The sequence below is a fragment of the Typha angustifolia genome, chromosome 8 (genome assembly GCF_048772165.1).
Source record: "Typha angustifolia cultivar Huaian chromosome 8, ASM4877216v1, whole genome shotgun sequence".
NCBI lineage: Eukaryota > Viridiplantae > Streptophyta > Magnoliopsida > Poales > Typhaceae > Typha > Typha angustifolia.
The window spans coordinates 14,937,414-15,071,965 of NC_133246.1; the positions used below are offsets into that span (position 1 = coordinate 14,937,414).

General features: G+C 38.6%; 24 protein-coding genes and 1 pseudogene across 44 annotated transcripts in view; 11 read left to right on the forward strand and 14 right to left on the reverse strand.

Annotated features, from left to right (window-relative positions):
- Positions 1-242: 242 nt before the first annotated feature.
- On the reverse strand, positions 243-13,727 carry LOC140764558 (probable manganese-transporting ATPase PDR2). Of its 5 annotated transcripts, none has more exons than XM_073103174.1 (22): positions 13,573-13,727; positions 13,170-13,466; positions 12,890-12,982; positions 11,756-11,964; positions 10,593-10,665; positions 10,333-10,505; positions 10,091-10,256; positions 9,390-9,494; positions 9,205-9,315; positions 9,029-9,115; positions 8,745-8,927; positions 8,612-8,662; positions 8,409-8,534; positions 8,205-8,284; positions 7,496-7,604; positions 6,804-6,932; positions 4,092-4,157; positions 3,880-3,951; positions 2,740-2,888; positions 2,434-2,545; positions 2,233-2,349; positions 243-1,422 (listed from the first exon to the last, which is right to left on the reverse strand). In XM_073103174.1, exons 2-22 carry the CDS (start codon positions 13,416-13,418, stop codon positions 358-360), a joined length of 3,525 nt encoding a protein of 1,174 aa, XP_072959275.1. In that variant the 5' UTR covers positions 13,419-13,466; positions 13,573-13,727; the 3' UTR covers positions 243-357. The 5 variants fall into 5 exon arrangements, with proteins under 5 accessions (XP_072959275.1, XP_072959274.1, XP_072959278.1 ...); XM_073103173.1 differs by having other exon boundaries at positions 13,170-13,434; positions 13,554-13,725; XM_073103177.1 differs by having other exon boundaries at positions 13,170-13,460; positions 13,554-13,725.
- A 1,216-nt stretch (positions 13,728-14,943) lies between these two features.
- LOC140765987 (transcription termination factor MTERF4, chloroplastic) lies at positions 14,944-17,958 on the forward strand. Of its 2 annotated transcripts, none has more exons than XM_073105351.1 (2): positions 14,944-16,814; positions 17,763-17,958. In XM_073105351.1, exon 1 carries the CDS (start codon positions 15,094-15,096, stop codon positions 16,645-16,647), a length of 1,554 nt encoding a protein of 517 aa, XP_072961452.1. In that variant the 5' UTR covers positions 14,944-15,093; the 3' UTR covers positions 16,648-16,814; positions 17,763-17,958. The 2 variants fall into 2 exon arrangements, with proteins under 2 accessions (XP_072961452.1, XP_072961453.1); XM_073105352.1 differs by having other exon boundaries at positions 17,780-17,958.
- Positions 17,959-18,077: 119 nt separating this feature from the next.
- LOC140765989 (protein SEEDLING LETHAL 1, chloroplastic) lies at positions 18,078-19,542 on the reverse strand. The gene has a single exon (XM_073105353.1). It carries the CDS (start codon positions 19,279-19,281, stop codon positions 18,274-18,276), a length of 1,008 nt encoding a protein of 335 aa, XP_072961454.1. The 5' UTR covers positions 19,282-19,542; the 3' UTR covers positions 18,078-18,273.
- Positions 19,543-20,448: 906 nt separating this feature from the next.
- Positions 20,449-24,391, forward strand: LOC140765986 (RAN GTPase-activating protein 2-like). Of its 2 annotated transcripts, none has more exons than XM_073105349.1 (2): positions 20,449-20,604; positions 22,520-24,391. In XM_073105349.1, exon 2 carries the CDS (start codon positions 22,552-22,554, stop codon positions 24,196-24,198), a length of 1,647 nt encoding a protein of 548 aa, XP_072961450.1. In that variant the 5' UTR covers positions 20,449-20,604; positions 22,520-22,551; the 3' UTR covers positions 24,199-24,391. The 2 variants fall into 2 exon arrangements, with proteins under 2 accessions (XP_072961450.1, XP_072961451.1); XM_073105350.1 differs by having other exon boundaries at positions 20,451-20,608.
- A 552-nt stretch (positions 24,392-24,943) lies between these two features.
- On the reverse strand, positions 24,944-33,829 carry LOC140764490 (SAC3 family protein B). Of its 2 annotated transcripts, none has more exons than XM_073103075.1 (14): positions 33,367-33,829; positions 32,284-32,526; positions 31,298-31,429; positions 30,791-31,024; positions 30,451-30,686; positions 30,184-30,284; positions 29,856-30,071; positions 29,546-29,773; positions 29,382-29,473; positions 29,197-29,290; positions 28,040-28,132; positions 27,268-27,956; positions 27,069-27,183; positions 24,944-26,984 (listed from the first exon to the last, which is right to left on the reverse strand). In XM_073103075.1, the coding sequence occupies exons 1-14, from the start codon at positions 33,537-33,539 to the stop codon at positions 25,167-25,169; spliced, it is 4,464 nt and encodes a 1,487-aa protein (XP_072959176.1). In that variant the 5' UTR covers positions 33,540-33,829; the 3' UTR covers positions 24,944-25,166. The 2 variants fall into 2 exon arrangements, with proteins under 2 accessions (XP_072959176.1, XP_072959177.1); XM_073103076.1 differs by lacking the exon at positions 33,367-33,829 and adding an exon at positions 31,600-31,727 and having other exon boundaries at positions 32,284-32,422.
- Positions 33,830-34,340: 511 nt separating this feature from the next.
- On the forward strand, positions 34,341-38,339 carry LOC140764912 (peptide methionine sulfoxide reductase B5-like). Of its 2 annotated transcripts, XR_012105111.1 has the most exons (5): positions 34,341-34,747; positions 35,592-35,748; positions 35,864-36,068; positions 37,465-37,627; positions 38,186-38,339. XR_012105111.1 is itself a non-coding variant. In XM_073103762.1 (3 exons), exons 1-3 carry the CDS (start codon positions 34,392-34,394, stop codon positions 36,020-36,022), a joined length of 672 nt encoding a protein of 223 aa, XP_072959863.1. In that variant the 5' UTR covers positions 34,342-34,391; the 3' UTR covers positions 36,023-36,250. The 2 variants fall into 2 exon arrangements, 1 of the variants encoding a protein (XP_072959863.1); XM_073103762.1 differs by lacking the exons at positions 37,465-37,627; positions 38,186-38,339 and having other exon boundaries at positions 34,342-34,747; positions 35,864-36,250.
- LOC140764914 (uncharacterized) lies at positions 36,396-38,525 on the reverse strand. Its single transcript, XM_073103764.1, has 3 exons — positions 38,334-38,525; positions 38,175-38,220; positions 36,396-36,936 (listed from the first exon to the last, which is right to left on the reverse strand). Exons 1-3 carry the CDS (start codon positions 38,523-38,525, stop codon positions 36,881-36,883), a joined length of 294 nt encoding a protein of 97 aa, XP_072959865.1. The 3' UTR covers positions 36,396-36,880.
- A 227-nt stretch (positions 38,526-38,752) lies between these two features.
- Positions 38,753-41,576, reverse strand: LOC140764913 (protein RESISTANCE TO PHYTOPHTHORA 1, chloroplastic). Its single transcript, XM_073103763.1, has 4 exons — positions 41,291-41,576; positions 40,102-40,312; positions 39,231-39,400; positions 38,753-39,141 (listed from the first exon to the last, which is right to left on the reverse strand). The coding sequence occupies exons 1-4, from the start codon at positions 41,537-41,539 to the stop codon at positions 39,115-39,117; spliced, it is 657 nt and encodes a 218-aa protein (XP_072959864.1). The 5' UTR covers positions 41,540-41,576; the 3' UTR covers positions 38,753-39,114.
- A 924-nt stretch (positions 41,577-42,500) lies between these two features.
- Positions 42,501-45,992, reverse strand: LOC140764174 (methyl-CpG-binding domain-containing protein 4-like). The gene is made up of 2 exons (XM_073102583.1): positions 45,683-45,992; positions 42,501-43,365 (listed from the first exon to the last, which is right to left on the reverse strand). Exons 1-2 carry the CDS (start codon positions 45,686-45,688, stop codon positions 42,868-42,870), a joined length of 504 nt encoding a protein of 167 aa, XP_072958684.1. The 5' UTR covers positions 45,689-45,992; the 3' UTR covers positions 42,501-42,867.
- A 1,007-nt stretch (positions 45,993-46,999) lies between these two features.
- LOC140764173 (pyruvate, phosphate dikinase 2) lies at positions 47,000-58,353 on the forward strand. Its single transcript, XM_073102582.1, has 21 exons — positions 47,000-47,159; positions 47,281-47,561; positions 51,372-51,428; positions 51,529-51,762; positions 51,843-51,980; positions 52,121-52,283; positions 52,374-52,609; positions 52,837-52,965; positions 53,162-53,341; positions 53,435-53,572; positions 54,060-54,224; positions 54,443-54,604; positions 54,891-54,980; positions 55,303-55,441; positions 55,905-56,082; positions 56,393-56,522; positions 56,854-56,982; positions 57,315-57,452; positions 57,565-57,642; positions 57,751-57,842; positions 58,036-58,353. The coding sequence occupies exons 2-21, from the start codon at positions 47,286-47,288 to the stop codon at positions 58,076-58,078; spliced, it is 2,895 nt and encodes a 964-aa protein (XP_072958683.1). The 5' UTR covers positions 47,000-47,159; positions 47,281-47,285; the 3' UTR covers positions 58,079-58,353.
- A 1,179-nt stretch (positions 58,354-59,532) lies between these two features.
- LOC140765356 (uncharacterized) lies at positions 59,533-61,841 on the forward strand. The gene is made up of 4 exons (XM_073104406.1): positions 59,533-60,365; positions 60,808-61,015; positions 61,108-61,237; positions 61,320-61,841. Exons 1-4 carry the CDS (start codon positions 59,650-59,652, stop codon positions 61,565-61,567), a joined length of 1,302 nt encoding a protein of 433 aa, XP_072960507.1. The 5' UTR covers positions 59,533-59,649; the 3' UTR covers positions 61,568-61,841.
- Positions 61,842-62,363: 522 nt separating this feature from the next.
- Positions 62,364-64,253, reverse strand: LOC140765428 (uncharacterized). 3 transcript variants are annotated; one of them, XM_073104514.1, is made up of 2 exons: positions 63,775-64,253; positions 62,364-63,288 (listed from the first exon to the last, which is right to left on the reverse strand). In XM_073104514.1, exon 2 carries the CDS (start codon positions 63,185-63,187, stop codon positions 62,546-62,548), a length of 642 nt encoding a protein of 213 aa, XP_072960615.1. In that variant the 5' UTR covers positions 63,188-63,288; positions 63,775-64,253; the 3' UTR covers positions 62,364-62,545. The 3 variants fall into 3 exon arrangements, with proteins under 3 accessions (XP_072960615.1, XP_072960614.1, XP_072960613.1); XM_073104513.1 differs by lacking the exon at positions 63,775-64,253 and adding an exon at positions 63,373-63,707; XM_073104512.1 differs by lacking the exon at positions 63,775-64,253 and having other exon boundaries at positions 62,364-63,710.
- Positions 64,254-64,562: 309 nt separating this feature from the next.
- Positions 64,563-66,244, reverse strand: LOC140765067 (NADH dehydrogenase [ubiquinone] flavoprotein 1, mitochondrial-like; annotated as a pseudogene).
- A 776-nt stretch (positions 66,245-67,020) lies between these two features.
- On the reverse strand, positions 67,021-70,193 carry LOC140764892 (cytochrome P450 734A1). The gene is made up of 4 exons (XM_073103718.1): positions 69,326-70,193; positions 68,879-69,123; positions 68,152-68,509; positions 67,021-67,753 (listed from the first exon to the last, which is right to left on the reverse strand). The coding sequence occupies exons 1-4, from the start codon at positions 69,815-69,817 to the stop codon at positions 67,337-67,339; spliced, it is 1,512 nt and encodes a 503-aa protein (XP_072959819.1). The 5' UTR covers positions 69,818-70,193; the 3' UTR covers positions 67,021-67,336.
- LOC140765068 (uncharacterized) lies at positions 70,193-70,672 on the reverse strand. Its single transcript, XM_073103985.1, has one exon. The coding sequence runs from the start codon at positions 70,670-70,672 to the stop codon at positions 70,193-70,195; it is 480 nt and encodes a 159-aa protein (XP_072960086.1).
- Positions 70,673-72,465: 1,793 nt separating this feature from the next.
- Positions 72,466-81,862, reverse strand: LOC140765069 (uncharacterized). Its single transcript, XM_073103986.1, has 36 exons — positions 81,604-81,862; positions 81,218-81,280; positions 80,898-80,987; positions 80,737-80,796; positions 80,583-80,648; positions 80,393-80,458; positions 80,228-80,303; positions 80,036-80,100; positions 79,861-79,953; positions 79,690-79,770; positions 79,493-79,577; positions 79,354-79,400; positions 79,215-79,277; positions 79,076-79,135; positions 78,947-79,000; positions 78,633-78,692; positions 78,418-78,532; positions 78,208-78,326; positions 77,462-77,674; positions 77,272-77,334; positions 76,604-76,693; positions 76,466-76,525; positions 76,171-76,236; positions 75,874-75,939; positions 75,727-75,802; positions 75,114-75,178; positions 74,169-74,261; positions 74,002-74,082; positions 73,836-73,920; positions 73,714-73,760; positions 73,577-73,639; positions 73,433-73,492; positions 73,239-73,292; positions 73,083-73,142; positions 72,879-72,993; positions 72,466-72,787 (listed from the first exon to the last, which is right to left on the reverse strand). Exons 1-36 carry the CDS (start codon positions 81,766-81,768, stop codon positions 72,654-72,656), a joined length of 2,919 nt encoding a protein of 972 aa, XP_072960087.1. The 5' UTR covers positions 81,769-81,862; the 3' UTR covers positions 72,466-72,653.
- Positions 81,863-83,594: 1,732 nt separating this feature from the next.
- Positions 83,595-87,408, forward strand: LOC140764893 (uncharacterized protein At4g15545). Of its 2 annotated transcripts, none has more exons than XM_073103719.1 (9): positions 83,595-83,931; positions 84,030-84,098; positions 85,497-85,553; positions 85,722-85,788; positions 85,883-85,987; positions 86,089-86,346; positions 86,752-86,794; positions 86,956-87,034; positions 87,100-87,408. In XM_073103719.1, the coding sequence occupies exons 1-9, from the start codon at positions 83,659-83,661 to the stop codon at positions 87,190-87,192; spliced, it is 1,044 nt and encodes a 347-aa protein (XP_072959820.1). In that variant the 5' UTR covers positions 83,595-83,658; the 3' UTR covers positions 87,193-87,408. The 2 variants fall into 2 exon arrangements, with proteins under 2 accessions (XP_072959820.1, XP_072959821.1); XM_073103720.1 differs by having other exon boundaries at positions 85,886-85,987.
- A 1,531-nt stretch (positions 87,409-88,939) lies between these two features.
- LOC140764891 (autophagy-related protein 18g-like) lies at positions 88,940-97,741 on the forward strand. The gene is made up of 9 exons (XM_073103717.1): positions 88,940-89,483; positions 92,809-93,270; positions 93,394-93,828; positions 94,031-94,276; positions 94,359-95,177; positions 95,260-95,429; positions 96,374-96,498; positions 96,579-97,160; positions 97,242-97,741. The coding sequence occupies exons 1-9, from the start codon at positions 89,313-89,315 to the stop codon at positions 97,244-97,246; spliced, it is 3,015 nt and encodes a 1,004-aa protein (XP_072959818.1). The 5' UTR covers positions 88,940-89,312; the 3' UTR covers positions 97,247-97,741.
- Positions 97,742-99,114: 1,373 nt separating this feature from the next.
- Positions 99,115-100,766, forward strand: LOC140764996 (histidine-containing phosphotransfer protein 1). Of its 3 annotated transcripts, XM_073103900.1 has the most exons (7): positions 99,115-99,274; positions 99,427-99,532; positions 99,637-99,767; positions 99,891-99,959; positions 100,075-100,152; positions 100,246-100,318; positions 100,411-100,766. In XM_073103900.1, exons 2-7 carry the CDS (start codon positions 99,473-99,475, stop codon positions 100,456-100,458), a joined length of 459 nt encoding a protein of 152 aa, XP_072960001.1. In that variant the 5' UTR covers positions 99,115-99,274; positions 99,427-99,472; the 3' UTR covers positions 100,459-100,766. The 3 variants fall into 3 exon arrangements, with proteins under 3 accessions (XP_072960001.1, XP_072960000.1, XP_072960002.1); XM_073103899.1 differs by having other exon boundaries at positions 99,120-99,532; XM_073103901.1 differs by having other exon boundaries at positions 99,123-99,532; positions 100,081-100,152.
- A 1,099-nt stretch (positions 100,767-101,865) lies between these two features.
- On the reverse strand, positions 101,866-107,662 carry LOC140765690 (nucleoside hydrolase 3-like). 2 transcript variants are annotated; one of them, XM_073104893.1, is made up of 12 exons: positions 107,188-107,662; positions 106,913-107,092; positions 106,661-106,771; positions 105,875-106,210; positions 105,424-105,600; positions 105,003-105,290; positions 104,645-104,767; positions 103,966-104,163; positions 103,622-103,857; positions 102,749-102,953; positions 102,367-102,669; positions 101,866-102,177 (listed from the first exon to the last, which is right to left on the reverse strand). In XM_073104893.1, the coding sequence occupies exons 1-12, from the start codon at positions 107,524-107,526 to the stop codon at positions 101,890-101,892; spliced, it is 2,784 nt and encodes a 927-aa protein (XP_072960994.1). In that variant the 5' UTR covers positions 107,527-107,662; the 3' UTR covers positions 101,866-101,889. The 2 variants fall into 2 exon arrangements, with proteins under 2 accessions (XP_072960994.1, XP_072960993.1); XM_073104892.1 differs by having other exon boundaries at positions 102,367-102,672; positions 107,188-107,661.
- A 1,972-nt stretch (positions 107,663-109,634) lies between these two features.
- On the reverse strand, positions 109,635-115,443 carry LOC140766154 (uncharacterized). Of its 7 annotated transcripts, none has more exons than XR_012105290.1 (5): positions 115,161-115,443; positions 114,941-115,069; positions 111,110-111,164; positions 110,619-110,738; positions 109,635-109,877 (listed from the first exon to the last, which is right to left on the reverse strand). XR_012105290.1 is itself a non-coding variant. In XM_073105606.1 (3 exons), exons 1-2 carry the CDS (start codon positions 115,306-115,308, stop codon positions 114,945-114,947), a joined length of 273 nt encoding a protein of 90 aa, XP_072961707.1. In that variant the 5' UTR covers positions 115,309-115,443; the 3' UTR covers positions 113,124-113,514; positions 114,941-114,944. The 7 variants fall into 7 exon arrangements, 2 of the variants coding, with proteins under 2 accessions (XP_072961707.1, XP_072961708.1); XR_012105293.1 differs by adding an exon at positions 112,978-113,059 and having other exon boundaries at positions 109,635-110,738; XR_012105291.1 differs by lacking the exon at positions 110,619-110,738.
- An 80-nt stretch (positions 115,444-115,523) lies between these two features.
- On the forward strand, positions 115,524-119,045 carry LOC140766153 (pentatricopeptide repeat-containing protein At2g30780-like). Its single transcript, XM_073105605.1, has 2 exons — positions 115,524-117,252; positions 118,448-119,045. Exon 1 carries the CDS (start codon positions 115,654-115,656, stop codon positions 117,169-117,171), a length of 1,518 nt encoding a protein of 505 aa, XP_072961706.1. The 5' UTR covers positions 115,524-115,653; the 3' UTR covers positions 117,172-117,252; positions 118,448-119,045.
- Positions 119,046-119,159: 114 nt separating this feature from the next.
- On the forward strand, positions 119,160-123,286 carry LOC140766152 (pentatricopeptide repeat-containing protein At2g30780-like). Its single transcript, XM_073105604.1, has 3 exons — positions 119,160-119,702; positions 119,784-121,003; positions 122,685-123,286. Exons 1-2 carry the CDS (start codon positions 119,304-119,306, stop codon positions 120,903-120,905), a joined length of 1,521 nt encoding a protein of 506 aa, XP_072961705.1. The 5' UTR covers positions 119,160-119,303; the 3' UTR covers positions 120,906-121,003; positions 122,685-123,286.
- Positions 123,287-125,851: 2,565 nt separating this feature from the next.
- LOC140765484 (gibberellin receptor GID1C-like) lies at positions 125,852-128,367 on the reverse strand. Its single transcript, XM_073104597.1, has 2 exons — positions 127,967-128,367; positions 125,852-127,412 (listed from the first exon to the last, which is right to left on the reverse strand). Exons 1-2 carry the CDS (start codon positions 128,003-128,005, stop codon positions 126,402-126,404), a joined length of 1,050 nt encoding a protein of 349 aa, XP_072960698.1. The 5' UTR covers positions 128,006-128,367; the 3' UTR covers positions 125,852-126,401.
- Positions 128,368-133,662: 5,295 nt separating this feature from the next.
- The window catches only part of LOC140764963 (uncharacterized), a 2,389-nt gene continuing 1,499 nt past the window's right edge, over positions 133,663-134,552 (forward strand). Inside the window, exon 1 of the mRNA XM_073103852.1 lies at positions 133,663-134,552. This exon is cut by the window's right edge and continues 1,499 nt beyond it. Coding sequence (XP_072959953.1) covers positions 133,689-134,552 — 864 coding nt within the window. The 5' untranslated portion in view covers positions 133,663-133,688.

Genomic DNA, 134,552 nt, shown 5'->3' on the forward strand with positions numbered 1-134,552 from the left:
GTTGTCAGAATGGATAATAAGGCCGAAAGTACAATTCAATGGCTCTTTCCTCAGCTTTAGCAACTTGGAAACAACAAAAAATATAGGCAAAATGAAGAGGCGAAATCAAAGATAATTTGGTGAAAGAACTGCAACCTCAGTGACGAGAAACTGAGAGACTATATTGTTTGAGAACTTAGTACATCAATGTTAATGATGACAAAATTGTCCCAACCTGGAATAGGGGAGCAAAGTCATAGAAGTAGCACAAACTTAAACCAACAGCTCCACGATCTCGAAAATTTAATGTGTAACATTATGCCGTCACTGTTAGAATTAACATTCAATAATGAAAAACAAAATTAAAATACAAAAAAATTATAAATGCTTCTTCTCTATAGCAGATGCTGTCTTCTTTTGCCTACTCTTCCATGCTGGCATCCTACCTGGGAAGGCCCATCTCAATAGCCTCTCCCATCCATAGCAACACAGAAACATAAGCATAGCCCATAGCAGCAGTTTTCCCCTCATCCCCTCAGGCAAGGGCTCAAGCTTCAACCAGTCATTCAGATCCCTAAACATGTCAGAGGTGATCACTGTGAAGAAACCTACTGCCGCAAACAATGCGTACTTGAAAGGCTTGTTTTCTGATATGCTTTGGTTAAATGGGTGGCCCATGTAGTTGACAGCAAAGGTGGCCACTTGAATCATCATGTTCACCATATACGAGACTGTGTTTACAAGGTTTGGATGGAATTCTGAATCTGGCTCGATACACTCTTCTGGCATGAATTTAGCAGCTTCATTAACAGCTGAAATCAGGAAAAATAAATGCATTGCAAATTGACCAAGAAGGGAAAGAAAGACATAAGCACAGAATATATTCGGATGAGGTCGTTCTGTGGACAGTGTCTGCAGCGGTCGAGCATGGGAAATGAAGAGGAAGAAAGCTGCAGTAAAGACACCACTGATGGTAGCCTGCACATCTCCTAGTTTGACACCATCCAAGTACATTACACTGAGAACATATGCCGTTGCAAGACAGTTGAGGCCAAGAATCTTGAACATTTGGAGTGTAGTCACTAGGGTACTCCGGCCTTGACGAATGATATCGAGAGTGGGAGCAACAGAGGCATGCTTTGCTGTGAAAGGCGAGGCCATTGAGGCATCACCAAGCTTCACGATTGGTGGGCCACGGCCATCACCTTCATCATTCATCTCATCCAACATCTTCTTCAGCTTCTGACGCTGCCTCTCAGCTGCAGTTAGATGGCGGTTGCTTGATGACCCACTGGAACTATTTGGAGGTGCAGCTGAAGGTGATGCTTCAGTACCAGGCTTCTGCTTTTTTGATTTTCCAGGTTTACTTTCAGTTTTTGAGTCTGTTGTATCGCCTGGTTGTGCAGGTGGTACGGCATTTAAAAGAGCAATGCCAACGTGAGCCTAAAAATTGGGAAAATATTTCACTGGTAAGATAAGTTTATAAAATAGAAATGAAGATAGAAATCATCTCATTTTACTGGATCAGGGATAAACAAATGAATCATCTCAGAAATGCAGAGATTGTGACCACTGAAAAAATGGATGTTCTGAATAAGAATATCTAACAGGAAATCTTACACCAGCAGCAGAATAAGCAGCTTAAATAGGTAAATTAAGATCACCAACAAACAACATTTCAAGCTTCATTATTAAGTCATTACACTGAGTGACACAGGAACCAAGGCATGTCCTATAAAATTACCAGATAAAAGCTGAAGCACATGGGTGCATTTCTCACTGGTACCCCAAAGCATCATAAATACCCCTATAAAAGATATCTTGAAAAAAAAAAAACTAACTATAACATGATCTGAAAATGTGATTCTTGAATAGATTGGGAACCTAAAATTCTGCATCGAGAACCGAAAAAGATATAGAAACCACAATTCTTCTGATTTCCGGTTTTGTTTTTCTGATATTTGGATGACAAACAAAGGCTCAAATCCATTGAATTTTTTTTAAAAAAAAAAACAGAAAAAACAAAGAGTGAAAGATTTACCTCCATAATCTAAACCACGCACCTGGGATAAGAATAGTGGCAACTAGATCATACATGATCAACCACCACAGATAGAACTTGAGGTAAATTATCAATCATTGCAGATAGAACTTCAGCATAATTATCAAACATTGCAGATCAACCATTGTAAGATCAACCATGGTAAAATCCCATGTTTAAATGCTTAATAGCATATACAAGCTAGAATATACCTGCTTTAGCGCACCAACATCATTTGTTCCATCCCCACACATCAATGTCATCCTTCCGACTGTTTTAAATGTAGTCATGATAAGTTCCTTTTGTTCAGGAGCAACACGTGCAAAGACCTGAGAAAATGATACTGGTGAAAACTCACAACCAACAGCAATCATTTTGCATTTGCATAAGAAATATAAAGTGTTCCAGCTAACCTTCACATACGGAATGACCTGCAGAAGAGCCTCAGTCCTTTGTAGCATTTCAAAGCAGTCTCCACCTATGCAAAGGTCATGCAATTCGGACAACTCTTCTACCTCTTTGGAGCTATAACAATTAGAAATATAAAGCATTGAAATAAGAGAGAATTCAAAATAAAAACATGTTCATAGTCCAACAAGTATGGCTGAATGAAATGCAATTAGAAATTCAAACAGTCAAATGCATACAAAAACCATAATTCTATGATTTATTTCAAGGAAAAAATAGCTAAAATCTCCAAAAATCACCATAAGGCTTACCTGTATGCGGTTGTCTCGGATTCATCAGGTGAAACCCACTCAAAATCTTCACTAGTCTTGCGCACCAAAATCAAAGCAGATTTTGAAATTATATGAACTTGGCTAGCGACGTGGCAAGCAGTCAAAGCTTGGTCACCAGTAATCATAACCTATTATCACAATAATTGTCAAGATACACCTTGACTGCATGCCAATAATAAAAGGCTATAACTTTAATGATAATACCTAAAAAATTCAGATAAACAAGAAACTATCAAGCTTCAAAACCAAGCTACAAAAGATGAACTTTAACCACAGAACTCTGTAAGCCAATATATATACCTAAATATATATACTCTGTAAACCACATGAACTACTGCTTCTGTATAGTAGTTTACTATAAAATGAACAACAAAGCCAAATGAAAACCCAAAAAATGTCACTAAGCAAACTTTTTTTCTTGTTGGAGAAGCCCTAGCTAGTCCTCAAAAGGGAGAACAACATCCGTCTACCAATAGCTAGGAATCCGGCTGAATTATGTGACTCTATACCATTTTCATTTAGCAGAAGAATATTTCCAGTGTTGCAAGAAGAGCTTGTGGTATACGGGTGTCAAGCCACAGAATAGTGCACGCGGGGTAGGTGGGTGCATTTTCAGGTGCATATATATTCTATCAATAAGACTACCTACGCATAACTTGAAAAATAAAATTCAAGCTAGAACTAGAAACATGAAAGTTTGTCAGACAACAGCATCTATAATATGATATCCAAGTTCTTAACTAGTCAGTGAATTTCAATATTTCATGTTTAACTTGCCTATATATATATGTATGTATATCTAGGTGGCAAACTGGCAATAGAATGCTTTGCTCATGTACACTGGAGGAAGCAGATTATAAGAAGCTATCAGAAGACCATTACCACATATGCAAGTGCATGCATCATCTTTTAAAACGTTAAATATCTCATTAACAATCAATTACCGAACTTATTTTCCTATATTTTGAATAAATAGGATTATAGTATCAGAACTCAATGAAATATGGACCTAATTATGCGTAAGCAACTTAAAGAAAAAAACACGGACATTAGGGAAGAATTTAGGATATCCTAATTCTCATCCCCATAATGCCAATACCATGACAATGGAAGACCTACCAAGTCATGAGATGATCCTTTCAGTTCACGCAAGACAGAACCAGAATCAGGCCTGATAGGGCAGTTAAAGACCTGCAGAATTGAAATAAGTTCAAGCGTCAACACAAAATTCAAAGAGATAAATTTTAACAGCTGAAATTTTTTTTTGACAAGTACGAAGAATGAACAAAAAAAAAAAAGCAAACTAAAAACGCCAATGAGGGCTTCATTACCGCAAAACCAGCAAAAAATAAGCCATTCTCCACCAAATCTCTGTCCAAGCTTCTAGCTTCACTAACCTGATGTGCCAACACCTAAAGTCAAACTATGCCAATGTGCACAAAAGAAAAAAATTGAAACCAAGTATAACAGAAAATCAGAAAGCCAAAATAACAACTTTCATCCTTATATTTTTATGAAGATGATAGGTGACCTGGTATTACAAGGACAAAGACAAGAAAGTACAAAACACACACCAAATGGAACTACTGCTGCAATGCTTGTCTGAGATCAAAGTACTCTCCAAGCTTGTTTGCACCATAAATTATGTAGCTTATTTAAACATCAAATCCTAACTAACATCCTTCATGATGTGGTAATACAGTCAAGAAAATCAATGAGGAATGTGACTAAAAAAACAATGGTGACTGACCCGTAGGATAGGACAGTCACAGTACCACAGTAAATTACAAATCAAAAGAACCAGTCATGAAAATATTTCAACATTTTAAAAAAAAAAAATCAAGATTCAAGAACTCCATAATGGATGTTGAAACTTGAAAGTTCAATTAACATTTAGAATGACTTAAATTCTAGAAGTTTCTTGAGTAATGATTGCCAAATAACACTAATATACTACATTAAGAAGCAAGTCGCCTTTATTGCTCAGGAAAAAGTCTCTGAAGTTGAACACTAAAAGATGAGAAAAAAAGAAAAGGAAATTCATGAGATGTTGGCCCCTCTTACTGTTGGCTCAAAAGCATAGATTTGCAACTGAAGCATCAAGTTAGGACAGCCTCTTGTAATCAATCTTGCGGGGTGAATATCTGAAAACAGGGGTTTTGCTCGCCTGTGAATGATGTCCTATAGGGCATCACATATCTCATATCTATCTATGCGTCATTTTATGATGTGCATTGTCATACTAAGAGTGATGGCAGAGTGATTGAAAATTCAAAACTCAAAGCCCGAGCATCAAAAGGATGAACTAAACCCTTGAAGACCTCATCCCTAAGTCTTTAATTCCTCCCAGACTCGTACAAGAACCGGCACCCCACGGAAGTCAAAGAGTTCGGCTCTTTCACGATCAAGTGTCTAATTTAGTCCCTTTGCTATCTGTCCTATCATCTTCTCTGCTCGGTTCCTGTGGTGTTCCATTGGTGTGACGTCTACCCTATCGGAAAAGGAGAGCCTCATCTTATCCTCCCCATTAGAGCTGATCAAATGGCTCAGCCCACCCATGCACGACTCGAACCCGGTTTGGGCCTGGCCCGACCCGAGCCTAAATTGGCAATAGGCGGCATTTGCTTGCCTGGCCCAGCCCGAAAGCTCGGACTGGAAGCTCGCTGCTCTCTCTCTCTCTCTAAATCCGAAAACATAAAAATAAAAGAAGCCGAGGGCTAAAATGAAAACTAAAAACTAATAGAAGAGAAGAGAAATCCTCTTCTTCTTTTCATGGCTCATCATCGCTCTAGATATCACTCACCTTCGCCATTGCAAGCAAGATGAAGAAGGCGAAGGCCAATGCTAGATCATCCATGGCCTTCTTGCTCCTCTCCTCTGCCTCTATGGCAAGCTTGAGCTCCGATTTGAGCAATCCAATGTAATCTTGATTGTGAGCTACGTTTGATGTGGCCTCTTGAAGAGACCTTATCTCAAGCTTGGCCTCTTCAAGTAAGATCTTGGTTTGCGTGGTAAGTAACTCAAGCATCTTCTTCCTAGATTCCATTGCCTTCTTTAATTCACCCTCTAAAATCTTCACTTTAGTTTTGTTGTTTGTTAAATTCTCTTTTTTGAGCTGAACCAATTAGTGTTGCATGTTCGAAGCTTCCAAAGCCACGATATATGATCCAAAAAGAACACAAAGGGAGGCTCAAGATCATGATGAAGTGTTGGGTGCAAATGAGAGTTTCAGAGCAAATAGACTTATGAATTTGGAGCGTTAACTTTGCAATAAATCTTGCCAAACCAAATCATTAAACCCTGCCCGTCCGGACCACTCGCGAGCGGGCTGGCTAACGGAGCGCCCAGCCCGATTGGCCCAGGCCGGCTCGTCGACGATCACCTCTATCCCCTAGTGGTCAAAGTTGCAACAACGACCGCATTTAACAAGAAAATAGATTGATCATGGGGAAGGATACTTCAAATCATCTCATTCTTAAATTATTGACAAAGATTTCATTGATATTTCTCTTCAGATACAAACAGGATGCAATCGCCTTTTCCTATAGTTGATGTCCAACAAACAATGACGATTGGATAGTCTTTATCATCTCTTTTCAGTTAACAAATGTGGAAGAGACTCGAAGCCATCTCATTATTGAAGTACCACCAAAGATTTGACATATATTAGTTCAAAGTTTAAATAAAAGGTGGATGACAATATTGTATTGCATATAATTGATGCTAACCTATTATAAGAGAGAATGGAGTTAGTATTTCATTTAGCATCTCTCTTCAGTTAATATGCCTTCCTAATTGCAGGATTTTGATTAGCATGCAGCTTGTTGCAATTTTTTCCACCTCACTTTATCTAAGTTGTTTATTCTCCAGAAGGCAAAATGGTGATACTGATATACAACTGTCAATTAGACAAAAGTCCAGCTTGGTATCCATTAGAAGCAATAACTGCTCATCATTCTACAATTTCATAAACAGGAAATGGAAAACTTGCAAAAACATATAATGTCTCAACATAAAACAAATAACATCAGAAGCCAACTTACAGACATCTCTGGAAGTGGCTTGTATGCCAGAGCCAAAACACGAGACCCTTGCCGTGTATATTTCTTGTAGGTCTCCACATATGTTGAAGGCAGTTCTACCAGTCTTTCTTGAATAGTTTCTGGTGCACCCTGTAAAAAACTAGATTTGTTACTCACAAGAAGTTGGATCTCAAATGAAGAGTACCCAGCTAAGAAGGAAAAGGGGCAAAAGAGAAAAAAATTAAAATGTTTCCAAGTGAAAGGTTTGAAAAATAATATCAAATAACAGTTGTGTTAGTAATTCTGCGCAAATCTGAGTCCAAATCTAGTCTGGGTTTCAGTTCAATAATATTTAGATGTCCAGTCCATGACAGGTTTCTGGTTTCAGGTAAAGATGATGTTCAAAAAGGCCCAACATGTTCATGCAGTACACAAAGTAGGTCCAACATTTCAGAGAGAGAGAGAGAGGGAGAGAAGAAACCAGCATGTCATTTAATAAGAGTTAGTATTTTAGGAAGTCATAGAGCTAAAAAATTGGCAATCTTCCAATTGATGGAGAAATTCCAAGGGACGTTGCAAAGTAAAAAGTGCAGATAATACCACCAAAGACCAAAGTAGACTTGTCAAAAGATAACAAAAAGCGACATGTATCGCAAGATATCTAAAGTGGTAATGTAGAAAAGCAAGATTTACACAATGCTGCCACAGCCAACCTTCACAAATGCTAAAAATTTCTCCTGAACACGGACAATAACAGCCATTCTTTTCAAGTGAGATGCAAAATGATATCTATGTACAATCTGCACTGCTTGACCACCTGACCTGGTATCCAAGAGAATTAAGATAAATATGTAAGTCAAGCAAAGAAGGATAAAAAGATGATTCAGGTTCATATTACCGCAGCCCACATTTGGCTCCTTTTCCAACTCAGGAGTAGCTATAAATAGAAAAAGTGATTGTTGTAATTTATATAGCCTTAATACAAATAGACCGATTAAGTTAATTGTCAGGACCATAAAATTGATGATGAATTTCCATTTATTTCTTGAATGACAGACCGGCTAAGAGTCCTAGATCTACATTTTAGAAATAAAAACAACAAACCTACCTGCCAGAAAACATGGAAGTCCAACTCGTATGGGCATAATAATCAGGAAAGGGAAGTACTATCAGGCTTAAAAATTGACAATTGCTTCACAACACCATTCTTAAGAACAGCTTGAATTTTATTGTTTAATTCACGCAAGAGCCATACACTCATAGAGCAGAACTACCCTTTTCCATTATAAAAATAAATCTTCTGATGTTTAAGCACATATCTAAAATGTAAGAATGGATAACGGTTTCTACTAGATAACTTTCTTAACTTTGCCTTGGTTAGATAAAATTTCAGTTACATTTGTTTAGCAAGATGCAGCTTACTTTTTAGGCATAGCCTTCTCATCGGAAGTATATATCCAGTCTATTCCTTTCAGTGCCGCCTTTTCAAGAGGATCACCAACCTATAGAAAAAGGAAAATATACGAACATTAGCAGAACCTATTTCCCAAGCAATTTCAATTATTAATTCGCCATGATATAGCATCAGCAATAACTGAAAAATTCAAGAATGACAAAGTAATGTACCAGCTTATTGTCCACAAATACTAATGCATGACATGCAGCTAGAATTTCAACAGTTTGCCCAGGCAATTTAGTTGTATCAGATACTAAATGTGCATCATCATCAAAGCCAACAACACCTTGGAACTCCTGTAATACCCAACATATCCTGGTTAGAATAATTGCAATGAAGGAATTAATCCTTAAACCAACATCTTCTCTCATACCATATCATCAGATGTGAGAGTTCCGGTTTTATCAAAGCAACAAATGTCAACCTGCATCACAAAATTTGTTAAAACTATTAAGCATTTTTAATTAATATTATCATGCAAAAGCCCAATGGTACTTCTTACTGACCTTCCCAGCAAAGGGTATTCTGAACGGTTCTGTGCAGAAAATACCACGGCGTGCTAATGCAATTAAAGATGTATTGACAGCTATCGATAGTTCCATTGGAAGTTCAGGGGGTATCACAGATGTGATAATCAATGAACAACTCAAAAAGAGTTTGTATTTGCTCCTAGTTGGATCCTCTAATCCCTAATAGTAGACAAGTAAATTGTTAAGGAAATGCTTAAGGATACATGATAGCATAAAAGCAGGCAAAAGGCATGGCAACAACTGAGAACAGAATGCATTACCTTCTTGAGCACATAGCCTGCAGCAATGATGGCAAAGAAGACTAAGAAGAGAATAAATAAACCACTTTCCCAGCTATTCGCAGTTACCTAATTCACCAATAAAAAAGTACCTCATTAAATCTGTGACCTAAACGTATCATTCCACTATCATTTCTTGACTAAATATTAGAAGTTACCCTCTCAGTGGAAAATAAGATTGTTCTCATTAATTTTCCTTGGCTTGTCTCAAATCCCGTCCTCAGCACAAAAGCCAAGCATCCACCATCTTGAGTTTTTAAATGAAATGACTAGATTTTAAGAATAAAAAGTTAGAGATTCCAAATAGTCCAAAGATAATTCTATTAAAAACATATCATCATACTTTATCTGGAGTATGCTGCAATATCTTTGTTCCACCAAATAAAATGTGATTCTTATCTCTCTTAATAGATAATCTATCCTCCGAAAGTTTACCAGCAACTGGAACCTGTATAAACAAATGCATGTTAGAACAAAACAAAGTTTGAAAAAGGATCACCATACCCTCATTAGACAGCCAAAAAATAAAAGGAAAAATATGCAGCTTACAAACCAAATAAAGGAGAGGAGGTGAACCAAATATGGTGCACCGATTATTGTTGTACACCTCATTACTTTAGATAGAAGAAATTAAATTAGATAAAATGATGCAGAAAGTTCTTCTAGATACCTACATTTTCCTTATTTTCCATCCCTCTCTCCACTATTTATGTAAGCATCATTTAATAATAAAACAATATAAAAGGTACTGATGATACAATGAAACATTACATGAATTTCTGCACAAACTCCAAGACAACTTCAATTGACAACCTCTCAATAAGAAAACTTGATGCAACTTGATGCAACAGTACCAAGATCTACTAGCATAGCTTGTACAGCTGTAGCTCCCCCATATAAAAGTACATTTGTAGACAATAAATGCAAATATAACAAAGTAACTTTATAGGCAAGGAAGACTAAAAATCAAAACAACCTTTAACATCATGAAAACCAATGATATAAAATTTCACTGACATAAAATAAGTAGTTGGAAAAGACAACCTTCCATTGCGGAGTAGACTCGCCTGTCAGAATGGCTTCATTCACTATTGCACTTCCAGCTAATAAGAGCATGTCTGCTGGTACAGATTTATCTTCACCGCCAGAAGAGCGCCCTATGGACACAATATCTCCAGGAAGAAGTTCTGTACCCTGGAGCTTTACCCATCTGTTAACAATATATTAGTTTTTATTACCTCATTGAAAACATAATAATCACCAACACAAGAAACTAACCAACTTACTTTCCACCACGGTGAACCATCAAAGTCTGATTATCAACTCTTACTCGTCTAAGTTCAGTTAACGTCTTCAACCTACTCTTGGCCATAGTCGACTCAAAAAGGAACAGCATGAAAAGTGTGAACAAACTATAGTACCAGTATTCATCCAAGCACCAAAGGCCAACACAGAAGACCTAGATAGGAAGCAAAAGCTCATAAGTAGGCAAAGTGAACTTTATGAAGTGCTAGAGTTTAGAAATAGACTTCAAAAGATTACCAACCTGAAACACAAAAAAGGGTTCCATACAGTGTTCCTTCATTAGCTTTTGAAATGTTGGTTGTGGGTACTCAAATCTGCAGATAAATGAAGTCAGCAATAAGTAAACTGACTAAATATATTGGAAGATTATTCTGGGTCGCTTGTTTATCAACAAATATGTGGAATAAACCTGAACTCAGGGTAACAACACCAACTGATTCACAAAACATATGGAACGTGAACAAAATCACAAAAGGAATGGGAAGGCAACGAGTTGTTCTTTTATCAGATTGGGAAAAGAAAGATGAAAAGAATTTCTAAAATGCATGTAGACAGAAGTGAAACTGTTGAAAAATCCCAGCTTTATAACTAACTTTGAGATCACTCCAAGGTGAGCTTCTGTAAAAAAAATTGTCCATTCAAACAAGTGCTAAAGTTAGTAAGCTTGCTTTGTAAGAAAGTTTAATGTCTGTCAAGTGCTTTGTCATTGTAAAGCAGGTGTCAATTTAGCTTGTTCATAAACAGCAAACTCAAAATTTTCGAAAAATTTGTTTGAGACCGACAAGCTTGTTTACGAAAGAAGACAAAAATTTAGTACCAAAATATTACAAGCCTAGCTCATGTTTTTCAGCTTGAAACTTTTAATAGCAAAACCACATAATAAGCATCATGTCAGATAATGCCTAGCCAAGAACTCGCTACAAGTATTCCAGTGAGCTATCCTGCGGTGAACAAAAATATGGATACCACTGTGAATAACGTGGGTGTTTTCTTCTATATTAAACTCCACACACGGTAATTAACTAGCTATCCAACTGAAGTTTTCTATTCCAGATAGGACAATTATGATCATGGTCATCAGATGAAGACTGACGAACAGTAAGGATCAAAAGAACAGGGCATATGTATCTTAACTCTGCACCAAATAAGAAGTACAATTCATCAAAAATTAGCAAATACTAGAAGATATATCCTAGTAATGCGTTCACTGGCCATTTTTCATCAGCTATATAAGCAATAGCCACATTCCAAGATAGACTATTGTCGGATCCTCCTAGATACCAAGTTCTCTTTCCGTAGACATAGTAGATCATGTGATCCAATAAAAATCATATTCCTTCTCACAGTGTTTTCAGGTGTTGCTTGCGGTCAAATAATTCAAAAAACGGTCATAATGAAACTTACACATTTCTTCCCCACTTATCTGTGGCAGAGATTACTTTAGCTTCTGATCCATGACCACTGTGCCTGAGATAATAAGAAAAGGGTTCCTTTGTAGGGTAAAGGAGTTTGCTGAAGGTCTCCCTTTCTGGCGAAAATATGAAACTTTGCTTTCTAAAATCAAAATATATTTCCTCGACAGTCCCAGATGAAGATGCTGATGAACCTGCAACCTACATTAGAGAGAAAATTTTCTTTTCAGGCAACTTCAGTATTGTCTACATTTGAAAATTATTTCAAATTGTCTACATGATGATCTGAAAAAAGAGAAAAGATGTTCAAAGACTTATTCATACTAAAGGATTACTGAACAGTTCTTCTGTCACATGAAATCCATTGAAAAGTCACAAGAATTATGTAGGGCTCCCTTTTCACACTTGACAATAGTTTTATGTTGACCATCAAGCTAAATAATATAATATTCCTCCTTTGTCAGGGCTTAAAACTAGATGTTAAAAGATTTAAATAAATGGCATGGCATTACTAGAAAATATAAATAAGTTTATTTTTCACTTCATTTTTCCCAGGAAAAGGAGACCAACTAACTCAAAAGTCTCTATCATTCTATCTACCTTTCTATCTATCTATCTATCTATCTATATATATATACAATTACTAAGTGACTTGAAAAAAGTGGTATGAGCTCTGAATAGAAGCATTATATATGCAATCATATTTTTTAAAGGATCCTACTTCTATACAAAGTGTAGTAGTGCGTTGCTGGCAGAATACATGCCGCCAGCATGATTGTGTTCCAACACAAGGCACCCAACATGGCCTGGCATGATGCATACACTTGTTAATGTGGACCTTTATTCTAACAGAACATATGAATATGTTTATACATTAGCAATACCTCTTGTTTGCAAATTTAGAATACATGCACAATTAGTCAATTACATAATTTTGATATTAAGAGTGATAAAAAGATGTTCTAAGTTCCTTCCAACTAAGAAATATGGCACAAAAATATCTCCTTCCAAATACAGGAAGAACTCCAACATCTAGAAATAATTATAATTTGTGCCTTTTACAATGTGGCTTGCCTAGTTATTACGGAAGGTGAAACTAGATACACGTTATCAGCTCGACACTTACAATCGTCCGAATATTCAGCGGAACAATCTCTTTTGATCCAGAAAATTTAGCAGGAATTATCTTGCAAGCATTTGCGGAATGGATGTCTTTCACCTGCCAATCAGAGTTTAATCAATCAGAATAGAAAGGTCAAAATGTTACAACCAATATTGAATCACAACGACTTCTTCACACTACTGAATTGTTTAAACTCAAAATGCATCAAACTTTGTCAGATTAACTCAATATCGATTTTTTTCCCAACAATATCCCTCATTTATCACGAACGAGCCCCGCATACCTTACTGAACTGCACGAAGCATCTGAAGTCCACCGACCAGCCCGTGAAGAGCAACACGAGGATGTGCGTAACCGCGATGCCGCCGAGAACGATCGAAGCATCCGTGAAGTCGATGCTCGGCACCACAACGAAGAGCCAAAGGGAGTAAAGGATCGCGAACGGCCACACGTCCAAGCGCCAGGGCCAATGCCGCCTCCTAAGCAAGTCAACTCCTTGCACCACTTTGCCGTCCACCTCGTATCTCGTCATTCTTCTTCTTCCCCTCCTAAACCACCGAAATCCTCTTACAGCCTAAATCTTGACAATAAAAAGGAAAAGAAATCGAGATCCCAGGGGCACAGAGTTAGGGTTTTCGGATCAAAGAAGAGGAGGAAAGAAATCTACCCACGGATCGGCGGCCCACCGGATCGAAGGGAGATAGTCGGCGTTTTAGGTTTAGTCGCTTCGGAGTTCTCAATCGTACGCAGGCATGGAGGGACTCGTTGCCGCGGAGGAAAGTCGCCGGGGGGCTTCTATTTTCCTTTTCTTTTCCTTTCTCGTTGCCCACTGAGATCTCTTTGTTCTCTCTTTTCGTTTGCACGTATCTTGATGAACCAAAGTTGTAGGTAGCCGTAGGATACCGCGCGGCTGCTTGCGGATAACGCATCGACGAATCGCCTTTGATTTAAAAGGCCCTAACCGAGAGACCTTGAGGGCTCGAGATAGTCCATTGCTCGGCCCATTAGCTATTGAGTATTCGTATATTGGATATTGGATATTGGATATTCGACATTTCTCCTGCTCTTCAAGACTTCAACCCATAAAAAATATAGGAAAATTCTCAAAGGCCGTTTTTTGCTAAAATAATTACAGTTTTTTAAACATGAAATAAATCCACTTAACACACCAAAATTAAGATGGGAAAATTTTGACACTTATGAAATAATTTCTATACCCTTATTGAAATAAATATTTGAATATCTATCTTAAAAGGATAAATGTTATAATATAAAAAAATTAGAAAAAAGAATTGGACAAAAAATGATGACTATAAAATAAGACCATTACATATGGCTATAAAATAAGACCATTCCAAAATCATCCCTGGAATAAAATTGATCATATTTATTTTAAAACTTTTAGATATTAAAAAAAGATGAGTTAAAATAAATATAAGGTGTTAAATATATATTGATCTTACAAAAGTTACTTTTCTTCTCTTGAAAGTTAAAAATTCTCTATAAATTTCCCTATAAATATATATTAATATTCACATAAAAAATTATCTATACATTGTTTTCTTAATAAGTTAGATATGTGCTTCTCAATAATGAGTGAATCCTTTTTAGCGAGAGATATTTAATCTAGATTTTTGGTATCCAAATTTTTTAGCCAATGCAATAGGATGAAAAGAAAAATTATTCTCCATTAAGACCCACCACTATGGAAGAGCTGCCGAACCAAAGAGTAACCGACCCTAAGCAGCTACCATTTCCAACGAGCTCCTGACCCTATCTTAATTAAGACCAAAAACTCTCACTTTATTAATTATCTTAAAGGTTGGTATAATTATTCTCCAAACTTCGAGTTATATAAGTTATCGAATAATTATTCTAAATTAAATTAAATATTATCGAGATCTGTTGTAAGTTATCTTATTGCCGACCTACTTCTTAAGCCAATAGCACTGTTGAGCGTCAACTAAATTAAGTCAGTGAGTTAATTGAAATCCATAATATGACTCAAAAAGTCATTTAAATAGCATCCTAGTTCCTATACTTTTTTATTTTCCTTCTATTTTTCTTATTTGCTATGGAAGATAATTTATCTGCATCCTCTCGACGCTGCATCATTTCTCCGCCCAAACGTAGATGAAGGCCAATTTCTCGTGCTTCATCGCCAAAAATTTGTTGTCTGATACCAAAAAGAGCTTTTGCGCATAGCAATGAAGGTTCTTCTCTTCTCCTCCCATCCCAAATCCCCCATCCTAACTTTCCCCTTCCTCACCCACCCAAAACCCTTCTCCAAAATCCTCGCTTCCAACGCCACAAATCTCCTCCTCCCGAGAGCGCACACCACCTGTTCGACCACAAGACCAGTATCTCCACCCCATCGATCCCGCAAAACCCACTTCAAAAGCTCCTCCCCCTCCCCCTCCTCCTCCTCTTCCCTCTACGCTCGTCCCAGCCTTCTCGAGATGAAGAGGGACCGCGCCGCCAACCGCGCAAAAGTCTACGACTTCCTCCGCGACCTCGGCGTCGTACCCGACGAGCTCGACGGCCTCGAGCTCCCCGTCACCGTCGACGTCATGCGCGAGCGCGTCGACTTCCTCCACTCCCTCGGCCTCACCGTCGACGACATCAACGCCTATCCGCTCGTCCTCGGTTGCAGCGTCAAGAAGAACATGGTGCCGGTCCTCGACTACCTGGGCAAATTGGGCGTCCGCAAGTCCACGCTTACGGAGTTCCTGCGCCGGTACCCGCAGGTCCTTCACGCGAGTGTGGTGGTTGATCTGGCCCCCGTCGTGAAGTACTTGCAAGGCTTGGACGTTAAGCCCAAGGACGTTCCTCGCGTTTTAGAGAAGTACCCAGAGGTTCTCGGGTTCAAGTTGGAGGGGACTATGAGCACATCAGTGGCTTATTTAGTAGGAATTGGAGTGGCTAGAAGAGAAATTGGCAGTGTTCTTACTCGTTATCCAGATATACTGGGAATGCGGGTGGGGAGAGTAATCAAGCCTTTCACAGAATACCTTGAGACAGTGGGGTTGCCGAGGTTGGCCTTGGCTAGATTGATAGAGATGAAGCCATACATCCTTGGATTTAGCTTGGAAGACCAAGTGAAGCCTAATGTGGAGGCTCTCATCGATTTCGGTGTTAGGAAAGAGTCGGTAGGTTCCGTGGTAGCGCAGTACCCAGATATTTTGGGAATTGAATTGAAGGCTAAGCTTATTGCACAGCAGAGCTTGTTCGAGTCAAATATTTTGGTCAATCGTGATGAATTTGGAAGAGTGATTGAGAAGATGCCTCAAGCTGTCAGCCTCAGCCGCTCGGCCGTAGTAAAGCATGTTGATTTCCTCAAAAGATGTGGCTTTTTGTTGAAGCAAGTGAGTAGGATGGTTATGGGCTGCCCACAGCTGCTTGCTTTGAATCTGGATATTATGAAGATGAGCTTTGAGTATTTTCAGACTGAAATGGACAGGGATTTGGAAGAATTGGTTGAGTTTCCGGCTTTCTTTACGTATGGGCTCGAATCCACTATAAGACCCAGGCATCAGTTGATATCACAAAAAGGTTTGAAATGCTCTCTAGGATGGATGCTCAATTGTAGTGACGCTAAATTTGAAGAGCGGATGAGGTACGACTCAATTGGAATTGAGGAAATGGAGACAGAGCCATTATTTGACATGAAAAATTTGCTAAAACCACGGGAAGAAGATGACTCCGGATCTGAATATGATGAAGACACTGAGGATGAAGATAGTGATGATGATTATGTCTGACGCTTCATTATCATGAGTATTAGCTTCAACACAAGAAGATCACACAGTAACTTAGTTTTGCATAATATTGTGATACGTACAGCTAAGTATTTGTTCCAAAAATTCTTCTTTGTGGCCTGAATGCTGATGAACATGGTGCAGAAGTATTTTCGATGTCAAAACTCAAGGTAATCTCATTAATCACTAAAAATTGTTGTCTACCTGAATCTTTATAGATAAGGCAATCTTAAACTTATGTGTTAATGGCTAATTTGCATGGCATTGTTGTACACAAAGTTCAAAGAAAAGCCTTGAGACTGACATATGTATTGTTGTAAGTGCTCATTTTCAAATCTCTCCACTATTTAACATGATTCCTTTTAAAAGGCCACTTCTGCAGATGCATTTCAATATTCATCTGAGCTGGATTGTGTACATTCGCTACTGCTAAACCTTTCTACTACCACATCTGTTTGGTGGTGTTGTTTGAGACTTGCCTTGCAGCAATTACATCAATGTCCATCAGTATTGGCTGCATACATAGTTCATTCATCTCTTCATGTGTTTGCTTGACTTTTTACTGACCTTGGCACCATGGGATGGATCTCAACTGAAAACATAGGCACATACCTGTTCTAAGTCGCAATCACATGGGTTTATATACAATCTCAGTGATTGAATTCTAAGGCCTTGTTTGTTTTGAGGCTAAGCTGCGAATTCAACTAGTTAGTTTTATTTTTTAGTTTTAATTTTTTTAAAAGTAAATTTATTTAGATATAAAAAAATAAAAAAAATATTTAATTACTAAACCAGTTTAGGAGTCTCTAAACTCCAAATGAATATGGCCTAATGTAATAGGCATCTTTAGCTGAGCAGATTTCTTTAGGAATGTAACTTCACATTGGTTGAGCCTACATAGAGCTTCAGCCTGATTTTATGAATGGTTCATCTAACAGTAAATTTGATTAACCCTATGCATAATTTTCTTGCATTAATTTTCAGTTTGTGCAGAAGGGGAAAAGGAGCTTACCAACAAAACTTTTTTCTTTTTGTTTCCTCTTTTGCATAGTGTCTCCCTATCGTCGTTTTTCCCAATGTTGTTCTCCGTACTGGAATACACTTTTACTCTTAAACAGGGTTCCTCGTCTTTCAGGCTGCAGCTGGACCATTGTTTCATGATCTCTTCAGAGTTCCTGACTTCCTGCAATCCTCAAAGGAAATATATTGTTGGCTGTATCCAGAGGGTAGCATGTTTTAGCCTATTATTTATCTTCCTCTGTTATGCTACAATGAAACCTAATTACAGGCATGGAATCATAGAGGTTGGATTTATTCTTTGGTTTACTCTACTTGAGTTGTTCTGTGGAAGATTGATTCAGCGTTTATCTCCACGGTATCTAAAGGCTTGCACTTGACCGTGAAATACTTTGCATGAGAAAATATGCTATGTATTTCCATTGAATTGATACGGTTTTTATTTTATTTTTATGTTCTTTCGTTTTACTCCAGCTACAGAATCAAATGTAGCAAAGTCTAAATTCAGCAGCTACAAATGGAACCATTTAAAAACAAATTTCTTTTCAAATCAAAGATTGCGACTTTACAATCCGCAGTGACTACATCGTATGAACAGCTGAGACTATTCCATCAACATCCGACAACACTCTCGTGCCAAAGCGGCGAGCTCCTCGCCGGCGGCGACGAGCCCACGCACACCTCCAACCTCGCCCGGAACCTCGGGTCGCTGGGCCTCAACAGCGCCGGAAGTGAGAGCCGCACGCCCTTCTCCTCGCAGGCGAGATGCCTCGGTCGAATCCTCTCGTCGAGACTAAACGACAGGTATTGTGGGAACTCCTTGAGCTCGTTGAGTCCCCTCCTCATTTCCCTTATCAAAAAAGCGACCTTGGGCTCCAGGTTCTTCTCGATGCTGTAGCAGAACAGTTGGGGAAATCTCCTCGCCATCGCCCTCGCCTCCCTCGGCTGGAGTCCCGCCTTCTCCAAAAACTCGAGCCGCGGCAGGAATTTGTCTTCGACGCTGCAGGATAGGAGGGGGGCGTGTGGGGCAATCGGGGAGACGCCTAGGGTTTGGAGGAAGTAGAGGGTGGGGCGCAGGCGGTGGGAAACAGAGGAAACGAGGAGGCGGGGGCGGCGGCGGAGGACGCGGGGGAGGTCGGCGGCGGGGACGCGGGCCTCGCGGAGGAGGAAGGAGAGAGTTAGGGAGAGGGAGGACGGGGAGGCGGCGAGGAGCTCGGGGCACATGCCGGCGGCGCGGCGGACATCGGCGGCCGAGAGGCCGAGGGAGAGGAGGAGGGCGACGGCGGCGCGGACGGTGGGGAACGGGGCGGCGGCCAGTGTTGGGTGGGCGGCGGCGGAGGAGGAGAGGTCGATGCCGAGGGAGTCGAGGAAGAGGAGCTTCTCGTGGAAGGAAGAAGAGGAGGAGGAAGAGAGGGGCAATTTGGGAAGGATGGGGGATTTGGGGGGCCTTTCGGGAAGAGGGATGGTAGTAGTTATAGTACTGCCACTACTAGTCTGGAGCTTGGATGAAATTTTGAGGAGACGAGGGGCACTTCGGGACAGGGAAGGGATTCGATAGGAGGGACGGCGAAGGAGGGAGGTGGTGGAGGAGGAGGGGCAAAATGGGAAGACTTCTTCCATGGGGGGGAGATACAGATACTACATTCTATCGAAAGTGGGAAGAGGGAAAGAGAAAATAACGAAGGGGCTTTTAGGGAAATTGGAGGAGATAAGGCAGGAAAGAAGATGGTAGGGAAATCTAGAAGGGGATTGGACAACGGCACGGATGGGTCAGAGTCGAATGGGCCACATTACATACTCTATTTTTACAATATTCATTTAAGTAATTCAATAATAATAATAATAATAATAATAAATAAAGAGGGAAATTCTCTGACCATAATTTTGTTGAGCAAGTGGAAATTCCACAGCCATAAGCCACAGGAACAGTGCCTTCCTTTGTGGGCCTCCCTTGACATGGCGTGACATTTTCATTTTACTCCCAAAAATGCTTAGTTTATTTATTTATTATTTATTATTTATTAGTTCGAATGCTAGATATGAGTAGGAGAAAGAGCTACCTATCTCTAAATACAGAGACACTTAGGTTCTACTGAATTTTTAGCTGTTTGGTTTAGGTTTCAAGTCATATATGTCGTTAAACAATTATTTCGAACCAAACGTTGTCGAGATATGCTTTAAGCTGTTGTATTACTAAATTATATTTTCAAGTTAATCGCATTGTCGAATCATTAACTGAATCGAGCTAAGTTTTAGATTATTTTTTTTTCTAAAAGATATAGGATCATGAACATATCAAATTTTTTACCATTCGAATTGAGAAAGATTTCCTGCTATTTTAGCTTGAGGGGGTTAATTAGTTTTAGCAGCGTTTTAAACTATAGATTCTCTTTTGAAATTTGTGTAACATTTTCTTGAACTTTAATTTTGTGTGTGTGCAAGGAGGGCTCGTTGGCTATAAGACTGGGTGATAAGGTCGGTTTCCCTCAATGATGAGTTTGAATAATTTTGCCAATCCTCATACAAAAGTAGGTCATAATGGGTTATATTTGAAACTTCGACATAATCCTAAACTGAGTTCGTATGGATTGGTCGGGTATATTATTTGATATGTGCTAACAGATTAATCCAGTGCACTCTGTGATTTTAATCACATTAGTTTAATTCTAAACATTCTTTTCTTTTCTTTTGACGCAATTAGAATTATTCTTGGACAAATTTGCGTCTCAAATTTGTAAGCAAAATGAGAATTTGGTTCATTTTAACACAGAAAAGAAGTTATAATTATAAACTCAAGACGGCCAATATTCTATATTTCTATCTTCGTTCCATATTATTCTTGTTGGTTTCACATCTCCTCCGCTTCCGTCTCCTCCTCGTAGTCCTTCTCAAGCCGACGACGACGACGAGGGTCTCTCTCGAACTCTTTCTTGGTCCCAGAAAGTAAGTATGTCGCTCTCCTCCTTCCCCCTTCGTAGATTTTCCATAACATACGAAGAACAAATGCGGAGTAATCATTTTGGCGCTTCCGGAGTAGGATCTTTCAAGCTAATTCAATCAAATGTTTCGACCTAATCACCGTTTTCTTAGACAATAAAATTGGCCTTTAGATTAGATAGCATCCCATACAAGCTACCCGATTAAGGGGTCTATGTTTGCCCGCTTTTAGAAACGCTGCTGCAATGCAATCCAAGCAAATATTTCAAGTACAATGCTGTTGTTTGGAGCAATTTGACATACATCTTACGTGCTATGGAAAATTTGATAAAGCCCTAATCGATAGTGCCCTGATAAGAGGGGAATCGAGGAGACCCGGAAGATTCTAGGAGGAATTAGTGACTTGTGAGGTGTATCCTTCCAATTTGAGTTGGAGACACAGCTCATTGCGTTTTGGCTTCATATCGGGATCAGTGAACTGCCCTAGTTGTAGTCATAGAAATAGATGTTTTGTTGTCCTCATACGGATCTAGCCCCAAGAGACTTTAGAAGCAGGCAACAAAATGACCCAGAGTACTCCCTTGCTTGTTAGCGCACCGAAAGCTCAGGTTATTTGTTTTACGAATAGGTATAATGCATTCTTCAAATTGAGCTGAATGAAGGAGTGCGATGGCTTTTAGAGAAGTATGTAAGATATATGGATTTTCAAAATCAGCATCAGTGTTTTTGCTTATAAGGGCTCTCTCTTCACAAAAGATTCAGTAGTTGACAATGGAGAAAAGTTTCTTTATTTTCCTTAAAGAAACAAAGGCGAAGGAGGCAATGTTTTTAACCAGTTTCGATCAATGATTAAACTGTGGAATGGATAATGTGGACCCAATCTTGCACCTTAAAGATGATCTTATGATCATTCTGGCTGATCCTGGTGCCCTAAGATCCATCTCATCATCTAAACTAATAATAATACACACTAAGACAAGTTTTAGGTCGTGACCTCTTTGTTGTTTCTACCATTCAGAGCTTCAGACCTGCAATGGTGATGTAAATAATGATGTTGACATGTATCATTTTCTAAGCTGGTGTGGTAATTCTACATGCTTTGTTTTGGGTTTAATGAGACGTCTTTTCCTCTTTGGCAAAGATATTTAATGTAATATGACCAAGGACTTGCATGGTTGGAATGGTTTTATACTATTTATTTACTTAGGCTATTTTCATTTTCACTTAGTTTCATTGTCTTAGGTTTGAAAGATATAGACCAGTATCTTATGAGTTATGAGAATCTAATCCCTTATAATTTTTGTCATTAGATTGACATTACCAAGAATGAGAATTTTTTTTTAAGATATAGTCAGGCAGTCATTACAGTGAAGTATGATTTATCTGTTCAGTTTTTCATTTGCATTTGTGGGCCTCTACTATTGGACAACCATCTTATTTTTATCTTTTCTCTCTTCTTATTATACCTAAATCTTGATCTTGGGTTGCTTGTTGCTGAAAGAGTTTATTGCAGAACTCACAGTTAGCATGAAAATATCAAACATACTCTGGACTAGCATTTGCATTTTATTTTAACATTATTCCTGTGTTTGATATTTGATACCAAAAGTTCATGACTGTTAGTCAATGGAGACCATGTAATATGTAATCTATGAGAGAAACAGAAGTTGAAAAAATATTCATGAAATAATGTTTGATTTATTTTATTCTTTCTTGTGTCTAGCTCTTGGCAAGTCATGTTCCTTAGTTACATTGGTTTTAATGATCTCTAGCTATTTGTCAAGATTACAGAGCTGTACATGTTTTGCATGAATTGTTTCTAATTCCTTACCTTTTACTTTTTACTATTCCTGTAGTGGGTCCTGTTGCCACTGTACTCTTTGGTATCATGTCTTCTAATAAGAGATTGTCTCATTTCTAGGTAGTAGGATTTAAAAAGTATTGGATTCTGATATGGAGCCTGTGGCACAAGATTTTCAACCCAGAACATTCTCGATCAAACTGTGGCCTCCCAGTGGAAGTACAAGACTGATGCTTGTGGAGAGAATGACTAAGAACTTTTCTACTGAGTCTATATTTTCAAGAAAGTATGGCCTTCTGAGCAAGGAAGAGGCTAGTGAAAATGCTAAACGCATCGAGGAAGTTTGCTTTGCTTCTGCAAATGAGCATTTCATGAAAGAACCTGATGGGGATGGAAGCTCTGCTGTTCAGCTGTATGCCAAGGAAATTAGCAAGCTTATGCTGGAGGTTCTGAAAAGAGGGCCGATGCCTGAAAAGGATAGACAAGCAGCTGTAATTGAAAAGCCCCTTTTGCCTGGTAATACTGTGTTTGATATTTCAGGTGGTCGTCGGGCTTTTATTGATGCTGAGGAAGCACAGGAACTTTTAAGTCCACTGGCGGAGCAAGGGAACTCTTACACCAGGATTTGTTTCAGCAACAGGAGCTTTGGCATTGATGCAGCCCGTATTGCTGAACCTATTCTTGCATCGCTTAAGAAGCAGCTGACTGAGGTAGATCTCTCGGATTTTGTTGCTGGGAGACCTGAGGATGAAGCTCTTGAAGTTATGCGGATATTCTCATCAGCATTAGAAGGCTGTATACTGAAGTACCTAAACCTCTCTGACAATGCTTTAGGTGAGAAGGGTGTCAGGGCATTCGATGCACTCCTAAAGTCACAAAATAGCTTGGAAGAGCTTTATTTGATGAATGATGGTATATCTGAGGAAGCTGCAAAAGCATTGTGTGAGCTCATCCCATCTACTGAGAAGCTTAAGATCCTCCATTTCCATAATAACATGACAGGAGATGAAGGTGCAACTGCAATTTCTGAGCTACTGAGACATTCACCTCTTCTAGAGGATTTCAGGTGCTCATCAACAAGGGTGGGTTCAGATGGTGGAATCCCATTGGCCAAGGCTTTAGAAACTTGTAGTCATTTGAAGAAGCTTGATCTCCGAGACAATATATTTGGTGTGGAAGCTGGGATAGCCCTGAGTAAATCTCTCGAAAAACTTGTTGGTATTACTGAAATCTATCTCAGCTATCTGAATCTGGAAGACGAGGGAACCATAGCAGTTGCCAATGCCCTGAAACAGTCTGTTCCTCACCTGGAAGTTCTTGACATTGCTGGAAATGATATAACAATTAAATCTGTCCCAGCACTGGCAGACTGTGTGGCTGCAATGCAGTCAATTAAGAAACTGAGCTTGTCAGAGAATGAACTGAAGGATGAGGGTGCAATTCTGATTGGCAAAGCACTTGAGCAGAGTCATACACATCTCAAGGAACTTGATTTGAGCATTAACATGATAAGAAGAGCTGGGGCTAGATGCTTGGCTCAAGCAGTCTCAAACAAGCCTGACTTTACACTTTTGAACATCAATGGAAATGCCATCTCGGATGAAGGAATTGATGAGGTAAAGGAGATTCTGAAAGCCGGTTTGAATTCTGCAGATGTGCTTGGGCCATTGGATGAGAATGATGTAGAGGGGGAAGGTGAAGAGGGAGAAGAGGAGGGAGAAGGGGAGGAGGGCACTGCTGAAGGCGATGAGGTTGAACTGGAATCAAACTTCCAGCATCTCAAAGTTGAGCAGGACTAGGCAATCTATTATGTTCAACTTGTTTCACTATTTACTTTCAAGTCGCTTTTTAGACATTCTGGCTCTGTTTTGTTGAGCCGAGCTGATCCGCGCATTAGTACTTACTATTAAGTTATTTTTGTTTCCTTCTTGCTAGTTCGTTATCTGGATAGACTGAAAACCTTTTAACGTGCTTTCACGCTGGATTGAATTATTTTGTGGTTCACTATGGAAATTGAACTTATTTGGAGTTTGTTGCTTTGGATGATTGGAACCAGTGTTAAGAAGTAACTAGCAAACTGGTGGTTGATATGCTTATCTACTCATTTCTTTAGCAAACTGACTGATTTCACTGTCGATCCTTGATTCCAAGAAAACAATTTGATACCACGAATTTTGGTCTTATTATTTATTGTTGACATATTTGCTAATTGTTTCCTTTTTCATGCACGCTTGCAGAAAAGCACCAGCTAGATCATGACGAATCTCAGTACAATTATTTTCTTTACTACAGTGATAAAATATAGACAGTAAAAGACAAATATGCCTATTATAAAATGGAGAACTAAGCCCTTATGATGCACATCTCACAATTATGCCCTTGGCTACTCTAGCCAAGGTTAGCCAATTATATCACTAAACCTTGCTTGAACAATTTGGCGTTCCTATCTCTGGCACATATAATCTGCTTGAAACAAAGATCAGAGTTGTAAATCCCTAAAAATATACCAGAACAAAAAGGTATTACAAAGTGCTCTCAGAGAATAACTAGTTAGCCTTTTTGTATCTTCTCCCTTTGCAGCCAAAAAAATCAAGGCGTACAGCCAATAAACTTATAAAGACTACAGGAAAATACATTGACAATGTGTTTCCGATCAACCTCATTTCAAGGAAACATGCCCACATAAACAACAAGATTGGCATGGCCCAGGATTACACATGTGTTAAAAGGAAAAAAAAAGAGAAAGAGAGAAGAATTCAAATATGATTCAAAAATAAATAGCAAGCTTTTCATCAATCTTGTCCTGCAATTGGTTACACTGCTCCAATAAGAAGGTCAACCTGTCATTCTTTCTAAACAGAGGGGCCATCATCTGCTCATTTCTATTAATAGTTGGGGGCACATCCTCAGTAAAGTTACTATTATCAAGATTCGCAACATGTCCCTTGCCATAAGTGTCCTCAGGACGCCCTTTTTCGAAGACACCCTCAGGATGTAAAGTTTCAGGCATAGCTGTTGACGAAGAGCACTGCGTAAATGGAAGACTGCAACTGATTTCAACAACTTCGTCAAAAGAAAGATTATCAGAAACTGGATTTATCAGTTGATGACCTTCATAACTTAATTTGTTGTTCCGATCCTTCCTGCCAGAATTGAATGTCATTGTGGCATCGGCTCTGCAAGTTAACTCCTTTGCAGAAGTCCTATGAAGGTGTTGCTCCAGCACGTAAGCAACTGAGCATTCTACAGCTGTCAACTTCGTTAGCCTCCAGTTGTAAATACGGCGGAATATTGTCACCCATCTCGGAATGATGTAATAATGTGAACCACGAAGCTCAAGGTTAACACCCTTCTGTACCATTAACCTTGCCTCACTTGCCGCTAGGTCTGAATTCAACAAATAACTTGATTGAGTCATGTAGCTTATTAAGCATTCTTCAAGGGCCAACTTCTGATTTTTAATCTGCTTGCCCATGTGAGAGCCATGCTTCAGCCAAGAAATATCACTGTGAAAACTAGGAAGTTTGCAGCTTCTTATTGCTGCAATTAGTGGTTCGATTATCATAGGTGAGCTCCAATCACTGTTTGGTAAGAACTTCTCCGCATACATGCGTTCGAAGCTCGACTTCTCAAGAAGATCAATCTCACGAGTTGGCCAACTGTTTGGATTCCCGGATGCTGCAGAAAGAATTTCCTCTACCAGACAGTCGAGGGCTTCATTGAAAGCTGAGATACAATTGTCTGGCCCCACTTCAAAGGTATTACAAGTATCAAGTACCTCAAGTGAAGATCTCAAGTAGCTTAAGGCCAGATCACGAGTCTTCACTAGAGTGAGAACAGGCTGCACTGGTGAATGATCTGCTAGCCACTGTAGTCCCTCTCTCAATTTGTTGTCATCAAAGAAATTGTTCACGTGATCATCAGGACTGTTACCAACTAGAAAAACTACAGATACCGGGTTTATTTTTGTTTTGTCTGTGTCATGAAGGCCAAGTCTGTTGATTATATTCTGTGAAGCATCAGCATCCTCTTCCATGTATGCATCACTACTTACTATAAGAAGAGGCAATTTTGATCCAGAAGGTAAAGACGTTAAAAGGTTGTGAACTCGTATCCTCTGAACTTCCCATGGAATGCTTTCTGATACTAGAAATATTATACAGCTTGTGCCAGAAATACTATCTTTCTCAGAAACTTGCTGGACACTGTCAAACGTTGTGTCCCTAATGACAGACAGACAGCAAGTATTAGATGGATTTATCTGAGAACAGATCCATTTCTTCCATATGGATAAGTGGGACAATGAGACCAGTGGTTCATTTTGTTCTTTACCAGGACCAGTTATCTTTGAGAGCAACCATCTTGAAGCCAAATGATTGGTTTGACCTTCTGTGACGCTTGGCTGCACAACGATAAGCAGCTTCCAGCAAATACAGTTGGCATCAGGATTTCTCTCACTTATAATTGGTGACACCAATTCTGAAATATTCAACCTTGACCATGACTTCCCTTGTCTGCTATATCTCTCTTTAGCAATGTAGTCAATGTTCAGTTCCCCAGGAGAATGCTTTGGTGCCTTAATCAACTGATAGTAAAATAACCATCTATGTTTAGTAAATAGATATCTATAAAAATTAAGAACTAGTGACATGTCTAGAGGGTAACTTACTGATGCACTCTGCCGAACAGGTGGTCCTAGTGAGAGAGAACTCAATGCTGCGGTAGCAAGAAAATCCTTCTGCTCACGCATTGACCTTTTCTCAGTGGCTCGCTGCTTCCATTTGCTGGAAATAAGGGACAACTCAAAATTGTTAGGATTTATCTGTGAAACACCTAAATTTATTACAAAATGGGAAACAGTGGTGAACCTTAAGATCAGTTTTAGCTTTTCGCTGGCAACTTCATTCTCCTTATTGACTAAAACAATTGATGTTCCATCATTTGAAACAATATCCATCTGAGTTTTTGAATCTTCATAAGTGCCCTCAGAGTTGGAACTTCCAGATGGTCCAACGTGATCCAGGTTGACTCCCAAATTTGGTAAAATTCTTTGATTCATGGGAGTATCATTAAATGATTCAACCACTTCTTCATATTCAGCTTGCTCTTCATGGCTGCATACTGAGTCATCTAAAGATACGGCAGTAGGACCTGGGAGTGGACAAAAGGCCTCTGCCACTGCAGTTGCTGATGGTACTTCTATAGGGAGTTGTTGAGGGTGGGAGTGAATTATAAGATCGGAGTCTTCTTGATTATCAAACATTTGCTCATCAAGCACATCAGTCCTGACTTCTGTTCTTGATGCTCCTTTCTTATGATCAAGCACATCTACTACCTCCGGAATAATATCTATTTTTCCAGTGAATTCAGAAGTAATAGGACCAGAGTAAGCATCATCAATAATTCTTCGCGACTTCTTCAGGTGAACAAGTTGGGAACACTTTGTTGGGAAGTCACTATCATTGTTAATAAAGAGACCCTCTTTGACTAAGTACAGCTCTTCATATTTCTTTAAAACAAACCCATGATATTCCAGAAGACTTCCTATGTCCTCCCCCTGAAATAGGGAAAGAAGTTGTTAGGGAGGACCAAAGATTTTCAGATATGATGATCAATAAGAAGACGCAAAATATCACCTACCTCCATGCCGAGCCACTTTACAATGTGTTTAATAGGGATTCCTTGATTATTCTGAAGACCGCTGTGAAGAGAAGCAAGTGCTTGTGTTCTCAACTGAATAAGGAAGTTTCGGTTAATCTCATGAGCACAATAGAGTTTAAACAACAGAAAATAAGAACCAAAAAGCTAGCAATAGATTATGGAGTAACTGACTTATCTCCACCTTGCGTTTGATCCCAAAGATAATATGTTTATTTTAGGAATAGGTGTGTCCACATGTCATTAACACTATCTAAACAGCTTCTTCCCAGCTAGATGTAAATCAATGAATCTAAGGGTGAGAGTAATAAAGTCAACACAGTATCAATCTCATAGTGGTCTGACTGATTACATAATCACTTTTATGTTGATGATCTTCTACAGGGATGTAGGTATTACAGTTGCTGATAATTACTATGATAGATGACACTACAATGTCGACAAGTTGCAAGTCAAGTTTTAAAAAATAAGAACACTAAATCAAATGGGGTAGTGCTACATTGGAAAATCACTGAGATCACCTCCGGGAGCACCACATGTGCTCTTGGTGCCCATTTAAGTTTGCCTCAACTTACATTAACATAAATAAGTCGAATATTACCATAGAAGAATTAAAATACCTAACAAGAGAATATACTTTTAAATGATGTTTAGAGAAGTTTCTTAAATTACTTTATTTGTACAACTTTTGTAGATCCTTATAATATTTGTTAATTTATTGAAACTGTGAGACTGAGTACAACTGAAACTAAGGGAATCAGTGAAATAAAACACTACGGGGCTTTGATAAATTGAAAACAAGACCAAGTTAAAACTTATCTTTTTGTTCTATTACTAAATTTCATATCTAGAAGTCCAGTTCGTCTATGCTAAAGTTGCAGAGAAGATTATTCTTAGCTAAGTATGGTTCACTCTACTATCAAGCCCCACAAATTATCACACCTATGATGGATTAAGTCCTTTACTTTCTTTGGCATAGCAGATCTGCAGACATTCTTTTGTAGATTAATTTCTTCTTCTAGAAGGAAAGTGTAACTCATATAAATCTTAGGTATTCTCCCAATGGCTACTAAATGTCAAAACATAAGCACATCACCAAAATAAAAGAGAGGGAAGAGGCAAATAAAAACATTACATACTTTTGCAAAGTGAGCATGCATCAGGCATGCCTGCAGGTAACTTGCTTTCCTTGCAAGGCGAAAGAAGGAAATGTAGTTGCCGATCCTACAAGCCCTGAAATATAAAAGCCATTAGATAAAGGAGAAAATCATAATTGACAGCAATTGCAAGTATAATATTAACCAACAGAGACTAGAATGGTTACCTTGCCACCTCTCGAGCAAATGAGATTTCTGGACTGCATCTTAGCTCCGAAGACATTTTAGCAAGATCAAGTGAGAGCTCCGCAGGTTCTACCTAGAACAGAAGATAGATTAGGCTAATAATTTAAATCAACAAAAACAACTAGGCCAACATGAAAGATAAAACCTTGTAGCCAGGATGCTTGTCTAACTTGAGAAGCGCATAATAACCCCGAAACTCTTTTTCTGTAGGCACAACTATACCCTTCTTCCTGTGATCATCGTACATTTGAAACAATTCAACTGATGTTTTGTTCATTTGCTCTATGTTGAGGTGCGCATCAAACCCCTCTGAGAAGCCCTCTCCTTTGTTGTACTCACATAATTCATGCATTGCAATGATATGAAGTCTTATCTGGTAGCAGAAAAGAACCGTTACATATCTCATGATGACAGGATATCCAAAAGTGTAAATAATTCTACAAGGTTTGTGCTACCATTTGTTCAAGCATGGCTATAGCCTCTTGATTGAAAATGTGCTGCATCCTGAGGTCCATTCTTACAGCTCTCATTCTATCCCACAGGAAATTGTATATACTCAGAAAATTGTCACCATAAGGTTGATCCAGCAAACCAAGAAGATAATCAACTGTCCTCTGCAAGACTGGGAGAGGTCTTATCAAGTCAGCTTCTCGCTCAGCCGTCCTATTATACTGTATGAATCAGATAAGAACTTCGATCATGCTTCCTGTTATAGGTGATGCAAGATAATCTCAGAATCAATCCTATCATGCAGATATCAGATTAAGGATACTCATCAAGTACCTTTTTAACAGCCAAAAACTTGGTCGTTTGGTTTCTTTCTCCATCCAATCTCTCATACTTGTCGAGATCGCCTTTTCTTTCACGCTCCTCCCTCTCAGTTTCTGAAGCATGAAAATAAGTTCAACTTAGAGCAGTTCTTCCTGAGGTACTCAAGTAAGAGATAAAAATGAAAATCTGGCTAACCTGGGCATTGTAATATTATGAGCACAAGATTTGTTTACAAAAGCATTAAAACATGTGAAACAAAATTAAAAGCTTTAAATAAACCTGGACACATATCTGGGCAGAGCCCGACCACAGCTGCAGATGATTTTGAAACTTCAAAGTCAGGCAAAGTGCCTCTGTTGGCTCCTTCAGCTTGTTCCACTTCATTCCTTTGTACCAGAGAATCCCGATTCTGTTTATTTGATAGAGTGTGATTCCCACCATCATGCGCACTCTCAATTGGTCTGCTTAGTTCAACATGAAAGCGGGCCAAGCGTTTTGCCTTCGCTTGCTTTTCTCTGCACTTAAATTCATGTTAATGAAAATGATTGACCGCTCTGAAGCAAGAGATTACACTAGAATTTCTAAATGATAGTTGAATAGTAAATCAATATGCAAATACCTCTCAGAGTCAAGGTCAGCAGATGGCATCCCTAATTCTTCGGTAAAACGTAAAGGAGGAGACCTAGCCCTTTTAGGGGCACTAAGATGTGCAGCTTTGGGTGGTGAAGGAGTTTTTGTACGACGAGCATCTGCATAAGGCCCTACGGGATGAAAGCTCTGATGAGGCAGCATGTGAGCATTGTTAACAGAAGATTGACTTTGACTGCCCAATCTAGGCGGGGATACATGAGGCCTGAAATATTGTTTCAACATAACTGGTCCATTAAGAAGGGAAAAGGTAAATATGCAAAAACAGACAAAAGAGTGATGAATTTAAAACAGCAATAATGACAAGAAAATAGATTTCATAAAAACAGAAATGCAAGCACAACTTGCACTCAGTACTTCTACAAAATTATTACCTGCTACAGGATCTGCGTCTAATTGATGCTAAGACATGCAATGGACAGTTGAAGGGATAGAAGGCAAGAATATAAATAAATAAACCTTGAATCAGAGAACTTACTTTGGATCTTCATGGGGCGAACCAAGATTCTGGACTGCATAAATGCTTCCAAAAGCTGAAGGTGGTGATCTGATTGTATTAGAAGTTTCAACATTTCCATTTCCAAGCCACATGTCTGAATAGTTTACCAACCTATAAATTGGAAGAAAGACCAGTGTTTACACATCTAATTGTCAGTAAGAAGAAAGTACCATTGTTAGCTTATGTTGGACATCAGGTTGAGAAAGAGAAGTAAAGTATGCATGAGACAATCAATAGTTTAACATTCAAAATTAAACAAACAAAGAAATATACTTTGCAACCTGAAATACACCCCGACGTTCATCCCACCAGCATTAAGTTGGTTTATCCAAACAAGAGGCTTAGAAGAACTCATCTCAGTAGCAAACACAATACTTGGACCACCCAACAATGTGGCACTTACATATACCTGAAGTCCAAGGTGTCACCATGAAAATTCACATGCAATCAGTGTTATCTTGTTATTTCTACTGAGCAAATGTGTACCACAAAGCTAACAAGAATCATGCAAACTCTTGAAACAACTTAGGAAAAGTGACAGGGCTATAACTCCAATAGTTAAATAATAATCAAGTTTCACCAATCATCCAGTATAAACTCCAGACAGATTACAACCTACCAAAGAGCAGTAATTCAACAGGGAAAATAAAATACAGAAACCTATCATTTTTCTAAAACCCTAATTCATCAGTATGAATAATAGACCTAGTAGGAGCTCATCCTTCAAAAGAACTGCTAAATTGAATCTGAAATAAGACATTTCAAAGGAAGAAGTGGAAAAAATAACAATATTTTGCATGGTAAGGGTAATGCGGTATAGTTCACTGTGGAATTGACAAGAACCATTTACTTTGCAAGTTTGCATTCAATTGAACTTCAATTACAACAAACGAACAAATTTGATGATTTTCAGTATAACACATGATAAAAATAAATAACAGAAATTGCACACGAGGCAAACTTACCTTCTACCATTGGTCTCAATCTGTTGATAGTTCTCAGGAGAGTCAACATCATGATAAGAAAGTGCAGGTGACCTAGCCCCTTTTGTAAAATCCTGACTCAAAGGTTGCATTGGCAACTTGGTCTCATAATGTTGCCCATTGGCCGAGGTTACAACTGGACTAAGCTTTTTGTTATTTCCAGGATGCCCAAGGTTAAGTGATTGCTTTGGTTGATAAGCCAAACTAGCTGGGAAGACATCAATCCTGCAGGAAAAGAATAACCATATGAGAATCAACTGTACTATCAATGAAACGGAAAATATATAGAGATGACTGATAAAATCCAATAAATTAATTGCAAAGAATCCAACATCGCAAGCCAGTACAGTTGCAGTTTGTCTAGAGCTTGTTTCATGATAAAATCAAAGATAAATAAGTAATTATCTAGACTACAAGTGGAGCAGTTCTTTAGATGTTAGTTAGGTCCAACTTTCAGGGTACAAATCGGGAACTGAACTAACCAGTCCAACTCTAGTGGCTTCAATTTTGACTCAGATAATTCTACCTAACCCATTCTCCAGTATGTCAGTTAGCAGGAACCCTATCTTGATTAGTTGATCTGATAGAATAGAAATGCCATAGTTTTCACTTCACTTTTTCTTTGATAAGCATGCCAGACCTCTTGACGGTTATACCTTTTTCCAACATAATAAGTTAAAACGCAGTATTCAGACCAACCGAGACTTAATCCTGAACCTGGAAGCCTTGAAATCTCTTTCTTCATCGGAAATTGATCAAGAAATTTGACTCTACAAATCCTACGGTACATGCTATCTGACCTAACAAAGTGAAGAATATGTTCAACTAAAACTAACATATTAGAACCTTAAGAATCTTGCAAATTTCTTTCTTTCCCTTAATCCAATCGGACTTGTAACATTAACTTCACATTTAAACCCTATACTCATGGAGTTTGCCAATAACTATTGATATGCCTCAAGTACAGGAGATTCAAACTCGTCCGAACATCATAAATCAAGCTAATTTCTAGCTGTGAAACAATCTAATTCAACTCAAGAACAGGGAGAATATTAAAGATATTACCTTTCAGACTGAAGTAGCGTTTGCTGCTGCCGCCCGACGCTGGCATCTTTCCCCCTGTCAGGATCGTTCAAATAATTTGGCGGCGACGGCGAAGGGGAGACGCTTCTAAACACGTCACGGGGTCCAGGGTGGCCCGCAGGGCCCGCGGTTACTCCGAAACCCTTGAATTCCATCTTATCAAGACGAACATAACCCAAGATAACCCACCTTCTAGTGTTGGGTTTTACCTTTCAAGAAACCCTAACTCCAACTCTCCCCAAGAGTAGCAAAGGGTTACGATCCAGCAGCCCCCACCTCATCAGCTTAGGAGAGAGGAGAGAACGGCGGAAGACGGCTGATGGTCACCGTCAAGATCGAGAGGAGGAGGAGGAGGTCTGAGAAGGTGGAGCTCAGCTCGAAGGCGGCCAAAATACCGGAGATCGTCGAATGCTAGAAAAGAAAAGGTGAGTTTTTGGATGCGGATCCGAAGGTGGAGCTCACCCCGTCAAATCTATTTTTTTACTGCAGATATCACTTTATTATCCTATTGTCCTTATCTACAAATTATCCTCCAACTTTTCTAGTTATTTTGCACATATACCCAGTCTTCAACAATATAATTGCACTAATAAATCTATAATCACATAATATAAGGGTAGTAGGAAAATTAGAAACTATCCTCATGCTTGCTAAGTTCTTTTAGTTTAATAAGTTTGAACACTGGATTCAATTTGGAAACAAAAAGGATTAAACGGAGAACTATAGCGTAAAAAATATATTTTCATTTTTTATTTTAAAAATTATTGAAATATTCTTTATTCTATTATTAACTACCTGTTAGTTAGGGTAAAATTAATTCCTATGAATAATAATAATAATAATAATAATAATAATTGTAATAAATTTTCATATAAAAAACATGCATAGCACATGCATAGCACGTGCTGCATTTTATTATAAATAAAGTAACGAAATCTCCAATTGATATAAGATAGATTCTATTCAACGGTTAGAATTTCGAGAGAGAGCCCCAAGAAGGAAAGGATATGGGTGTCCAACAACTGCTGAGGAATGCGTCCAACCCTCCTCCCAGGCCACTAACAGCTATCTTTCCCCGTTCCGCTTCCACCCCTATCCAAATCCCAGTCAACTCCTCCGCCAATAAACTACCCCTTTGTTCCCATCTAAAAAACAGATCTTTTATAGGTACGACTCTTTTCAAGTTCGCATCTTTCCCAGGTTGTAGGCTTGGAATTGGGACTCGGGTTGGTGGGTTCTCGCATCCGAGCAGGAGGGTGACCGTGTCAATGGCGTCGTCGGGATCCGTGCCCAAGTCTGAGGAGGAGTGGAGGGCGGTGCTCTCGCCGGAGCAGTTCCGAATTCTTCGGATGAAGGGCACGGAGTAAGATTAGATGCGTTTGCTTGGATTTCCTACTTTTATTTTGTGTTTTGATGCTTTATTCTAGTTTATAGAATTTTGGTGTTTTATTTGCTCTTACTTGCTTGGGCTTTCAAGGGGTCATCTTATATGATCTTCTCTGATATATGAGTCACACTGGGAGAAATGGATTCTCGCAATTTGACTACCAAAAATTACCTTTTTATCATTCCTCACTTGTTTATTTAAGAGTCCCGCATTCAGCTGATATTACCTTTTATCAATTATTTCATATTTCTTGAATGGAAAGTGTTTGTTGATTGTGGATGAAACTGGTCAGTTACTTTATTAAAAGGTGCATGGGAGACCATGTTAAGAAAACCTTAGAAAGATATTATCCAATTGATTGAGATTGAAAATATCCATAAGTTAAGTTTGAGATGCAAAGGGATCTGTGTTTATCACTCCTCAGCCTTCTTTTTATCTTGACACATAGTTCGCAGGTCTTACATTGTTGTATGATTCTGAATTGCTTGAGTATTGTGAAATGTCTGATTACTCTGATCGTTCATCTGAGATTATTTGAATATAATTTACGTCATATTTTCATGAATTACAAGCAAGATGCATGGAGATATTAACGCATGATATAATGACATTAATACATTATCAAAGTTATAGAGAAGGAAAATTGGATATCTGAAGCTTGAGCTGCATAAAATATGTGCTTCTGAGAAGTGGTCTGTTGAACTCACCCTTATCCTCACCTTCCGTATATCATTTTGGTTGTTGTTAATTTGTTATCAGTTGATGCCCAAAACGGATTACATATGACATCAAGTATGAAAATAGTGTGCAATTTTTTCAGGTATCCAGGAACTGGTGAATACGATAAGTTCTATGCTGACGGAATATATGAGTGTGCTGGTTGCGGCACACCTCTTTACAAGTCCACTACTAAGTTCAATTCTGGATGTGGCTGGCCAGCATTCTATGAGGGTCTACCTGGCGCCATAAATCGCACTGTATGTTTTTTTTTTCATCTTCTTTTCTTTCATAAATAATTTACTATCTTATGTGTTCTTCCTGTTCTCCATTCATATTCATGATAACTCTGGCATGTCTCATTTATAATTTCAGATGGATCCTGATGGAAGGAGAGTAGAAATCACTTGTGCAGCTTGTGGGGGTCACTTGGGCCATGTCTTCAAAGGAGAGGGATTTAAAACACCTACTGATGAACGCCACTGTGTCAACAGCATTTCTCTCAAGTTTACTCCTGCTTCCTCAACTTCTTGATCTGCTCTTTTAGGCTTGTTCCATATGATGCTATCTTGTGCAAATAGTGAGTAGACCTGTGAAAAATGTTGTTGTCGCTTTTGTCCAATGAATTATAACTTATATATGGTGGCCATTTATGTACTTTAGCCGTTTCTTTCTGATGATTGTTAATAACATTAATCCTTGTGACTGGAGAACATCTGATGTTGAACTTAAGCAATAGAAGGCGAGTCATGCTAATGTTGATGATACCATAGAAGAAGCAACTTAAGCTAGATAATGCATATGGCAAACATAATCTGCATACATTGTCGATCTTTCTACTGATTCTGAGACTAGTAGTTACTCTTTGGTTTCAGAGATAGGGAAGTAGCTTTTTTCTTTTTTCTGTCTGCAAGTTAATACCTTTGCTAACTGGTAGTTCTGCGCAGATTTTATACTACCAGTTATGCTTGGTGATCAACAACCATATTTAAGCATTATCTCTTCAAATATCTCACACATGATGCGTTTCCATGGATACAGCAAGCTTCTTTAAGCAACGACCAACTTCACAACAATTATATGCTCATATGAGTTGCCAAGTTATTGGCCTTATAAAGCCAAATATCATTTAGGAGAGACAGAAATTTCACTAGGGAGAAAATTTTGAGATGGCGTCACAAAAATATGCTTGTAACCAGATGCTCTTTTTTGTCAATAAAAATCTAAGAGAACATTTTAATAGCAAACAATTGTAACTGAAGAAGCAACATTTGCTATTGTAGGGAAGAAAACAAATTATTGTCACGCCAATGAATAAAAGCTAAATTGTAAAATGGATATCTATTGCAACCACTTCCCACTTCTCAGGTTCTGCAGCTGCACCAGTGATTTTCACTTTTCTGGACTTTCATTCCTCCTTGCATGGCAGGCTTTGAGAGCTTGAACAACTGGTTATACAAAAATGTCAAACAGATGTGTTTAATAAAAAGTAATAGATAGTGCCATACAAGAACATAAATTTCTATCTCACCATTATAAGATTTCCTAGATAAAATAGCAGATAAGTTGAAAACTATTAATACTTCTTTGCAAGGATAAATTTAAAAATTACCATATGAATGGTAACCATTCTAATGTACATAAAGGTCAGGAACTAACAAGCTAGATCAATAAAAGCACTTGTATATTCATACACCTCATAATAATAAGTAACATCATAGGCCATTTGATCAGGGTTAAATATATCCAGAAGCAGAACAGATTGATATTTCTGCTTCCAGTCTAAAATTCGGATAATTGAAAGAAGTATCAGACGCATGTATGAAGCATATGAGCATTATATCCTACACATATACCATGGCTAGCAGCATATTAAGGTGTTCATGATTCATAGCTATATAAGTTTTTTTTTTTAATGAGAAACAACACTTATTTGTAGTACCAGTTGCATGAAACTTCTTTTGGTGGCTTTGCAGATCGACTCGGGGAGATTCCAGCATAACAAGCTGATACTCGTGATTGCAACAAATGCATATATCAAAGATACTCTCCTCAATATTCACCCTACTTGATGTTTATTATGAACCAAAGACGAAAAAGATGGAAGAAATAACATGTTTGCAATCTTGACTTTCTAATGTAAGTTTTGTTAATATTCCATGGAGCATTTCAAGCCAGACAATTAGAAACAGGACAAATGCTCAAAGAGTGTACAGGCTATCCAATAGACAGCTAAATTTTGTTGTCTATAATTGTTAATGATCTTAAGACAGTTAGATACAAAATCCATGCAACACAGTAATTTGCAACTTTGTCAATCTTTTGAGTAAGAGGATCATTAATGAATTTTAGGTCATGAACATTCTTATGAAATACTCTTCAAATCTTATGCCAAATCCATAAACCATTTTTTGTGAAGACAAATGATATTACAACATCCTTTCATTTGTTGGTAAGCATGATGAATACATGCTACAATCCTACAACCACAGCTTTCTTATAATTATGCAATATCATTATCAAGAAGAAGAAAATTGACCCTAAGTTTTGTTTTGAGTAACTTTCTTTTTTAACAAGAATACTCTTTTACTCTATATCTACAAGAATTCTGCTTCACTTGTTTCAAATCTGTAAACATTAAGCTCTTATTTTCACAGAAAAGAGAAAAATCATCTTAGATTCGTACTTGGTTGGCAGGCCTTCCAGTTCCTGTTGGTCTCCGCGAGGCAATCCTGAGAAGATGAAGAAAAGAAAACGTAAATCCACCAATACAGGTTGTGATTGAGATGAAGGGAACGAGAAAGAGAAGGGCTTGGAAAGAGGAAAGGGAAAGAGATATCGTTGCCTGTAAAGAGAGATAGATGGCGGAGCACTCCTTGAGCTGCTTCACGTTCTCGTCCTCCTCGTCGGCGTCGGTCTGATGAAGAGGTGGAGGAAGAATAGGAGGAGGAGGCGACGAGGGTTGCTGCTGCGGCGCGTCGCTGGTGTTCGATGAAATGCCCATCACTTCGCTTGTTCTTTCCCCTCGAGTTGACATTTGACAACACAAACTTCCAGTTTTGACTGTGGGTTATGTTCAAGCCGGACTAATACGAAGTAGCGGCAAAATTCTCTTTCTTTCTTTCTTTGTTTTTTTTCGTTTTTTTTTGGCACAATTGTTGCATATTGGATTGAGAGGATAAACAGTGAAGGCTGCTCTAAATTTATCAAGCTAATGTGGTTTATCAAGTCAATCTGAGTAAGCAAGTAGAAACAAAAATCAAATACAAGAAGTGGACTGATTTTTGAGCTGATATTTGACATCAAGTAATAAAATTTTCTTTACATTTGAAACAAAATGAGACCTATGTTCAAAATAAGTTCCTAACCAAATTTCACATCATACTTTCAGTTTCCCTTCCAAGACAAATTGCCACAAGCTTTTCACTCGTCTGACAGTAAATCTCGCTCATTCAAAAGTTCTCATCTTACAAATTTATCTGCAACTTTATTAGTCTAAGCTGACTATTTCAGGATCTGACTTCAGGTAATGCTGTTGGTAGAAAGTTTATAGGTATAGAACCCTTTCATCTATCCAATTCATTGAAGAGCTCCATGAAGATTAAACTAACCCTCCGAACTCAACACTAATCCGACTTTTGAAGCCACCCGAGCTGCAAGGAGTTAAATATTTCAGGGTGAGTTTTAATGGACAAGAGATAAACTTGAAACTTGCACGTGCAATAAAGGAACAAAGAAATACCTTCCAGGCATACATCATGAAGAAAGCAATTGTATCTGCAGACCAAACAACTGAGAAAGATTTCCAGAAGAATGGAATCAAAACATTGAGAAGAGGGATAACAAGAAAGAGGTAGTTCAGTGCCTCTTTCTCATTCTTTGAGCAGTCACGCGCTCGAAGAGAAGGTATGGCTGCAAAATGGTATACTTTTAGAGAAGAATAATATGTTTGTCCTAAATAACACCGCATTCTCAGCTGCAGCTTGTAATTAACTTAGTCATGTTACATACTGAGGATACTTATATATGCAGTTCGATTAACTGTATCATGACCGTGTGACAAGTGGATACAAGATGTAGAGCATCAAAAGATATATTTTTCTCTACTATGATACTTTTGAAATTTATCTCAAACAGTATTCTTTCACTATAGATCTCTCAACGAATTAAACATGTATATTACTAAGACTAACATTAGTTTTAATAGTTTGAGAATTTCAGCGAAATTGTCCTAGAAGTTACTGCATGGCTTATCTTAAACTTCTGTTGGGCATGTAATAGAAGCATCCATTTGAAACTAGTAGTGCAATTAAATGGAGGAATAAATAAGAAGCAATTGAATTACAGTTTAGCTGAAGTCTACAATTTTTGAACTTCTCCAATATCCAAATGTCAAATACTTTCTAGAATCTAGAGTCTTCTAGGTTAAGGTCTTTAACAATTTCGATGACATATGAATAGAATCTAGAGGAAGGAATTGAGTTACAGTTGATTCTGTTTATATTTTAACCCTTCAATAGATAGCTTTAAAACAAGGAACTAAGAAAGCTTTTTCACCTCTTCTTATCTAAAGATAAATGTTCTGCAATTTTGAAAAACAAAAGGTCACTTACTGAACATCCAAATAGACCACATCCCCATTAATCTCCAGATATCTGGTTCATTTGAAGGGAATATAAGATTAAAGGAGAGAGCTCCACCAAGTAACATTGAAGCATAGCCTTGAACCTCAAAAACAGTGTATAAAGCAGTTCCAGGTACAGCGGGGTTCTTTGAGGCCGTGGAAGCCCTTGGTGCAAAGGTTGCGGCAGTCTTTTGAACAACCTGTTGATGATGATTAGTCCTGGATGCATATAAACTTATATATTCAAAGAGTAATGAAGAAATACCTTAAGCAAAATAACACAAGAGTTATAAGGAAGTGTTCATACAAGTATCTATATCGTAGTGCATATAACTGATGTGCATCTAAGATTTTCAACCAATGAATACTGAACATGTTGGGTTGAACATATGCAACCTCCTCAAATTCATAGAATGAATAACAGAAGAAACATCTATACACTGTACCGTTCCTCATCTATTATAAGCTGTTATATAAACTGAGGTGCAAAGATCGCGGATGAGTATGAAGTCAGAGGGGAAATAACACTGTTAACTGAATTGAGGGTGACATTTCAGCTAAATTGAGGGAAAGGGACCATGGTATTGTTCTGACAGGGTACAGGAATTATAACACTATTAGCTGAATCACCACTCACCAGCCATGGAGCACACTCATGATGACTCGGATAAACCAATGAACTAGGTTATGACAACAAGTAATGGAAGAAACTTGATTCCATAGCAAAGGGGTGCCAACCAGAACAAGCAACTCAAGCCACAGGAAGAACACCCAGAACACAGCAGATCAATGAAATTGTGTTCAGTAATGAAAATTACAAGACAAATATGTTGATTATACTATGGAAAGCAGAAGGCTTTTCATAATAATTATTAAATCGGATATCCTAGATTCATGGGCAACCTAACAAACCAAGTAGAACTTATTGTCTTTCCTGATCATTATTGACAATATATCAAAACCGAAACAAATGCAGGCTTCAAAAAATAAAAAATAAAAAGAAATCCTCTAGAACACCACGCAAGACACAAATAAGATAATAAAACCAAATGATCAGTATAAGGAAATTCGCCAAATGGGTATCTCTTACAAGTTACAAACTATGATAGATGAACAGTTATAAGAAAAATCCAAACAACTGCAGAGAGAATTGAACCTAAAAAAGCCGTGCAGCTCACCTTCTTAATGTCCTTATCAATGTCTGGAACAACAGAGGGCGGAGGAGGTGGTGGTTTGTTGCTGCCTTCTCCCTCTTCGTCTTCTCCTGTGCTTCCACTCACTGTAGAGGTATCTAAACCTTCGGATTGTGCCCTAGCCCTCAGCTTTCTTGGACGGATAAGGGTGGAATAGTAGGAGCTTGTCCTGACAGGGGGTAAAATGAAAAATTCTTTTGAAATTGTAGAGCTGCAGGGAGTTAACGGATACATTTTCCTTTTTTTGCGCTGGGGAGGGAGGGGAGGACAAGGGGGGATGATGGGAGAGATGGATGGCCTTAATACTCCTCATCCCTTCTTCATGATAACCTCACGCCATTATGCTGTAAAATCTACGCCGCCCAAAGAATAGATTTTTTTATCATTTATTATTTTACCACTTATGATTATATATTTAAATTAAATTTTTTATATTTTTTATCATATTTAATCGCACCCTGTATCAAATTTAAAGATAGTTATTCGAGATAAAATTATAGAGAATTAAGTAAGTTTTCAATGCATTTAGAAAAATATTGATAAAATTTTACATGACAAAAAAAAAATATATATATATATATATATAATATTTGTTCATCTAAAATTTAATCAGTATTATTTTAAATATATTTAAATTTTTATTTAATTTTGTATAGCGAAGATCTTCAAATTAGGAGTATTAAACATATTAATAAAAATAATAGTTGCAATTTTAGTCTAAACTATAAGGGAATAAATTGTTATAAATAAAACTATAATGGGTGAAATGAATTTAGCTAACCAAGAGCTTAAAACTTAATTTTCTCTTTTATTTAGATTTTTTTTTTGGGTCAAATAAGTGGTAATACAGAAACTCCTCATAGAACGAGCTGGCTAGCCAATCGGTGAATTTGTATGCTTCAGCATTAATGTGAGTAGGCAAAGAGGAAGAACTAAGCTACATGATTTTTCAAATAATTTGGTAGTTAATTTAGGATTAACAATCTTAATAAAACCAACATAATTATAGTTTACCATGGGCTCTTAATCATTTCGAAGTAACTGGGATCCTAATAATATAATTTCATTTTTAAAGAGAGACCAACTTAACTAGTAAAATGGAGAATAGAACCAATATGTCCAAAATCTTTAAAGCAAAAGATCCAATTTAAAAGAACATATGTAACCTGATGGATGAGGAAACTGAGCTTAGGGATATCACAACAATGTACACTTAGAATTTATAGTTTTGATAGGAGAGCCACAAAAATATGATTGAAATATCAAGCCATTACTAACAAAAGGCTGACAGTGGTTGCTCTAATTACATGGTAGGAGACCCATGGAAATGTAGGTCTAAGATTTGCTCTTACCAACAGTCCAAGAAAATAGGATAACTAGACCATGCAATCTAAACAATCACCAGACTTCTTCTGATGTGCCATTGCAGAAGAGAGATGAGTGCTGACCGCGATGATCAATTGCACTGAAGAGCATATGATTTAAGACCGTCAAATCATCAAGAACAAGGCTCCTCCCAATGAAAGTGAAACACTTCTTTCATTTTTCTTTCCATTTAGCCTTCAACTGTCATCTGGACTTGCTGTCTTTGGCTTCTTATTCCTTGCCAAAGCTTTCCACTCTGAATTGCTAGAAACTGTATCTTCCATAACCTTGGGCGGCGTAAAACTAAAGCTTGAAATAGGCAAAGTACCTCTATATTCAGGATGTGCTTCTAAAAACTTCTCCACATCACCTATACCCCTGACTTTCTTCCCATTAGGCATGATGTAATAGGTATCCATTTTAGATAAATCCTTCCGCATTATAAGCATTCTTTCAGTATTGGGGGGAGTCTTTGGTAAGTTTGGTTTATCGACGACCCATATCCGACTGCTATCATACTCTATATCACCAGGATCATCACAAGAAAATTTTGGTTTTTTGTCGCAGAACCAGGGATCCTCAATGAAGTTCTCTCTGATAGTCTCAAACTCTTCTTTGGTCGGAATCAACCTCCATTTGAAACATTTACCACATTGTACTGCATATGCACCAATAGAATCTTTGGTACGTTTTTTCTGTGATGAAGAATGCATAGTTAGGTATGTTACTTATTCCTACACATCTGCATTTTGTCACAGAAAAGAGTTCCAAGAGTAAAATGCACAAAAGCAATTTGGTAGCTTGAGAGACCCTTAAATGCACAAAACTAATGTTTGAATACAAGACGCTTGTATAATAGAAAAAGAAATTATCTAACTCTCATCACAGAGAAAAGCAAAATAGAAGAAAGGATTATGTCAACATGTGAAATATTTACGAAGAAGCTCATAAAAGAAAGGAAGCAAAATTTTGATACAAAACTGTGCACTTGTGCAGCTTGCATTACATTATCTAGTGTTTAGGTGAAAGAAGAAAGAAAACACACCAAGAGAAAAAAGAAAAGGAGAAAGTGAAAGGTTCGAAAAAAGGAAAGAATTCAATAAAAACCACCAAAATAGAGAGGAATATCATGCTAACCTCTTTGAGAGACCAATCAAATAATGGATCTTACTGAGTAGCAAAAATTATCATATTAGTCAAAAATTTTGATGTAGATTTCCTCACCGTATAGTTCTAGGCACTTTTATTTCAAATGAATCATTTCAAAAGAGACGCTATAACAGTCATTCTATTAAATTGTCTTTCCCTGAACCAAACTTAACAACATTTCATATTGCTATTACCATTCTCCATATATAGCACATAAACTTTGGACAGCACAGATATAAACCTTCTTCTTTTCTTTAGTAGTTAGTACAAGAGGCTAACAGAAGAAGGCCAAAAAACCAGCCAAAATTTGCTAATGTTGTACTTGTTCGCAAAACAGTCATGGCAAAATTGGTTTTCCCTGGTATCCTGCCTAGGCTCTAAAAGCGCCCAGAGAGAGTTGCTCCAGCCAATACCAGTAATCAGGTATAATCCTAGAACAGTTATTTTACCTCCTTGTTGGGACAAAGCGGACCATATCTTTAGCCCCGGGAATATATGCTGAAAGAGATTTTGGGGATGGATGGTACTAATCAGCTGAACAAGTGAAAAATATAACTTCTAGCACACATCACTGGCTTGACCATTAGCAAGATTTATATTCCTGTCCAATTTTTTAAATTTCTCTCTGCGATCGTCCTGACTTAAGACTCTTAATACAAGAGAGAAAAACTTAAGCTGCTAATTATGGGGCTAAAACAACTATTGACATTGTGCCTTTGATGGTTATAAACTAATTTCGCACTAAGTTAATCCACTGCAGTTCCCTCCATAAACCCTTACACTATTCAGGTTGTTACATGACCAAACCAAGACGATCTCTGGAATATGACAATATATGTCAAAACGGATTTAAAACTTAATGAGATGTAAAGAGTGCATTTTGGAACATGAGACGAATGAATGCATGCATATCTGAATGGCCAATAAGTATCTAGTACAGACGGTCAGCTACAATTGTGACTTAGGGGGTGCATCAGAAGCTCGTTGATTAATCAGGGTAAAAGGGAGATGTGACTTAGGTGGTTATATTTGCTGGTTTTAATGACTTATCAAACAAGTGAAACACATACCTGCCACTTACGGTACTTACCACCAAGAACTTCATTATTGCTAAGTAGTTGCAATAGGGAGTTAAGGAGAGCCATAATTGCAAGATCTAAAAGTAAGCCATCAGGATCAAAGGTGGGCAGATATAATCATGCATAAATAGTCTTAGAAAGATGAAAGGACTATAGTCCACAAGTTCAGTTTTTTTCCTTTTCCATTCTTTCTTCTTATTTTGTTATGTCTATAAAAGAAGATATAATCAAAGAACTATGTTGGTACTCCTTGTTCTGCTTTGGCCACTTTACTAAAGAAGAAGAATAACGAAAGAATAAAATTCAAGATACCTTGTTATCGCTCAATTTCCAATAGGAAAAAAGGAGAACAATGCAACCTTCTAAGAAAAAGATCAATAGCTAAGAGAAGAGAGTGAAGAGGAGAGGCAACTGAGAAGGACAACTAGTAAAGATTATTCTCTTACTGTTCGAGATCAACATTTGCCTATATGCTTCTTTCCTATATTTCACACTATAGACCCCAAGATCTTCCAGACTCTGATTGGATTATCTACAACTACTTCCAGAGACCACCATGCCCGTATGGCTCTTTATAGCTTCAAACGGGCGGCCAGAACATACTCAAGAAAGAAGCAATCAACAGCAAAGGAATCATTACAGATGCGAAGAAACTAATGAAATCCAACGACCACTCCGAGTAAAATCAAGAAATAAATCGAGAATTTTTTTTTCCCATTTCTTGCAAATGTTATTAATCGGGGAAGAGGAGAGGGAGGAGGAGGAGAAATATTGAAAGGCGTACCTCCATGGATTTCCAGCGATGTTTGATTCGGCTGCGGAGATTTGCTAGAACCCACGCCCTTTGTAGAGACCAACTTCTAGCATTTTCGCAGGACCCATCTTGGATCGTTCAAATCGATGTGGAGTTTTCTTTCGGGCCAAACCAAATCTAATGACTTGATCCAGATCCACAAATTAATTATTTATTCACCCGCTTCGACCTTTTCGTGGTCAACAGGGCATAAGCTCTCTTGGCATGCCGGCGAGGTTGGTTGTGATTGAAAGTTTGATAGTGAGCGAATCACAGCTAGGAGGGGTGTAGGCACCCTTCTTGCCACGAGTTGTTGCTAGGCCAGCTAAATCTCATATTGATTAGGATCGATAATATATATATATATATATATATATATATAGTTGAATGTATTATAATATATTCAAATGGATAATTATAATTTTATGCTAATTATTTACTATCTGTATTACTCTATATGCTAATTTTAATATTTAACTGTCGACTCAACTCACTCAAGCTCGATTCATATACCTCGAGCTGCAACTGAAAAAAATAATAATAATAGAGTATAGTTGTTATAAAGTGGATAAAGAAAAGTAAAAGAAAAGCATATTTTTTTTTTATTACTCATCTTCTGTCTCATTTAAAGTACAGATTCTTATTCTTAGAATAATAAATATAAAATTATAAGACACAAGAACAAGGTTTAATGTTGCGAGTGATAATAACTTTCTCTACTAAAATAATAAGTCTAAGTGCGCTACAGTCATTTTACAGACAATAGGTGAAATTATAAAGTAGATATAGAATGGGAATGGATGTAAAAAGAAAAAGTAACATTAGTTTAAGTTGCGAATCACCCAAATATATAGGGTGGTTAATATAAATATCTTCGAAAATTAAAGGAAAATTTATCTCGGGTCCGGTCTAATCCGGTCCAGATAAGGTGGGAGGCATCGGCGGCGCATGTGAACGGCAGGAAGCCACGTTGCGACATTCTACTGAACGAATCAGTATATCCCAAGTCGTAAGTAAACCGTGGGTCCCCCACGAGGTCACCTTTTAGGGTGCCCAATAATTCCCCCCTCCCATTTTAATTCCTCCTCTCCACTCTCTCCCCGTCCTCCTATGGAGATCACAAAAAACGCAGGGACCAAAGAAGGCGAAGATAAGAGCCTAACATCTTAATTTTCCAAATATACCCTCACACAAGGACAGTAGGTGGCCCTTCCACGCTCTCAAAATCAGCCGTCATTTTCAAATAAGAGAAGGGCAAGTACGTAATATGCGATTAATATTCTCCTCGATATTACTAGTCTCGTTCAATATGCTCGACGCCCAAAAGTCCCTCTTCCCTCCTCTCCTGTTCCTAAGATCTTGTACAAATATAATTTATATACATATATATACAAAAAGTTAGGGGGGGAAACGAAAAAAAGTACACACCAAGGAAGAAGAAGCTCCAATCGACACGTTCTTTGTTAAGGTACAGTGATGAGTTCCTATTCTTCTCTTCTTCCTCTTCTTCCATTCCTTCTATGTTTGTTGCATTGGATCAAGTTGGAATAGTATCTGAATTATGTCTACTTTGGATCTTCCAATGAAAGGCGAGATGGCTTCAACTACGAAAGGCGTGTATATACCTTCGGGAAAAGAAATTTACGTACAAAGGATTGTCTCAAAGGAGAAGTATCTCGTAGAAGAGCTCGGTGGGCTTAGAATTAAGAAGGGATGGAAAGGTCGAGCTCAACCACCGATTCGGGTTGTTAGGGTTGACGGTAGGCGAATGCATAAGCCTGATCAAATTGGTTTTGAGCCAAGTGCGAATCGAAGTCAAAGTTGCCCTCCCCTTAAAGCAGTCATTGCACCAATACCTACCACAAAAAAGGTACTTCTCTTTATTCGTTATAATTATGCAATATTAAGAGCAGGCTAATAAATTATAGGTTTTCCTTTTTCCATTTAATCCTAGATTGATAGGGTGAGCTCAGATTAATGCGCAAGCTAAAGCTAAAGAACAAGCCAATTGGGTCAATCAAAGATTATGTGGGATAGGTTTTCCTCAATTTATTAGAACTTAATGGAGGCCCAAACAGGACAAAGATAAGAAGATTCCAAAATAGCAGACAAATATATTTGTGATGATTCATGAGATGAAATCTGATGTTCCCTTGCCTAATTTATTGCAAAGAAAACAGAATCAAAACATGTCTAAGATAGCTATGGGCTAACTAATAGGCAACTAGTTAGGCATTAAGATGAACACGATTAGTGCACATAATGCAACATAATGAACATTTAAGAGAGCAACATCAAATACTCATTTGCATATATATAATTTCATTTCAAATCGATCCTTGCAAGGCCTACAAACATTTTTGCATGGAAAGGCCACTATATTTCAATCAAACCTGTCTAGATGATAAATTATATGGCTATATTATATAGCAACCAAAATATAAAACCTCTACTTGCCCCGGATGCAAGTAAACATATAATTAACATAAATCTGTCCTACTATAGTCATCAATAAAATGCTATTTTATCAATATTATATATATATATATATATATAAATTAGTGAGATAAAATGTTAATCTTAGCAACTATTCATATACATAAATTTTAGCGGCTATTTATATACCAAAATATAGAACCTCTACGGATGCAAGTAAACATATAATTAACATAGATCTGTCCTACTATAATCATTAATAAAATACTAGTTTATCAGTATTATATATATAAACTAGCGAGATAAAATATTAATCTTAGCAGCTATTTATATACATAAATCGCTGAACTTATCAATAATTTATTTAAATTTTTTTAAATAAAATGCTAATATATTTAATTAAGTCTGTTTTAATTTTTTTTTCTTTTTATCTGCTGATGAGATCAACATCTTATATATATAATAAGAAAAAGACGCTAAAAAAAATGGTCTATTTTGGTATAAGAAAATTTGGAAGAGGGTAATTTGGTCAATACACTATAACACCATGCCAATATTAGCACTGAATTTTATTGGCATTGGAATGCGAGCCATAGATATCTCTCTTTTCTGGCATCAAAGTCCAAATTTTCTTTTCCCCACAGTCCTAGATTGAACTCCTATTGGCATCATTAGGATACATTTTGTTTTGTTTCCTCACATGCTTCTGGATCTTATATTCCTTCTTCCCTCCAAATAAATCCTCATTTCAAGAACCAGTAGGAGTAGAAATTTCACACCTAATATCACTAGCCTCTATGTTATACTATTGCTTTCCTCATGTGATTGCTTTCAAAGGTTTCATAAGTATACTAGCTCCTACTACTTAAAAGATCTGAGTCTATTACATATCAATAGTGTCATCAAATATTAAACTTATATGTCACTTTGCATGTCTTTCTTATCTCTTAGAGAAATATATTTTGGGGGATTAATTATGGAAAAGCTAGCTTAATAGACTAATAGTGAGTGTAAATAGATGGGTTAACCAACACCATCCATGATGATAGAAAATTTTTGCCCTCAGTCCATTGAACATCTTGACAAATTAAACATTTTTTTTAATATATTAAGGGAGAAAAAAGAGAGAGAGTATGAAAGGAATCCGAATCGGAATCCATGGGTGGTGAAATAAAGAAAATGATGGACAAAATATCAATTAAAATAAAGAAGATTTGTAGCAAGCAGCCAAGCTTGCTACCAAGCAAAAAAACAAAATGAGCAACAAACACAAGCAACATGCATGATATTTAAGCGGTCACGGGGATAAATAAATAATTTTTTAATAATCACTTGGTCACTGACATGCAATATACTCTCATTTCTCCATACTTTATATATATATATATATATATATATGACACACTAGATGATGATTAGGGTTATAGAAACTGTCACACTCCACTACAGTGACTTTGGGTCACTTCTTATTTATTTTTAATGAGATTTTTTTACATAATTATCACTAATTTTTTTAACTATCATAATTACTGTTAGAAAATTTCTCTTTCAATTGTTAATATAATTAATTTCTGACATACATTTATTCAACTAAATAAGTATACATTAGTAACTAAAATATTCTTATTTTTTAAGTTTAGAGTGCATAATATTTATATAAAAATCTCTTTCTTAATTCATGCATGTTGCAAAGTTCCACTTGAGTCTTTGGTTGGAAACCATCATATTTTGATGCTAATTAGTAAATAATCAGGAGTTAGATGAAAAATAGGTAGCAATTATATTAAGGTAATGCAGCCAACTAAAGGTTTGGAGTTTGGACAGTCGACACACTGCCCACTTTGTCTCGAGAAAGTTGAGCATTTAAAATATATATTAAGATTTTAGTGGATATATTTATTGATATTCTTAGCTATATATATAAAAAAAAAAAACCAAAGTGTGAGTAATTTGAAGGGCAGTAACATAATTGTCACACCTAAATCTTGTTATTCTGGTCTTGATTTTGGACTAAATTTTAGGATAATCCCAAGTGGCAAAGATAACACCTGTGGTAATTATTGTTGAAAGAAATTCAATAACAATCACTATCATCCTCTCCATTTATGCAGTAAGATTGCAGATTCTGTATTAATAATAAGAACCTCGTGCACTTGGAACACTCTGATTAGTTGAATAATTTACTCATCTAAGTTGATTTACTATTATGGATAATTTTTATTAAGTGTATATACCACTAGTCTGCCTCATTTCGCCCACAGTTTTCAAAGATGCAAGTGTTCCAATGAATGGTCTTGCCTGTGACTTGGAGGAGCTCATCCCTTTTTCCTCTCTTAGATTTGGGTTGTAACATTATCTCGATGACAATTTGGCTCAAATCTTTAGGGCTATCTATCTTGGATTTGTTCTCAGATTTCTTTTTTCTTTTAGAAAGTTTTCCTCAGAAAGGTACACTAGTGATTAAAAAAAAAAAATCTCTTCTATGAGGAACCTCTCAATGGTAGTCTATTTTTTTTAATAACATATCTGTCACTCAAAAGGTATAGAGTGTCAGAACTATGTCTACATCATTCAAAGAACTTCGATAATTGGATCGTAAATACTTAGATAATTAGAAAAATATTTATGTAAACAAAAGAAAGCCATTTTGTTTTTTGGGTACAAATTTGTCATATGGATAAATATGAGGATTTTCTCTCTATTTATTTATTTTTTGAAAAAAAAAATGGACATTCGCATAGTGTAACGCCGTTAGATCTAGCGGAAAACCAGAGGTTCGCAGAAGCTCTGTCAAGTGCCCGCGGTTTTAACTCGTAGGTGGGTCCCAGGAACGGGATGAGGGGACCCACCGAAATCCACGTCGACAGGTAAAGCCTCGGGGCTCTGGCACACGACTCGTGTGGGTACTTCCTGCCTACGCGTCCTTCCATCCCTGCGCTTAGTTTTATCTCGGAATACGCCAAAAATTCCTATTTATTATCCAACTCATCTCCATCCCATTTACGTGTATGTGACCCATCAAAGAGTTATCCTACCCCTTGTCCCTATCATCACGTCTCCCCTCTCATGGTAACCCCCACTATAAATAGACGCCACTCCACCCTCTCGCTCATCACACAATCACATAATCTTTGTTCTCCTTGTTGTTGTTCTTGTTGTTGTTGTTCTTCTTCTTCTTCTTCTTGTTGTTCTTCTCCTTGTTGTTGTACTAATGGCTCCAGCTGCCCATGTTGTTCGACACCAGAGAGTCTTCACCTTCGGCAAGGGGAAGAGCGAGGGCAACAAAGGCATGAAAGCTCTGGTGAGCGATTCCTTCTTATTTGTTTATTAGCAGTATGGTGCAGCAGAAGGGGTGCGATATATATATACACATATATAACTCTTATCTGGAATTGTAATAGTTGGGGGGGAAAGGGGCGAACCTGGCGGAGATGGCGAGCATCGGGCTGTCGGTGCCGCCGGGGCTGACGGTGTCGACGGAGGCGTGCCAGCAGTACCAGGAGAATGGCCTCAAGCTACCCCCAGGCCTATGGGAGGAGATTCTGGAAGGCCTCCTCTGGGTGGAGGAGGAAATGGGAGCTAAACTTGGAAACGCAGAGAAGCCGCTTCTCGTGTCCGTCCGATCCGGTGCTGCGGTACGCGGCAGTATGATCATCAGTTTATTTATTTATTATTACTATTTTGTACGGATGTTATTTGATGTACGTGCACGTAGGTGTCCATGCCTGGGATGATGGATACGGTGCTAAATCTGGGACTCAATGATGAGGTGGTGATGGGGTTGGCGGCGAAGAGCGGGGAGAGATTTGCATACGACTCGTACCGCCGCTTTTTGGATATGTTCGGGGACGTGGTCAGTACTTTGACTCGGATCGTCGCCTATTATTATCGTGTTCTATTTTCATACGCGGGCTCCACTTGACTCGGATAGGAGGATTATTTATTTTGTATTTTTGCGAATACACCCCTTTCTAATCAGATATTTGTTTTTAGGTTATGAGTATCCCCCACGCGCTATTCGAGGAGAAGCTCGAAGCCCTCAAAGCGGCCAAAGGCGTGCGCCAGGACACCGAGCTCACCTCCGCCGATCTCAAGGAGTTGGTCGCCCAATACAAGAATGTCTACCTCGAAGCCAAAGGCGAGCAATTCCCTTCAGGTGATTAATCTTTCCATCTCCTTCGACCCAATCCTTTTACGCCATTTTAGAAACTTAGATTGTGTTGTGATTTTTGAACTGTGTTTGTAGATCCAAAGAAGCAGCTGCACTTGGCGGTCTTGGCGGTGTTTGATTCCTGGGACAGTCCCAGGGCGAAGAAGTATAGGAGCATCAACCAGATCACTGGGCTCAAGGGAACTGCGGTCAATGTGCAGTGCATGGTGTTCGGCAACATGGGCGATACCTCCGGGACCGGCGTGCTCTTTACTAGGAACCCTAGCACCGGCGAGAAGAAGCTTTACGGGGAGTTCCTCATCAATGCGCAGGTATTGGAAGCAATTTTCTGGATTCAAATTAGTAAACGAACGAACTTTATGTCGATATGATCCTAAATGTGTTCACGTTTCCAAAATGATGCCAATCCAAGTGGGTTTTCCATGTTATGCTTGGCAAAATTTTGATTTTTTTTTCTCTTATCGTGGAGATATAGAATTTGTATATGTATTAATTAAGTAAAACTAAGTGATTGTACATATCTCTGCAATGATGACAGGGTGAGGATGTAGTTGCTGGAATAAGAACTCCGCAGGATATAGAGAGAATGAAGGACTGCATGCCAGAGGCTTATGCCGAGCTTGTCGAGAATTGCAACATATTGGAGCGGCATTATAAGGATATGATGGTATGACCAATTCTTTTCTAACATATAATAGTAGTGTCGATTAGGAATACAGCTGATACTTTTGAAGTCATTTTCATTGCACTTATTGCCTCACCAAATTCTGATTTACTTGAGATGAATATTAGTAACTTTGAATCTGGGGCCATTTATTGTTCACAGAGCTTGAAATTAATTGATCTTTCTCCTGTAAATGCAGGATATTGAATTTACTGTTCAAGAAAATAGGCTGTGGATGCTTCAGTGCAGAACAGGAAAGCGTACTGGCAAAGGTGCTGTAAAGATTGCAGTGGACATGGTCGAAGAGGGCCTTGTTGATACTCGTTCTGCTATTAAAATGGTAGAACCAGGGCATCTGGACCAACTTCTTCATCCGCAGGTATCAGTTAGATTTACTCATAGACACTGATTGTTATTTATAGATCACTGTGTCATATATCTGGCTGATTGTTACTATCTCCACCCTTAACAGTTTGAAAATCCATCTGCATACAAAGACAAAGTGATTGCTACAGGCTTGCCAGCATCACCGGGTGCTGCAGTAGGTCAAGTTGTCTTCACTGCTGAGGACGCTGAAGCATGGCACGCCCAAGGGAAGGCTGTAATTTTGGTAAGAAAGTCATCCTCTTGGTATAAGATCATATAGCCAACATTATGTTACTGGCAGGCTGTTTCTGGAATTCTAGGTAATCTGCAATTATAGGAGAGTGTTATTTTGAATTATTCCACCTTGGTCATCATCCTATGTGAAGTGTGCCACAATGAACCTATTAAGATGTTTTCTAGGTGATTATGATACATGGCTTTTAATTGAACCCTTCCTTAATCTTGGAGCCTTGTGGACTTAAATGTTTGATCTAGTGTAATTCTCTATTTATAAGAAAGGTTAGAGTTAGATTATGGATATAATGAAGATGAAGATTACAGATCAGACTTCCGTAATTGTTGTTGATTTAGGTTGTATTGTGCATACTTGATTTTTACTGCCTGGTGGTCATAAAAGATGCATGTAACTCAATGAAAATTACATATGCTCAACTTTGTTGACCTTGTTATTCTCTCATGTTTTACATTTATCATGGTTTGCATATATGCAGGTGAGGACGGAGACCAGTCCGGAGGATGTTGGTGGCATGCATGCAGCCACTGGTATTCTGACAGCAAGAGGTGGCATGACTTCTCATGCGGCTGTTGTAGCTCGTGGATGGGGAAAATGTTGTGTATCTGGCTGCTCTGATATCCGCGTGAATGATGCAGACAAGGTGACTACTTAGATCAACTGCTTTCCAATGTGGTGAAGGTTTAGCATGTTACGCTTAATTGATTTCATAATATTGAACTTCTATTGATTGTTAACAGTCGCAATTATTATTCTTTCTTATTTAGCAATGAGTTACTATAAGTAATAAACTTTGTGTCACTTTTTTGTTGCAAGATTTTTTTGGTTTTTGATATTCTTTAATTTTTTTTGGCATTTTAGGTAGTTGTTGTTGGAGACAAGATTTTACAGGAAGGTGACTGGCTATCACTGAATGGATCAACTGGAGAAGTTATTTTGGGAAAGCAGCCACTTTGTCCACCAGCTCTCAGTGGTGACTTGGGAGCTTTCATGGCTTGGGTGGACGGGATTAGGCAGATAAAGGTACCAATTTTATGGGCAAACAAACTTTTCTTGCCTTCTGGCCAACACAAAACTTGGAAATCTTATAATTTAAAAGCAATATTTACTACAGCCTCTTTTTATAAACTTATCAAATATTGTAAATATTTGTTTTATTTTTTTTTCAATTAGTTTCATTGCCTTTTACAAATCCATATGGTGTCTAATATGAGAAGAGTTGGATATCGTCAGTTTTGTTTGGTTTGCGCAAATGCTTTTTGTCATTCACAAAAGTGGAAGTGCTCATTGTGAATGGTCAATATGCTAGGTCATGGCAAATGCAGACACACCTGCAGATGCATTGGCTGCAAGAAATAATGGTGCTGAAGGAATTGGACTTTGTAGGACAGAACACATGGTGAGTTTAATATTTTCTCTTTGTCTATCTTTTTTAATGGTCCTGGAAAATTTATATCACATCACTGATCGACTGCTCTGGTGTAAAACACAGATAATATTGGCTACTAACCATTTGTAGCTTTTAAGCTACTTCGAAGATAAATGTTCCTCATTAAATGATAATAATTGTATATGGAAAAGAAGACTAAATTATCTAATCTGTACTGTTGTAAATTTTAATGCTTCAAGAGATGTTAAGCACTCAGAAGCTTGTTTTGACTTTATACAATGCTAGTCACTAATAATCTTCGATTTGCATTTTGGTATGCATAATGTCTCAGTTCTTTGCTTCCGACGAAAGGATAAAGGCTGTAAGAAAGATGATAATGGCACCAACTCTTGAACAGAGGCAAAAAGCATTGGATCTCCTCTTGCCCTACCAGAGATCTGATTTTGAAGGCATTTTCCGTGCCATGGATGGTATGACTTTTCTTCACTCAGAGATGTTAATTATCTTATCAGCTTCATGATATTATGGAACTTTAAAAGAAACGATATAGTAGTCTATCATAGAGTGGTGATTGGCATGTTGGTATAGATATAGAAGGCATCTATCATGGAGTGGTGATTGGCATGCTGGTATAGATATAGAAGGCATCTATATTGCTTGACTATTACTGATTGCATGTGCATTTGTAATCTGAAGGAGAATTTGTAATAGTCAGACCTGATAGTTGAGGAATTCCCTGGATCTAATGATGTTCTTAAAGCATTTAAGTGTTAAATAAAACATTTCTCATCATATTGTTCCCATGACAAGTGGTTTTTTTTACTCATTCAAACAGGTCATGCTTTCAATTTCTGCATATAAGTTACTTCTCCTAGGGGTTTCTCAGGAAGCATTTATTTTGATTTTTGATCTCCTTAAATGTTTATATTTCAGGACTTCCAGTGACTATCCGGTTGCTAGATCCTCCTCTTCATGAGTTCCTTCCAGAAGGTAACATTGATGACATTGTACGTGAATTATCTTCAGACACTGGCACAACCGAAGAGGAAGTCTTTGCAAGAGTTGAGAAGCTCTCTGAAGTAAATCCAATGCTTGGTTTCCGCGGCTGCAGGTTGGACTTACTTTGCCAATCTTCTTGCCTGTAATCTACCTATTAAAATTTTGTTTGGCTCTCTTTACTCTTTGATTGATTATTATTTCCTCTCCTTATATTGTCTTAGAAATCTACTCCAGAAAATTGATAGTACATATCTATAGTTCAAACCTTTGTTTTTGGTTAAATTCTTTTTTTTGTGATTACAGCGCTATCTTTCTCATATGGTGAAGATGCACTTTCTAAAAGATCATATTTGTTTTATGTTGAGACTATCTATCCCATCATTTTTTTACGGTGTATTAATGGCACGATCTTGTGATTTTAGGCTCGGAATATCATACCCGGAATTAACAGAAATGCAAGCGCGTGCTATTTTTGAAGCTGCTATTTCTATGATCAACCAAGGTGTTAAAGTTTTTCCAGAAATAATGGTACCTCTCGTGGGAACACCTCAGGCATGTCCCTTGTCCTATCTTTCACTCTGTTCTCATTTTAAGCATTATTTCATGTTCAGCTGCACATTTGTAATAATCCAGTGACAATGCTTGGTTGACCTACTATTCATTATTGCAAGAGTAAACTACAGTGGAAATAAAATACCATCTAAAATTTTAAAGAATGATCCATTTGTGAAGTGAGCGTAACAGAAATGTGAAAATTTGCTCCATATCCAGTTGTGAAGTCTCATATCATATCGATTTTGAATGGTTTAATTCTCCAGTTGCATGGTGTCCCCTGTTTTGCACCTCTTTCCATCTTTCAATGATTGTCATCTTGGACTTGCAGGAACTAGGGCATCAGATGAGTCTGATACGCAAAATCGCAGAAAAAGTGTTTGCTGCCATGGGCACTTCTATTAACTATAAAGTTGGGACCATGATTGAAATTCCTAGGGCTGCCTTAGTAGCAGATGAGGTGAGTTGCAAACTTAGCTTTTTCGATTTTTCAGGATATTATTTGATGTCTAATATAGTAACCAAAATTTACATGCATGATTAACTTTTTCATACTTATACCAAGGTCTACTTCATTATACTCTTAGTCACATATGAGTATGACCATAAACAATACATCCTAGAAGAAATCATTATACCAGATATAGTACCTACCACTCATTTGCTTCTGTTAGGCTTGCAGTCATCATCCTTAAATTTGGACAGGACAAGTATGATTGCCAATTATTCTCCCATATCAATATCGATTTTTTAGACTCTCTCCTTATTCAAAGTCTTTATTGTGATTGGCAGATTGCAGAGCAAGCAGAGTTCTTCTCTTTTGGGACAAATGATCTCACCCAGATGACATTTGGTTATAGTAGAGATGATGTTGGCAAGTTTCTCCCAATCTATCTAGCCCAGGGTATCCTGCAAAATGATCCTTTCGAGGTAACATTATATGTAATTATTTATCAGTAAGAAAGATTCACGTTATTTTGTTGGGACACTATATCTTACTACAGTTTGAGTTGTGAATTCTGATAGAGTGCTCGTATGCCAGGTGCTTGATCAGAAGGGGGTCGGTGAGCTGATTAAGATCGCAACCGAAAGAGGCCGCAGGGCTCGGCCTGATTTAAAGGTTAGCAACATAAGAAGTACACAGTGGATGTGTCTGGAAATCTGAATGCATTCGTCTAATACCAGTTTTCAGACAGAGAGACTAACTTCACTCTGAATTCTCGGACAGGTGGGAATTTGTGGTGAGCATGGGGGTGAACCTTCGTCAGTTGCCTTCTTTGCAAAGGCCGGATTAGACTACGTTTCATGCTCCCCATTCAGGTATATCATCAGAATCTATTTTTTATTAAAAAAATCGAGTACATAAGATTCATACTATACCACCAACATACTATGGAGGAAATGATTTACCCTACAAACAAAATGTAGAGGAAATGAATTCATCAAAAGAGAAACTGAAATCTGAAGTCAATCCATTGAATGAACCTTGTTAATTTTTCATTATCATTTGCAGGGTTCCTATCGCTCGGTTAGCGGCAGCTCAAGTGGTTGTTTAGAGCAAACTTTCTTTCGGGCATTAGATCGACATCTGAGCGTTTGTTCTTCGCGGAATAATTAATGCATCGCAGTGGAATAATAGCTCCCTTCTGTGTCCTGTGCTATCTCTCACTTAAAGTATATGTAAAATTATCTGTAATGCAGAGATACACTGGATACTTTTAGAGGTGGCTCTTGTGATCTTTCTTTTGGTGCCCCTTTTGTTATCTGAGGAAGACCAGTGTCTCACTATGAAAAAATGAAAAAAAAAAAAAAAAGAATTTGCAGTTCTTCAGTTTGGAAACAATTTTGTCTAGCATTTTATCTTCTTCTTTTTTTTCTAACTTTATCCTTCTAGTTTTATAATTGTCATGTCAGCTACTTGTTCCAAAGGCTAGTCTTTTTCTAATCCATCATTCAATCTCCATTTAGAGAGAGAGAGACGGAAAACAGAAAGTGAGATCCTGAATTGTCCCATCTGCTTGTCTTCATGTCTTGTTCGTTATTATTCATCCATGTACACCCAAAATCCAGCAAGCTGACACCGTTGCACTCGTCCTAAATAGCAGATTAGTTTAATGACGATGGTGCCCCACTATAGTTAACTCTACTTTTCTAATTGCATGGCATCAATCAAAGTCACACACTAAGGTTAGCCTTTCCAAAAGAACAACTCTCCATCCCAACTTTCACCTTTTGAGCACAAAGCCCAAAGGTGATTCTCTAACCCCCTTTCTATTTCTTCAACGAATCCTGGCTAAGATTAAGGTTAAGCAAGAGACCAATACTTTTGGTTAATCCAATTGGGAACAGTGGGTGGGTGGGTCTTTTAGCAACAACTTTGTCACAAAGGTAAAGAAGCAGCAGTGGAAAATTTTGGTGAAGACCTCCTCCGTGTATGCAGAGTATTATTACGTTTTATATATTTTTTTATAACCCCTAAACTTAAACATTTTAATAATCTATTAAAATTTGAGTTCATAACTTCTGTCGTAAAAACTGAAGGTCATATTTTAATATTACGTTAAATACGCAACTCTCACATAGCATTTGAGAAAGCAAGGACAAGACAAATGGGTCCACAAGTCCAAACATAATTTAAAGACATGGCTTCTTATGGTGAGCTGTATCTCCTTGTATAATTGCCTTAGTTAGCATAGTTTGAAGCTGAATCCTACTTTGCATTTATAATTATTGCTTGGAGTAGTTGAAAATGCCAGTTGTTTTCTTCCCCCAAAAGCAGTCCCCCCTCTTGACCCACTCAGTGGCCAACTGGGGCCTGGGGGGCAGTTGAGAGGGTTTCTCTCCTCTCTCTCCTCTCTCTCCTCTCTCTCCTCTCTCTCCTCTCTCTCCTCTCTCTCCTCTCTCCTCTCATCTACTACGTCCACGTGTCAGTCACCCTTAGGAGAGAGCGTACTAAGTCTTCCTCGGCTAACTAAACCAAAACTAAACTATAACTAATCACTTTCTTCTCTCTCATGTCATCGTCAGAGTGGAGGGAGAATAACAAGTCGTAGATAGATAGATAGATAGATAGGTAGCTATGATCACTCCCAAGCAATAGCCAGAGTTACCAGAAGTCTCCAATTCGATGCTCAAGATGGCCAAGCTCGCCCTCCGCCGCATCTTCTCCAGTCTCTGGTGGCCGGCCCGCCGCCGCGCGAAGCCGAAGGTAGTCGTGCAAAGATTTGGGAGGAGTACGAAAGCGAAGGATGCGTTCGATGTGAGAGACGACGACAGTGGAAGGCCGATCCGGATCGCGACGTTCAACGCCGCCATGTTCTCGATGGCGCCCGCGGTGTCGGTGACTGGTCGCCCAGCGGCCGCCGGCGGAGGACAGGAGCATGATATCCGATGCAAGACGGCGAACGACCGCCCGAAGAGCATTCTGAAGCAGCAGAGCTTGTCGAGGTCTAAATTACGTGTGTCGATAAATCTCCCGGACAACGAGATCTCGGTGGAGAGAAGCAAGCAGATGGGTTCTGGGAGCAGGGCTTGGAAGGGGAAAGCGCCCATTAGCCATAGCTTCAGCCTGCCGAGAGCAGCGAGGGAGAAGGAGAGCGTGCGAGGGAGCGATAGGAGCGTGTTGGATGTGCTGAGAGAGGTGGAGGCGGATGTCATCGCGTTGCAGAATGTGAAGGCGGAGGAGGAGAAGGGGATGCGGCCGCTGTCGGAGTTGGCGGAGGGGCTCGGGATGAAGTACGTCTTCGCCGAGAGCTGGGCGCCGGAGTACGGCGATGCCATCCTATCCAAGTTCCCGATCAAGCATTGGAAAGTCCAGAAAATCTTCGACGACACCGATTTCAGGTTTGTTCCTCTTCCCTGTTTAACCGCTGAATAATAAAAGAAAAAAAAATCGTGATAAAGATCGAGTTATTACGGTTACTCATCACAACTCTGCTAGTAATTCTTGGCTATAAATAATTGCAATCTTTTTCTTGATTTAGAGTTTTAGTACTGAAATTAGGGAGATTGATGATCACATTAAGGAATCACTTAGTGGCAGCCAGCCCAAGCAGGAGTCTTTGGATATTCTTACAGTACTCTAAGACAGACAAGCACAAGTACTGTACAGTAATCACTAAGAAAAGGATTAGGTAAATTAGTACAATAATTTAGCATTATTAGTAAATAATTTGTCTAGCAACCTAGAACTTCATCAAAGAGTTCTACTGTACTGAAGAAGTATCCATTTATTTCGATGTCAACTGGCTCCATTTGTTCACTTGTCAGTGTAACTTGCAAGCAGGAATGTGTTGAAAGCCACAATTGAGGTCCCTAAAGTTGGAGAAATAAACTTCCACTGTACTCATCTGGATCACCTTGATGAGAACTGGAGATTGAAACAGATCAATTCGATTCTCCGATCGAGCGACGCACCGCATATTTTAGCCGGAGGATTAAACTCTCTTGATGAAACTGACTACTCTGTAGAGAGATGGGAAGATATTGTTAAGGTAAACAGGTTGCCAAATCTTTGGTTATATATTTGATTATTCTTCTCTTGGGCCCATTTTTCTGATGAAGTTTTGGTAATGATGCCTCATAGTACTATCAAGAGATTGGAAAGCCAACACCAAAGGTGGAGGTAATGAAGTACTTGAAGGGAAAGCAGTATGTGGATGCCAAGAACTTTGCAGGGGAATGTGAAGCTGTTGTTGTAGTTGCCAAAGGGCAAGGTAATGATACCCTCAATCAATTAAATATCTGTGGTAAAGAATCTACTAATCATTACCTAATCTTTTCTATAATCAAGTGCAGATGTGCAAGGGACATGCAAGTATGGCACAAGAGTAGACTACATACTAGCTTCACCAAATTTACCCTATAAATTTGTCCCTGGCTCTTATGGAGTCTTCTCATCAAAGGGCACTTCAGATCATCACATTGTAAAAGTTGACATAGCGATGGCTAACGTCGACAAAGCTGACACCGGTCACCGCCGCGATCCGAAACCGCGAGTTGTAAAGATAGATAAGGCTTCATCCAAAGGGATATGGGGGAGCTAACTAAGAGTTGTGTGTGTGTGTGTGTGCTTGTTTTCCTTTGCTTGTTCATAGGTTAGGATTTCTTTACATGATTTAAAAAATAGTGTGTGTAGTGATAGGAATTTGCTAACAGAGAGAGAGAGAGAGAGAACTACATGTACATTTGTTCTCCTTTGGTTGCTGTTGTTCTTTTGTATTTAGAATGCAAAGACATGAATCTTTGGGTGGTGATCAACAAGAAGATAAAGATAGTTTATGAATACATTGAGGGCCTGTTTGGATGCTCTGAATTTGATTGGACAAACTCTAGACATTTTCCTTAACAATAATTAATTCAGGTATGATGTTTGAGTAATTAATATGAATTCATCATCCTCGGACCCACCTACCTTCTCCTCCCATCGACCTCCCCCACCCAACCCCACAATTCAACTGCCATAAGCTTGCTACCAATGGCGTCGTCAACTCATGACCGAGTGAATCAAAAAATCCTATCGACTAAGCAGTTTGTGAAAATGGCTTTTATAGAGCAACTTCTAGTAACACTCAATGGAAGAAGGAAAAAATATTGTTAGGGAGAGAGAGAGAGAGAAAGCAACAGAGGGTTCGGAAGAAATGGGCCTTATTAATGTTGAAAAAAGGTTTCTAAATAAAATTACACCAGTTGAGGTGGAATTTTAGTTTACCCCAAAGTCATGTAATATGGCTTATTGTTAAGAGTAATTTGAAACTCCATAATAAGCATCCAAATGCTATTTTGAATTTTTTTTTTAAAATCTGGAAAATAGATTTTCCTCAAAATTCTTAGTAATTGAGGGTTGCCAAGGCCTGAGTGAATTTATTCTCAAAGGAATGTACGCAATATTGCGTCAAGATTATGTACATTGAGCCCTAAAAAACTTACCAAAACCTTCGGAAAAAAAAATGACCAATAAATGACGCCACCCGCGCGCACGAGTTCACGCGGTGACCCTTATTCCTCTCTCACCGCCCTCTGGCTCACGCGGTCGTCACAAACCGGTGACTCCACCACATCGGCATATCGTTACCACCGTTCACCGCGTCTTGACACCTCGTCATCCTTCCCACTTCCCACCTCTCCTTCTCCTCCTCCATCTCCATCTCCGCCTCCGTCTCCTCTTTCTCCTCTTCCATCTCATCGTCTGCTGCCACCTTTCCCGCCTCGAGATTCGCGCTCCCGTTGCGTCCGATGAGCTCCAATCTGAGCCGACCGTCATGGCGGGAGGCGTGGAATATCTCCGGCCGCTCCATCCGCACCTCAGTGAGCCGGACCCGTCCGTCCTCCTTGACGACCCGGAAGAACAGGCTCCGCCGCCCGACGAGCCACGGCAGAGGCGGCGGAAACCTCTTCGCATCCGCCTTCGCCGCCTCCCTCCGCCGACGCGGCTGCCCCCACTCTCTCTTCTCCTCCTCCTCCTCCTCCTCCGCCGCCGCCACCACCTTCTCCTCCATCTCCGCCTCCTCCACCGCCTCCCCGTCGCAGCTCTCCGATCCGATGCTCTCCGTGCAGTGATCCCCGTGGTCGGGGTGGAGGAGGCCGCGGGATCCGGCATCGACCCTCGCCGCCGGCGGAGACGCAGTGGGGCCCACGGCGGCGGACTCCAGCACGTGGGGCGGCATTGGCGAGTCGCCAGCTAGGAGGCGGAGCAGCCCGCGGTCCGGCAGGGGAAGATTCCTGCAGCGGTAGGATGGATTCCGGCGATCGTCGGGGTCGGAAAGCCCTAGCAAGGTAAGAAGACTCTTCCGAAGGCTCAGCATAGCTTTTTTTTCAAAAAAAATAAAATAAATTTTTTCCAAAAAAGTACCTTTGCTTTGCCGGAATTAGAAACAGGGGAGAGGTGGGGGGAAGCTTTATAGTGGGACAAGGAAGGATAGTAAGATGACAAGGCTTGATGGTAATAGTTTCTATTTTGGGTGGTATGGAGAGTTGTTATCTTTTCGAGCACGTCAGAAATAAGAACGGAGCTAATCGAGCTTTGCTGTTAATAACGTGGCCAGTTGCTGACGTGTCTATGATCATAATCGAAGTATATTTTGCTACAAATTATTTGGATATAGGTTTGCTTGGTTCTAACCATGCCACGTTTCAAAAATATATAATAGCTCGTAAAAGAGTTTGCCAAACTCGAACTCTATTTTATTAAAATAAAAAAAGAAGAGAGTTTGAGTCTTTTTTTTTTCTTTTTTCTTTAAAAAAAAATGGATACCTTGGTTGACTTCCACCTTGGCTTGCGGAGGGAACTCCAGCTATGAAACTTGGTCAGAAATCGTGCATCTTGTGAGGCCGTCAGTTTCTCGAGAAGAAAAGAACATTGGCGGCCATGCTTTTAGCCGAGAGAGAAGTAGGTTGGCGACAGCCTACAGCGAGGGAACTTTAGTCTGTCTCTATTGATTGCTTCCTCTAAGAGACTTGAATGCATACTTCCAAGCTATTCAATTATTAAGCGAAAAGGGAGTAGAATGGAGACAGTGGACAGGTCGTTATCCAAGAGGTTAGTGCAGGTGCCAGTTTGGCGATGGAAATTTTGCAAATTGCCACTTGTATTACTAGCTTTATAGCCAAAATGTCCTTTATATATATATATCTCCTCTTCTGTTCACATAAAAGGAATATTCCTAGTTCCTACTAGGCTTTAAATAGCCTTATTTTAAGGTACTGGGGCACCTATTGCCTTTAGAGTTGGGCGCTTGTCTGGGCCTCTGTTCATAGATTCCAGAGAAGATACCTAGAATCTAAAAGATTTCTTCTCGTAATAATATTTTTTATACCTAATATAATAAGTAAATAATCACTTATTTTTAATATTAGTTTGCTAATATATAATTCTCTCTCCTCTATTTTTAATATTATTTTTAAATTGTGGAAGAATTAAAGCACATGTTCTGCTTTGTAGCTTCCGAGAGTTCCAAAACTGTATCAAGCTTTCTAAACTAACGAGTACAAATTTAGGATTCATACAAGGCCGCAAGAGGGTCTACCTCACAGAAATAGCACCTAGGAGCTTTCATTATTACTGCCACAAAGTAAGGAAGTTGAAGATTGGAATAGCTTATGCAAGCCTTTATGCAGCTGCAGCTCCTTTTCTGCTCGTTCCTTGATCCTCCTCTTATGCTCTGGCCTAAAATGCCTGATCAGCCCCTGCACAGGCCATGCAGCAGCATCCCCCAGGGCACATATGGGCTGTGTGACCTCCTGAAGCATATCGATCTCCTCGAGCTTCGCATTACCCACCTTCAGCCTCTCCATGATCACCCCTGCACGGTGTGCATTGCCGGCAACTCTCATGCTTATAGAAGTAAGACAGCCTTGCTATTGCATCGACGACATCGGTGGACTTATCCATCACAATCACGGCCGCTGTGCCAAGTCCAGATTGAACAGCCTTAAGGGCATCATAGTCCATGAGGATATCATCGCAAATGTGCTTTGGCAGGAGAGGAACAGATGAACCCCCAGGTATAACAGCAAGCAGGTTATCCCACCCTCCTCTGACACCTCCACAATGCCTCTCTATCAGCTCCTTCAGTGGAATGCTCATCTCCTCTTCCACAGTGCAAGGTTTGTTCACATGACCAGACACAGAACAGTTTTGTACCTGAATTATTTTTCCGGCCAAAGCTTGCAAACCATTCAGATCCTCTCCTAAGAATTGTGGGAGAAACAGCAACAGTTTCCACATTTGTGACAGTCGTTGGACAGCCATATAGCCCAGCATTAGCCGGAAAAGGTGGCTTAAGTCTTGGTTTCCCCTGCTTGCCTTCAAGGCTCTCCAACAAAGTTGTCTCTTCACCGCAAATATAAGCACCAGCACCAAATTGTATATGTACATCAAAATCATAACCTGATCCACAAGCATTTTTTCCTAGCATTCCTGCTTCATATGCCTCTTTTCTAGCCTTTTCAAGAGCTCGACGCTCATTTACATACTCCTCCTGCAATCAAGCACCCCTCAAGTAGTTTGTGTGGGTCATGACGCACGATCTCTCTGTCTTTACATGTTCCAGGTTCACTCTCATCAGCATTAACAACAAGATACGAAGGTCGTCCATCTGATACCTTTGGCATGAAAGACCATTTGAGGCCCGTTGGGAAGCCAGCTCCTCCACGACCTCGGAGACCAGATTTCTCCATTTCATTGACAATCCAGTCCGATCCCTTAACCACCAAATCCTTTGTTCTATACCAGTCACCCCGCTTCATTGCACCTTTGAGGAAAGGGTCATGAATGCCATATAAGTTGGTAAAAATCCGGTCTTCATCTTTAAGGCCACCAAAGCGGGTCTTCTCCAGAGGCGGAGGAGGTGGATGAGTGCTGAATGACCTTAGTGCAGAACCCAACCTTCCACCATTTAAGCGATGAACCAGCTGTACCCTTGGTTGGGAGAAAAGGTTCTTCAAAAGTCTCCGAGAAGAAGTAAACAAATAACTTTAGTTAAGAAAATCCTAATTAGATAAATTTGTCAACTTTTATAACTACTCAATCAATAAATAGAATATTTCTGCTTGGTACATTACAATAAGTCCTGTTGCATAACATTATCAGAGAGATAGACAGGCCAAGATGTGGATTAATTTCCACGGGTATGCTAAAATAACTGAGAATGAAAGGCAGTAAACTACAATAGGATATGGCGACAGTTAAAGTACAATAAACCTTATTTCATAACATACACCATATATGCAGAAACATAGAACGCAGTGAGCATTTCAAGAATTGTGATGATCTTTATCCTCAAACAAACTATGAAAGGAGCTCAAACCAACTATAGAAATTGCAACAAGTAGATCTCTCAAAACCTTTTATTATATATATATATATATCATCTCATGCTTAATCAATCACGCAATAAAAACCATTGACGAACAGACGAAAGGTAATGGTAAAGGAAGAGCACTACCAATACAATCACAGAGAAAGCTCATCCACTATGCAAGGGTGTTATTGGTTTCTTCTTTGTTTTAAAAAACACAAAGTTTCAGAACTAAAAGCAACTTCATTCTTTGTTTTACAAAAAAATTTCTTTCAGTCTGTGGGGACACTAGATAAGGGTGAAAATAAGACAGGAATTATCTGTCCAAGTTGATAAGATTATCCAGATAAAGTCACGTTTATCCAGCTTGAGTCAAATTTATCCTCAGAAAACACGATCAGCGTATCCTCCTCCTTATATGAGAAAGTAAACTCCATCCACCAATATCTCATCCTTCATTCTATGGACGCTACTAAACTCGCCCTAGTTTATGGCAATAGCCAAGTACTCAAATCTAATGAAATTTAACACCATATTGATGCTAGTCTTGGAGTTGTTCGTAGGTATCCATGATACGGAGTTCTTTTCTCTTTTCATTTTTTTTTTCTTCTGAGAAAAGACAAAGGCATATATCTGCAGACAGTGACGAAGAATCTGACAATATTAAACGAATGTCAACATTTCAAAAAACATATTAAAAGAAAGTTTATTTATTTACTGTTTAAAGCTGACAATATTGCATCTCCCATTACACCAAATTAGGTTGCGAATTATACATAATATACATATAATTGCAGTCACTCTGCAGTGTTTCAGCAAAATTTTCATGTGTGGCAAAAGATTTCCTGCAGAATTACATTGTTCTGCTATTGTGGAACTCTCTCCATTGCAGTAACAATGTGACAAACTATCAGCTTACCAGATCCTCTCTGGCATATCAACTAGCTCAATGCATGAAGCATCAAGTTCTCCTTGCCTCCTTGCAGAAAATTTACATGGCAACTGACATGTACAAACTCAAATCCTGCGGAAGAGAACTTGTGCGCCATACTGTGGTTGAAGGGTCATCAGTAGCATGGGAGCGTGAACATAATAAGGCGAGACATCAAACTCGAAACGCTGCAGAATCATGGAAAGAGCTACTTTGCTCTCAACAAGTGCCAGGTTTTGGCCGACGCAAATGGTAGGCCCAATACCAAAGGGAAAGAATGCGCCAAGATGATGCCCCTTGCCGTCTGCGAATCTCAATGGATTGAACTCATTAGCATCAGCACCCCATACTTCGACATCATGGTGTATGGCTAGAGTAGGCATGTAGATGTGCGTGCCAGCTGGTACGTCGAGGGAGCCTAGCTTGACATCCCTGGTGGTTATTCTATTAAGTGCCACTGCTGGAGGATACAATCTGAGAGTTTCCTTCACCACCATGTTTACCTGTGTTGATGTTGGTAGAGATATATAATCTGAATAATTAGCCAAGATATTGCTAAAGATCACATAAACAGGATAGCTGTCTAGGTGGCAGGCAAGGATGATTTATCATTGTGCTCTCAATCAAGAATGCAATATCTGCTATGCCATTGTCTAGACTCAGGTATCTTTTTGAATCAAAGGAGAAAAAAACATGCAATCCTTTAATGACCCATTCAAGGAAGTCATCACCTTAATCAAATTCTTATGAGTATACACACGAAGTAATACCCGTAAGACCCTAACATCTAGCATCTAGGTTAAAGTCTATCGAGGGAATCATTCACTAGCTTATGCACTAAGAGCACCATTTGGATATTATACTTTCGTATATGTATATAAACCGGAAAGCTTAAACTTACAATTTTGAGATTGCCCAGATCTTCAGCATTAGGATGCTCACTGTGACCACAAACATAAGTGACTTCCTCACGTGCCTTGTTCTGCCAATCTTGATGTAATGCTAGAAGAAGGATTACCCATGTCAAAAAGTTAGCTGTTGTTTCCTTGCCAGCAAAGTAAAATGTCTTGCACTCATCAATGATTTCTTCAATTCCCATTTTCTCTTCACTGCCACTTCTATTTTCTGATATCATTAGACCAAGCAAGTTTTTTGAATTCTCACAATCGTTTTTGTTAACCTCAATCAATTTCTGTAAAGAACTTCGAATTTCCTTATTCAGTCTCCATCTCTTTTTGTTCTTCTTTGTCGGCAAAAACCTGCAATTGAAAGATAACCAGATCATCTTATCCTATTCTGCAATATTATTTTTATTTATACAAACATGTTGTGTTATCCATACTAAATCTTTTTTAGGCATTGATGCGCTACCATTAGACAAATGTTTGTTAATATTTCATTCTATCATTTCCATGAACTAGAAAATGCTTCAGATGGTTAATTACAAGATGTCTGACATGAGTATACCGAGTAATTTAAGTTCACTCCTCGAACTCTAAAATCAACGGTTTTGAAATGAATATAATTCGACAATGAGATTGGCATGGCGTTTTGAAAGTTAAGGGCAAAGATGGATTAGTCTGAACCCTCTGTCGTTTACCCTACATAAAGCACATAGAGAAACTCACCTGAACCCTGGAATGTACACGGTTCGTAGTGCAAGAGAAACTAATAGCGTTTGCTCATCTTGCAATTGAAAGATCCGCTTCCCTTCCTCGTAGCTACTTCCGAAGGCCACTCGAGAAATGACATCTGCACTGAAGGTATGGAACTCCTTATGCACATCAATCTCAAACTCAGAGCTACTCCCACCTTGCACTTCCCATTTCTCCAACATAGACAATGTGCTCGTAGCAATTGCAGGTACCCAACACTACAGCAAACAGTTAATCTTCAAACTTATATGAACCCTAATCTAATTTACCAAGAGCAAATGCCAGTTTATATCATCCTACTATTAATTGGCTAAATTTTTTACTTTAAGTCCAGATATCCAGATAAATCAACAAAACAAGAGTCAAGAGCACGAGAAAATAGATACAAGCGGGTCAAAGCGATGGATTCGACCTCCTCACCTTGATTCGCTCCATGTTAAAAGCCGGCTGGATCACTCTCCTATGGTGGGCCCACTTCTTCCCCTTGAGCCCGACCAGCCCTTCTCCGAACAGCTGCCTCGATATAGGGTTGAACCCGACCTTCTCGAACGACCCGGTCGAATCCACCAGCACCGCCCGGACGAGATCCGGCTCCGCCACCGCAAGCCGCGGCCTGATCCCGAACCAGTACAAGAAACACCGCCCGAACTGCGCCGACCACTCGCCATAGTGGGGGATGACGCGGCGGACGATGTCGTGGTGGAAGGAGGGCAAGGGGGCGGACTGGGCCCGTGCGATGACGGCGCGGATGTCGGCAGCGTTGCCGGAGAGGAGGCGGCGGGGCGGGCCGTGGATGTTTTGGCGGCGAAAGTGGAGGCGGGTGCGGTGGGGGAGGAGGACGAGGCGGAACAGCAGGTAGAAGAGGAGGAGGAGGAGGAGGAAGAAGAAGAAGAAGAGATAGATGAGAGCCATGTTTCAAGTTTTAAGCAAAAGTGGTAGTAGAGAAGACTGAGGGCTATTCTTTAAATAGACGAAGCATCGTCTTCACCGTTTATAGCTTTTTTTTTTTTTTAATAAACGATTAAAGTTACTATAATTATTGTAAAATTTAGACATTAGAAGGTTGGTTGTGAGCTAATTTAAGTGAGAGAAGATTTTATATAGTATTCACAACAAGTCCACAAATATATTCTCATTCACAACTATTTCATTTCCATCTCTAATTTATCCCACCTCCCATCATCCCCGTTTCCCCGCAGGAAACGAATCGATGAGTAGATGCCCCCATTCACTTTCCCCCCTCTCTCTCTCTCTCTCTCTCTCTCTCTCTCTCTCTCTCTCTCTCTCTCATTCCAGGCGAAGCAATCGCCTGAGACCTTTCGTCTTCGAATCGTCCACTCCCACCTCCTTCCTCCTCCTCGGGAAGCTCGGCAGCGGCAGCGCCCTCGGTGACGGCGAGAGCGTGAATCCCACTCCGGCGAACGCGTCGCCGCACCTCACCGGCCGTAGCCTCACCTCCTTGGGGATCGCGTCCGGGTCCGGCCCCAGCCTCGCTGACCCGAACACGGCGACCTCCCACGAGTCGGCGCTTGCTTCCCTCTTCTTCCTCCCCGTCATCACCGAGTCCAGCGACTCCCCATGCTTGAGGATAGTGACCTGCCCCATCACCATATGCTTGCCCTTCGCTAATTTCGGCGATCCCTCCTTCCTCTTCCTCGGCTTCGGGTACGATTGCTCCCCCCACGATCTGCTAGAGTTTGGGCTCCTGTTAGGCTTGTTGAAAGCCCGCATGAGGCAGTCCTGTGGACGTAGTAACTCCGTCCCCATGGCGATCGCCGTGGAGACTCGAGATCTGACGAGATCTATAGAAGCAGAGAGAGAGAGAGAGGAAGCCTTTCCCCCTTCCCTTGGTCTTCGTTTGCTTTCGCGATAATTTACGTGGTGGGGAGGTTTGGGGGAAGTTATGGTGGTGGATTTCACCCACCATTGCTTTAAGGAGAGGTTGGGGACCCGGGGAAAGGGACGATCGGGCCCGACGGTGAAATGGATGGAGACACGTGGGCGGTAACGTATAGTTAGTTGGGCCCGATCCGCGTCAGCCTTGCCGGGCGTGATCCTCGCGTTCTTATCCGTAACGCCGTTATTCCCGTGGTGCGCGTTCACGGAGTCGCGCGCATAAAATGTTTCGTGCGACCCTGTACCACGTTAGATAGATTAAATAATACTAAATAAAATTAATCGAAAGTATCGGTAATTGAACCGAAAGTTACTTTGTTTAATTATAAATATTAATTAGTGTTTCATTTATCTCTCTTAGTTAATTTTTTATAAAAAATAAAATAATAATAAATTGGTAAAAAATCCGCACTTTTAATATTAGGGAAACGGTTATAAGAATAAATAATAAGAAAATACTTAAATTAAATTTACTTATTGATAAATCTAGTCATATGTATAAAATGTCTTATATACTTATCTATTTATTAATAGATAATAACTAATTGGTTAGTATTAAATCACTGCTCTCTGCTTAAATGAGCAAATAACTATTAACGAAAAGGAAATAGATTATGGTTTTTCACTGACACCTCTCCTTGTGAGACACTTTGCCTTTTTATTAAAAGATTATGAGCTTGTTAATGATTGACAAAATAAAAGGGCTAATTTTTTTTTAATACATTTAGATTGGCCAACTCGATTAATTTTTCTAAAAATATTTTTGACCTAAGGAGAAAACGAATCTATTAGATCATGTCCGCTTTGAATTTAAGGCCCTTCCATGAACATATTTAGAGATTCTTAAATTGATTCAATAACTAAATATTTTTATTTTTATTATATCTAAATAAATTTATTTTTAAAAAAATTAAAACTAAAAAATAAAATAATCAATCGAATTTTGGAACTTAATCTCAAACCAAACAAGTCTAATAGAACATGACTACTGAGGCTACAGTGGTGGTGGTCGCGGTGGCCTTTTGAGACACTTGCTATTCTCTATGTATATATTCTTCCCTGGTATCAATTGATGCTTATTGATTTAAACAAGGGGGTTAATTTAAATGCTAAAGGATGTGGCTTCTTCTCCTCGAGGCGAAACATGTGCTCCCATTGATTAATTCAATCTGCATTCAGACTTGCAAGTTACTGCTAATAATTAATGCGCCTTTGCTTGGGAATCTGGCAACATTGCCATGATTCCTATATGTACTTTATAGCATCGTACTCACTTCATTATTCATATATGTACTTGAGCATCATGCTCACTTTAATATACTACTTGAAGAAAGCAGCGATGTTACTCTACTTGCATTGATATAAATATACATGATAAAGAGAGTATTTTGTGAATATTGACTCATTTTACCCTGCTATTGCAGGTGTCTGACAAGCAAATAAGCAACCAAGTATTGAGCCTCTTTAATCCCATTCTTGTCAATGCAATAATTGTTATTAGGGGTCTTTACATAATTGCCTTTGAAATTATTGAACACTTTGTAAAGATGTGATCATTATTAAATATCTATGGACTGTCTGCTGTATCAACAACCATCTATGTCTCTGCATCCTAGATGATGACTCTAGTGTATCACCTGTGCTGAGTTACCTACTATTCCATATGCTAAAATTAATTTTGTTCCTATGCCTGCCAAGGCATAATTTTCTGGAGAAATATTACAAACTGATGCTAACATCCATTGCAATACATCATTTAGGATGGTGAAAAAAGAATGAGCATGTCCAGACCAGAAACAACTTGGATCTACAGCTGCATTATTGGTGATTGAGGAAACTACATATGTCAAAACTAGGATTTTTCCGATGTGAAGGAATTCATAGAAGCTTGTATCTCTTCTAGAGTCCTCCCTTTAGTCTCTGGCACCAGCCTCTCCACAAACACAATGGTAAGACCACAAATGCATGCGAACATAAAGAAGGTACCTGTAGAAGTAAAAGATGTTCTTGCTTAAAGTCTAATGTGGAAACAAGAGATCGGATGCTAATTAGTCCATAAAATAAAGGCTTCTTTTACCTTCAGAGCTCCACAGCATTAGAAAATTGAAAGCATATGAAACTATCCAGGATCCAAGCCAGCTGACTAAGGTCACAAGGCTTCCTGCCGGACCTTTCACGTTCATGGGAAATATCTGAACACAATATTATAGGGTCACCAAAAATTAGCCAGATATTGTTTTTCTCGATCTATTCTAGTTCACCTTGTGTATATATAAAGTACCTCAGACATTATAACCCATGGTATTCCCCCCATACCCAATGAGAAGGATCCTGTGTACACCTGGTCTCGAAAATAATTGAGACAAGCAAAATCAAAGAAGTGTTGAACATTAAAATTTGAAGAGGAGAAATGCATGCTAGTACAAGAATAATTTACCAGAATGCCAGCCAAAGCCAGCACAGTGTTCAGCTGCTTAAGCCATTCTACTTCCTGTTCCAGAAAAGAAAATTAATTACTCGTGTTGAATGTTGCCTTAAATATTAGTTTTAAAAACCTTTGATAGGAATGACATTCCAATTTTTTATTAGAAACCTTTGATAGGAATGACATTCCAATTTTTTATTAGAAACCTTTGATAGGAATGACATTCCAACTAGGAAACAACCCAAGCATGTCCCTGCTGCAGAAACCTGGGATTCCAACAGCTGCTTAGACTAACCATGAGAGTGCTTAATTGTCAATAATACTTGATCAAGTTACTGATACATTTCTACCATCAAAAGGGGCCTTCTTCCAGCTTTGTCCATTAAAAGCACCCCTAATGTCGTCATTGGTATCTGCAAAGCTCACAATCATTTACATATGCTCCATAATTGAAGAAACAAATTAGAATTATGAAGAGTTTAAGAACCTGAACTGCAACCATTGCTATCATTCCAGAGTTGCCTGACGAGAAGCCTGAATATATATGGTAGATGATTAAGCCATCCTAACCAACTCAGACAAATTATAGTAAAATTCTTATCTTATTACCTGCTGAAACAAATATCTCACTTGCATAAAAGCAGATTGCATTAACTCCTCCAAATTGCTGAAGTACCATCAATCCAACCCCAACCTGTTAGACAAGTTGATGAATCAGAGATATTGGGTAAATGAAGCACTTAGTACTGTGCCATAGAAACCGTAGAATGCTTACAATAACAGAATGAAGGTATTTCTTCTGAAACAACTCCAACACACTGGCCTGTGGGAGGTGGAGAAGGTTCTTGGTGAATTCCTGCATAAATAGCAAGAGCTCGCTCATATGTCACAGAAACTATTTCATAGGTAATGAACTCTGAGTCATGAAAATAGCCTGTGTACTTTGATTTCCTCTGCTTCTTCAAGAATATCGCTATCCTTTCCCCTTAGCCTCTGTAATGTTGCTTCAAACTCGTGATCATGACCAGATTTAGCCTGAATTACTGAAATTGATTAGGCTTTTATTGGGCAGTGAAAGATTTCTATTATTTTAACAATCTTATAATTTATAAAACAGTTTCATTCATTTTCAATCCCTCAGTGATGTCAGTACTTAGAAGACACAAGGTTTTAGGTGGATACTCTTCATAGGAGACTGAATCACCCAACTGTAGCGATAGACTGTTGTGTCTGTAAATCAATATTGATCATGTTGGTATATAGAGATGAAGCTTAAAATTTCTGTCAGTCTTGGCTGTTTTACATATGGTACTATACAAGATGGTGTATGCAAAATTGCAAATAAGTAAGTTAATTGAAGACCTAAAATGTTGGGAAACATTTATAAAAAATCTTAGAAGTGAAGGCTCAATTTTCATGTACCTGAAATTATAACACAGTGAAAGATTAGGATACATTTATGCTACTTAAGTTAGACATGGTTGTCCCTTCTCTTTATTCAAATTATCCACAAGTTGCACCTTTGGGATCACCATGGCTGCAAATGTCTACAAACCCAGAAACTAGAAGTTTCCTGTCATTCTCCTCATAGATTAGATGTGCCAACAGGTTATTTCCCTAATTTCAAACATTCAAAGAAACCTTTTATTCTAGTAACAACTCATTCAATTATCTTTTTCAACAGAAGGCATCCTAAATGCAACCTAACCATACGATTTCTAAATGATTGCTAATATTTGCACATACAAAATAAGAAAGAAGACCATCCATTATTTGATAAAGTTGCATCATCTAGATAGTTGATATTCTCCCTGCCAAAATAAATAATATATAGCAATTTAAAAGCCAATCACGTTCTACAAAGTAAGCAGTATAAAAACGGCTTACCAGCCACCTAGGAGATTCTGGAATTAAAAGAAGGCCCACTAATTGTAGTAAACAGGGAGCAACTCCTGCAAACCAAAATATTTTAATTCACCAACTTGACATGAGATACTAAAAAAAAATGAAAATGCTCTTTCTTATAAGATTACATTAAAGTGATGTCCCTTTCAGATGGGCAGTAAGTACTGCATGGGGGAAAGCACCCTACATTTGGTTGGAATCACAAAATAATGAATTCATAATCTTAAGAGTGTCCCAGAGTTGATGCCATACAAGCAAGAGGGACACTGGAACCCCCCTCTAACCGATATGAAACTATTTAATCCTTAAATCAATATAAAATTATATAAAACATCACATATGGCCCCTCTAATATGTTAGTCTGGCTCCATTCCTATATAAAGATGAAGTTAAGTTAATTTATGTTGCATCAACAATTTAACATTTCATTTTGGTATCATAAAAACACATGTATTTGTAACATAATGGGACCTATTCAAAATAAAGAGTATGTATAAGAGTATAAGAAGAGACTATCTACACGAGAGTTAACATTTGGCACATGATACAAAAGATATTGATGTACCATACCAACCAATTCTAATGGAATAATTACCTATTATTGCCAAGGCACGCCAGCTCAAAATAGTTCCTAACACATATGCAAGGGATCCTCCACAGCATATCATTAACTGCATCACAGTAAAAAGTCATTCACACAAAACCGCCTTCCTCAAATCCATGCTTCCAATTTTGTGCACACCTGGTTTACTGTCGCAAATCCTCCTCTTAGATTCTTTGGTGTTATCTCTGATATGTACACAGGAACCTGTTGAACATTTGATATAAATTATTTATCACCTTAAATAACAAACAAAATAATTATTAGGTTTTTTTCGATACTTGTTCCTATATACCAAACAATATTACTACTCTCACTAGTCACTAGTACTTTCCTTGGCTATGCGGATTGACATACTGGTAAACACAAAAATTATTTTCAGGACTTTATAGACCTATCAAGACACAATTTTAAGTGCTGCTACGTTGCTGCACTTACTACATAAGAAAGAAGACCTATACCACATCCAGTTGAAAGCCTTCCGAGATCAAGCCACCAAGAATCCTGTAAGCATAGATGATCAAATTCCATTTACAAAGAAAAATGATGGCTATTTGCAATGGAAGCTTATAAGAACATGCTGGTAACTTAGGGCACAAAAAGACAACATCCAACTAATTTTGATTACAACCATCCCCTACCCAACATACATCGATTAGAAAAGGAAAAGAGGAAAGTTCTAATCAAATCAATGGAAATATAGCAAGTCAAGCTAGCAGAGGAGTAAAAACACCTTTGACAAGAGTATAGAAAGCCATCCCACACTGCACAAAAGGTCCGATATTGCCATTGCCTGCATAGAGAACAATTAAGTAAGAACAGCAGGTTCATGATAAAATATTAAGATGTTTGTCAGGCTCATAATGCTTACACATCTTCGACCAATTCGATCTGCTATTGGTCCACTTACTATGGCACCTATCATTGCTCCAATTGTTAATATGGAGCCAAAGAAAGAATACTGCACCCAAAAGAAAAATGATGAAAGCCGCTAATTTCTAACATCATAGAGTCTGAAAAAAAAAAGATGCTCTTTTCTTTTCTTTTCTTCAGATATGCGGTAGTGGTCAGGTATTCCAATAGTTCTGGCAAATGATCAAACAGTTCCATAAGACTTCTTTAACATAGGGAGCTGTTTTCATCTCTGAAGCCCAAACAACAATTGTCATGAATAATATTGAATATGTATATTTGCCACCTTAAATAAGTTATGATATGAGAGTGAATACTGAATAGAGTGTCAGTTTACCTTATAGTACACAAAAGAGTCCTTATTATGTATCCACTTAAGTCCTTGTACTAATTAATAGCAGTAACTATTCCACTCATAATCATGGTACAGTAGGATTATAATTTATAAGGTAACAACAACAGAGGTAAAGGACCTCTCTCTTGGTACTTGCATGGTAAACATATGCATTAATTTATGTCTATGGGCCCATAAAGAACATTAACAGAATCAAACTCATCAGAATGACTGGTTGAACATCTATGATTGAAAACAAGATGCTGCGGTGGAAATTTGCATTGTATTCATACCTCCGCTAAGGAAAGGTCGAGGTCACGCATAATCCCAGATTGTGATGGCGAAGAATATCCCACCTGTATAAAATATTAATTACAAATAAGACATCCGCTTGCTTATTTATTGGGCATGAATAAATTTTGCACCGAATCTTAGAAAAGAAGCAAGAGATTAAAATAAAAAAAAGGCTTTAAATTTACCTACCGATATCCCGAACTCGAAGGAGCCAGCGACGGCGACGGCGGTGCTCGCGACCACCACCAGCATGGAAGAATCGAACAAAGACGGCTCCCTCCTCTCCATCAAAGGCCTTGCCGTCTCTCCTCCTCCTCCTCCTTCGTCGACCTCCATCGCTACCGCTTCTTCCCTTTTACTTGGCTCTTCGCGAGAGATAGCTAGCGGATCGAAGAGAGTATATCACGAGGGAGGATTTGGGAGCAAGAGGTCGGTGTTAATACTTGGTTTTGCCATCCAAACAGAGCCAGCCATGGCATCTCTCCTTTCGTCGGCTTCTGCGATTGCTCACTTGTACTCTTCCGACAACAACTACAGCGCGAGAGTGACTCTGGTCTTCGTTTAATTTATTTTTTTAATTAGGGATTACTCTTTTCATTTCACACCCTAGAGTATGTGCATTTTTCACATCTTCTTCTTTCCAGTAAATCATAGGAAATCCCTTCGTGGGACGACTTCTGAGGATCTAACGATAAATTTAAGGATAGTTTCGGGTAGAAAATAATTAAAAAGCTACGTAATCATACACATTACTGAGCATGAAGCATAATAAGAATTTTTGAAGAGTTTGTGAAACAACCAACCATTTCCACTCTCCCCCTCGTACTTTCTTCCTATCATTTAACATGCATGGACAACATATCCAAGGGAGATTTTAAATCATCAGAACTCCCACAAAAAGAAAGGCAACAATGGATTGGTTTCTTCTAACTTCATTTGCAAGAATTCAACGACGCTTGTATCTCTTCCAGCGTTCGCCCTTTGGTTTCTGGTACTACTCTTGCCACAAATAGAACAGTCAATGCATTGGCTGCAGAGAAGATGAAGAAGGTACCTGAAAACCAGAGGAAACGCAGAATAATTGATGTTTTCTATATATTTATTCTTGCATATTGCTTAAGACTTTAAATTTATTCAATCTCTACCTGAAGAACTCCAACTCATGAGGAAGTTGAAAGCGTAGGAGATTGCGAAGGAACCAGACCAATTCACTAGAGTCACTAAGCTTCCACCGATTGCTTTTATATCGATTGAAAATATCTGTAAGCAAACAAAACATAAATAAATAGATTCTAAAATTTTGTTCTTCATGATATATTTCTGTGAACTTATAATTTTTGATTCAAGGCTCTTCTCATACCTCAGACATAATAACCCAAGGAACAGCTCCCATTCCTATCGAGAATGCCGCAATATACACCTATGTCACAAAGCAAATGGAAGATTAAAAAGGTTTTAAAATTTTATTATCAGCTCTGACAATCGCATGCATCTACTTCTCCATTGCATGTAAATAATTCAGGCCAACTTTGCGACGCGTATTTCTGGAAGAAGCATCGTCACACATTCGATGTTTGAGAATAATTGGCAAGATTGGAAAGCTAACTAGTAAATCTCAGCCAATTCAAGAAAGATGTTGAGGTAAAGACTAATGTATTCAGATAAGTTTCTTACTAGTATGCCAGAAAGAGCTAGCGTCGGGATCCATTCTGCACACAATCCTTGTCCCTGTTAAGAGATCAAGATATTGTTAAACAAGAACATAGTACTTGTTTCCTACATGATCGACCGCATCACGATTACCTTCAGATAGAATGATGTTGCAGTCAGAAGGGTACCGATAAATGTTCCTGATGCAGAAACCTGCAGAAGAATCTCAAATTTAGTTTAAGCACTTAAAGTTGTATGGTGTTTTTAGGCATGAAAATTCTTCACTCTTTACCATCAAAAGAGGTCTTCTTCCACACTTATCCATTAGAATAGCTCCTAATACTGTGATGGGTACCTGAACAATTGCTTCTCTGATGACAAACTTGAACAAAGTTACTATGAAACTTAAAATAAGTTATAAGATCAGAAACCTGAATGGAGGCCATCAAAATTGTTCCGAGATTTCCTGAAGAAAATCCTACAGATGTATTTGACTAGTGAGTACATGTATTCCTTTTTCGATTGTAGTAGGAAAGACTTCATGAAGAGAATTTGGCGTTATAGATTTACCTGCAGATATAAATATCTCACTGGCATAGAATCCAACACCATTTATCCCTCCAATTTGTTGAAAGACCATTAGGCCCACCCCAACCTGAATACGACAATCCATTTCATCAATTAGTGGTCTAATTATTGGAAGAAAGAGAAGATAAAACTTAGTGTAATAAAATCTACCAGTCAGCTAAAGTGAAGTGGTTGCTTACAATGACTGCGTTAATGTATCTCCTCTGAAAGAGATCTTGAATCCTTGCCTTAGGAAGACTATGAAGAGTTTCGGTGTACTCCTGCATCGCAAAATCAATTTGATATTCCTTTCATATTCAAAGATTAAATCATAAGCAATAAATTTGTGAGCTTTAGGTCTAGAAACTAACTTGAATCTCTGTTGCTTCTTCGGAGATATCAGCATGTTTGCCTCGAAGACTTTGCAGTGCAGCTTGAAACTCTTTTTGGTTGCCAACTTTTGCCTGATGATGTAGCATGCACCGATATATAGTTTGAATTTTATTGTAAAGAGTATAGAGTTAAGTAGTGCAATTGCTATTGTACCAGCCATCTTGGAGACTCTGGAATAAAGAAGAGGCCCACAAGCAGAAGAATGCATGGAATTAATCCTGCAACAAGAATATAAGTATTAGATCTATCTGGCCATTTCTTTTTAAGAGGCAATTTCCTTTTCCTTTTCTATTAAATTTTCATTCATTTATAATTTAGATGTACACAGGGATAAGGAGTACTCACCAACTAGTACCAAGGAACGCCAGGTTACAAATGTGCCAACTATGAAAGCAACTGAATCTCCTCCACAGATCAGTAGCTGCAAAATGATAAGAAAAAATTGAATCAAACTTAGCAGCTTATTTTTCTATCTTTCAATCGACATCATCTAGGCTCAAAAAACTATGCCTGGTTTAAGGTCGTCAGTCCTCCTCGCAGATTCTTCGGTGATATTTCAGCTATGAAGATGGGCACCTGTAATATAGGAAAAATATTAAGTATATTGATGTTAATAGGTAGGAATAACCTACATCGACGCAAGTTGGTTAATTAATGTTGAGGTTTTCCTTAACAATTGAACTGTTTAAGAGAAACATACCACATAAGAAAGAACTCCAATGCCATAGCCTGACAACACTCTCCCAATATAAAGCATTGTAGCATCCTTTGCATGGAGAAACAAAAAATTAGATCACTGCTGAAGATATAAGGCAAAAAAGATACTAAAACAAATTATGATTTAAACAACATACCTTTGCAAAGTAAATAGCAAACCATCCAGCAATGCAGATAAGAGCAGATACTCCCATTGCCTGTTATCGTGAATGTTTGCAAGAATTAAAAAGAAAAAGAAAAGAAAAGGAAAGGAATGTAACAGTTGGAATATCATCATAATTTCGTAAATATTCCTTACTTTCTTACGTCCAATATAGTCAGCAACACGGCCACTTGTTACTGCCCCAATCATTGCGCCAATGGTCAATATTGAACCAAAAATTGAGTACTGCAAGATTGACATAGTGCTGACTAGTTCATATATAAACATCTAGGAATAAGGAAAATACAAGAAAAGCAATGAAAGGGAATGCTAGAATATATATGCAAGAAATAAGAACAAAGGCGTGCTAGTTTTTTCCTTCTCAATTTGTTTCTTTCTTCAGTAAGTTTCCCTTCCTTCTGGAGAGAATAAACTATTATACAAAAGGAGATGATCATTGATCCACAGGAACTAACCTCAGATAGAGACAATCCAATATCATTTATTATCTCTGATTGCGTTGGTGCAGAATAACCAACCTGCAAAAATTTCAGTGGCAGATCAAGAAAAAAATTCATACTTTTCGTAAATAAATGGCCTAATTTTGAACATGGCTAAAATTTTGATTGTGATAGTTTCATACATCAAACGCTAGATTCGTGGGCATCTTTCCACTGAGGTGGACTCCTACAAGTAACTTCCTCCAAACCCCAATAATTAATTGGAGTAGGACAAGCAAAATTGTAAACCGCAAACTTGATGCTATCCAATAATTGTTTGTCTCTTATACTTCTCCAAATTTATCCAAACTTGAGAACGTGAGATTAAGCAAACCAAAACAGAAACTAATCAAGAAACTTACACATGAACCAAACTCAAATGAACCACACACTGCTACTGCAGTGCTAAGCAAAACCATCGATATTGAGCCTTGGCTACCGGTGCAGGACTCCTCACATCTCTTGTGCTGCATCAGAGGTTCTCTGGCATTAGCCCCAGAACTCTCCAAATCTTCCAGGGTTGCCATCTCTCTTGTGTAAGGTACAATGGCCTAATTACAAAAAAGGAGGAAGGGGTGTTCAATGGCAAGAGTAGTACTATTGATGAAAGAGAAGAAGGACTTCTCTTCATAGTTGCACATTTTCTTTGCATCCTTATATAGAAGGAAGCAACGATAGCTCTATCATTAGCCATGGTCAAAAAAAGGACCATGTGGGTCAGTAGCTGTAACTGGGGCCTTGGCCAACGCAACCTTAGATCATAGCTACACGAAGTTTCAAAAAATCCAGATATAGAAGCCAATTGATGGAGATTGGATAGAGACAGAGAATCTAATGATGTGATCTCAATATTGATCATCCTTGCACCAACTGTGATTGTACTAGTCATCCTTCTGCATGCCACCACTTAGTTCTCAGTTTTTTTTACATGTAAAGTTACCAAAAGATAGATATATATATATATATCAATCAAGTAATGTGAATAGTTAGTTTTCTTCCTTCAGACTTCAGTCTTTGGATTCGTCTTAGAACAAACAAGATCACCAACTTCTCCTCCAATGAGATTGAATTTTGTAATCCAAAGATTTGTGTTTCCAGACACCCCATATGATCTGATGTGGAAGTAATGGCAGCATCTGGTGAGAAACTATTAACAATTGGAGATCTTCAATTATGCACGAGGAGAGGCCTTAATTAAAGTAATACACATAGGGACTGGAAGCAGCTAAGAAGGTCATGAGGCATGTTCGAAGATGATTAATTACAAGTTTATATAATCGGTCTCTCTTGGACTTGATCTTTCCTAGAGATCTGGGCCATGATATCCAAAATGGAACTCACATGTCTATCTAGTGGGCTTCAGTTAAAAAGAAGAAGAGAGACTTACAAGAGGAGTTGGTGAGCTACAAGTCTACTGGTATTTGGTTCAAAACTTAAAAACAGAGCTAGATGTATACGAGTCATTTATCACTTATATAAAAATTTAAAAATTATTAAAAATATTATCTAAATCTTAAGAAAAAAATTTATATAAAATTTATTTTTCACTTAAGTCAATTCACAGACAGTTACTGGTATACAAATTTCTCTCCCGAGTCTTAGCAATTTTCTTAGCCGTCTTAAATTTTCATACAAGACATTGACTCCGATAGACAATTTTGCAGCTCACATAATTTTGTATTTAAGTTTTGAGATAAAATGGGCGAGCAATAACAATCTTTGTAAATTTAAAATATTCCAAAACTCACATGTTGGGATTAGTATAAACAGATATAAAAAGCCCTGCGTGACATAAAGTTTCACGACATCAAAATTATTATATTTCCTCTAATTCCCAAATTACTATAAAACTATATCACATGTAGCTTGTCAGCATTATGCCACGTGGCAAGACCTCGCTCATGCATTTGTAGAATGATCACCACCATACATACTGAGATCCATCTCTATCCCGTTCTCTGTCTATTACCTTCCAATTCCATGCCACTCGCATCCCAATCCTTGCCAAAATATTTCTTTTTGTACCTTAAAAAAAAATAATTCCCTGAAGAAAGAAAAAATATATATATTTTTTGCATATCACCACCTCAGTTTTAGTGGTCTTGCAAAACACCTCTTCTTTTTTTTTGCAAATCAACACCTCCTATTAAATAGTTTTTTTTAGTGGATCCTATTAAATAGTTAAGAAGTATTAATTTTTTTATTAAAAAAAATTTGGAACAGGGTTTCTCGGTTAACTCTATTTGCAAAGAGATAAAATGAGGCTTTTTGACATAAGGACAAAATATAGGTAGTGATCTGCAAAAGAAATCGTTAAGAAAATTAAACGATAAAAGAGAGCAAGAAAAGTATTAGACGAACCAAAGACTTGAGCAGAGAGAGAGAGAGAGAGAGAGGAATTGGATTGGGTGGGGGAGATGGCAGCACGAGAGCAATCCGACTTCGATCTCCCGGAGGAGGTGCTGTCGGTTTTGCCCTCCGACCCCTTTGAGCAGCTCGACGTGGCGCGAAAGATCACCTCCATCGCGCTCGCCACCCGCGTATCCAAGCTCGAGTCGGAGACCTCCCTGCTCCGGCAGCGACTCGCTGAGAAGGACGACCTCGTCGCCGAGTTGCGAGCACAGCTCGAGACCCTCGACGCCTCCGTCGGCGACCTTTCTAGCCAGCTCGCCCGCACCGAGGAGGAAAAGGTCCCTCCTTTTCCCTCTCTTCAAGTCTTTATACGAGTCCATGAATTCTATTTACAAGATAGTTATTTTCTTCTTTCTTTTGGTGATTATTGATGTAGGAGACACTACTGAATGAGAATGCTTCGCTTTCCAATACCATCAAGAAGCTTAACAGAGATGTTTCCAAGGTACGAATTATTGCGTTCTATGTTGGATTAGGAGTGAGGATTACCCTTTCACAATTTCGTTTAATTCGTTCAATTTAGTGCTTGTGAGATAGTTTTTTTATTTTCTTGATTTATTCAAGTCTTAAAATATTTGGACAAGTTAACTTCTGAATATATCTTATAATGTGCATCCTGACCTGACTACGATATCAAATTGATCAATCTGCTGAATTAGAACTGAAGGTTGAGTTCCTTGTCTAAGTGAATTACTACCCTTTACTGGACTAGATAGTTTGAACTTAGAGATGGCACTAACTCAATTAAGAGAGGGAAGGAAGTGAATTGTGGATACGTAGTAATGAAGATGTGAAGAAGGTAGAGAGAGATCGATGGTGGAAAAGCAGGTTTGACCCTATTTTTCTCTCCTAAATTTTTTGGTAAGAATCATTATGATAAAGAAATAACATTTTGGGCTTTCAACTTTTTCTTCTCTCCGAACAAATTAAGCACTTCCTATTCTCCTCTTATTGCTCTTCCAAGTTAAGAAAAAGGAGAAATTTCTCAAATATTATATGATTATTCATGAAATTTCTTGAGAAGAAGATTCAACTCGTACATCAACTTTATCGCTTGCTAGCTTGCCAAGTCCTTCACACAGTTTTTTTTGGGGGGGGGGGGGGGCAAAAACTTTTCCAAATGAGTAAAGAAAATCTAAAGCAACTTCAGGCACTAAACAACCTCACGTCATGTTGATTTTGTGGATTAGAAGACTAAGGTTTATCCATTTTTGATAAATCACCTTGAGGCAGCCTTTTAACACCTCAAATGCTATTGGGCCGAACTGTAAATGTAGCCTCTGAAAATTTAAGCATTTTGTTCATACTTGAATATGCTAGATCTTGCTCAAGGATCCTACCGAACAGGTCCACAAATGTCTAGCTCTTGGCCAGCCTTATTATCCTCCTAGATCATGGCTAAATTGGACATCCATGGGTGTGCTAGATCTAGCCATTTCGATATCCATTACTTGCAAAATTATAGTAAAATGTCAAAAATTAACTAATTGTCTACTATGCACATTTAACAAAAAGGCAACTGTGTTACTGTATCTTATTCAGAGTTTCTGATGTCAATCACATAACACAAAAGAGGTTGATTGTTTTCTATTTAGGATCTCGCCTCTTCAGCATCCCTTATGCATCTTTTTGGCGATGTTGTGTTTGTAGATAATGGTCTATGTTGATCACATGAAAAGTTGATTGTTTCTATTTATGATCTCACCTCTTTAGCATCATTTTTGCATCTTTTTGGGATATTGTATTTGTAGATAGTGGTCTATTTCATTATTTGTTTAGCCAATTCAGTTCAATAACTTGCTTAATATGCTTTTGATTGTTTGAATGTTGTTGGCTTCTGCAGTTGGAAGTTTTCAAAAAGACACTCGTGCAATCACTTCAGGAAGAAGAAGAACGCCCTGTAAGTGATTGTTTCTCAGAAATATCTTATGATCAATAAGCCATTTCGCCATTTTAAGCTTAACTCAATGAGATATAATCTGGCTATCAAGTTTCTCCCCGTTTATGTCAAACATGCATGTACTCTTTTAAGTAAAAATTACTGTTATGCTAAATTATGTTTCTGTAGCAAGTAAGAGCTCCCAGGGTAAAGATGACGGACTCTGGTAGTTTCTCAAGTGGATCACTCATTGGAGGTACTCTACTAAAATGTTAATACTTCTAGTCCTGGTCTTCTTTGATGATCATATATATATTTTCAGGTTTATACTAATTGGTAAATTTTGTCAGAAGAGGATGCTGGACTTCCTGCTCTTAAATCGCCTTCCCCACAGATTCAGTTATCAGAAGCTGGGAGTGCAATTTCGGAGGACAGTGGTTCTGGTGAAACAAATGGTACATAGTTTCTGGATCACCTTCAATTATTTTATTAGGATTAGATGTTCTAGTTTTAAAAATGCACTGATCACTGATAGTTCTCTCATTTCCTTTTGAAGGTCCCAAGGAAAGCAGACCTCGTGGCATTTTATTATCATATGGTGGCACACCAAGACTCACTCCTCCAGACTCTCCTCCAAGGGCTATTGCATCAGGATCGCCACCAAGACCATCTAAGCCAATCTCCCCTAGAAGGCATTCTATCTCATTCTCAGCCACAAGGAACATGTTTGATGAGAGGTCATCCATATACTCTTCCTTCCCATCAAGTCATCATAGCTCGATGACCTCTCCTTTTGAGACGGGAAGCCAAACAGGTCAGCTTTGGAATCGTGTAGATGTCTTCATGCCAACGAGTTTCCTTATGGTGCAACATTGTAGGCTGAGCCTGCTTCTTTTTCAATTGAAATTTGCTCTATTATGAGGTCATCAAGGAGAGAACTTGTGATAAAATATTTTAACACAGGTTTTTATGCTACAGATACTAGATCATCTAACGGTACCGATAACCATGTTAGTCAGTCTTTTATAGAAGAGCAATGCAATATTCTCCATTGCATGCTTTAGTATATGTTTCCTATAGTGTAATAAAACAAGTAGTTTTAGGCATTTGTTATATTAGAATGATACATCCTGAGATTCACCTAATCTTGTTGCTTCCTTCTTTGATCATCTGCACCATGTGATCCCTTTTCTTATTCTATGTATTCACCCTGTTTCAGGGCGAATAAAAGTTGATGGGAAAGAGTTCTTTCGGCAAGTCAGGTGCATACGAAAGACCTACTGCATCATGAACATTGCATAATCTGAAACTTCTGCCGAAAATGCCTTTAAAGATGGGCTACTCATTGAACAAATAACTGAGTAACAGCTTTTTTATATTATGAAGTAGGCTGATGATGATTCTCTACTTTCTATCCATGCAGGAGCCGCTTGTCTTATGAGCAGTTCAGTGCTTTTCTAGCCAATGTCAAAGAATTGAACGCGCACAAGCAAACTAGAGAGGTAGAATTAGTGAACCATTATCTTCTTTCATTAATACACTAAAGCTAAGCTGTGGCATTTTCCAGGAAGCACTACATAAAGCTGATGAGATCTTTGGTCCAGACAACAAAGATCTGTACACCATTTTTGAGGGTTTGATCACCCGTAATCTCCATTAATCATGAAGCCAAGCTATTTATGTTTGTAAAGTTGGACACCAATAAGTTATTTCATATTCATTACGACATGTACGTATCTGTAATTAACTGTTAATCCTATACAGTTACATCATTAGGCAATGGAATGTAGATTCACGAGACTCTCATCTACAATTCTTTTAAGGGACATTGAAGAATTTGTATAAGAGTTAGTTAAAATGCTTGATTTCTTCGTCACCTGCATCATTGAATGACTGGTTAAAACTTATGCTCCAGCTCACAAAACTTCTTTTAAAAGAATGACTCAACTGAAACTCCTATCAGTTTATAGTCCAAGGAAGACAAGATATATGACCGTAGCAAATTCTATTTTGACAAATACGTTAATACCCATTCTAATTCTTAATGTTAATCCGACAGTCAATATATAATCACTCATTTAATTACAGATTTAAGGACCAAAAAATCATGGTGAAATGGTTATATATACACGTTCCCTTTTCTGAAACATCTTCTTTATCCGTTTAAAGATTAATAAATCTACTTTAAACCTCTCTATCTCTCTCTATTCCCCATAAATTTCTTTGGTTCCATTTTATAGTTAAAAACCAAATTTATTAATATTATTATTTAAAAAGTACGATCCAAACCTAATATATTTAATTCAAAATAATATCAGCAATAAAGTATTTCTTTAGTACAAAATCTCCTTATATGCTATTAGATTCATTAACGGTTAAATTTGTATTTCATACCAAACAATCAGATAGAAATGAGCGTATGGAAGAAAAGCTCTTTATTTTTACATTGAGAAACTGGAATAAAATTCGTCGTTGTCATCATAAATTAATACGACTATATTACTGATAGATTTCTATAAAAATGATTACCAGTTCATAATCATTACGGAGTAGCGAGGTTAGTTGACCTACTTCCTACACCAAGCTCAATGAAATCTCTCACATCCAACCCATCCCAGCCCCCCAAAAAAACAACACATCTCTGCCAAAAGAACGATCACGAAGAGTCATTTGTTATCACATTTACAACCCTGGAGTTACCAAACCGTCACCTAGGAATTCCACCGAGCACCTTCACGGCATATTGGCTGGCAGTGGCATATCCTCCACACCCCCCATGTACACAGATGTATGGACTATGGATTGAAGACTACTCGACTGCTACTATTTTGCAAATAAAACCACCAAACAAGTCGTGCTCTCATTTTAAACCCATGTCGGCACGCGAGCCCACGACCATGCAAATCCTCGATCCCACAAACTCTTAAGGGCACCCCTCCACAAACCCCCAAAAGCACATCCAGGCCGTCCATCTTCCCCAAGCGGCCCCACCGACAAATCCGAACCGCCCGATCGTTGAAATCCGTTAGAATACCCGGATCCGATATGAGGATGGACGTGGGATAGAATTCGTTGGATATCCAAACAAACTCCGGAATAAGGTAGGAAGGGGGAATAGGGAAGCTCGGCGAGGGATCTAAACTTCATATTCTATTGCGTGCAAGCTCCTCCGAATTTTCTTGTTTTTTTTAAAAGCGCTTCGTGTGAGATATCCCCGCGAAGGTTATCGGACCTTTATCCTATAACTTATCCTACACCCTCGCGGATATCCGCGGATAAGAGTAGGACCGTAGGAGGGGTTGGTTGGGGGAGGGGCTAACGTGCGCCGGAGGAGTAGGGGAAACGATTTGTTTTGGATTATTTAAAGAGGACGGGGAGAGGGGACAGAGAGGGAGAGGAACACGAAAGCAACAGCAAGAGAGAGAGAGAGAGAGAGAGAGAGAGAGAGAGAGAGAGAGAGAGAGAGAGAGAGAAGGAAAGGGGAAGCGAAAGAGGTAAAGGAGAGGAGTTGGGGGGGGGTTGGTTTTTTTATTTACTAGTTTTTTGTTTAGGGTTAATAGAATTGTAGATGGCCGTGAAGTCAAAGGGTGGAAGTTGACGGAGATAGATCTTGGAGGCGGCGGCGATCGGTGGGTCTCGGATGGTATTGGGCATAGCCGGAGGCGGCGGAGATCGGAGATGGGCGGCGGTGGGGAGGTGGCCGGAGGAGCTTGGTAGAGACAGCGGCGGCGAAGGAGGGAGGAGGTGGTGGAATCCGGCGAAAAAGAAGGAGGAAGAGGGATGAAGAGGGGGAAGGGGAGGAACGGGTTGCTGCCCAACTCGCTTCGGATCATATCGTCGTGCTTGAAGACGGTGTCGTCGAACGCTGGGTCGGTCGCGTCAACTGTGCGATCGGCCGGGGCATCGGTCGCTGCGTCGATTGCGTTGCCCGCAGAGGATGAGAAGGACCAGGTTCGGATGTTGGACTTCTCTTCATGACCTCTTTTCTTGGGATAATTGTTTGAATTTTGGGAAGAAAGTTGATGTTTTGACATGCGGATCTTACGGGATTTAGGTTTGCCCAATCTTTTTAGTTATGATAGAGTTGCGTGAGGGGAACTTGATGAAAATGGCTTTCGTGTGTCAACCTTCTTCTTGATGCTTGATTACAAAGTCAAGTTAGGAGAAGCAACGATAGATTTTTACTAATTGATTCAGGCATTGCTGTTACCTATTTGCTGCTATGGCTTCTATGCGTTAAAATTTTGTTCGGCTGGTGGGGCGGTGTGGTTAAAAAGTTTGTTCTTAATGCATTTTCTATCCAAAAGTCCTCTGTCCAAGGCCTTTTCTTCTCCCAAAAGGACATCTTCCTTTTTTCTTTCGCCCAAGTTTAGGAAATCGTATGAAGTTAATTTATATTTCAGGAGTTCAGGCTGTGCGGATATAATTTAGGTGCTTGTTCTCACCATATTGACTTTGATTCCTTTTTCCTCTACCTTTCCAGTGCTCCTATATTAAAGAATTTGAGGCCTCTTTGTTATTTTTGATTGGAAACTTTGTTTGCTAAGTTTGAAAATCAAGATGATTCTATGAGTGGACGAGATTTTCGTTCTAGGTTAATATCTCATGTTCCTTTCATATTACTGCTCTATTAAGAAGAGCCTTTCTATTTATTATATGTTATCACATTTGCCATAGTACTAAGTTACAGTTTGTAAATTTCTTATGTAGTTTTTTTTACCCTTTGGCCGTGGATCCTGACTTTTGACCAAAACAACGTTTGGGAGTTTATCTCCATTTATCAAATGCTTTTGGTTCTTTCTTACCTATAAGTAGATAACAGAATTTAAAAAAAAACAGCGATGTGGAACTTTCTCGTAGTGCTTTTAGAAACAGCATTTGTTGCAGATCTAGGTGACACTGGTTGTTGCAGGCTGTAACAAACAATATATATCCTGAGTTATCATGGATTACTTTTTTGTCCTGAACTTCCAATGTTGAAGTCACTGGGTTAGTCATGAAGCCCCAAACAGAGTATCTAGTGTACTTCATGGCGGATTTATGGGTGAAGAACTCTTAAAAATTTACTTGTGAAGTACAGACTCTAGAAGACCCTTATATGTTTAGATGCTGTTGTTGAATAGAAGCTGAAAGTTCGAGTGCACTGAGGAGGGATTACCAGTTTTACCTTGATTGGTACGTCGTATTAGAACAATTCATGTTACAAACATTGGCACATCAGTTTATAATTAAGGTTCCGACACTCAATATCCGGATCGGAATTTGCTGTTCAAAAAATAATATTTATTGGCTATATGGGTTGCATTAACCACATGTACCAGATTGACTTATAATTACATAAAATTTTAAATATTATTTAAAAATAGAATAAAAATAAGAAAATAATAAGTAATTCAAATATGTAGTCTAAAAGCTAAAAAAATGTATTAACTTTTGCCTTTTCTTATCTCCCCTTCTCTTTCCCTCTCTTTTACCGTTGCTCTTCAATTTATTTATTTTTTTTAGTTTTTTTTCTCTCTCTTGATCTCTCTTTCCAAAAGGCAATCTTTTTCTTCTCTCCTTTTTTCCCTCTCTCTCACTCCACAATCTTTCATCTCTCCCACTCTTTGGGACTACAAAGAGTGAGATAGAGGTCGAAGAGAGAGAGAGAGAGAGAGAGAGAGAGGGAGGAAGAGGGAGAAAGAAAGAGGAGGTAGCTTGCCAAGATATATAGAGAGAGAGGAGGCGGCTTGTTGGAGAGAGAGAGAAAGGAAAACAATAAAAAACAAAAAAAATACTAACTTGAGATCTTCGGAGGTCAAGATGGCTTGATCTTGGTCAGTGGATGTCGCCGAATGTTGAGATCGTCGGGATCTATCGTGGGTGCCACTGGTGGGGAGAAGAGAGAGAGAGAGAGAGAGAGAGAGAGAAGAAGAAGAAGAAGAAGAAGAAGAGATTCAGGTTGGATCCTTCGCAAATCTAACCCAAATATATATTCTCGGACCCATATCGGGCGAATCGACCTATCCAACCAATACCTAGCCGAACCAATCTAACGGTTGGTTTCAATCATGGATTGGAATTGGCTGAAATTCAGAACCATGCTCATAATGCACTTTCACCATATATCTTGGTCGTGATTAATTGTTATCTTTTTTTGTAGAAGCAATGTCCTCCCACTAATGAGTCTGAAACTATGGAGGCAAATCCATTTACGATGACACGTAACTTTGTTAGATGGATCATAAGTGCTTCGAAATGTTATAGGGTGCAATTTAGTTTTGATGAATTTGTGGTTCTTACTAGGGAATCAATGTAATTTGAAATACCACTATCAATTAGGTTTTAGCCAGTACAGTTTCTATCAATAAGTATCAGACCTCACATAATAAGTTCTGGTAACTTGCTGATATGGAAAATTCCCATTATATAGGAATTCTTTTCAATATACAGTAACATCAACCAAAGTTACTGCAGTAAACATTTAAAAGTAAAATTATTTTCTACTCATGTATATTGTAGAATGCATTGAGATTTTCTTCTTTTTTTCTTGTTTTTTTACAAAACATAACAAATGACAACTCCATTATTGCATGCGCCTCTATATCTTGATTCTTGTTTTCCTGAAATGGAAATGAAAAACTCTATGGATTTGATATTTGCTTGTTTTTTATTTCAGACAACACTTGCAGACAGTTCTACCCTTTCTTCTTAGAAGGGAAAGGAAATAAATTCCACTAGTCACACTTTGTTAATTTCAAGAAGCATAATTTGGAAGTCTTGTAATAGTATGTCTAAAAGTCTATTAGCTTAGGAATCTAATAACATATTTGATGTTGTGTGATCTTTTCTTTGCTGGGATAATTTTTGAAGTAATTGCGGCAGAAACTTGTAAGTCTTAGTTAATGGGCTCTTGTCTAATGAAGTTCAACATCACCTAGCTCTACATGTGATTTGATTTTGGGATGAATGACTTATGCTTGCTTGGTGATTGAATTTTAGTCCAAGTATGTAAAGCAAGTGGCATTCATGCCATTTGGTTAGCATTCTATCTATAATCTAAGGATATGGATTTGACATGGATCAAACCAGTTCTAGTCAAATAACATAGTTAACCTTTTATTCCAAAGTCTCAGCTTAGGCCTGCCATGTTGTTCTATGTGTTCTATCTAAGGGTTTTTGAAGTAGCTAACCGGAGAGACTGTCAAACTTCAACTTGCTTATCCAGATGCATGTGGAATAAAAATTTAATACTCTTGCTGAGGCTATATTCTGTATTGAAATGTCTCCTGAACAGGTACTATGGACCGGCTTTGACAAGTTAGAACTTGGTCCATCATCATTCAAGCATGTTTTACTTGTTGGTTATTCCAATGGATTTCAAGTGCTTGATGTTGAGGATGCCTCCAATGTCTGTGAATTGGTCTCCAAGCGTGATGGTCCGGTTACATTTTTACAGATGCAGCCTATTCCGGCTAAATCTGAGAGCACTGAAGGATTCAGGGCATCACATCCCATGCTTCTGGTTGTTGCTGGCGATGAAACAAATGGCTCCGGTATGGTTCAAGGCGGTCGTTTGAGTGCTTTGATCAGAGAGACAAATAGCGAGCCTCAGACAGGAAACTGCATTTCCACTCCCACTGTTGTTCGATTCTACTCACTGAAATCTCACAATTATGTTCATGTTCTTCGGTTCCGGTCTGCTGTATATATTGTCCGATGTAGTCCTCGAATAGTTGCTGTAGCTCTTGCAGCACAGGTAAGCCTTATTCTAAAAAGAATAAGCTTATTGTTATGTACAGTGAGAATCATTCTATCTACTTGTAAGTGATTCACCAAAATATTGGCTATCCCTAATAGGTTTCGTTTTCCTGTGTGACAGATATACTGCTTTGATGCGGTTACTCTTGAGAATAAGTTCAGTGTGCTGACCTACCCTTTGCAAGGTGCTTCTGGGGTTAACATTGGATATGGTCCGATGGCTGTAGGTCCAAGGTGGTTAGCTTATGCCTCCAATAACCCTTTATTGTCAAGCACGGGTCGTCTTAGTCCACAGAACCTTACTCCCTCTCCAGGAGTAAGCCCATCAACTTCACCTGGCAGCGGGCATTTAGTTGCTCGATATGCAATGGAGTCCAGTAAACAATTGGCTGCTGGAATACTCAATCTTGGAGACATGGGATACAAAACACTGTCAAAATATTGTCATGAACTTCTACCTGATGGTTCTAGCTCTCCCTTGTCATCGAATTCAAGCAGGCGACTTGGAAGACTCCCATCAGCTGTACACCCAAGTGAAGTTGATAATGCAGGAATGGTCAGTATATGATTTATTATGTTATCGATGCATTATGTTAGCTCTTTCTTTCTGTCTGTCTCTCTCTCTCCACACCCCACCTACAAAACACACACACACACAGAGGCAAACTCCCAGTAAATATGTTGGGTATTTCTCAATTCTCATTGGATCTCTTTTCTTTTTTTTGATAGGGTCAATGACTTTGTATACTTTTCTGCAGGTTGTCATCAAGGATTTCATTTCAAAGGATGTGATCTCTCAGTTTAGAGCTCACACCAGTCCAATATCTGCTCTCTGTTTTGATCCTAGTGGCACTGTTTTGGTTACAGCTTCTGTACATGGGCACAATATAAATGTATTTAGGATTATGCCAACATGCATAACAAATGGTTCTAACTCGGCTCATTATGATTGGACATCATCTCATGTCCACCTTTACAAGCTGTATCGTGGACTAACAGCAGCTGTAGGAATCTAGTTCACTTGTTTGCATGAACTACTATAACCTAATTTTTACATGCTTTACTGTTTTCTCTTTCTGGTTGCAGGTCATACAGGACATCTGCTTTAGTCATTATAGTCAGTGGGTAGCAATAGTTTCATCCAGAGGTACATGCCATATTTTTGCATTATCTCCTTTTGGTGGTGATGCTAGCCTTCAGTCACAAAATCCTCATAGTGATGGGCCATCACTTACACCCAATCTTTCAAGGCCATGGTGGTCGAATTCATCTTTTCTTATGGATCAACAGTTTCACGCACCTCCTCCTCCTCCTACCTCACTTTCTGTAGTTAGTAGGATAAAGAATGGTAATTCTGGTTGGCTAAATACTGTAAGCAACGTCGCTGCTTCTGCAACTGGAAAAATATCCATTCCGTCTGGTGCTATTGCTGCTGTTTTCCATAATTCGATATACAGTGATACATTACCTATTATCTCAAAAGCCAATTCGCTGGAGCATCTTTTAGTTTATTCTCCATCTGGTCATGTTATTCAGCATGAACTTCTGCCTTCCTCGGGTAATGAGTCAGCCGATAGTACTTCAAGAGCTGGATCGAGCCCTCTTTTGCAACTTCAAGATGATGAGTTGCATGTAAATGCTGAACCAGTTCAGTGGTGGGATGTATGCAGAAGATCAAATTGGCCAGAAAGAGATGAAAACATTTCAAATATTGTTTCCAACAACCAAGAAATGAAAGCCATGAATACTTCTGATTTTGAAGATAATGAGACTTCAACTACATCATCTAGCAACAGTATTGCCGGAAAAGAGTCCACAAAAGGTCATGAGAGACCATCCTGGTATCTTTCTAATGCTGAAGTTAATATAAGCTCAGGGAGGATTCCAATATGGCAGAAATCCAAGGTATCTTGTTTCTTCCCCCTCTATCTGGGAGTTATTTTTATGCAATTAATTGGAATTAAGCTTGCCTTTTGTATTGTTTAAGATTTGTTTCTATGTGATGAATCCATCAACGGATACTGGAAGGTCTGTTTTTGATACTGGTGGAGAACTTGAAATTGAAAAATTACCCCTTTATGAAGTTGAAATAAGGCGAAGGGGTTTACTGCCTGTTTTTGAGCAGTTTCACTGTTCGCAGCAAGACTGGAATGATAGGTAATGATTGTTACATCTTTTTTTAGATACCTGTTTATACTATTTAATTTAACAAGTGCTCTATGTTGGTTGGTGTTTGATAGGATTCAAGCTTAGTTCAATTATACTTTCGCCATCTTTTTCTCATCAAAATCTGTAACATAATTGCATGTAATCCAAAATCGTAGGTATCTTCATCAGGGTAAACTCGGATGCCTTGCTGCATGATTCCTTCTCTTTCCTAGTTGTTTTTATATGTTGAAATGTCCTCTTAGGGAGCAAACAAATTCTCTTGTGATATGCATGCTAGCAATGCCTAGTTGAATTTTCTGATTAATGTTAACCAAAGACCATAATTATCTCATAACTGCTGAACATGCAAGTTATTTGCCATTCATTTGCTATTTATAGTTATTGCCTCTTATGGTGAGTAGTTTTACTTGGACACCCAAGATCATTGTTGGTATGTATTCTGTTGTAGGTACATGCCACATAAAAAAATTTAGTAGACTGTCGAATTTCCTCAAGTTGACCTTTTAATATTATGTTGATAGTTAGTTCATCAAATAGTGAATAATTAAAATATACCAGTTGCTATGACTTGAGAAAGGTGTGGTATATATTTCAAAACAATTAATGCCCTTTTCATAAATAAACAAAATGGGGATCTTATAGTACTAAATAAGGTTTGTCATGTTGGCACTATGTGTGCAGATTGTTTGCTATCATGAGATCTTACATCTTGAAATTTCTCATGCTTTTTCAAATTTAACCACTAGTGTTGGTCTCTCTAGATATCTCTCGAGTACTCAATATTTTGCATTATTGATGCTGACGTTATGCTGTGGATGCTGATATAATAAATGGGTCATTTGTAGATATATGTATATGGATATAGTCTTATTATAGTTGGTACCTTTCTTTGGTGCTATTGTGTATAACATCAAACATTACTGTTAATGCAGAGTTATTTCTGGAGGAGGATTTCAGACGTTATCTTCAGAGCGTGACCAAACTCAATATAGGTTCACAAAGGACAACAATATGTGTCAGTCTAAGCCTGTGCCTCTTGCATCTAATTTAGTCAATGGTAAGAAGGATATTAGATAACAATGTGCTATTTGAAGCTTGATATACTGACACCTTCTCTATGTCTCGATGTGTTACTAGGATCAAGAAATGCTGAAAGTGTGCAGGAGTTAGATGGACAGTTGATGACAGGTCCTTTTCAGCCTGTTAGCTTGCACTCATTGGAGAGGTCTAAGAGTTCAAATTTAGCAGTCCATTCTGAAATAGATAATGGAAGCATAGGATCGATAGTCACATTATCACAAACTGATGCATCTGGTACAATGCCCTGTGCCCCATCGCACTCTAAATTAGCTAACAGCTACCCGCTCATTGATGGGCCCATCATTAATGGACTGCATTCTACTGTAAGTAGCTTATCATGTGGGCTAACGACAGATAAGCCCTCCCCCAACAATGATGCGAGCAGTGAATTCTCAAACACATGTGTCACCAACATTAGTTCTGAGCAGACTGAAACTTCTGATTCTCACAATTCGTTGGAGTTTACCCAATATTTCCATGAGGGCTATTGTAAAATATCTGAGCTCGATGACTGCCGTGAGTTAACTGAAGCTGTTACAGATGCAGACAGCATCAGCAGCCACTGTGAGAGAGAAAAGCCCGAGGAAGACGGGGACAATGATGACATGCTTGGAGGTGTATTTGCTTTTAGCGAAGAAGGTACAAATCTCAAGACTTGTATTCTTGAAACACCGTCTTGATGGTTTAAATGTTAAATTGTTTCTCCTGGACCTGTAACAGGTTAAATGTACTCGGTCCACTACGAAAAATATAAATAGATGGAACGCAGTCAAACATTTCGACCGTAAATGTTGTCAAAAATAGTGGCTCTATAGTAGAATATCATTTGGAATAAAGTTATTCTGGAGGAGCTCTATGGCCTACAGTTTAAGTGATAAACTCCTGCAATTGCTTCTGAGTTTCACTCTTATCTGGTATTCGAAAGTAAAATGTCTATGAGCAACTAATTCAAGGAACCCTACAGTTCGTTGTATGAAGCTGTTGACGTCGAAGCTGCTAATCCTGCAGAATTACTGCTCTTGTACATTCTGTAGATTTGTAATTTGTGAAATACCGGTGGAATGGTTTAGAACTCTTGGTAGAAGGTGATTGTTTGTTCATTTCCCCAACCTTGAGATGAACTCTTCATGTTTAGTTGTACATAAAGTACTGTTCAGAAGAATGCTGATTCATGGTGATATATTTGTAACAATATGAGTGAATGAATTTGATTTTAAAGATATGTTGTTTCATGTGTTAATGTCCGGGATTTATTTAGCTTCCTTTGTAGTTTTTCAGGAAAAGTATGAAACTGTGGTACGGGAAAAATATGAACAGTGGTATTGCGAATAGGCCGGAATTTAGATTGTCTCTCCTAAATGTAGTTCTAACTATGTAACTGTCCCTTAGATGCAACTGTCTGACAGACTTAATTTTAATCTTTATATAAGAAATAATAAAAATAGACTAACATGTTTTATTTTTATTTTTGGGTTTACGACAACTAATTAGAAAAGTAATTTTAGTTAGTGAAAGTCGTTTATTAGTTTTTCTCATCTTCACATTTATTTGATAGATCAAAAAATTTAGGAAGACAATTTTGGTAGAACGTATATTCCTCCTAAATACTGAGAGTAACGACACATATGATCCAGAAAAATATCAATTAACTTCTTGACTGCAATAAAGGAAATCACTTTGTTTTACAAAACATAATCTTATAAATTAGCCATCCTATTATAAAATCTTCTGTTAAAATCGAGACTAAAAACTGCAGTACATCACTAGAAAAACTCCTCCTAAAATACAACCATAGCCTATGATTGTAAGTGTGAGTAACTTTATAATTTTGATTATTAAGTTAGTGTTTGATATCAATCCAAATCTTACCAAGGCTTGCATCCTTTTAACTTAGAATAAAGCATCACAGACAGTCATTGCTTTAACAATCAGGATGGATTTGAAGGACAGCAACATCTGCACCCCTAACTTCATTTCATCTCTTCGATATTAATCTCAAACCACTCAGGAGGTGATGGCTCCCATTAGCGCAATGAATGTTTTGGTGGAAGTAGTAGGTTTGGGTTTGGTAGGACCGACAAAAAGGAGCTCCAAGGTATTCGAAGGTCCAAACCTTTTTCAAGTGTTTCCTTTCACTATTAAAGGAGACCTTGTTCCTGTGATAGCCTACTACTTATATGACAAGATCTTATGTGACAACTTAATTAAAGAGACCCACCACCTTAATATTGGTGCGGTGTAATTAAACACCACTCTTGGTGAGCTATATGGTATGCACCAATCATGGGAGAGAAGCCTTGATTATGGTTGTGTACTTTGTGTCTGGGTGTGTGTGTGTGTGTGTGTGTGTGTGTGTTTTCTTAGATAAGATTATGACTGTGTTTCACAAAAGGACAAACTGGATAAAATCACTCGTTAGTGGACTGTAATAAACCCTCAAATTTCCAACCTTAGTTAGAGTGTCCAGCCAACCCGAATGGCCTAATGTGGACAGCACTAACAGCCAACGGCAAAAATCCAGCAAGCTTGACCAGATTCTGCCACATTATTATAAGTTAGCTGTTACCCTGTTTGTGCGTGTGTGTGTGTGTGTGTGTGTGTTTTAGAGAGAGAGGGAGAGAGGGAGAGAGGGAGAGAGGGAGAGAGGGAGAGAGGGATTAGACGTTATGTATACATAGTAATAATGGCTAGGAGGAGTAGAGACCTTTTAGAGGTGACAGAAGAGGAAGGCTAATTTATCACAGACAATTAAGGTAATTTATAGCCAGTTCAAAAGGAAGCAAGCAAAGTAAAGTGTGCTGCTCCTGTGAGCAATAAATCCCCTGTTACAGTTCCCATATTTTCTATTGCTTTGACCCTCTCAAATATCCTTCCAAGATATTCATCTCCTCTTCCTTCTAACTAGAGATTGTGAGAGGCTTTTTGGGTTGGAGACCACAGGAGAGTTCAAAATGGAGGTGAGCCGCTTGCAGAGGAGGTATATTGATCTCATATCAACCCTCTTTCGTGAGGTATGTAAGGCTAAAAAATTCTTCTTTTCTTTGCTTTCAACTTTTATGGCCTCTTTTATGAGCTCAGATTTGATTTTGTCTTTGTTGTTCTCTGTTGATTGAAGGGAATTCTTGATACCCAGTTCACACAGCTGCAGCAACTGCAAGATGAGAGCAATCCTGACTTTGTCTTTGAGGTTGCCTCTCTTTTTTTTGGAGATTCTGAGAAACTACTCAATGAACTGAGCAGGACCCTGTGAGTAATCTGATCTCTCTCTCTCTCTCTCTCTGTGTGTGTGTGTGTGTGTGGTGTGTGTTTGTTGCATTCATCTCATATGATATGATTTTGGGCTTCCTTCTATTTGGTGTATCTGTAAAGGGATCAGCATGTTGTGGATTTCAACAAAATTGATGCCCAAGTCCACCAGCTCAAAGGAAGCAGTGCAAGGTTATTAAGAGTAACATTGCCATTTTTCTATGTGATCTTGTTTCTCATAATCTTTTCAAATTTGTTTTAATGGTACCAATCTTTAACATAAGCAATGCAATACTTGGCATATAAGAAACAGTGTAGGTGCACATAGAGTTACAAATGTCTGCTTAGCCTTCCGCAGCTGCTGCAATGAGAGTAACGTAGAAGGGTAAACTCTGGAATCTTGAAGTTAAAGTCTTATTAATCAACCTATTAATACTATTAACTACTACTAACAGACAAGCAAACAACACTTGTGCAGATGTCTCAATTACCTGCAGCAACTTAAACAAGAGTATTACCTTGTGAAGAACAAGCTTGAAGCTCTATTCAGGGTATGAGAGAATCTTCCATTAAATCTCTCTTTATCTACAAACTTTGCCCCTCTAAATCTGGTTCAGTTTTTGTTCTTCTGGATGTATTGCAGCTGGAGCAGCAGATTCTTGCAGCTGGTGGGTCAGTTCCAATTATGTAGTGATGGTAATTGCAATTAAAAAAAGAGGGTGCTTTCTTCCTTTTGCCGACTAATCATGAAGCCTTTCACTTTGTCCACATGATGTGAGACCTAACAGAGACTAAGGAGCTTCTTTTCAATGTTGGTTCTCTATGCTTTTTTGTTGCTTTTTTGACAGTTCAGTTCCATATCTGATCTACAGAAGTAGCGACTGTGAATTTTTCAACTACCTAGTTTGCAACTGTGTGCTTTGGTAGTGCTAACTTCTTGCTCTTTGATTGTTCACGAGATGTGATACAAGGCTTATTGCTCTCAACTTCTTTTTATCAGTCCACTGTATGCAAACACAGTTAGCAGTCATATGAGTCCAATAAGGCTGAAAAGAGATCCCATTTGTTAGTTTGCAACTTTAATAAACTCAGTGCTCTGGATTTCATTTTTATAATTGAATCTCTTGGTTTAGCTAAACCACACCAATCATTTCTCTAAAATTGTTTAGTACAAGGAGTAATCTTTACAAAAGATACAAACCATAGGAGCTCTTTATAAAATTCCTAACCACTGGAGATGATTCAGTATTTATCCTTTTCTCATTCGGCAGTTACCAGAAATTAGAATATGTGTGTGTGTGTGTGTGTGGAATTTATGCTCTTTCACCCACACTACCAAATAAACTCTAGGTGATGCAGGCAAGGGCTTGCTTCCTTAATGGGTAAATAATTTGTCAATGGCAATTTGGTAACTTGCTGCCTATGATTAAATTAAACATTAATGTCATGTATTCTTTTGACCATTGTTGAGAAAATGTGGGGCTTGATTTGGAAATAGTGAATGCATAGTTGAAATCATTATATTGCAACAATGTAGAGTGTTAACTGAAAATTTGTTTTCCTCTTTCTCTATTGTATCTGAATTTCTGAAGCTTATTGACACTACTTGCTTCTATAAATCATGTTAATCACCATAACACTTGTTCAGCATAGCAAGCAACTGACAAGATAAGAAGGATATTCTTCATCAGTTCTTCGATAATGCAATAAATTTTGACTAGGATTTGTTGATACACCCTCATGCTTACAAAGAACTCTACAAAAACTCCACTGGAGAATGCCTAATGATAATTTTGCATTGTTTCAAGTGAAATGAAGCACTATTCACTCTGTGCATCACATCCATGGGAATTATTTGATTCATGCATAATCACCTCGCGACGCGATGAATTTTACAAAATGAAACTGGACAGGGAAAAAAATAATAATGCTTACCTGGTATATTGATCGTTCAAAGATTCTTTAGGTCCGATTAGCGCACCGAGGACCAAGAATGAGACTGGAAATTGTAGGCTAACATAGCATGGAATAAAAGTCAAGAAAATGATCTCTTATTTTGATTGCAATCAGTTAGTATGCAACTGAACAACAATGAGAACAATAGGCAAGTTCTTATTATGCCTTATTCAGGAACTGTATTCCACATCTTCTTCTGTTCATCAAAACTTGCAATGACAGCAGACTGTTTCCTGTTACCTAGTAAATTTGCAAAATGAGTGTAATAGGCTCGACTACTAAAATCATCTAATATCTTCACCAATCTTCCGTTTGCCTGACTGATGGAAATCTGACCATCTTTTCTTCTATCATTACTGGCGACGACAGTAATTGGTTTTAATTGCATTTCTGGTTTAAGATTTGAATCCTGAACCAAGAGTACTGCACCAAGGAGTTCTCCCAAAAATATGTCCTGGAAATGCGCAGAGTTGGTGGTCAATAAATGATAAACTAAAGATGAAAGTTAGAAAAAGAAGAAGTAGAATTAAATATCTTCAACCTTAAAAATCTTTAGATTACTTCTATTTGCAATTGAAACACATAAGAAGCTTGTCTTGCATGCAAATGATAGCAAGTAAATGCTGGAAACTATATTGCCTACCATATGGTGGTACACTTGGTGCTTTGTTTGCAGTTTGTGCAACAATGTCAGCAAGCGATATGCAAAACTGGATTCAGGAGTCGTGCGACTAAGCTTTAGAGTTTGGCGAATCACCCTAAATGAAGTCGCTTTACGCTGAGCACTAAGAGGAATGAGGGTGATATCTAGATCAGATTCTAGGACTGTCTTTGCCGCCAGGGGATCAAGGAAGAAGTTGAACTCAGCATACTCGTTGGATGGAACGGTAAACACGTTTCCTTTTTCACCGTGTCTGTCGATGAGATGGCCACCAACTATATAAACCTTCTGCAGTCAAAGAAAACAAAGTGAATATATTGAAACAATTACACTAACATCAACTGAGAATGAGGAGGTAACCGACCTCTATCATTGAACTGGAATTCTTGTCTGAGAGAATGATATTGGCCAAGTTAGTAAGAGGTCCATTTGTTAGGAGAGTTATCTTGTCGGTAGGATTGCTTTTCGCCACAATGGATTGCCATACTTCGAATGCCAATGGCTGCCTTAGTTCAGGATGATCAGTATCTCTGGGGGCTCCAAATTTCACTGAATTTTCACCTGTATACCTGCCCAGAAATTGAAGTAGTTTGTTATAACATCGTCGTACTCATATACGAGCAAAACCAAATCAAAATAATTTGCTTTACTTGGAAAGGGTCAGGATGGATGGAATAACTAAAATTTTGCTGATGGAGCTACTCTTTGAAGCTCAAAAAAAAAAAAAAACAGAGGAAAGGATTTCATTTCAAACAAGTGGCAGAATTAAAGTATTATACTATCATTCACCCACAAGGACCTACTATTGAATGTCAAATAGTAACAGAAAACTGTTCTGCATTACAAAAAAAGGTGCTCTAGAACTTATTCAATTCATAGTAATAATGGATAGCTTTTGCAAACTCAAGTTACATCCCTAGAATATTCCTAGACATTTATCTCTAAAATATAACAAATAATAAAACACTAAAAAGACAAATGAAAGATCACTGATCATCATTTTAATATATCTTGGACAAGAGGTTCTACAAGAATCTAAGACTGGAATTTTGAAACAAAAAGAAAAACAGTCATTAGAACTATTACTTTCTGGAAAAACGAGATATAAATAAATTAGATGTAGCAGCATGTACATGCATAAACTCCAGAAACTTAATAAATTGATCAAGAAACAACATGATAACATGTAGACATATTCTTGTTACTATGACTACAAAAGTTATTGAAGAAGATATACCTTCTGGGACTTCTAGGCAAAGTCCGCGCGAGTCCATAAAGTGTGTCGGAGTCGAGGAGTCCACCACTACCTTGTGGAATAGCATTAACATACTTGCAGCCTAAAGATGGAGTGCCAAGTGCAGTAAAACTCCCAAGGCCGACTGGAATATCATCACGGCCCATCATATGCAGAATGTCGTAAATGATATCTATTGTTGCAGCATTAGCCCAACCATTGCCACTGACCAGTATTCCCTACAGAAGAACAGAAGCGTATCGTAAAATTGACCTAAATGCATATGTCGATCCACCGACTGATTCATAATGATTTTGATATGAGATATCAAACTGGAAAGCCTCTACCTTGAGATCTATTATTTCCACAGGTGCTTTTAGTAGGTATATGAGGGCAAGAAAGTCCCCAGCACTCATATCCATGTCAAAGACAACAGACTTTCCCCTAGTTGCATTCGTCAAATCAGGTTTGTAGAGAATCTCCCTGTAATATCGAAACTGTGTAGAAAGGTTAAAACGCCCAGACTGTGAAGGGAGATTTAAAACCTGCATCCATCAGTGAGAAAGTTGAGAAAAGGGTCAAATAATAGACATAGAAAAAGAAGATTCCGTAAATTCTAATCCTTCATAGAGGGACTCATGCATTTAAGATCAAAACTGAAGCATTGCATTCTAAAGATGTCACTAAATGTAAGGTACAGAGGTACACACTTTAAGAAATTTAAATATCTAATTTGTTTTGACTAATCACTTCCAATTTTCAGATACGAAAAAGTTCATCAGAGTTGGAGTATGCTGGTTTGACAATATGCTTGTGATGGTCTACCAGTTGTGAATAGATTGTTTTGCAGGTTTAGTATGTCTTCAAGTCCCTTGTTAAACCTCAAGAATAGACTGTTCCTCATAAACCAGACAGAATCATATTCTCCTATTTCCACATAATATGGTTGTATTATACTATAGGCACACCAGCAACTAGAAGCTTGTAGGCAGGTATACAGGAATAAAGGAAAATCAAAACTTTTACCTCCAGAAAGTTTTTGAAAAATTCTCTATCAAGTGGGCTGTTAACATCTTCGTTAGATTTTGCTTTACTTGCAACAAGAACATGAACTGCTTCTGGACCTGATACTTCCTTTGTGTATGCATCCTGGTTGCAAGATTATAACTTGAATTATCGTCAATAAAATATTATTACAAAATTAACAGATACAAATAGGTAGATATCTTATGAGATAATATTTAGGTTTTTATTATTGCATGTTGACCTAGTTTCTTCGCAAAATAATTTTGATTCCTCATAAAGTCGTCATGTTCTCAAAAGGTTTGACATGTACACATGAGATGCAAGGTTTAATCTAGTTACTCTAAAGATATAAAAGTACCTCACATTTTCCTTTCTTGCCTTCCTTCACAAAGCAAAACGGATCCTGAAGCCCAGTTTGAACATGACCGCTATGTACTCCATCAATTTGTAAATTGAACTTCGGAATTGCACGTCCGTCAAAAAAAGGGTTCGAGCCGTCGTGTATACCATATGGCTTGTTAGAGGTAACTACTGTTATATTCAAGTATTCCATCTCAGCAAATTCATTTTCACCCTGATGATCATGGCCATTGCGCATGATTGAGAGGGCTACACCAGACATAAAAGAGTCCCACATGAAATAGCTCTGTATTGGATCAAAGTAACAACATCAATCATCAATAAAAGTGTTATGATAGCAAAAGGAACTACACTAAAGTGGCAATTCTTTGCACTCAGGGAAGCTTATACATATGTGAGGAAGTCATCTAAAGATTTACCGTATAGAATTGATTATCGAACCAAGTATCGCGGGTAATTTTCAATGACTGGAAGCAGTATTGCGCCTCATATGTGTGCTGTTGTTCTTGGAACGCCATAAAGAAATCCTTGTTTATCGGGATTGTATTGGTTGCATCAAGTGGGACAAGGGTTATCGGAATGCCTGAATGGAATACCTTTACGAAACAGAATAGATATCAGACAAGTCCAAATCCTTTTCTGCAGTAAGTAGAACAGCAATGCTGACTCAACTACTATATGAATTTGCAGGAGCACAGGAAGAATCAACAACATTTAAAAAGAAAACTGAAAACTGAGGGTATAAAAGCCAAGGGCAGATCTGTATAGGTGAATAGAACTTGCTTACTCCATTTATGATTTATTTGTGGACATGGTGTATATATGTTATAAGTGCAAGTATAGATTTACAGTGTAATCCTATTCATATACCTGATAGGCAGCAAATGGATCTCCAAATATGTTGAACTCTGCATACGGATTGCTAGTATATCCAGTAAACATGTTACCATGATCACCGCATTGTCCAGGCGTGCAAGAAGTGGTAGCATTCTTGGGACAGCAACCTGTAGGGTTTTTCGATCTTACTCCACCACCCATAACATAAATATGCTCAACATTTCCTTTCAACTGTGGATTAGTCATAAGAAAAAGAGCAAAATTTGTGTGTGATCCAATGATGAAAACGGTAGTAGGGCCTGCAGATATTGTGTCTATTATCACTTGTTGTGCTGTGGGTTGCTGAAGAGGGATATATCTCCGATTGCCCTGTTTCCCATGGACAAAGCACTACTGATCATACGACTGAAGATTCCGAAAGATGCAAAGCATAATTCACCTAAAAGAAACTGAGGATGTACCAATAATTCATACAAATATGGACTAGGTGAAAACGACTGTCTTGCTTCAGGATTTGAATTCTAGTCATGTCTAGTGCGATATAAACAAATCAAAGAAGGAAAAGAAGAAAGCCCATACAAACTATAGAATTGAGACACACCGGAAAAGAGTTTTATCTGCTAGATAACTGGTTGACCCAAAAAAGATTAAACTGTCATCTAAACCAACAATATGTGGCATTGCTTAATTTCTTACCGGAAGACTTGAAGTATTTCACTATTTCTCAGCACCGGAGCTCGAATCTATTGATAGTTCTTATCTTGAAAACAAACACATCCAGAGAATATATATCACCACACAATATCTAGAACTCTATACCTGTGGAAGAAAGCTCCTTCGAATTCCATAATTAGTGTCAATATCCAATCGCCCACCAGAACCTATTGGAATCGCTTGTCTATATCTGCAATCCGCTGCTGTTGACATTCCCTACAAGATATTAAGGTATTAGCATTGAAAGTTCTAAGCAGAAATCAAACAAGTTATAAGCACATTAAAAATATATATATATAAACTAGGGCAATTTGAATTAGAAAATCCATTTGAATTTAAGTCGATAGTTTTCTATACCTGCTCAATGAGAGGATGATATCCACCAACATTTGGGTATATAATACCATCATCTGATATTCCACCATCCCCTCCAACTCCAACAGGGATGTCATCGCGATTCATCATGTATAAAATATCATATAACTGATTGACAGCATGCCCAGCATCGGTCCATGCATTGGCATTAATAGTAACTGCCTGTCATCAAGCGAAATTGCGATTTTTATTGAAGTGCTTCGTTGAATCCAAAAAAGCATTAAAAACATAAAAAGAAACAAAACCAAAACCAAGACCTTGAGATCAAACTCTGATCGGTTCTGCTTCAAGAGATACAGAAGGGCAAAGAAATCGTCCGTATCAACATCAGTGTCCAAAAGAATCCGCCGCGGCTCTTTGGCCTCGGCGACGAAGAATCCCAACACCACCACAAGAACCCACCATTGCAACCCCCTCCTCCTCATCATCATCTTCGTCATAGAACAGGAATACTTACAGAGAGGCAGAGAGGACTGTGGATAGGTGTGGAAAGTTGCAGTTATATCATACCCAAAGAAAAGAAAAACACAACCACATTGATCAGAGAGAGATATTAATGGCAGGAAGAATAAAGAAGTAATTGAGTATAAGTCCATGACTCCGATCCAGTTTTGTCGGCTCGACTAAACCGCGACGACCATGGGGAAGATTCGCTGCTCCCGATTACTACTAGGTTGAGGCTTATCATCACATTGTCAACGTAATGAGGGGTTGAGGCGCCAAAAGAGTCCTTTGCGGTTGGTGGGATAGCTTATTTTAGACGCATTAAATATTGAGTCGCCCTCCAATTACACTTTATTTTGACTCGCCGTACTCAGAAATCTAACCCCCTCCTTATTCACCAAAGGATGCATACCAATACTAATATAACTATTCTAATATCTTATAATAATAATAATAAACTATTATAATGATTAGTTATATTATTATATTAATATCTAATATTTATATTTGATGTGACGTAAGATTTGAACGGTGGTCTAGAAAATAAGGGAAAAGGAAAGGAAAGAATTATTAAAGTGATATCTTTTAATATAAAATTATTAAATAGAAGAGGAGATAAGAGACTTGTATAGACATAAATAATTGTTTACATACTATATTATAATAAAAAGACTTATACTAAACTAAATTTGTTATTATTCGATAATTGAGTGAGGAGTTTTTGGACAAACTTATATTTTGTTTATTCAAATAGACCACATCTCAAATTAAGTCTATGGCATTGTAGTCATAGATAAAACGCTGATAAATTTAACATTTTAACTTTAGATAAAAATATTAAAAATTTATTATAAAATGCTTAATTATAGAGCACTTTATGTTTATTTTTCAAAGTATCTCCCTATTCAAACTTTTTCCAAACTAGTGTGACATTAGAATTATTGTCTTAGATAATAATTTTCGATGGATTAATTAATTTTCTAATACACTAAAACTTTATTAGAAAAATTATTAGACAACAATTTCTTTCTATAAAAAAAACCCTTTTAGAAAGAAGATTTTTATGTAAATAGCTTTCTAAGAAGGCGATTTATATATAAATCGCTTTCAGGAAAGCGATTTATACCATATAAATTAAAATATAAAAAATTAAAATTAAAATTTGGTAGAGCCATGGTCCTATTTTATAATTTCTGAGCCCAATTGGTTGAGGATAATTACTACATCATTCTATCTTATAGATTTTTTTTCATATCATTATAATAACATATTTGATGATTAAAATGAATAATTGAATGTAAAGTTTTTTTTTTTTTTACCCACCGTATAGTTGTGATAATCTAATTTTTTTTTTTTAAATTTTACTCTATTAAAAAACTAATTAATTATTAAAAATCAATGTGCGACTGCGCTGTTGTAATAGTTTAGAAAAATAGTTTTCGACAGTATTCTGCTTTGAAAAGTATTTTCAAATCTTAGTAGCACTTTGGTCAAAAACTCTTATCTAAACCACTCCTTACTGTACCATATGGAACGATGTATGTGGACGTCAAAGTACAACCTTCTTACTGGTCAGAAATCATACAAACGTTTTGTCTCACCAATGGCATATAGAGCAATTAAATTTGGTTATATATATATATATATATATTACCATTGTATAGTTTGGACAAAATTAATTTGCTCCTCAGAGACTTTTTCTTTTAACACAATCTCTGGAGTCATTCTCTAAACTTTCTCAGCCGTTCATATGTATTACGGGGGTTTATTTTTAAACCAGTTAGTACATTAAATTAGTTTAGTATATTCGTGAATTTAAGTTCTGGATAGAGAAGGGTGAGATGTCAAAGATGCCTTTTGTGCGATATTTTGTTTTCTTCCCACACCCCCCCACTTATTTTGTCTTTCTTTAGCTTTATTTATTGGCTACACACATCAGCCAACAAAGTTCCAGTCAATGTCCTCTTTAAAATTCCTTCAGTCTTTTCTTTTTGGTAGTTTTATTCATTCTAACTAAGTTCTATATATTGGGGCAACAAGGAATAATATAAACATCAAGCCTAGAGAATCGTATAAGATCTAAATAACATTCAAAATATACAAATATAATAGTCAGCAAAAGATCCAAGTAGACAACAACATTTTGCCCAATCATTGTAGGGATTTCGCCTTTATACAAAAGATTTAAAGCACAACTGCTTCCTGCTGCACCTCTTTGTTTCAAGGAAAAGAAAGAAAGAAAACTGCATCCTGCACCTCATTAGCTAGATGTTATACTTGGCCTCTATTAGATTGGCAAGAGAAGAAAGTCATAACTTTATGAAGCTGCTTTAATGGGGAAAATGAAATTGAAAGTGAATATTCATTTCTCAATACATATTGCACAAGACAATAATTGCCATAACTAATTACCTCATCAAACACTTCTAAATTATGCTAAACCCTACAAACTTATGACTCCTTCCTTGCACTCTCAACTGAGTCACTCCCATGAACAATATTCCTGCACAAGAATCAAATGAGCACTGAATCAAAGTATTACAAAATGTTGCCATGTAGTTTGGACTAAATTTTAAATTACCCACCTAAAATTCTCTGGCTACCGTTATATGCCCCTTATTGTTTAGAGTAATATAAAACTATTAACTTTCCGATATAAAAAAAAATATCAAAAAGGAAATTATTTTTTAATATTACAATGTCAAAATTGTACTTCTCCTTTTATTAATTTTACTCATCGTATCATAGTCTTCAAATTAATAATAAAATGCACTGTTAACCTCTTATACCTTCTCTTATCTAAAGATTACAAGCTTCAGTTCTAATTATTATCTAACTATCACAATATGCATCCTTTTAATATATGATTATTAAATACAAAATTTCACTCATCCTAAAAATATAGTAGAAGATTTATATTTACTCGAGCAATAAAATTATTAATATCACAGGGGTATTATGATAATATATACTTTCTTTGTTAAGTTTAGATGAAATTTTTTTTAATAGTTTCATATCAATCTAAATTACAAGGCGACAAAGTAATACAATTATAAAACTTTAAGAAAATAATTTAATTTTAGAGATAGCCACTGGAGAAAAATTGCTATTGTGCTCTTCCCTCCTCCATTTCATCAACCAAACATGACCTCCAGGCTCCAACTCTCCAGTTAATGAACAAATTTAGTCAAAATAAGAATCATCCTACTTGTGTGTGTGTGGATAAGATGCAGAACAAGGATACCATGTGATCTTGTCAACGAGAGGCGTCCACCTTGGTGTGTGTGGATAAGGTAGAAACAATCATCAATCCACTATAGATGGGGCCTGACCTCCAGCCCAGCACTGGGGCACTAACCTCTTCCTTGTACCAGATAAAAGCAAAAGAAATTATTTCACTTATAAAGAACTCTCTCTAACTATTACCCATTTTCTTAAAGTACACTTTTTAACCTGTTTTAGATATATGCAGAACTTCTAAACTATTAAAAACATTATATACTCCTAACACCGTTAATAAAAAAAAAAACAAAACAATAGCATAAATATCATTCTAATACAGATATAAAGAGTATATTAGTATATTCTTTTCTTAAAAAATTAAAAGAGATTTCTAATAGTTCAAAATGCCTATTTGTATCAAAAAAAGTTATTTAAGAGTGCATATAAAAATGATCAATAGTTTAGGACAGTGATCCAATCGATATGCGTACTATTTGCATTTATAATCCCCACCTGATCTCATTAGCTTGAGTCCTGTGATACTTAAGCACCCAAAACTTCGTATTATCTGCAATGGAATATGCAAGCAGATAAGGCCAACAAAATTAAAAATAGAAAATAAAACTTTTTCCTTATGTACAGCATGTTTCCAAAGATGTTTAATTTTGCAACTAGATTAACACCAACCAAAGTCTAGAGAACACACAAGTTTTTGCTCAAAGAAGCATATGGGAGCATTGATAGTATTTCTTGCATTTGATGGGATCCTTTACCTGGCGCACACGACAAAGCCCAAGAACCATATCGTCTATCAACAATCATCTTTTGGCTTTATTCCAAAAAAAAAAAACAATCATCTTTTGGCTTTATGAAATGATTGGGTTTCTTCTACTTTCTCCCACGCCACTTTCTATGTTGGGAAGGCTCTTTTATGTGACGGTAGGAGAGAGATGGAAAAATTAAGTGAGCTCATTGGTGTTCTAACCCAATGATCATCACGTAAGAAAGAAACCGCCTAAAAGATAACTGACTTTACTTTCTGGTAGAAAGAATCAACCAAGGCCTTTCGGCAAGTTGGATAAGAAAGATGCTGATGATTGATAAGGATTTTTCCTTTATCTTTTTTAAGGGAAATGGTGTTTTAGTTAAACCAAAATCCAAAATCTGGGGAGAAGACTGGGCAGATAGCACTAGAAGCCTGATTTGGCTCACAAGTCACAATGGAATTGAACTCACAAATGAGAAGTTTCATTTAGCTAACTTGGAAAATAGCATACCTCCAGTGTCTTGAGTGTACTAATACTAAACCCATTCAGAGTTACATAAGCGATCTAATTCAATAAAGTTACTAATAGAAACACTTCCTGGGGAATATAGGGTTCTTTTTATTTATGAGTTAAACTAATTTAGGTGCTCAAAGGAAATTGTGCATATATGCAAGCAGTTTCATCAGGATTCCTAAATCATCTTCTACTCTATTTAGATGCTTTCAACACATAAACAGGTGCCATAGCTACCATAGCAGAACCTGATTAATTACATATCAATCACTCTAGATACTCTTAACCTATGATGCCATTCAGGACAAGCAGAATGCCTGAAGATAATAATGGTAATGCGAAATTGAGCTTTATCATAGAACGTCGAGAAATTGAGATACCAAGTACCAAAATTTTCGCAAACTTCTCAAAGAATTAATTTGCCAGCTACAGGTGAGCACAACTATTCCATGGACAGATTGAGCACACCATTTATATATCTTCAAATACAAACCCATTTTCTAGTAAATCAGTTAAACATCAGTTTGCTTTCGTTAGCCGTGGCCCATGCAAGAAAAAGACATGCCTGAACACAGTTCTAATCTAGCTCAGGGTTTTCTTGAATTGAATTTATCTTCTCACCATATTAACACTAAAAATTCTAGTTTTTGACATTCAGCTGAACTATGCTTTTATCCTATGGGAGATAATGTTGATTATGTCATTATAAAGCATGTGTCGACAGGATCTAGGGCTGACATCTGTAGACAAGAAAAAGAGAGGCAATCTTAATTCCCACCTTAGCTTTCCTAAAGGAAGCATTTGGTCCCATCCTAAAAAAGGAGTGGCTAGCTCTAGATCTGCTGAAAATAGGACACAAAAGTTTGAAAAGTGTTCCTACAACAAACAAATAACTATTTAACTCAACTAGTGCCTATTACTAAAATCCAATTCTCGTCACTTTTAAATATGTTGAACATCTTGCATGAACAATTATTGTGTCTCATGAAAAAATGAAGGTTCTTATTGATTATCTTTCTTAGAATGGTTTATGGTAATGAAGTATGTATAAAGAAAAAAGCTTCGCATATTGATATAATTCTGTGAAAAATTTATATAAACCTCACGTATCAATCCTTCTTGTTACATGGTTCATCCTATCAGCTGATCAATATCCATGTAAGACTGAACCCACTCCTCATATCTGTGGTCATGCTTGATAGATATCAAAAATATAGACATGCTGTTTATACACGAACAAAAGTCAAAAAGATATAATCCCTAGATCCTATAAGTATCCTAATGTTGAGAGGACTACCAAGCACCATGAGAAATTCCACATGCCAAATGACAGATGCATGACAAACTTATTGATATGAAATAAACCAAAGAGGTAAGAGCTTTATGCAAACTTCTTAATCTCGCTAAAATTGGAATCCCATTTGTACGAAGCTATTTCCCCCCAATGATACAAGTTGAGCATGGATATATATGCTAGCATGTTAATAAACTTATGATTTTTCATGTTGATCCATTGATTGGCAATGTTCTATGACTACAATTACATACAAAGAAGCAAGAAAAAGACTCAATTAAACAAATGTGAAACTCTTTTTCTAATTAAATGCCTTCCAACCCATCACAGGAAAAGGATGTTACCTGGAGCAGTTCCAGCACAAGAAATTTAATTAGTAATCTCAAACAACAAAATCTCAATATGAATGCTGTGATTCAAAACATAGCATATTGTGCTTGTTCCTCTTAATGATTAGTTGTACAGAAAATGTTTTACCTAAGTAAAAGAAACTTCAAGTAAAATTTGGATTTCAGGTGAAAACGATCATATTTATCAAGAGTGCTTGATATTTCCTCTATAGATAGAGGGATCCATGTCAACAGTAAAATACAAATAGACTACAAGTATGTGTAGCACTCATGGTTTGAAGTTTCAGTTCCAATTTCAATTTTGGCTCCATTAAAAGTCTAAATATTTCAGTCAATTACAGTTCTAGTTTCTTTGTGTCAATTTTTGACTTTCTTTAAAAAATAGTCCTATTTATCTTATTTTTTCAATGCATTACAAAAGACCTAATAGCATACAAGCAATGAGGTTTTTAGTTAGGTAATTTTTAATTCATGTCCAAATCCAGCTCAAAATCTAAAACATACTTCCAAAAATATTGTTATAAGGACACTTTCAGTTGGATGCTGGTTTTGCCGGAAGTTTTGGTTCTGATAGGACCGAAACGTAAAATATTTCAGTGAAACATCTCAGTTTCAGACAGAACGTCAAACCATGGTCCCACTCATTATGTGTAATGCTAATTCAAATCATGCAAAATGTTAAGAATGTTCCACAGATCAAATTATTAACTAGTTAAAGCAAACCACGAGACCTGCTGAGGATAAAATGTTAATTAATAAATTTAGTCATCGCATCTAATCATCTATTTGAATCTATGCGCCAATCAAGCATAAATATTGGTCACACATAATGAGCAGATAAATAAGATGACCATTTTATTAAGGTCGTAACCACACCTTGATTTTTTGTGGAACAGAAATTTCTAATTCCGTACACAACAAACATAGAAAAAAGTCTATAGAGTAACTTTCTTAGACTGCTAATATGCTCAATCTCTTCTTTTTTGTTTCTCACTAGTATGAAACACTAACTCATAAGCCACAACCATTGAAATAGAGCTAAAGTTAGGCCATTTCATAGATTCCTAACTTGCAACTAATACTTTTAGTGGATTTCTACTAACACAAATGGAGTTGTAAATCTGCAAGATGTGAAATTGCAGATATTTCTGCATCTTTTTTCCCCTTTTCATCAATGAAAAATCTCTCTGTTCCTGGCATTGAGAGGCGACATCTCAGATTAGGCACTCCAGCAAACATTTTTCTTCGGTAACAATTCCTAACTCACAAACGATTTATTAAACCACCAGTTTGACACATCAAACGAGAGTACAATTGAGAACGAATCAACTATCAAAAGAACATCTGAAAGAATAAAGCACGTATTCTAAGAGCCACATTACAATTGCGAAAGAGAAGAAAAATAAAAGTGACACAAAACCTGGTCACTTCCTCAGGATCCGACGAGTGGCAGCGACGGCCGCCTTCAGATCGCTAAAGGATCCCGAATCAGACTCGTCGTGGATCCATCCCACGGATTTCTGCGCCTCAAGGACGAACTGCGAGATCCCTGAAACATAGATGGGCAAATCATTGTGAGATCGGAAGAAAGAAGAGATGGAAGCAGAGAGAAGGGAAAAGATTTGAGGGGATTCTGGGACCTTCTTGGACGGTTTGGCGCTTCTCACGGATCTCGTGGACGGTGGCGGAGAGCTTCCAGTAGAGGGGTCGGCCAACGTAGAACGCGAGGAGGAGGAGAGCGACGGCGACAGCGAGGCGGAGAGAAACCCTGGCAGCGGTGGAAGCCATGACCGAGCTCGCTGACTTGTATGGGGGGACGAGAGTGGAGCTTCGAGATGGGCGGTGCCAAAGAAGGCGAAGTTAGTCGGTGCGACGGTGCCGCTGCCCGCCCGAGTCTCGCTACGTAACGCTTAAATTGTTTCTTCCGTGAATAAGAAAATATAAAAGAATGAAAATATTACCAACATTGTTGAGGCCCAAAGCCAGCCCGATATTTTGGGTGAGGCATGGCCCGGTCCAACCAAGACCCAACCCCAATTCCCGAACCTATTCCTCGTGGCGTTTATCTCACATCTAACCATCCAAAAGTACCGACCGTAGACATCTCTCACTCCGCCGCCCAAGGTCTCCGCCATGGGGAGGTCGCGGCTGCTGCTGCTTCTACTGCGGCGTCGCCACTCCTACCACCACTCCTTCTGCCTCCTCCCATCCCTCAAAACTCTAACCAACTCCTCTTCCCTTCTTCGCCGCTTCTCCACCACCACGTCCTCTGGCCCATCCTCCCGCCTCCGTCTCCTCTTCGAGAACCCTGCAACCCCCGCTTCATCTGCTGAAACCGAAGACGACGACTCCGTCCTCTCTGAAGTCTCCGCCCTCGCCGGCGACCTCCTCGCCGCCTCCGATCCCTCCGATCTCGCCCCCATCCTCGAATCTCGAGGCGCCGCGGTGCTCCTCCGCCGCTCCCCCGATGGCTCCGCCTCCCTCCTCCTCCTCTCCCTCCTCAAACCCCGCCCCCTCCTCGCCCTCGAGGTCTTCAGCTGGAGGCGGAAGCTCGCGGACTCGGAGATGCCGTTACTTCCCGAGGAGTACGCCAAGGCCATCACTTTCGCTGGCCGCGCTCGTGACGTCGACCTCGCCGCCGACCTCTTCGCCGAGTCGATCTCCGCCTTCGCCGAGCCCTGCCTCTACAACGCCCTCATGTCCGCTTACATGTACAACGGCCTCACCAAGAAGTGCGTCACCGTGTTCGACGACCTCCGATGCGACCCCCGCTGCGCGCCTACCATCGTCACCTACAACATCCTCCTCTCCCTCTTCGGGCGCTCCCTCCTCATCAACCACATGGAGGCCGTACTCCGCGGGGTCGACGAGGCCGGGATCCCGCGCACCCTCGAGACCTACAACACGGTGATCGCCGCGTATGTGACCGCGTGGACATGGGACCGGATGGAGCAGACATTCAAGGCGATGGAGGACGGGCCGGTGAAGCCGGACGTGAGCACGCATTTGCTTATGCTGCGCGGATACGCGCATTCTGGTAATTTGGAGAAAATGGAGAAGGCGTATGAGCTGGTGCGAGAGCATGTCAATGATCGAGAGGCGCCTTTGATAAGGGCAATGATTTGTGCCTACTGCAAGAGCTCCGATGCCGATAGGGTCCGGAAAATTGAGAGATTGATGGAGTACATTAGCGATGACGAGTACAGGCCGTGGCTCAATGTGCTTCTGATCAAGGTCTATGCACAGGATGGTTTGGTAGAGAAGATGGAGAGGCTTATAAGCGAAGCACTTCAGCGGAGCACCACAGTCACTACTGTGGGCGTGATGCGTTCTATTATCTCGAGTTACTTCCGGTGCGCTGCGGTGGACCGGCTTGCAGGGTTCATCAGACAGGCGGAATATGCCGGGTGGAGGCTGTGTCGATCGCTGTATCATTGCAAAATGGTGATGTATGGACAGCAGAACAGATTGGCAGAAATGCATGGTGTCCTGGATGAGATGGAAAATTATAGATTTGAAAGAACGAAGAAGACATTTTTGATCATGCACAAGGCGTATTTGAACGTTGGGCGGAGGATAGAAGCTGAGACGATTCGTGGGATGATGTGGAAGCATGGATTTGCAAGCGATGAGGATTGTTTCATTTCTTAGCTTGCAAAATGGAGAAGCCTCTGCGGATGTGATAATTTATCTTTGTGTTCAGTTGGGAGGAATCCTAATGAGATAACTCAGGTAATTTTATTCATAAAATATTTGAACATATGTTGTTCTTGTCAGTATTCTCTGCTCTTCTACATATATTCGATCTTCTTTTTCATATTTGCAAGGGAAAATACTGGAATATAATGAGTATCTCCTTCTTGCTTAATTGTATATTTCTCCAATATCTGTTAAGCTTGATAATTAACCTGACACTGATTTTTCTTTTGATTATTAAGTCGTAATGCTCTGGTAGGAATGAAGATGTTCAAAGACACTTTGATTTCCTTTTCCTCGCACAGATATCTTCTTCAAAATGCACAACCTTCTGTATTTTCTTTCACCCTGTTTTATTCATAAAGTTGCATTGGACACACACTTTCTTTTTCCTCCTGTTCTTTGTTTTGGATAGCTTGGTCTAGGAGTAACCTTGCTTCCTTTCATCGCCTCACCCTTCCTCTATCAGTGGATGGCATTACAGAAAAACTTCTTTTTCCTCCTCTATTTTGGTCAATTAGCATTGTCTGTCACTTCCCCTTCTCATTTCTATTATCCTTGTGGCCACAATATGCATCTCTAGGGCTATGTTTGACTACTCCCTCAGGGTAAGGAGGATTAGTCATCCACTCGTCCCTAGGCTTATCTTTTAGGAGTACACATCAGTAAGATTCTTAGTCCCACCGGCCCTTTCATCATCAGATATTTGTTTTAATCTGGACTAGCCATGGGATAAGCAAATGAAGTCGGGAACTTCTCATATGGTGTTGCTTCTAAACAAGAATATTAGCCGTGCAAGAACTCATAGAAATACCTTTGAAAGTTTCTAACTGAAATTTTGAAAGCATAATATCCTGATCCGAAAAATTAGAAAGCATCAAATTGCATTTGCAATTCATTGGAAACTAGAGATGTTTTTTTGACAAAATTGGAAAATAGAGATTGCTCGGCAATAATTTCATTGATTGGTCTCTAGTGAGATGACTCTTTCAATCTTGATGAAGCTTTAGCCTAGCACCATGACAAGAATTGATTATTTATAGTGTTCCTTGATTATCTTATAATGTGAGTGAAATTATGTTCAAACTTCAAACATGTTGTTAATCTCCTGTGGTGACAAATGCAGTAGCAGAACTTTTGACAAAGTTATATCCTATCTTTATGCTGGAAATTACATAAAAGCTATCTTTCTACTATTGTACCTCTTGATAAATAAAGTATTCGCTTACAGGTTTTAGGATTTCATGATCCACTTGGAGCACAAAGCAAATATGTCTTCATAGATGATGAAGAATGTTACCGGACTTCAAGCTAGACTCTTGGCAAAGAAGATAGAGTTTTCTTCGCTTCTGTTATCCGCACGCAGAGGTTGATATGATTTGACAAGCTGGAGTTTGACTAATGCCAATAACTTTTGGTGAAATTTTCCCATACAAAGATGCTGACTAGAGTCAAGAGACGTTGTTCTAGATGCTGTAGAACCTAATAAAGCTAGTTATGAGAATTTTGGGGAGGTCCTCTTGCAAAATGCAGAAAACTGCATCAGCCAAAATCTTTAGATCTTGCTGAAGTACAAAAGCTTATGTAACATTGTGGTGCAATAATACACCATCAAAAAAGTGCAACGCTAACTTATAATGAAATATTCAAGAATTAGAGCTCCTGATTGTATCATCTAATAGCAGATGACATGAAACAGAGAACGAGGCTCAAGAGAACCAAGAAGAAATGCAGTTATAGGCTTTATTGTAATATTAGATGCAATGTGGTCTCAATTTTTTGTGTAATGCTTATGGTTCACGTAGTTATCCCTTGATTTCAATTTCTGAGATCAACTTTCTCAGTGCATGTGGCACTTCTTTTTTTTCTTTTTATTCTTATCAAATGTTTACAATTTCATATTGAGAAATGAGCATGTTATAATAGGTTCTACGTTGATAATACTTTGTTCAGTTCACAACTTCTTTTGGGCTGGGCCCAAAACGTTTGGGCTTAGAGGCTAACCTTTTTTCTACGAGAGCTGAGGTCGGAAACAATAACCCGTGGCTCGCGATGGATTAGTCGCTCCAGGTCAGGTCTGGCCCCTCATGGTCAGGCTGCGGCATCTGCTGCTCCTGAGGCGCTGCTTCTCCTTCCTCCGCCTCCCTGAAACCCTAGCTCTCTCCTCCCCTTCCCTTCTCCGCCACTCCTCCTCCTCCTCTTCCGACGGTTCCTTATCGGATCTCCGCGACCTCATCCACTTACTCCCCAAGAAACCTTCCTCCTCCTCGTCCCATAGTGTTACATGCGGAAGCTCCACCGCCGACCACCTCCTCTCAGCCGTATCCTCCCTAGCTGAGGATCTCTTCACCGCCCCCGAGCCGTCCGATCCCTCCCCCATCCTCGAATCCCGAGGCGCCGCCACCTTCCTCCGCCTCTCCCCCGACGGTTCCGCCTCCCTCCACCTCCTCTCCCTCCTCAAATCCCGCCCTCTCCTCGCCCTCGAGGTCCTCCTCCTCTTCTCTCTTCATCTAAAGGTGATGCTTTGGAAACTCTTGGAAGCTCTCTCACTCTGCTTCTCCCTATAGGTTTTCAGCTGGAGAAGGAACCTCGCAGACTCTGGGATCCCGCTTCATCCGGAGGAGTTCGCCGCTGCCATCGCCCTCGCCGGCCGTGCCCGCAACATCTCCCTTGCCACGGACCTCTTCAACGAAGCCATCGTGGACGCTCCCAAGACCTGCCTATATAACGCCCTCATGACCGCTTACATGTACAACGGCCACATTTTGAAGACGATCGCTGTGTTCGACGATCTGGAGCGGGATACCAGTTGCCAACCCACCATTGTCTCCTATAATATCCTCCTCTCACTCTATGGCCGCCACACGCTGGTAGACAAAATGGAGTCCGTCCTCCATGCCGTAGATGAGTCCGGGATCCCGCGAACCGTTGACACATACAACATTGTGATCACTGGTTATCTGATTGGTAAGATGTGGGATAGGATGGAGAATACGTTTAGAGAGATGGAGGAGGGCACCGTGAAGCCAGAAGTGAGCACCCGCCTTCTTATGCTGCGTGGGTATGCTTTTGCTGGCAATTTGGAGAAGATGGAGAGAGTGTATGAAACGGTGCGAGAGGAGGTTAAGAGCCGTGAAAGGGCATTGATCCGAGCGATGATATGTGCATATTGCAAGAGTAGAGATCCTGATAGGATTCTGAAGATTGAGGAACTGAGTAAGTTGATGAACGAAGATGAATACAGGCCGTGGCTCCATGTGCTTCTAATCAGGGTTTACGCACAAGAGGGTATGGTGGACATGATGGAACAACTTATATTTCAGGCATTTCAAAGGAAAACGGAGGTCACAACATTGCGTGTCGTGCGGTCGATCTTAGCAACGTATTTCCAGCTTAATGCAGTTGACCGGCTTGGTAGGTTCATTAGGCAGGCGGAGGAAGCTGGGTGGAGGCTATGCCGAGATTTATATCATTGCAAGATGGTGCTTCATTCACGGCAGAATCAGTTGGTGGAGATGCATGGTGTTCTTGATGAGATGGAGAATTATATGGTTGGTCGGGATAAACGAACACTCCTGATCATGTATAAGGCATATTGCAATGCTGGAAGGAGGTTGGAAGCAGAGACGGTGCTTGGAATGATGTGGAAGCATGGGTTCACTTTTCCCCAGGATGCTTTCATTTCTTAACTTCTGAGTGAAGACTGCTATTTGGGATTTTCCATAGTAGCTTCTATCTGCCTGAAGGGGCAACCAAAAGTTCCCTTTGAAAAAGGAACATTCACTCGGTGAGTTCCTAGCATATATTTCAACTTGAGTTCTTTAGATTGCTGTCTTTTCAATTTGAAACTCCATAGCTATATACCAATGCAGAAGTGAAGAAAACTAAGGCTCATAAGTATGCTGACATGAACTATCGAATTTGAACTCTACATACCTCATATATATATATATATATATATATAATTTATTTTATACGATTCCCCTTTTTAGTATGTGGCAAGTTTTACCACCTATTTTATATTCTTTTCTTTTCCTGTAACATGCTTATGGAGATAGATACCAAAAAGAATTACTAGTGGGAGGATTGATAGAAAATAAGAAAATGACATTGTTTCAGTTGATTTTGGTCAGCATATAGAATTAGTTTACAAGCATTCCTCAAGGATACATTATGTTCGAATTAGAATCCAGCTTCTCATTTGGATCTTCAAGTTGTCGGGTCTCTGTATGGCCTCACAGTACGGGGGTCCGCTGATCACATCTAGTGTGTAAGAAGCCTCACCAGGGACCAGCAGTGTGACCGGCTTGGGAGGGCTAACTATTTTAGTGGAGACTGATCGTAGTGATTTGTTAATAAGTTTTTTGCAGGGACTTCCCTTTTCCTATAAAACAGATGTCATTGTGATAAGTGATTTCCTTTTACTTAGCCTGTTACATATATCATGGGGAATACAATTTCTTCTCTTTTCAATATAAACATGAATACTTTCCATAAGGAAGTCAGATAGTCTGGGAAAAGTTGTCTTTCAGTTTAACTGTCTTCTTTCTAGACTGACATAAATAGTTCCTTATACTGTAGTTGCAATGCAAGTTTTATCTTCCACTGATGAAAAGATGTCTTTAAACCAGCTTGGAAATGTGCATACTGACATACTCGATAGGTACATAGCCTAAATTTTGGTTGTCATCTCATTCATTTGTTAAGAGTAGTTTAAGGTCCAGCACATGACTGAATAGATATTTAAGCTCAATGCAACTTTTTGTTTAATATCAAAAAGCAACTCTTACTCCCTCGTTTCATCTGGCATCCACATCAAGTGCCTCCAAAATTGGGTGTTCTTGTACTTTATGAATTAATATGGGCAGTAGATGACTTGCACAAAAAGGGAAAATCAGGTGTTACTTCGGTGATGAAAGATAGCTGTTGTGGAGTAATATACTAGGTTCTCTTCTCTTATAATAGTGAACAATACATATGGATGACTAATGTGAGTTAGGCCAAAGATTTTTCATATGTATTCTTCACTTTTAGAAATAATTATTCATAAATATATGTGTGTGTGCAGTTGTGCACTCACTTGCGCACATGCATTGTGTGTTAATATATTCAGTATTTGGAGAAAAAAAATTTAACTCCTCTTTATCCACACATTTGCCTCAGATTGGATTTTCTTTAGAAAAGAAAAAAACTTTTCTAACTGCCTTTACCCAATCCCGAGTCAAATATGAAATACAGGGTTCAAAAAGTGTTAAATATTGTACCAAATATATGCCATAAGTGCACTAGTCTAATTTATAGGTTTCTATAAGTATATGTGTGTGTACATGTATACAAGTGCTTGCATTTTCATCTTCACCTGTGTTACATAAGTACCAAGATATTTGCTTTGCATATGCGGTTTGCATGTGTTTTGCTGTATCAAAACAGAAACGCCAAAATGCTGAAGTTTACGTCTCTTTTCTCAGTGAATTTTGGAAGAAGCTTTTGAGGCCTGCTATTTTCAAGGATCTTTTGGCTGTTGCGTCGCTTATTGAATACAGATGAGTGGCCCAGAAGGTTGATCAAATAAGAAAGGTAGCTAACAGCTTCGAGCATGATAACGCTATTTGTTGCAACAGCAGGACAGAAGTTTGTTTCCCATGAAATCAAGCAAAGTTACCCAAAAGCATAAAGAGTAGCAGCTATCAGGAAGCAACAGCAGATTTATGGACAACAGACAGCCTCTATTTCGTTCCGAAAATGTCAACATCTAGTGCTTTTGCCACATCACAGCTTTCCTGAAATGTCAGCACTGCAGTTTGATGTCCAAGTTCTCTCTCGTTCTCCAAAATTACAGTAAGGATGGGGATGGATCTATGGATCTTTCCCTGGCTTATGGTTTGTTGCATCCACTACGTAAACATATACTACCTAGCTGATAAGTAGCTTAGCAATCTGTGTACTATTATTGGTAATAACATACAAGACCTTTTGTTTGCTGCGATGAGACACATCAAGAATGCTGCTAAGAGTTGCCAGTTGTATGAATTCATCTATGTTTACTTTGGAAGAGACTTACGCTCAATTATTTCTTCCTTTTATCTGTGTTTTGTATGCATAAAAATATATCTTCTCATCCAGAGAACATTGTTAAGTCTGAACGCTGAAATGCTTGTATCTTGTAAAAGAACGTTTTTTAAAAAAAAGGTGAGAACTTAATAGGGTTTCATTAAATTCTGATGTTGATGGGATTCGAATTTTGGTACTCATGAACATGAATTTTTATATCCCATTGGCTCTTGTCTTACAGAAATAAATGGCCAGAAAGGTGCATATAGTCTTTTCCACTGAGAATTTATTAGGTACTTCATTTTTTTTTTTTAAATTTTGGAACAATTAGAAATTTGATATTTAGAGCAAAAAAAAAGAGAACCTTTGTTGTTAACCCTGTCTTCTTTTCTTGTTAGAAAAAACTTGTAGGCGAGATATATTATTAATTTCAATCAGATAGATATGTCAACTCCAACACACAAAGGAAAAAAAAGAGGAAAAGATGGTTTAAATAAGTAACCAAAATTTAAAATATATATATATATAATATTAAGCCAAAATAGCACATAGAAAATAAAGCGAAAAAAAAATTATGCACCAGCACCAAGCTGCTACACCAACAAATATTCTGTTTATCTTTCTACACTTCCTCGTATGCCCAGGATATTTATTTTCCTTCTTGTTCTAGGAAGACCCAAGAGATGATCACCATCACATTATTCCACACTAGTATTCCAACTGTTGGATAATTTGGCAGCTAGTCGACCACTGCCCAAGTACCACCAAGTGCAGGGACTTCCTGCACTCCGAGCTGCAGACAATCTCCTTCCATCACCAAGTACTTCTTCTCACTGGCATCTCTCGTCTTAATCTATATATGCACTTGCATAACCAAACAAAATTGCAAGAAGGATTAGAAGTCCTTCCTTTCTTGTCAGAGATCATTAAGGAAAGTTGAGTACCAACTTGTAAGAACAGCGTCCCACATTTCTTCCATTATTTTAGATTGCACTGTTCATCCTTTCTTTCGTCCACTCTTCTTCTTGCTGGAATCCAAATCGCTGCTAATTTCCAGCAGACGTCGTTAATTGAATGGTTTGTATTGGAAATATATATACACACGTAGATGCATCTTGCAGTAATTTGATTGAGCAATAAATAGAGTTGAAAGGAGAAAATAGTTGAAGTTGGGCATTCTTATTCTATCTTTGATCCCTTCAAAAATAAAAATAAAAAAAGTTCACAAATCGTAGGACATCTCAATAATCCTTTACCTAATATCTACTGTTTCTTGAAAAAAATAAAATCACTTCCTCTCAATTCTTAAGCTAGCTGTGGACTTTTCACACACAATCCTCTCAAAATTTTCATATAGTCCTATAATTTAATGCATATATATTCTTGTTGCCGTGGATTATGTGTCGACGATCGACTTTATTTAATCGAAAGGGAGAATAAGAAGAACAATTGGAAAAGAATTTTCAGACGAAACTTGCTTCAATAATTGAATTCTCAATTTGACCTAATCGAACTTAGTGCAAAAATCAAACTGATGATATATGAGAAGCAGGAAAGGCAAGACATGCTTGATGCGACATTCAACCTTTTTCTTTGAGAACCCTTTTACTGCTTTGCCGAGATGATTTCTCCAATCGCTCCGGTTGTGTTTTGAACTCACCAACCACATCTAGATGGATGAATACACCAATCATTGAACACCATTACTCCCATCAGTCTCTTCTTCCTTTTGTTTTCTTATCACCAGTTACCAGTTCAAAAGATGTTATAACCGTGGGTCAAATAAAGTAGGAAGAAAGCATTGTAGATTAGCGTCACAAAAGTAAACTAGTTTGTATGTGAATGGGCACCAATCTTCTAATTTCTGATGCTTATACTTCCAATGAGAAAACTGACAAGGACTTGGCATGAGGAGATGCACCAACGAAGAAGGCCTGCATGACTTCACTAACGACATAAGAAGTCCGGAGCAAAAGACAAAGCAACGCCTCGTGCTGTGTTGTTATCACCATTAATTATTATAACCAGAGCATCCATTAATTTTCTAAGCAAGGAGCATAGACTAAGGTGTCTGAGGGCATTAAAACTATGGCAAAGTGATCGGCTACCACCACTGGAGGAGAAGGCAAGGCCAAAGGCTAAGAAGAAGTCAAAAGGAGGAAGAGGAGGCTGCTTCCACGTCCACATCGGGCCAAAGCTGTGGATGGCATTTAATAACAATGTAAAGCCACGCTCACGTTGTCCTAATATGGCACAGGAGCATTAAATTCCAAAGGGTAGGTGGATTTCTCATCAGAAGAAGCTGAGCAAAAACCAAAACTCCCTCACCCCCCCCCCCCCCATGTGTTTGTCTTGAAGCTTCACCCAGGAGAGAACGACTAATTGGACACAGATTAATGAAGTTGTTCATCAATATATAATAGATTCGAATAATAGCTTCATTGCATTGCATTTTTTTTAACATTAATGATCCCAGAGTATACATATATATATATATAGTTCGGAAGTTATGAGATGTTCACTAATATTGCTGCAAATTAATACAATTACAAACATGAGACAGAAACAATCCATGCCTACCAACTCCAACAAGAGTCCTGAATCTTTCCTTCCCAATGCTTACTATACAGATGGTAGTGTTAAGAGTGATACATTTTGGAGAGAGGTACATCAAAAAAAAAAGAGGAAGAAAAAAAAAAGGAAGAAAACCTCATTGAGATCATGGAAATGGATGCAGCATCAGTGGAAGGATCAAAAATAGCAGCTGGAGAACAAAGTTACCTATGGTCAGAATTGTTGCTGTCATTAAGCTGGCGAATTTTATGTGCCAACAATTCATGCCAAACCAAACAACTCCTACCAGGAATGACACTCTTGACTTCCTGCAGACACTGATACCATTATGCAAATCAATACCAGGAGTGTGAATTAACCGGCGGCAGAACCAGAGGAAAGCACAAGGAGGAAACCAGATCTCAGCAGCAGCTGCAAGTGTATCACAAAGTCTGCCGCTAAGAAACAAGCCTCAAGCAGTATAAGGTCAAGCTTATGATATATATAGATATATATATATAGATATATATATATATAGTTGTATCTCTGTAGTAAGCTATGGAGTAGTGCTGTATACTTTGCTAACAGTTAGAACTGACAAAGTTCTTAATCTCCTCCATGACTTCATGGAAATGGTCAGTGTTGGGCAACAAATAGAATCCAATTGTGGCCTGCTCGCGGTAGACGAGCTTCACATCCTGTCCGGCGTTCTTAAGCCCTTCAGCATACCCGAGCTGCCAATCGCTGGTGAGATCCAATCCCGACACAATCACGAGGCTCTTTGGAAACGGTAGCCCGTCGAGCTTCGGGCTATTTGGACCGAACGGATTGCAAGCAGGGTGATCTCTATCTGCGCCCTCGGGAAGGAAGGCCTTCCAATACCAATCCCTGTCCTGAACCGTGACGAAATACTTCCCGTCTAGTCTCCTCTCGGACTCGGTCCGATGGTTGCCACCAAACATCGCATTGAGGAGAATATTCCCTGTGATCTCAATCCCAGATTCACCGGCCCTCACGGCCACATGGTGTGCTATGTTCCCTCCGGAGCTGTCTCCACAAAGGAACACACGTAGCTTCTCATCCTTCCCGCTGTGGAGCCATGGCTCGTTAGAGGCCCACTTGAGCACAGCCCAGCCGTCGTCATAGGCACAGGGGTACCGGTGCTCAGGCGATCGGCGGTAATTGACAGAAATGACAACAGCACCACAGAGGGACACAAAGCGACGGCAGAGAGAATCATATATCGCAGTGTTGGATGACGAATGCGCAAAGCTGCCTCCGTGGAAGAAGATTATGACCGGGAAGGGGTCAGGGGACGGTGGCCGGCTGAGGTCAGCGAGAATTGGGGCAGACGCCGGGCCATCGGGCGGCTCAGCAGGGGCAGGACAGTAGATGCGAGCGAGGAGATTGGTGGGGCGGTCGATGAGGAGGTCAAAGGAGATGACGCCGTTGACGGGGGACGCATTGGCGGGCACGCGGCGATCGAGGAATTCAGCGAGGTGGCGGTCGAAGGTGCCATCGGGGCGGCGGAGCATGTTGTAGGCCACCTTGAAATTGGAGATGAGGACCCATGTGTTGAGGGGAACCGCCATCTGTAGGTCCAAAACAAGAAATGGTGATTAAGAGGGGGGAGGGGAGAGCTTCATGTCAAATTCCTTTGGATCGCATCTCCTCTGTTTCTATCTATATGAGGGCAAACAATCAGCATGCGAATGTTGGATTCAACTTTAGTTCGTTTTTCTTCCCAAAGATTGGAATTTGACAGTGAGACGATAACAATGCAGAGATTTAATAAATAAATAAAAAGTTGTTCTTTTTTTTTTTTGTTGGGTTTTTCTTTTTGCCCTCTTCTATCCGTTTTACTACCTATCTTCTTAACTTCTCCAGTACCCACCGTGTGTTAAACACTCTTTTTCCTACAATAAGAGCTCAATCACACGAGAAAGAAAAAAGAGAAATGGAGAAGAACTCAGAGGAATATCAAAAGCGGGGGGCAAGTCCGAAGAACCCAATATATCCAATTTTTTAATCAAATCAAAGGGCAACGTTAAAACTCACACCAAGAACCCTAAAACATCCAGAAAAGTTGCGTCAAATCTCGTAGTGATAAAGAGAAGGAGTTAGAAGAAGAATTAAAGGCGAATACCTTGCTCTCGTTTGCGTTGACCTCGTTGTCGCCGGCCATGGTACAACTATTCTCCAGTACGAGGAAAGGATTAAGGAGGAGAGAAGCAAAAGCGAAGCAAGCTCCCTCCTTTTCTCACGACATAGATTTCTAACTCGTCCTCTTCGGCAAACGCCTCTTCATCTCACGAGCCCACTTCTATTTCTTCGAGTTATATCCCAATCCAAGCAAACAGAAGGCACCTTTCGATGTCCAAACACAGAGAAAGCCAAGAAGGAGAGACAGAGAGAAATAGAAGGAAAGGCAGAGAGAGAGAGAGAGATGTGAGAGATGACTGGAGAGGATGGTATTTGGAGGGCAAAGGGGAAGGAGGAGAAGGTCGAAGAGAGCACGCGAGCCCAGAGAGAGAGAGAGAGAGAGAGAGAGAGAGAGAGAGGAGTCAAACGCAAAAAGACAGAAATCAAGAGAGAGAGTAGAGACGAAGGAGACGATAAATTGGGCCGGCTTGGAAATAAAAAAAAAAAAAAAAAGTGGGTCCCAACCATCACCTCTTTCTTAATTCTCTAAAGTTTTTAGCGATAAATTAATCTAAACCTCATCTCTATTTTTGTAGCGATAAAAGATTAACGATATTTTAATATCATTTTCGGGGACTTATTTGTAAATACCGATAAAGAAGGATCGGAAAGGGCAAAGTTCGGGGAGGTAGGAGACAAAAGTTTGCTGCGTGAAGAGGACGCGAACACGCTCGCTCGACGACAAAAGAACGGCGCCCCGCCCACCTCGTTGAACGATATAAAGCAAAAAAATTAAATATAAAAAACTATATATACCATAAACCCCCCCCACTATCTATTTTATTTATTACTTTTTTTCCTCTCTTAATAGTTAATACGACTTTACTTTGCAATTAAGCCCCGGAGACTACTTTTATTTGTCTCCTAGTGGGAAGATTTGGCGTTCTGACCCTTGTCCTTGGGATTGGATTGGATGGGTGACTACATCTCCACCCAGAATACGGTATACGGACGTCCCCTCTGAGCTCCTATGCGATCCCTGTGTACGCACCTCTGATTTGTACGGTCGCTTGGTTTTCTTTTGCTGCTGTGTACCCACCGCTGGATTGGTACGGGTACTTAGGTTAATCAAAAGCAACAGTCTCCATTTTCCTTTTCTTTTTTTTTTCCCCCATTTTTTTTTAATTTTTTTTACTCTAAATCAACATAAAAAGCTATTTTTTATTTTTTTTAAAAAAAAATCTTAAAAATACTTGGTCCCATCATATTGCTATTCTACTTGCTTTTGGACCAAATTAGGCTTCCTGAGAAGTTTATGAATATGACTATTTTGGAAGCACATAGAAATATTTTAGCATTTTATATAAGATATAAAATATTACAACTCACATGAAACGTTTGATGAATGCAACATAATTCTTTTCTGAATTATAACATGGCAGTCGACGTGTCCCCGGTTATTAATAACACAAAATTTATTATTTTATTAAATAAAATAAATCTTAATGCAAATAATAATAATAATAATAATAATAAGGCACTCACCTAGAAGTCTAACAAAAACACCTAAAAATGATGCAGGTTGTGCTGTCAGGGAAAAACACTGGTGATACCAATTGTGTAATGGTTGTTAAGCATGAGCTCTAGGTGCTCAACTTTCCAATATTGTTGGTTGACATTTTGTTGCACCTCATGGGAGGTAGGACCAAATTGGATCAATAATTGTTCAACTTTGAAGGCAAGTCTTTGTAGTACAAATAGAAAGCCAGGTAAAGTGTAGAGCTAAGCCATCATCATACAGATATAACCCATGTAATGTCCAAAACTCCTACTATTCCCTATATATCTGGAAGTCAAACCAAGCAAATGTTTCTTCTGATTGCATTCCAGTCCATATCCATTATCCTACATCTCTCTCTTTCCCTCTCAACTCTCTCTCTCTCTCTCTCTCTCTCTCTCTCTCTCTCTCATTCCAGTGGAGTGGATGAAGCCTAAAGAGACAAATAGGACCACTCACCCAAGTCAACCGTTCAAACTATCTCAATTCAATGGGCTCACATGGAATATGGATACTAATAGTTGTTGGTGGGTGATACTGTAGAAGCTTCAGGTTTTGACCGGACTAATTCTCCCGCATATACTTTAAAATTTATATACGAATTTATTTATTTTTTTTAAAAAAATAATAATTAAATTTCTTATATTTTGTCCGAGATTTTATGTATAAATTGTTTATTTAAATTTTAAGGTGAAAAAGGAAAAAATTTGAAACTTGGGAATTAGGATTTAGGATGGAGGAATTTGGTAAAAGAGGAAGAAAAAGAAAAGAAATGGGCTTAAGTTTATTGGTAACGTGATCTTCCAGTGAGAGGTCGAAACGTGTTGAGTGGGAAGAGGAGGGAGGGGGAAGAGGGAATAGGAGATTCTTCCAGTGAGAGGTCGAAACGTGTCCACTTCTCTCTCCCCCTTGCTGCCCCTCTGACCTTTTAGGTCCCTCTCTTTTGGCCTCTTTTGCTGGCACCAGTAAAGTTGGTGTGCTTTTATTTATTTTGGTGTTTCTTGGACGGCAGGGGATTATAAAAGTAGCCCGATTCACATTGCGGCAGGTTTAATTTAATCAACTACTGTTTCAATTGCTCTCTCCTCTCTTTATTAGGGCCGACGTGAAGTAAATTAAAAGGAAATTAATTCCTTAACAATGTTTAGATTGAGAAACAGAATTCAAACTCTAAGTTTCTTTTCTTTTTAATTCAAACTTAAAAATTTTACTTTTTAAAACTTTGAGATAGCTAGGTCTAATTTTCAAATTGGTTGGGTTAGAATTAAGAGAAATTTAAAAAAAAAAGAGAGAGATATAAATTTAAGTAGGTTTGTAAATATAATTAGAGGATATAGTTAGTTTGAGCAAGGTCTAATTAATGGTCAGGGTCTCAGAGATTAGGTTGAGACCCTTGATCAAATGGGCTTTTGATTGGCTTAAGGCCCGTTTATGACCCCACAGGGGGCGTTGTACTTGACCGACATAGTATACATAGAACTATAGCAAAATGTTATCTACTGCCTGTAATGGCTTGGAAGGGCATCAATCATCTACTGCTACCTAAATAGCCAATGCCTTTTGCCAATAGCCCAAGTTATATATTGGCAGGATTTGTTGGCTTTTTTTTCTTTGACAATAGAATTTGGAGTAGTTTTCTTTTCTTTTCTTTTTTTATGAACAAATACTGAAATAACTTTGGGCATAAACCCACAGGGAGAAGAAGCAAGAGATGGATTATGTCAGCCTTAGTGGTAGATTTGGTACAGATGGCAGGGCAGCTCGAGATACATGTGGAAAATGCCAACCTTATTTCTTTTTCTTAAGGAAAAAGTATTATCATTTTTTAAGAAAAATATTATTATATTAATCATATGTTGATCAAAGAAATCCTTAATTTCAAAACAAAATTAAAATATCAAGATATAAAATAATAATAATTTCACTGTATTAAATACTCAGTTTTAATCATGAAGTTGTTGAATTAGAAAGGAAATAAGAATAACTATTCTCATCTAAGAGCCCAATCTCCTTCTGTTATATCTATTTATAAATTTTATTACATAATTTTCATTAAAAAAATTTAAAATATTATATTTGCCATTACATTCTTATCAGAATTATTATTAAAATCTTTCAACTCTTTGAGAATTGTTGTTACGGTCAGATTATTATTAAAGTTAAAATACTGCCTCTATTTAAATATATAATGTAAAAAATTTATTAATAATTTTTTTATCTCTCGTTATAAATATATTTTTTTCATTGTACTATAGTCTATAGATAACCTTTAAATCTACGTTATATTTTAATTATAATCTTCTTGACACTAGATTCAGGATATTAAAAAAAAAATTCTTTTTTATATAAGATCCATCTAAAATAAGTTCGTATTTGATGAAGAAATTAAAGATTCGTAGGATCCAAGCTAACGAAAGATGAATGAGGGAAGCGGACAAAAGCAACGTACAGATAAGAACAAAGGATGATTCAAAAGTTCCAGTCATAATAAAGTCGACTCTCTCTATCTATCTCTCTCCCACCTTCAATTCTATTATTTATCCACGTCCATCGCGCGAATAAGTCCCGGGGATTATCCTGCCCTCGGATAAGCGCTCCTAATCGGAGGCAGGGGGGACGGGAAGGACAAGTGGCGGTACCACTGACAGGATGAAGGATTTATTCTCTCTTTTTCTTTTCTTTTTCTGGTTATCGGTGTGTATTTATCCCGGTGGCGGTGGCGCAATTCGCAGGATAACTCGCCGCTATCTTGTCCGATAGCGGGCTTGGGTACACACTATTTGACGACAAGGGGTGAGTGTGAGCCCCACGTGGCCCGCTCATTGGCCGGGTTAAAAATCTAAAGGCGATATGGCAGGAGGCTTTGTCCTCTTTCAACACGTGGCAGCAAATGTGATGCATGCCAGGAGCTTTTTAATAATCCTGTCCCCGTTGCAAGAATTGGTCCCTTATCCCGCACTTTTATCCGCCTGTCTGTAGGCGATGTAGCTCATCCCATTTCCCCATGTCACCGAGGAGAGGGTACATTAGATAGAAAACAAACCTCAAGTACGAAAAATTACCATTAACGCCATCTATTTTTATTATTTAATTTAAGATATTATTTTAAATAAAGTGGAAGCTTAATGTATAAATAAATAAATAAATAATATACAGAGAGATAGAATATTTTGTGCTCTAGAGTAGGTCTAAAATTTTGTGGTCATTTGAACCCCCAACCCCCAAAAGGGGAGTTAAAAAAAAAAAAAGGTCCTTGGCTTTACTTAATCAAACATTGTAGAAGATAACAGATAAGACTAACTGTTCTGAAAGAATAAAGAACCCTTTTATCCACTAGCATACTCTAATTTATCCGGCAACCCAATGGGGCCTTTTGAAGAGTTATTCTTGTATACCTTATTCAACCACCCCACCTCCCCTCCCTTTCCTTTATCTGCTAATGACAGTGATAATTGACTGGCAAAAGAACAAACACATGATGGACACAACGTGCCATTACCTATTCTCCCCGCCCGGCTCACCAATCCACGCAAACCTTGAACTATTATTCGTTGTTATCTGGCTTAAAAGTCCACCTTCAGTTTGCACTGCTGTCCTTTCTTTTGTTCTCTCCTCACTCCCCTTTATTTTATTTTATTTTATATTTTTTCCTTCTCTTCCTACTTCTTCTTCCTTCTTCTTGACTACCATTTTAAGTCCAGTACCACTGCTCATGCTCATAGACAGTGGACATTGCCCATTGTTTTCTGGTACCAACGCTACTATATCTACATAAACCAACTGGCTGCTATTCAATTCTTGCTCTTTGTTATACTGCATGACAATAGAAGAGAGAGACCAAACAACATGTGCAAAAGGTATATACTGCACCTTTCTTTAGTTGTAACAAGACGAGATCAGACAATTAGGCACCTTTCTGGGATCTCTTGGAGTGGGCCCATTTAATCCATTCCCTTACTACTGTGGGCCCATTTCAAAAAATAAAAAAAATATATATTTATTTATTTAATTTCTTTGCATAGATGATTGATGTGAGCCTGTGCTCCTTGGAATTGGGCCTTTTGTTTGGGCTATTTGAGTTTTATTAGGTACCCAAATGTGGCCCACTTATAGATTAATCATGTATCTAAAACCCAAAATAGATTCGACTACGAGGGAGGTGGAGACGATGACGAAAAGTCACTTCCTATCCTCCTTCTTCCGCCGCCGGAGCCACTTCTCCTACTCCTCCTCCTCCACCCACTTCCTTCCTTTCACTTCCCCTCATCTCACGAGATCGCTCTCCTCCACAACGGAAGATCCGCCCCAAAACCCGGAAGTGACAGCTCGCGAAGTTCTGAAAACGATCCTTCGCCGGCCACGTTGGGAATCCACTCTCCTCTCCGACTTCCCAGAATCCACTCTCCTCCATCCCGCTTGCCGCCGTCTCGTCCTCCAATCACTCTCCTCCGCCCACCCCCTCCTCTCTATGCGCTACCTCCTGTTCCTCTCCTCCCACTTCCCCAATCCCAACCCCACTTCCTCTTTAGCCGATCCCGCCACATCCTCCCTCCTCCTTTCCTCTCTCTCCCGCTCCCGCTTCTGGAAACCCGCCCTCCTCCTCCTCCAATCGAATCCTCCTCTTTGCGTCCCGAATCCACCCTGTCTCCACTCCTTCTTCTTCCTCCTCCTCCGCCGGGACCACGACCTCCTCGACGAAGCCCTCGACGCCATCTCTCACCTCCATATCCATTCCAACTTCTCCCTTTCCCTGCCCGCTTGGAATTACGCTCTCCGCGCATCCCTTAAATCCGGCCGGGCCGACCTTGTCTGGCGCGCGTACGAGATCATGATGAAATCTGGCGTCGCCGGAAACGCCTCCACAGCCGGCTACCTCATTCGCGCCTTCTGCAAGGAAGGAAGGCTGCAGGAGGCATATATGCTTCTCCGCGACGCTGCGAGGAATGGCATCTTGCCCAACGTCGTTGCGATCAACGCGTTGATCTCCGGGTTCTCGCGGGATGGAAATTACGGTAAGGTATCTGAGCTTCTC

Bases quoted from the DNA above. Each gene is read 5' to 3' on its own strand.
- LOC140765356 (XM_073104406.1), top strand. From the start codon at position 59,650: ATGCTCAAGATGGCCAAGCTCGCCCTCCGCCGCATCTTCTCCAGTCTC. The intron at 60,366-60,807 runs GTTTGTTCCTCT...ACTTGCAAGCAG, and splicing joins TTCGACGACACCGATTTCAG to GAATGTGTTGAAAGCCACAA. The intron at 61,016-61,107 runs GTAAACAGGTTG...GATGCCTCATAG, and splicing joins GATGGGAAGATATTGTTAAG to TACTATCAAGAGATTGGAAA.
- LOC140765690 (XM_073104892.1), bottom strand. From the start codon at position 107,526: ATGGACTTATACTCAATTACTTCTTTATTCTTCCTGCCATTAATATCT. The intron at 105,601-105,874 runs GTATATGAATAG...TGTTTCGTAAAG, and splicing joins ATCCATTTGCTGCCTATCAG to GTATTCCATTCAGGCATTCC. The intron at 102,954-103,621 runs GTATATCTTCTT...ATTTCTGGGCAG, and splicing joins TTGCCTAGAAGTCCCAGAAG to GTATACAGGTGAAAATTCAG.
- LOC140764912 (XM_073103762.1), top strand. From the start codon at position 34,392: ATGGGTGTCCAACAACTGCTGAGGAATGCGTCCAACCCTCCTCCCAGG. The intron at 34,748-35,591 runs GTAAGATTAGAT...CAATTTTTTCAG, and splicing joins CTTCGGATGAAGGGCACGGA to GTATCCAGGAACTGGTGAAT. The intron at 35,749-35,863 runs GTATGTTTTTTT...TTATAATTTCAG, and splicing joins CTGGCGCCATAAATCGCACT to ATGGATCCTGATGGAAGGAG.
- LOC140764893 (XM_073103719.1), top strand. From the start codon at position 83,659: ATGGCAGCACGAGAGCAATCCGACTTCGATCTCCCGGAGGAGGTGCTG. The intron at 85,988-86,088 runs GTACATAGTTTC...TTCCTTTTGAAG, and splicing joins TGGTTCTGGTGAAACAAATG to GTCCCAAGGAAAGCAGACCT. The intron at 86,347-86,751 runs GTCAGCTTTGGA...ACCCTGTTTCAG, and splicing joins TGAGACGGGAAGCCAAACAG to GGCGAATAAAAGTTGATGGG.
- LOC140766154 (XM_073105606.1), bottom strand. From the start codon at position 115,308: ATGGCTTCCACCGCTGCCAGGGTTTCTCTCCGCCTCGCTGTCGCCGTC. The intron at 115,070-115,160 runs GTCCCAGAATCC...TCTATGTTTCAG, and splicing joins GCGCCAAACCGTCCAAGAAG to GGATCTCGCAGTTCGTCCTT.
- LOC140766153 (XM_073105605.1), top strand. From the start codon at position 115,654: ATGGGGAGGTCGCGGCTGCTGCTGCTTCTACTGCGGCGTCGCCACTCC.
- LOC140764490 (XM_073103075.1), bottom strand. From the start codon at position 33,539: ATGGAATTCAAGGGTTTCGGAGTAACCGCGGGCCCTGCGGGCCACCCT. The intron at 29,774-29,855 runs GTAGCACAAACC...TTCTGCTACCAG, and splicing joins TAGCCATGCTTGAACAAATG to ATAAGACTTCATATCATTGC. The intron at 26,985-27,068 runs GTAAGTTACCCT...TTTTACTATCAG, and splicing joins CTGTTCGGCAGAGTGCATCA to TTGATTAAGGCACCAAAGCA.
- LOC140765987 (XM_073105351.1), top strand. From the start codon at position 15,094: ATGAAGGTTCTTCTCTTCTCCTCCCATCCCAAATCCCCCATCCTAACT.
- LOC140764558 (XM_073103174.1), bottom strand. From the start codon at position 13,418: ATGACGAGATACGAGGTGGACGGCAAAGTGGTGCAAGGAGTTGACTTG. The intron at 12,983-13,169 runs GTATGCGGGGCT...TCTGATTGGCAG, and splicing joins GCTTCGTGCAGTTCAGTAAG to GTGAAAGACATCCATTCCGC. The intron at 8,663-8,744 runs GTCAGTAAGAAG...TTTGTGATGCAG, and splicing joins GAATACCCTTTGCTGGGAAG to GTTGACATTTGTTGCTTTGA.
- LOC140765484 (XM_073104597.1), bottom strand. From the start codon at position 128,005: ATGGCCGGCGACAACGAGGTCAACGCAAACGAGAGCAAG. The intron at 127,413-127,966 runs GTATTCGCCTTT...TTGGACCTACAG, and splicing joins TCAACGCAAACGAGAGCAAG to ATGGCGGTTCCCCTCAACAC.
- LOC140765069 (XM_073103986.1), bottom strand. From the start codon at position 81,768: ATGGCAACCCTGGAAGATTTGGAGAGTTCTGGGGCTAATGCCAGAGAA. The intron at 79,771-79,860 runs GTTAGTTTCTAG...TTTGCGATGCAG, and splicing joins AAGAAGCAACAGAGATTCAA to GAGTACACCGAAACTCTTCA. The intron at 77,675-78,207 runs TGAAGTTAGAAG...CCTCCCTCGTGA, and splicing joins CGTCGTTGAATTCTTGCAAA to TATACTCTCTTCGATCCGCT.
- LOC140764892 (XM_073103718.1), bottom strand. From the start codon at position 69,817: ATGGCTCTCATCTATCTCTTCTTCTTCTTCTTCCTCCTCCTCCTCCTC. The intron at 69,124-69,325 runs GTGAGGAGGTCG...TGTTTGCTGTAG, and splicing joins TTAACATGGAGCGAATCAAG to TGTTGGGTACCTGCAATTGC. The intron at 68,510-68,878 runs GTGAGTTTCTCT...TTTCAATTGCAG, and splicing joins GTGTACATTCCAGGGTTCAG to GTTTTTGCCGACAAAGAAGA.
- LOC140766152 (XM_073105604.1), top strand. From the start codon at position 119,304: ATGGTCAGGCTGCGGCATCTGCTGCTCCTGAGGCGCTGCTTCTCCTTC. The intron at 119,703-119,783 runs GTCCTCCTCCTC...TTCTCCCTATAG, and splicing joins GCCCTCTCCTCGCCCTCGAG to GTTTTCAGCTGGAGAAGGAA.
- LOC140764914 (XM_073103764.1), bottom strand. From the start codon at position 38,525: ATGTCAACTCGAGGGGAAAGAACAAGCGAAGTGATGGGCATTTCATCG. The intron at 38,221-38,333 runs GCAACGATATCT...TCATCTTCTCAG, and splicing joins CCATCTATCTCTCTTTACAG to GATTGCCTCGCGGAGACCAA. The intron at 36,937-38,174 runs GTACGAATCTAA...TTGTATAACCAG, and splicing joins CTGGAAGGCCTGCCAACCAA to TTGTTCAAGCTCTCAAAGCC.
- LOC140765068 (XM_073103985.1), bottom strand. From the start codon at position 70,672: ATGGGGACGGAGTTACTACGTCCACAGGACTGCCTCATGCGGGCTTTC.
- LOC140764996 (XM_073103900.1), top strand. From the start codon at position 99,473: ATGGAGGTGAGCCGCTTGCAGAGGAGGTATATTGATCTCATATCAACC. The intron at 100,153-100,245 runs GTAAACTCTGGA...ACACTTGTGCAG, and splicing joins AATGAGAGTAACGTAGAAGG to ATGTCTCAATTACCTGCAGC. The intron at 100,319-100,410 runs GTATGAGAGAAT...GATGTATTGCAG, and splicing joins AGCTTGAAGCTCTATTCAGG to CTGGAGCAGCAGATTCTTGC.
- LOC140764891 (XM_073103717.1), top strand. From the start codon at position 89,313: ATGAAGAGGGGGAAGGGGAGGAACGGGTTGCTGCCCAACTCGCTTCGG. The intron at 95,178-95,259 runs GTATCTTGTTTC...GTATTGTTTAAG, and splicing joins CAATATGGCAGAAATCCAAG to ATTTGTTTCTATGTGATGAA. The intron at 96,499-96,578 runs GTAAGAAGGATA...ATGTGTTACTAG, and splicing joins TGCATCTAATTTAGTCAATG to GATCAAGAAATGCTGAAAGT.
- LOC140764913 (XM_073103763.1), bottom strand. From the start codon at position 41,539: ATGTATCCGTTAACTCCCTGCAGCTCTACAATTTCAAAAGAATTTTTC. The intron at 40,313-41,290 runs GTGAGCTGCACG...CATCATCAACAG, and splicing joins TTGATAAGGACATTAAGAAG to GTTGTTCAAAAGACTGCCGC. The intron at 39,401-40,101 runs GTAAGTGACCTT...ACCATTTTGCAG, and splicing joins GTGGTCTATTTGGATGTTCA to CCATACCTTCTCTTCGAGCG.
- LOC140765986 (XM_073105349.1), top strand. From the start codon at position 22,552: ATGGAGCCTGTGGCACAAGATTTTCAACCCAGAACATTCTCGATCAAA.
- LOC140765989 (XM_073105353.1), bottom strand. From the start codon at position 19,281: ATGGAAGAAGTCTTCCCATTTTGCCCCTCCTCCTCCACCACCTCCCTC.
- LOC140765428 (XM_073104512.1), bottom strand. From the start codon at position 63,325: ATGCTGAGCCTTCGGAAGAGTCTTCTTACCTTGCTAGGGCTTTCCGAC.
- LOC140764173 (XM_073102582.1), top strand. From the start codon at position 47,286: ATGGCTTCAACTACGAAAGGCGTGTATATACCTTCGGGAAAAGAAATT. The intron at 57,453-57,564 runs GTAACATTATAT...CTCGTATGCCAG, and splicing joins TGCAAAATGATCCTTTCGAG to GTGCTTGATCAGAAGGGGGT. The intron at 57,843-58,035 runs GTATATCATCAG...TATCATTTGCAG, and splicing joins GTTTCATGCTCCCCATTCAG to GGTTCCTATCGCTCGGTTAG.